This window comes from Taudactylus pleione, unplaced genomic scaffold (assembly GCF_031769625.1).
Source record: "Taudactylus pleione unplaced genomic scaffold, aTauple2 ptg000479l, whole genome shotgun sequence".
Classification (NCBI taxonomy): domain Eukaryota; kingdom Metazoa; phylum Chordata; class Amphibia; order Anura; family Myobatrachidae; genus Taudactylus; species Taudactylus pleione.
Genome location: NW_028284881.1, coordinates 3,969,913 through 4,091,808, shown reverse-complemented (window position 1 = coordinate 4,091,808; position 121,896 = coordinate 3,969,913). Strand labels below are relative to the sequence as shown.

The 121,896-nt window shown below is 43.1% G+C and overlaps 2 protein-coding genes across 2 annotated transcripts; one reads left to right on the top strand and one right to left on the bottom strand.

Annotated features, from left to right (window-relative positions):
- The first annotated feature begins 636 nt into the window (after positions 1 to 636).
- LOC148502923 (calcium release-activated calcium channel protein 1-like) lies at positions 637 to 27,061 on the top strand. Its single transcript, XM_088449173.1, has 2 exons — positions 637 to 1,062; positions 26,475 to 27,061. The coding sequence occupies exons 1-2, from the start codon at positions 829 to 831 to the stop codon at positions 27,030 to 27,032; spliced, it is 792 nt and encodes a 263-aa protein (XP_088305299.1). The 5' UTR covers positions 637 to 828; the 3' UTR covers positions 27,033 to 27,061.
- A 4,568-nt stretch (positions 27,062 to 31,629) lies between these two features.
- On the bottom strand, positions 31,630 to 84,915 carry MORN3 (MORN repeat containing 3). Its single transcript, XM_088449085.1, has 6 exons — positions 84,824 to 84,915; positions 78,066 to 78,221; positions 74,951 to 75,108; positions 46,381 to 46,540; positions 41,588 to 41,751; positions 31,630 to 32,076 (listed from the first exon to the last, which is right to left on the bottom strand). Exons 2-6 carry the CDS (start codon positions 78,208 to 78,210, stop codon positions 32,017 to 32,019), a joined length of 687 nt encoding a protein of 228 aa, XP_088305211.1. The 5' UTR covers positions 78,211 to 78,221; positions 84,824 to 84,915; the 3' UTR covers positions 31,630 to 32,016.
- Positions 84,916 to 121,896: the final 36,981 nt, after the last annotated feature.

Here is a 121,896-nt window from a genome sequence, read left to right as displayed (position 1 = left end):
ATGCCGTATCACTACCTCTCAACTAGAGATAAGCGTTAAAACCGAACTGTTCATCTCTACTACCCACTGTCCCCCACTCGCCCTATCCCACACACATCACAGCACTGATGTCAAGTGGCCTGGCGGCTGTCGCATATGCAGAAGGGGAGAGCTTTACTGATTCCAGAGCACCGCAGGGGAGGACTGCATCGCTGGGGCACTGAATACTGGATCGCTTTGCATAAAAGGGAATTATACATGAATTGCTACTTAACCAAGCTAAATATCGCCTCTAAATTATGGGATATTTAGTGAAAATTAACAATTCAATAACGCAAATCTTCATGAATAGTTCCCATGATCTGTAAAACATTGTTTATTTTTGCTGCATCACTATGGGGTTAGAAGCAAAAAGAAACACTGTCTTAGTAACCTAACAACCGTTGGAAGCCCATGGCTAATTGAATCAGTGTCCTAATGTTTTGTGAGAACAAAGTATTTTGTCAACAACAAATGTGTGACATTATAGAGTGGGCCATAATGCTAATCTCTAAATTTACAGCAGCACACTCAATACCCTGTCTAGGGGAGGTGACGGTGAAGATGTCAGGGCCAGTGGTTGGCGGAAGTAAGAATAATACGGGGGCTGGTTGGCAGGAGTAAGGTGACAAGTTGCTGTAACGCAGTATTGTGGGAAAGTGCCGGTGACGCCCTCCCTCGCCCAGACAGAGTCGGACTCAGAGATCCCTGCTGGCTGCTGCTTGCTCTGTCTCCGGGAGGCTCCCTTGTTTCCTTGCGGTGCGTAAGATGATCCGGGCGGACGTGCAGCACTAAGGCCGCGGTGGGCAAATGCTCTCGGAGCGCAGTCCTGTGCCACAGAAGTCCCGCCCGCGTCCCCAGCAGCAGCAGGAGGTGAAGGAGGAGGAGTTGTCCTACCCGGAGTGGATTAGCCGGAGTTACGTGGAGCTCATGAGTCTGAACGAGCACTCGATGCAGGCGCTGTCCTGGAGGAAGCTCTACCTGAGCCGGGCCAAGCTCAAAGCAACCAGCCGCACCTCGGCGCTGCTCTCCGGATTCGCCATGGTAAGAGGAGCCGGTCTCTCCACCGCACAGAGCTCAAGGTTACCGCTGTCATGCTGCACATGTCTCCCGGCCGTAGCTCTGCACACCGGTTACCGGGGCTCAGCAGCACTGTGTATTATTATTAGTGCCCTGGCTGTACACTGTGCAGTAAGTCCCAAAGGGATGATGGCATCTCGCAGTCATTTCCTTAGTACATGTGTGTGCTGTGTTATTCTCAGGAGGGGGACGACAGGTCTATACAGAATGATGCATGTGTCCTCATGTCTACTTATTTTCTACTCTTAAGGTGTGTATCCACTACCCGATTACACAGAGCCGTTATCGTTCAATCGCTCGTAAATCGGGCAGCAAAATGTAGGCAACGACCAGCGATGCGTGTTCACGCTGGTCGTTGCCGGCATCGCTCATCGCCCTCTTCTTATACATATTCGCCATTTTTTTTACCCTTACCCCACCACCTATACTGCAAGGCTTGGCTTGCTGGAGTGTGTAATTCCACAACTTGCTGGGCTGTGTAGTAATGCAATTGATAGTGGACACAAGCATACATCCTTTACCCCACCACCTATATTGCAAGGCTTGGCAAAAGAACGTTCTGTAGCTAGTTCAGAAACGAACGTACGTAGTAGCTCTGAAAATGTTCACGTAGGCTTGTGTTTTCTCATAATCACACCCCCTCCCTGCCCATTATGTTAATTTTAGGTACACCCACTGTTAGGCGCAGCCTGAAATCGGAAAAATGTGTACGCTGGTACAATAAGTTCCTTGCGATATTTCGGCAGTGTGGGATCGAAGGTTGCACATTGGATTATATGTGTGTACATTCGTATCGGCACTTCCGAGCGGGAGCATTGTCGATCGAACCGTCGCATCGAATGTGTGATTGTATAGGTGTGTACCTAGCTGTACTCCTTTCCCTACACTTTCCATTGTGCATGCTATATACACCATAAGTTCAGTGTTCGTTATCACTCTAATACTCTTCACAGGAACAGCATATTATCAGATGCACTGCCCTGGCACCAATGTTTTGATTGTCCCTAAGGGGTCTATTCATCAGAGAGTGCCATATGGCCCCCGATGGTGTAATCACCTCACCGTGGGGGATACTTATCACCGGATTCAGCATTGCCCTGGTGCGGGGACAGCTGCTCCTGTAAAGCAGCTTCCCCCACAATCAGTAACACTGCTACTTCTGTAGCAGCGTTACATGCCTGTCCCCATTGCCGGCTGAGGTCACGCATACGCACTGCCGCTTAGGAGGCAACAGAGGGATCCGCTCGGATCCCTCTTCGCCTCCTCGGAAATCCTTTCCATAGGAAGGAGCTGGGCTCTGAGAAGAAACGCCATCTGAAGATGGTTTGTTCTCGCAAGCAAACTCCAACAACGTCAAGTTATCGGAGATCGCTGAATATCAGGTGGTCCTATCGGACCCCTGATAATGAATGACCCATTAGCTTAAAGGGTTTCTGCATGTGTAACAGGCAATTAACGGATGATGAATGGACCCCCGAAGGAGAAAAATAACAAAACTTGATGAATATGCCTCTTTGTTGGGGTGGGTGTCATGCAGTTCACAATCCCAAACTATGCAAGTATTAATACACTAGGATATTTCCAGTCTTGTTTAGCTCGTTCTCTTCATAGCAATATTTAGACTTTGAAGTGGTAAAAATGTAAATCCAATAGTTTTATTCTAAAAGAGAGTACTGGAAACTGAGTTTTCAATATACTAAAAATTGTCCTTTTTTATTTGTTAAACGTTGCCATTCTGTTTATGTAAAGTTATTATACAGAAAGACTTGGTTACTTCATGAACTTCAGGTCAATTGGCTAGTAATAAATCTTTTCAAAACCCATTTTAAACAGAAGTCATTATATTCTAAGGAAGTGTAACAATTGGTAGTTTCTCTGAAGCTACTTCTTCCTAGTTATTGTAAACAGGATATCCTTCACCAACCATAAAATAACTTGTTTTGTGCCATGTTTTAAAATTCTGTGTTTAAATAGAACATGAATAGTATGAAATTAGATCAAAGGGCAACAGAACATGGTGGTGCTATATAAGAATCTGATAATAAATTATGTATATTTTAGTACTTTTTTGTGTGTGCATTTAACTTATGGTGCTTTTCCTCTATGTAACACTACATTTTCTTTGCCGGTATGTGGCAAGGTAACTAAACACTTGCATTCATCTTGGTGATTTATTTTCCTATTCATTTGGCTTGATCAAAATCAAAACTTTTTGTTTTCTAACACCCGTACTTCACTAAACGGACTGAACACAAAAAATTGCAGTGCAGTTTACATAGCCTTAGCCTTTTATTATTATACCATATACTACGCACCACCCTACTGAAAAATACATGTCATTTAGCCGCAACACAAGCCTCCACATAAACCACACATCCTCTGTGCCTAGTGACATATCTGTGCCAAACATGTTTCGTGTGTGGTTTGTTGAGTTTGTCAGACAGTTAGCAGTTACTGGAGTTCTGCATTTAATGATATCATCCTACAAAATAAAAAGGCATGAATATATAACTTCCTGGTAGTCTCACTTATCGTTGTGATTCAACTGACCATTGGAACATGGCATATGTACATTCTTCCCTTGTAGTACATCATCATTTCCCTTATTTTATACCACAAAAATCGCCCTGTACAGTGTTGTCGTTGTGCGCTACAGCAGCTTTGTACACTTCTAGTAATAAACAGTCATTCATGTTTTAGTACAGTGATATTCAACCATTTTCAACTCTAGGCACACTACACAAGATTTTAAAATTGTCAAGGCACAATATCTGGCAATGTGGCGTACATGACTAATGAAAAAAACATACACATTGGCCTCCTGAGGAGTTAAACACACTATAGTACAAGTGCGCTGAGCTGACCGCCGCGGCACAGTGGTCGAAAAACGCTGTTTTAGTAAAAACAAAATATTCAACATACAGTATTCAGATGAGGATAATTTATATAGCTTTGTTAATGTTTTATTTACTGTGCAGGTTTAATGTGTTTTTGTTTTTTTTTTTTTTTTTCCTGAAAGTTCATCAACTGTTTAACCACATAATACAATACATTTCATGTAAGGTTTGGGCGAGGGGTTGCTTTGTGCTTATGAGAAACGACCCCGTACGTCCCCATAGGTCCCGTGACTATATGGTGAAATTAACCACACATGTATAATACCTTCAGGTGATCAACCCCCAAAATAACATGATTTGACTTTGGCTGTTGATAACATACCAGTACTGTGTGATGATCTGGGCTGTGATTACTGAGCCTGTTGGGGGTGAACACTATAGATGACTGGCTTGTATGATCCTTTGGCTGAGTAAATCATGCTTTTTATTTACACTTCTGTACAGCATAGCTCACACTGGGCGGAATTCAATTCTTTATAGCCGCTATCGCGCCCGACAGAGCTATTAAATTCTTGCTCTTGTCGGGCACGATGAGCTGCCAGCGCTACATTTCAGCTCGCAGCCCCTGGGGGATGAGAGCTGAAATGTGCGAAAAGTGACATATTTGGGCGCCCAAACATCACTTTTCGCGATCGCGCCCAGCACTTTGGTCGGGTTTAGCTGCTTTACATAGCTAAACCTGACCTCTAAGGGCGCGATCAGCGCGAACATCTTGGACAATTATATAGCGGCCCGCGATCTCCTGTCACTTTAGACGGGAGATGCGGGCCGCGAATACAATTGAATTCCGCCCACTGTGTTCAATCATTATTGTTTTAAAGCACTGCTCCTTAACCTTTGTTTTACTTGTGCAGAGGATGGTAGGGCCATGTCCATGTGCCTATGGCCCATATTCAATTAGTTTTGCACCCGCGATACTTTTCCGCTTTGCCGGACTTTTTGCCTACTTCGCATGTTTTGAACACAAACTTTTTGTGCGCGCACCCGCAAATCGCCACATTCAATTCCAAAGGACTCAAACTCGTCCTGGCGAAACTCACAGGCAAAAAGTGCTGTCAAAAATGGGGAAACAGCCTAACGACCCCCAAAAGATGCACTAACATTGGGGATCAGTATAGATATCCCCGGTCAGCTTTCCTGAAGCTATTTGGGGTACTTAAGTGCTTTCAATTGCCTCCTATATAGTGTCTTTGCACAAGTGGTGAAGAATAGCATTAAGCAGTATTTTTTCGTGAAAATGGTAGTCCTGTCAAATTTGGGATACTTGAAAATGGGTACAAGCATGGTTTAAATTAGCTGTAGTGAAGTGCTAAGTGACCTCAAAAAACGCACCTCAGCATGCACCTGCAATCTAAAAAACACCTACCCCATACTTTTTTTTTGTAATTTTTTTTAATGCAGTTATTCTTTTGGGGGGCTGTCCCAAGGGTGCAGAGTGGTTTCTGCACCTTTGCACCCCAAAACCACAATTCTGCACTTTTTTCTGCCTGCTATTCATAGGCAAAACTTTTCCTGCTATTACATTGCATTGACTTTCCGCGTACGCGAAAAGTCTTCACAGTTGAATGCGGCGAAAAGTTTTCACCTGGCGAAATGTTATCCGCGATACTTTTTCGCGGATTACGGCTTTTTGCCGCTAATTGAATACGGCCCTTTGTATCTAATGGCTTTTATAGATGAAAAGAAAACGAGGATTTCTTAGTCATTACAATTGCTGTAAAATGATTAGTGCTAGAGTCGTGACATCCTTGTCAGTAACAGGCAGCTGTTCCAGCATGTGTCTTTGTGTCTTTATTTTGGCTTGGGAAAGGCTGTGCTGATTGCACATTTAATGAGATCTGGGATATCAGTATTGCATTCCAAGATGGGAGAAATCTAAAAATGGGATCTAGTGTCCTACAAGGGGGAGGGAAAATGGTTCTAAAAGCTATGTGTCGCAGCAGTTCGTGGCTGAATGCTTCTGCATGTATGATATTATGTGTGTGTGTATAATGTATATATATATTTTACAAAATATATCGTGGCATGAAAAGTGTATTGCGTTTCCTATATCCATTGTGCCTATAGGTTTGCTCGATGTGATTAGGAGTCATTTTCAATGTAGAGTTTTGCTGGAGAAGCCTTGCAGCTCATAGATGCTTATGTAATACCATGTCACAAAGCACAATGGACTGCTTTCATTAGCCTGGCTACACTCCACTGCTATCTCTGTTGCATCAGTACCTGTTCTATATACCAGAAGAGTATTGGTATGTGACCAGGGCAGATTAAAATGTGTTTGTCATCTGTCATAGGAGTTTTTAGACTGTGGATATCCTTGACAAAGAAAGGTGATCTTCTATCTTATATAACTGGTTATGATGCCTTTCCTACAATGAATGGTAAATATAACTAATAATGTTGGTTTCATTCAGTGATGGGCAACCTGATACATTTTTGGGGGCAGTTCAGGTTACCCTTTAACCTTCAAAAGGGCCAGAGGATACATTTTAATCTCAGTTGTCAATTGAATTTATACATTTAATCAATGAAAAGCACACAGGGGTAAATATAATAGGGTGTGGAGTTCTGACATCAGTGAGTCCTGTGCGAGACTGCGCAATGTTTTAACGTAGTAGTCAGTTAACAGGCAAACTTTAAACCTGTTTTGCCTGTTAAATGATGACTACTTTAAACATGGGGCAGTCTCACACGGGACTCGCCGATGTCAGAACTCCGCACCCTATTACATTTACCCCACAATCTGTAATAATATATCAGCACACATTACAAGCTATAGCAAACATTTACTCTTATGACAACAAAGCAGGAAAGAACTGGTGGCTGGAAGTGAAGGCTTTGGAGGCAGCATGTCGCTAATCTGTGAATTGCTTCAGGGAATGCATACAATGGAGATGTATAGATCTCTCCCCCCTCCAGTATATCATATAAAAAACACCTATGGGGGCTGCTTTGCAGACGGAAGTGACCACAGCAATTATCTTATGGTGGATACACACTATACAATATATCGTACAATCGTGGAAGTTTCGAACAATCTGTATGACCATCGCATAGTGTGTACACACATCTTTCGTTTACACACGACGTTCATTGCATCGTCCCATCTACTGTGCTGCACGTCGGCTGGGAGGATGTGATGTGTACGCGGTGTAGTGTGTACGCATGACTGCACGTGGTGTAGTGTGTACGCATGACCACACGTAATGTACATGAGAAATTGTTATTTGTATACAATCTCCCAACACAGTATATTGTGCAGTTGTTCCAAATATTGCATAGTGTGTTCTGGAATTGTATGGTTGTAAGTGAAATTGTATCAGCCGTCATATCACTCGGTCAGATGTGTACCTTGCTTTAGCTATCTGCTACTGTCCCTCCATGTTGTCCAGGGGATCCTTAATATTTGTGAGATACAGGAAGCAGGAAAGCACAGGAATCTGCCAGCCTTCAGTAAGATATGCAGGAAATATGTCCCTTTCTCATTCTCCTCTGTAGCTTGCATACAGTAACCATTAAATAAGGTGCTATGCTAAAATTTGTTCACTAGTCAGTTTTTTTAAGTTTTAAATGCATATGAAAGCTACACTTGAATGTAAAGTGCAAGCATCTGCATTCTGATTCTGGTATTTGGCCTGTTGTGCATAGCAATGGCAAATATCAGCTTAAGCCTAGGATTAAACTGAAGTTGACACTTCGGGTGGAAACGTGATGTCACAACGTGTCAGGTTTGAAAATTGCAGTTTAGCTTTGCTAAATCTAGGGGCTTGAAATTAGCCCAAAATCACACCATAACGTGGAAATATTGCCAAATTGGCACTTGATACATTTTCCACTTTGGGTTAGAAATGGAAAGCATATCACTGGCAGAGAGACTTGGATGCAGTACTCCACATCAACAGTCAATTATTTGTGAAGCTACTCACCTCTGACTGTGATTTAAAGGTTATTTGTAACATTGTAATTAACCCCTGATGAAGTCCTGTCATAGCACAAAATATGAATGTGAACAGTGCTTTTGTTAAGGCCACTACAATTTGGTTCCCACTGTCGAGAGCTCACACCCATAGGCTGGTGACCTCTACCTATTGAGGCCTGAACTCCGCACCTAATGTTACAAAATTAATGTAAGCAAGTTTTTATGAAAACATTGTCAAATTTGTTTTTGTTAAATAAATATTTTTAAATATTGTCTAATTTTTGGTCTACTACTTGGGTGAATTTTCTTCTGGTGTAAGGGTATGCTTACAGGTAACCCTAAGGAATTAACTTGTCTGAGGGCCAAATTCATGGACTAATTCCATTTTGATGAACTATTCGAGAAACATCTTGAAGAATTCAAGTTCTGAAAGAATTTCTTCATCACCTATACTTTTATTATTTGATTAATAATTCATGGTTTAAGTGTCTATAATTATAATATTGTAGTGCCCTTCCTATTCGTGCGTGTGTATATGGTGTTGGGTATGAAATACCAGCATTTGGGATGCCTGCTGTCAAAATGCCAGCAGCAGCATCCCGATGCTCGGTATCCCAATAGGGGTCGGTTAAGTATGCCAACTCTCACACCAACCCTCCCATCTTTCACCCTAACCCTCCCCCCTTGGTGCCTAAACCCAACCGTCCCTCCTTAGTGCCTACCATCCTTCCATTGGTACCTGCCACCCCCCCCCCCCCCGCGGCTAACAACCCCGTCATACTTAGCATCCCATCCGCCAGCATCCTGTGTGTGTGTGCGCACGTGTATGTGTGTGTGTATATATATATATATCTCATACATACACACACACACACACACACCACTCACCATTGTTAAATCACTGACAATAATATAATTAAATAGTGGGGTTTTGTTTCATGGCTTGATCAATGCATTTAAGCCTGCAGCCTCCTACACTATCTGTCATACTTATGGAAACCTGGTAGCTGCTATCACAGAGTTTAAACTGAAAAAATGTTAACTTGTTTAAAGCTCTCCTGCCAACTAATGGCTTTTAGAGGCAAGAAAGTCACCAAACATAGCTTCTATCATACTACCAAAAAGGCAGTTTTATATAAAAATATAATTGCTCACTCTCTCTATCAGTTCAGGGCTCTCTCCAAACTAACAAGAAATGTCCTGATGCCTCCAGATTTAAAATATCAATACGGCTGCAGCACTCAGACATTTGTACCAGTCCGAATGAAATCGTAGGGCAGCCTGCTGCTTGTCAATATATATATTTAACACACACACACACACACACACACACACACACACACACACCCCCCCCCCCCATGTGTAGAAGGCTTCAGGGGTCTTATACCAGTCTTATGAAAACGTAGGACACTGTGCTGCTTGTCAAAGTTTGCTGCTTTTAATAACTTTCATCAGGATATTATTAAAAGTAACTGAAACTTTGACAAGCAGCAGGCTGCCCTACGGTTTCATTCGACTGGTACAAAACTTCTGAGTGCTGCAGCCGTATTGCTATTTTAAATCTGGAGGCATCGGGACATTTCTTGTTAGTTTGGAGAGAGTGCAAGCCCTGAACTGATATAGAGAGAGTGATTATATTTTTATAAAAAACATCTGTAGTGGAAATGACAGCCCACTAATACAACTTATGCTGGCCATACACGATACAATTATCGCTACTATAATTGTAGCGTGTGTGCAGGCGACCGAGGGTTAAATATTGGTCGGTCAGGCATGCAGGATTGTCCAGCATGTCCGTCTGATGCGATATTTACCCTGTAACTGTCGGCCGCATCGGGCAGTGCCCAGCGCGGCCGACAGACAGACATTTCCTGTGTTCCTTCCTACGGAAGGAACAGGGAAATGTGCCCTCCCCCGAGGGCGGAGCGCGGATGTCTGGCTATACACTGTGAGATTTCTCTCACAGTGTATGCCGGCGACATCTGCGGCTGGCAGCCGGCCAGATAAAATGTCTGTCGGTCTGACAGACATTTTATCTGGCTGTGTATACCCAGCATTAGAATGTTGAATGATCAAATATTCATTCTAGAACAACCTGGCTTGGAGACTGTAAGCAATTAAAATAGATTTACCCCAATAATAATATAAGCTGTAGCCTTTATTGGAGAAAATGACTTGTAGTATAGGATAAATATTATCATGCACTATAAATACTATTAAGTATCATCACAAATAACAGGTGTATTGAGAGTTACCTACATCTAGATTAGCTATTTCAAGCACTGCTGATGTTGGAGGAAAGTGTCTTGTAGAGAACCCTTCATTTACGAAGGTAAACTACTGAACAATTATGTCTTTGTTACATTTACAATATGTTCGCACATATTATTAGTATATAAGCAAACTAAGGGCCTGATTCAGCTTGGATCACTGTTGCTGATACGCACGCAATTGGCCAATTGTTGCGTTCTGCGCATGCGTATGGGGAGTGGTTGCCCGAATGCATTAATTATCCATTGCGAAGCCATACGCAGTGTGAGGTCTCATAGCGTGCCTGGCTGTTAGCCATTTCTGAGTAAGGTCAGGGCTTGTGCAACTGTGCGTGAGGCCGCGATGGTACTCGATTGTACCAAGTATTACGGATGTATGTAAGGCAAAGTGGGCGTCCCTGTGCAGTGCTGTGAGGGCATTTCGATCACAATGTATTAGCAAGGATTAACATATCATGCAGTGGAACTGCATACGTATTAGCAACTGCAATAGCGATCCAAGCTGAATCAGGCCCTAAGTTTGGTTTGAGCCTTACCATTAAACCATCATCTCTGTACACATATAGCTGAACTTAAAGGATGTGCTCATCCATACTAACACTACTACTTTCTTTTGTGAGGCTGATATTCGCAATGTAGCAGATACAATAGATTCCTAAAACACAAAAGGGGGAAGGGATGACATCGCACAGGCAAAAATAATTACAACCATAAATGTATGCCACTATGCCCTTATTATAATACCATAAAGGGGGAAATGAAAACATACTGGGCAATGGCGGTGCTCTCTAAAGTTAAATACAGTATTGAAAGAAAAAGAAACTGTTTGGTGAGCACTCTTTGAAAGAAAAGGGGAATACAGGTTGGGTCTCCCATATCCAAATATTCTGAAATACGGAATATTTTTAGCATGACTGAGATAGTGAAACCTTTGCCTTTTGCTGGTCCAATGTACACAAACTTTCTTTAAGGCACACAATGATTAAAAATATTGTATAAAATTACCTTCAGGCTTTGTGTATAAGGTGTATATGAAATATAAATGAATTTCATGTATGTACACAAACTTTGTCTGAGCCACAAAATTATTGAAAATATTGTATAAAATGACCTGCAGGCTGTGTGTATATAATACATAAATGTATTCTGTGTTTAGATTTGGGTCCCATTCCCAAGATATTTAATTATGGTATGCAAATTCCGATATCCAAAATACCCCTGGTCCCAGGCATTTTGGATATGGCGGACTCAACCTGTATATTAAAATGTAACTTTTTTATTTAATTCTCTAAAACAAAAAGTATGCCCCTATGATACCTGACAAACAAGTCTACACACACATTTATAACGCATTCAAAACATTTTTATAAAAAAAATGTGAGAAAAATACACCAGTCAATATAATTAATTGTCAAGACCGTAGTCTCTAACGTCACACAGTAGTTGGACTGGTTACTACTCACTGTGGGGCTAGATATACGTCTATCTCCTCCTTCTAGGCCAGGGGTGGGAAACATTTTTTCTGCCGAGGGCCACTTTTAATATACAGCTGGTAAAATAAGTATTGAACACGTCAACATTTTTCACAGAGTTGTCCTGAAGCCACTCCTTTGTCATCTTGGCTGTGTGCTTAGGGTCGTTGTTCTGCTGATGAACAGTCGCCCAAGTCTGAGGTCAAGAGCGCTCTGGAGCAGGTTTTCATCCAGGATGTCTCTGTACATTGCTGCATTAATCTTTCCCTCTATCCTGACTAGTCTCCCAGTTCCTGCTGCTGAAAAACATCCCGACAGCATGAAGCTGCCACCACCATGATTCACTGTAGGGATGGTATTGGCCTGGTGTTGAGCGGTGCCTGGTTTCCTCCAAACATAACAGCTGGCATTCACGCCAAAGAGTTCAATCTTTGTCTCATCATGGTCTGAGAGTCCTTCAGGTGCATTTTGGCATACTTCAGATGGGCTGCCAGGTGCTTTACTAAGGAGTGGCTTCCGTCTGGCCACTCTAATATACAGGGCTGATTGGTGGATTGTTGCAGAGATGGTTGTCCTTCTGGAAGGCTCTCCTCTCTGCACAGAGGAATGTTGTAGCTCTGACAGAGTGACCATCGGGTTCTTGGTCACCTCCCTGACTAGGGCCCTTCTCCCCTGATCACTCAGTTTAGACGGCCGGCCTACTCTAGGAAGAGTCCTGGTGGTTCCGAACTTCTTCCATTTACGGATGATGGAGGCCACTGTGCTCATTGGGACATTCAAAGCAGCAGATATTTTTCTGTACCCTTCTCCAGATTTGTGCCTTGAGACAATCCTGTCTCGGGGGTCTACAGACAATTCCTTGGACTTCATGCTTGTTTTGTGCTCTTACATGCACTGTCAAGTGTGGGACCTTTTTATATAGACAGGTGTATGCCTTTCAAAATCATGTCCAATCAACTGAATTTACTACAGATGGATTACAATTAAGCTGTAGGGACATCTTAAGGATGATCAGTGGAAACAGGATGCACCTGAGCTCAATTTTGAGCTTCATGGCAAAGGCCGTGAATACTTGTGTACATGTGATTTCTTAGGTTTTGTGTTTTGTTTTTTTAATTAAATTTGCAAAAAAAAAAACCTTTTGCACGTTGTCATTATGGGGTATTGGGGTAGATGTAAGAAGCCCAGAAACGGTATCAGCGCACGTTAAGTGCGCTGATACCGTTTCTCCCCGATGTATGATCGGGGGTCTGGGCGGTAAATGCTATGCGCCCCTGTCATTATCGGCGCTATCTACAAGATAGCAGCGCCGACAGCCTGGGCTATGTACGAACGGTCAGATCGTCTGACCGTTCAGCCGGCTGTAGCTGTCGTTATCGACAGCTACAGCCTGGCGTTAGCCTATCCCCACAGCAGGGACAGCGTTGTCCCTGCTGTGGCGGCTACCGGTTCCAGGGCTGCACGCGGGGATCTCGCGATACTTGCGAGATCCCGCGCATGCTCATTGGAGCCGGCCGGGCCTGACACACATCGCATCAGCACTAGGCTGATGCGATGTGGTCTGTAGCGGGTAGCGCCGCAGGGGGGAGTTAACGCTCCCCCTCTCCAGGCGGTGAGATGTTCACACATCTCACCGGTAGTGCTTCCTGCTTCGCCTCGGTAAAGAGGCGAATAAGGAAGCGTTATAGCGGCACTTAACGTGCCACTATAATACATCTACCCCATTGTGTGTAGAATTTTGAGGACAATAATGAATTTATGCCATTTTAGAATAAGGCTGTAACATAACAAAATGTGGAAAAAGGGAAGCGTTGTGAATACTTTCCGGATGCACTGTACATTAATTTTGTACCCTTTATGTGGTCACAAGATAAAAGTTTATGGAAATATAGAATTAGGAAGGTCACTGTAAAGAAATGCTTCTCCTGCCATCTCTAACCCCACAGTAATGGTGCATACACACGTAACGATTTTTTGAACGATTATCGTTAATGACGTAGTTTATCGTTCAGTTTCTCAGTTGTAATGATGAACGATTATCGTTATGCGCGTTCCCGTTTGTAGTTCATTCTGACTGACCAACTGAACAATTTTCATTCAAAAAATGTAGTTCAAAAAATCATTCATTACACTTTAAAAAAAGACAGATAATCTGACAGAAAATCGTTCATAAAATCGTTGGTAACAAAATCGTTGTGTGTGTGTGTGTGTGTGTGTATGCAGCTTTAGTAGTAACCAGTCCAACTACTGTGTGATATTAGAGATTACGGTCTTGATAGTGAATTATATTGACTGGTGTGTTGTGTTTTGTTTTGTTTTTCCTCACATATTTTCTTATAAATGAATGTGTTATAAATTTGTGTGTAGACTTGTTTGTCAGTATCATAGGGGCATACTTTTTTGTTTTAGAGAATGAAATAAGTTACATTTTCAAATATTTCTTTCTTTCAAAGAGTGTTCACCAAACAGTTTTTTTTTTTTTTTTTTTCTTTTTCTTTCAATACAATAGAATTGAATGGGCTGCTGATGTAAAATGCATCCACAAATCAATGTACTTGTGGGCCAATCTCTGCGTCTGCTCACCCATCATTCTTTGAAACCTCTTAGGCAAAGCTTCTCCATTACCTATCTGTAACAGTCTCTGATTATATACAGGAAGCAAAACTGTCAAACTTTTCTATGCTGCCCAAGATGGCAAAAGCCTGCAGCACAAATATAAAATGTGAAAAGTATAACTATGTGCTGATGCCTGTTGTCCTTCTTACCCTTTACCTCTTTCTTAACATGATATCTATGGGCAGGAAATGTCAGTATTTTCTTCCTCCTAATTTTTTCCTTTTTATTTCATGTTCTTGTTTATATTCATTAAACAGGTTCAATATGCACAGATTCCGATTACAGTTCGGTTTAAATGCAAAGTAAAAGCCTTAATCTAAGCCCTCATGTCACGCAGTCACATTTTCCTTTCACAATACAATTGCTTAATACAAATAATCTAACTACGTCTCTTGCTGGATTGTCTGGATCTCTGTTTCCTGCGAGAAATGTTAATACCCTGTAAGAACGGACAGTGCAGTGGAAGACAATTCGGGTATATATTTACTAAAGTAAGTTTTTAGAAGTGGAGATGTGGCCCATAGCAACCGATCAGATTCTACTTGACATTTGTCTAGCACATTCTAGAAGATAATAGCTAGGATCTGATTGGTTGGTTGTTATGGGCAACATCTCCACTTTTAAAACTCCACTCCACTTTAGTAAATTTACCCCTACAAGTTTTGTGGGAGCTATGCATTTCTTTCCATGTTGCTTTTGTATCCCGTATAGGACAGCTAAGTTAAGAGCTCTGAATGGACAAATAGGCAAAATCATATTCCCTCAACAAACTAGGGCTGTGATTCAGTTGTTTTGGATGCCTCCCACTGGGTGCCTATAGCATTAGGTACCCAAAGGTATATAGACTCCTAAAGCTGCACGGGACACATTTCTTCTCGCAGCCTCTTTAGGTACGAGAAGAAATATGTGCAAAGTCTGTTGCTTTGGGGCATCCTAACCACTTTAGACTGGTTTAGCCAGTTTGCGGGGCTAAACCTGCTGCTTTAAATACTAATGGGCGCTCGAACGGAGAAACTATTTAATTGCTCCATCAGACGCCTATTTGTATAAACTCCCAACAGCATGTGCTTAGTTTGCCATACTGTTGGTTGTTAGGGGATTTTGAGGTTTCTTTACCAGCAAAGCAGCAACTCAATGATTAAGTGTTAACTGTGCACCACTGCAGTGCCCCCAATTGTAGGGAAATAGTTGCAGAGTGTTGAGCCAAATTTGAGCGGCGAGACTTAACATTGCATCCAGACCACTTTCCAGTGAAATACAGTATGGATGGAAGATCTACAGTGCCTAGATAGTCAGTAGGTCGACACAAAATGGTCGGCGGGCAACAGATGGGGTCAAAAGGTTGACATGGTCAATAGGTCGAAAGTTAAAAGGTTGACCTTGTTACCTCGTGTGTCTTTTGGACTTGATGGGAACTATTCAAATGTTTTTGGATACCCATCACTATATCTGATGTTTTAATAGATGCGGCTAATCCCGTCTAAAAAGACAGTTAATTTGCCCAAATAGTGGGCACGATGCGCTTAAGGAAACCAAAAGCCCTACTTTGGACAAATTTCTGCTCACCGCTCAGGAGGAGGCTGCAAGCAGAAATCTACAATTAGTAATGAGCGCCCACTCATGGCCTGCGGGACAACCAATTGAATAGTTCCCATCACTTTAGACAGGAGCTACGGGTGCCCAAAAACAATTGAATCCCCTTAGGCTTGTACCGTCTTAACTTCAAACTTTATTGTTTAGTGTGATTTCAGCCACTGAATTACCTATCCATGTGTGTGATGCAAGCTACCAGGTAATAAAATGTATTTTCTTTTTGTTGCAACACTTATTACGTCAGTAAAAAAAATAAAATAATAATTAAAAAAAAAAAATATATATATATATATATATATATATATATATATATAATGTGTATAATTTGGATCAAAAGGTCGACACATGGTTTTTCATGATTTTTAGGTTTAGGCACGTGGCGGTGGGTTAGGCTGTGGAAGGGAACGGTTAGGGTTATGCACTAGGGGGAGGATTAATATGAGGGTTAGGGTTAAAATAACAAAAAAATGTGTCAACCAATGTCTATCTAAATACTGTAGCTCTTTCAATCCACACCTCTTTCCAGTACATTGTCTCCAGGTCTAATGCCACCGGTAAGACTATTTGGTTCCAGAATATAGCAGCTAGGGCACAACGTAGTTGGAGATAGAATTTAAGATTGTGTGCCATGGGACCCCCTTGGGGGGGAACATGTCACTTTCCATCTTCATTCACACAGGATAAACACATAGAAAAAGGCATACTGAGGAGCCCCCCCAAAAAAGAAGAGACATTGCTAAAACTGAGGCCTAGCTCCCTTTTTAGAGAAGAAGAAAATACACCTCAACTTGTGCTTTTTAGTATATATATATATATATATATATATATATATATATATATATATATATATATATAAATTTTAAAATTTTTTTTTTTGTTCAATATGTGTATAGTATAAATATTATGCCCTCTGCAACAAAGTGAGAGCGCATTGTTCCTCGTAGACCACTCCAGTTAGAGGTTTTTCACAAAAGGTCTCAGCTGAAAGGGCATCACGCACCCCAAGGTATAAGTATAATTTTTAGTAATGGGTATGTACCAACCATCGGGATGCCGCTGTCTGTATTCTGACAGGGGTCCGGTAAGTATACTTACCCTTCCGCCCCCTTATCGCTAAACTTCCCTGCTGTTAGTGCCTAGCCCTCCTCCCTAGAGGTGCCTTTCCCCCCCCCCCGCTCCCCTCCAAAAAAAAACCTAACCCCGCTACACTCCCTAAATCTAACCGTCCCTTCCCCCCTGAGGCTAATGCTAAGGGCGCCCCAGACTTGCCTCGTTCGGGCTAGCGTTCCGGCGGCGGGATTAAGATGGGCGTTGGTATTTCAACGCCTCTCAAGTCCCTTGTCGGGATTCAGCTGTTGGGATTGAGACCAGCGACATTGCGGCCGCTGGTCTCATAACTACATTCCTCATTTTAAGTATAGTTACTTTTTTTTTTTTTTCCTCCAGTTGCCATAGAAATTATAATGAGAAGCTATATCCTGTGTAAAACTTATTCTTTAGCACCATATATTCACTGAACTGTTCTCATCCTATTTTTCGGGCAGGTTACACAGTGATTAAATACCAGTCCTTACATAGACAAAATCCCTTTAAATACAAAACATATTTTAGCACCCTTTGACTGTTAAAAAATTATCTCCCCATATATACTTCCTCTTCTAAGGAATTGGAGATATTGCCACAGGTTTTCAACAGCATTTCACAACTACAAATGCACTTCATTCTATTTAGTATTTGTGTTCTACAATTTGCCATTTATTTCTTTAAAATGGACATCAAAATGAAACAGTTGAGAGAGTGGGAGAGCCTGTTGATTCTTAGTGATATTGTTGGTCATATGTACTGAAAAAATAAATCACAGAAGTTACACTATTTTTTTTTCATTGTACATCGCAGCGGGGATAATAATCTTTTACTATGTACTAAATGTAACTCGCCCTAACCGCTGCCCCTGAGAGTACTTTCCCAGCACATTTGTAAAAGGCTTCTCCTGATAATCTGACACTGCGCATGTGCAAAGTGTCAGATTTGGGAGCCAGACAGAGGCTGTGGGAGAGGGATTTTAAGATCTTTCCTGCGAATATGCCTCCATAGGCATAAAGTGTCTCTCAGTATAACTGCACATAAAAGCACTTTATTGGAGGAGTTTATCCCGAGAGGGAATTTAAATGTGTGTACACTAATGCGCTTAGACGCTGGGAATAATACATCTAGGTGGATAATATTCTGTTGTTGTGTTAAGATGCAGATGAAATATGCTGTAAGTTCAACCATACATCTATGTCACGGGTTCTCAAACTCTGTCTTCAGGACCCCGAACAGTGCATGTTTTCCAAGTCTCCTCACAGATTCACAAGTAAAATATGTGTCTGAGTAATGAATACACCTGTGCACCTGCCAGGAGTCCTCCAAAACAAGAACTGTGAGGACCGAGTTTGAGAACCACTGTTCTATGTGGATAAAACCTTGTCATTGTGTAAAGATACAGATGAGATAAGGAATTTGAAATAAATATATATGCACATACGTGTATACCCCCTTAAAGAAGTCTAGATACCAGACTAAACACATTGGGACTGTGTGATCCTGCCTTCATGGACCTTCCTAACTTGAACAATCCTTACCAATTCCTTATTTTTAAAAACTCACTCTGCCTTTCCTATGTTTTATCTATTTGGTGTGTTTTTATGAGTATGTAAGCAGTTTTTGGTGCGTAGTCACCTTTTTTTTTAAGTAAGTAAATTGTGTTTTACATATTTAATTAAAAAAACATTTGGGGTCTGTTAATTGTTGAATATCATATGCGCTAAGACACTATTTGTTTCTTTATTATTTATGCACTATGGGCTCGATTCTATTGATCGCAAAGTCAATAGTGCCGGGAGGGAGCTCCCAGCACTATTCACTTCAGTGCGCTGGTTTCTGCCCTTAGTGCCGGGAAGTTTAGTTGGAGAATGCCAATTCTCGCTTCTAAACACCCTGTTTAAGGCGCGAGGGGCAGGAGAACGGACATTCCCCGACCTAACAGCGCGCAGAATTGAAAAGCGCCAGGAACACCGCTATTTACTTCACGATCAATTGATTCGAGCTCTATGACACTTTACATGTTTTTGCAAATTGCTTTGAAGATGAATTAAGATTTCCACACTGGTCATAATTTATTTATTGCTACACATACGCACTGTTGTTATTCACAGGAATTATCCTTGTTTACACATTTCTCAAACTCTGCACTGTACTAAGCACTTTTAGGCACTCTACACTAACTACATTGTTGTAAATTTGAGTATTACATGACAGAACCCAATTGCCACTACTTTGTTGTTTGAGCAGACACCCGTTAAAAGAAGGTGAGTGCAATACGTTTGTGTGGTATTACTAGAGGCTTGAACCTCATTCACACTGATCCAATAGTTATTGAGAGAATACCTCATTTAGAGACTATGGGCCAAATGTAATAGGTAGTCTGTTTTGGTAAATAAAAAATGACGTGCACCCCCTCCCCAAAAGCATAACCAGCCCCGGGCTTTATAAAGCCTGTTCTGGTTCTGAAAATACAGGGGCCAAAATGCGTAGGGGGCCCCTGTATATTAAGAACCAGCACAGGGCTTTGTTGAGCTGGTTCTGGAAAATCGGGGGACAAAACGAGTAGGGGTCCCCTGAAAATTCCAGAACAAGCACCGAACTCTTTCTAGCAGGGGGATAATGCCACAGCCAGGGAAAACCTTTCACCGGTTTCCCCGGCCAAAGCATTATCCCTGACTGCTAGTCAGTCCAGGCCGGGGATCCCTGGGGAGTTGGGTACCCCCCCAATAAAGGGGTACCCCTCTCCAGGGCACCCCAGGCCTAGACTGATAGCCCGGGGCTATCCCCGGCACCCTAGGGCGGTGGGTGCCGGGTTGATAGTGTAAAGTGAAAGTGTAAAATTAAATTTACCATATTGTCTTTATTTGTAGAACCACAAGTACCAGCAAGCCTCCCCTGCATGCTGGTATTTGGAGAACCACAAATACTAGCATGCGGGGCATTACGGGCCCGCTGGCACTTGTAGTTCCACAACTAAAGAAATACGTAAATAAACAAACTTACACCGTGAAAGTATAATTTTAATAAAACATACATGCACACTCACACTCACACATTCTCACCTATTATCCGAAGTAATCCATAGGGGTGTACCTGAAAAAAAAATCCATACTCCCCTCTCCTATGCGTAGATCACGTCCTCTTCTCCAAGTAGGCAATCCAGGGGTTAAAATAAAAAAACGAAAAATAAAAACGATCCATGCGGACTGAGCAAAGGTGTGTGTACAAAGGTGGAGCAAAGGTGTGAAAGTCCTTCGCTCGTTGTGTCTGATCAAAGGGGGCGTGCTGTCGATGTTGATTGACAGCACGCCCCCTTTGGTGGGCGTGCCTCCCTGACGGGGGCGTTCCCACGGGAACGCCTCCCGTCAGAAGCCGGCCCACTGACATCACTAGTGATGTCACTGGGAGTGATTTTGGCTCTGATAGAGCCAAAATCACTCCGGGGCTTGCGGTTGAAAACCTCAACCGCAGGCTCCGGCTCGCAGTTTCGATGGTCACGACCATCGCGGCTATCAAACTGCACGCTCGTATAGGCTGTGGGTGGTGACCCACAGCTATACGAGCGTCCAGGAGGATGCTCCATTTTTATGGAGGGCGGCCCTCATTCAGAGCGGTCAGTTAGGTGCAACATACACTGCCCAATGTGGCCAACTTGTACCTCACAAATCTTGTGGTTACATCAATGATACAATGTCGCGACATTGTATCATTGATGTAACCACAAGATTAACATCAATTAATCTTGCGGTTACTATGTAGCGGCTCTCACCATAGACGGCTATGGGGATATCTCACCATAGACTACTATGGGAGACAGAGGCTGGCCGCATTCAGCTAATCAGGGAGTTGCTCCGACGGAGATGCTCCCTGATTGGCTGGTGGCCCCTGCACTGACGGGGCACACGTGTGCCCCGGTCATTTACGCGGAGCAAAGGTATGTGTACACACACCTTTGCTCGTCTTTTTTTTTTTATATTTTTTTTTATTTTAACCCCTGGATTGCCTACTTGGAGAAGAGGACGTGATCTACGCATAGGAGAGGTGAGTATGGATTTTTTTTTCAGGTACACCCCTATGGATTACTTCGGATAATAGGTGAGTATGTGTGAGTGTGCATGTATGTTTTATTAAAATTATACTGTCACGGTGGAAGTTTGTTTATTTACGTATTTCTTTAGTTGTGGAACTACAAGTGCCAGCGGGCCCTAATGCCCAGCATGCTGGTATTTGTGGTTCTCCAAATACCAGCATGCAGGGGAGGCTTGCTGGTACTTGTGGTTCTACAAATAAAGACCATATGGTAAATTTAATTTTACACTTTCACTTTACTCTATCAACCCGGCACCCACCGCCCTAGGGTGCCGGGGATAGCCCCGGGCTATCAGTCTAGGCCTGGGGTGCCCTGGAGAGGGGTACCCCTTTATTGGGGGGGTACCCAACTCCCCAGGGATCCCCGGCCTGGACTGACTTGCAGTCAGGGATAATGCTTTGGCCAGGGAAACCGGTGAAAGGTTTTCCCTGGCTGTGGCATTATCCCCCTGCTAGAAAGAGTTCGGTGCTGGTACTGGAATTTTCAGGGGACCCCTACTCGTTTTGTCCCCTGATTTTCCAGAACCAGGACCAGCTCCACAAAGCCCTGTGCTGGTTCTTAATATACAGGGGCCCCCTACGCATTTTGGCCCCTGTATTTTTAGAACCAGAACAGGCTTTATAAAGCCCGGGGCTGGTTATGCTTTTGGGGAGGGGGTGCACATTTTTTTTTTTTTTTTTTTAACACACACAGAAGACATCACGGATCTCACTGATCTGTGATGGCTTCTCTGAAACTCGCACCTTTTAATGCTACTCGCATTAAAAGGTGTCAGTTTACATAGTCCTAAACTCGCCTGCACTCGCAAATGCAGTAGCCTCGAGCTGAAAAGTTCGCAGGCTATTGAATTTGCGAGTTTCAGTACAAACTCGCACTTTTTAAAAGTGCGAGTTTGTACTGTTACTAAAACTGACTACCTATTACATTTGGCCCTATATGGGGAAATGATACTGTTGCAATAGCAGGTGTTGCATTACTACCACTGTTCTGAGGACAAGAATGTAGATTGGGTAGCATTGCACCAGATAATGGGAACCTTGTGAATTGACACTGTGTAAAATCACAAGGACAGTAAAAAGAACACCCAACCCCTTATTCCTTTCCTGTATCTTCACTTCAATTTTGGATACGCGCCAGTTCTTTGTGATGGGAGTTTACACATACTCCATTTTGCTCTGTACATCTCTTGTATTTAATGTCATTTTTTCCTGATATGTAAATGGAAAGAGTGTATTGTTTTTTGTTCCGATATTTTATACCATTACCCATATTCATTCTTATTGAAAATCTAACAAAACCTAAAAAAAAAACACAAGACAACGTGGCATTTTTTTAAAATTTTTGTGCTTCTTTTTGAGTTTTACTGTAGCCATTGTACCTCACTGTAGGCGTGATCCTTTCTGGACTGGCACATTTTGTTTGTGAGTCTATGAATTATGTAATGGACACTTGTCCTCGTAGGGGCGTTTTTGGGCTTTACACGTGAAATGCTGAAAATTGCTGCATGCAGCAAGGAATTTAATTAAAAGTAAAAAATCCAGGAACAATGTGTTCTCTTCTAGGCACTCTTCCATATTCAGATTTATCCATTTGCTTGCAGTTTTAAATAACACCAAGTGGGATTGTTGATGTACAGTTAAGTATAAAATCCCTTTTTGTAGAGGGTAACAGCAGCATAAATGACTTGTTCATGATCACAAAGAAATATAATTAAAATTGGTGGGATTTTTGCAAAACAAAGAGATTTAGATTTAATTACATGAAAAGCCTGGCATCTCCATGGTTATGTTCCTGTAAATCTCACATTAATACCACCTAATCCTTTAAATATGACCAGAAATCTCCACAATAACTGTTCTAGTTATTGATGCTCTCTAGGGGCCCCCAGTAGAAGCCCTGTAGTACCTTACCTTCATTTAGCAATCTGCAACTTCTTCCAACAAGTTGTATTCACTTATTTGAACTGCAAAGGGGCTTCTTCTTTATTCATTGTATTCTGTCATGAGAAGGGGCTAAAGTGTTGCCATGGTTACATCATAATGCTGGACATACACTGTCAGATAAAATGCCTGTCAGACCAACACACACTCTGTAACGCCGCAGATATCGTGGACATACACTGTCAGATATCTGTGTATAGTGCACAACTTTTCCGCATTCCTCCCCTGTGAAGGAACAGGGGAAATGTTGGGCGGTCAGTTAGGTGCAACATACACTGCCCAATGTGGCCAACTTGTACCTCACAAATGGTCACATCTGTCTTGCATGCCTGATGATTCGGCGTGTCCGACAGACCGATAATTTGTGGTTGGTCATTGGAATACACTGTGCAATTATCTGGCCGACCCACTGATTTCTGTCAGATCGGCTAGATAAATGTATGCCCAGCATAAGTCCACTGCAGCTTGCAAATAACTTTAACATTACCATTTGAAGTTGTGCTTTATATTACTATATTTTCCTAGGGGAGGCGGTCACCTCATATTATTAGTGGATGTGACATAAGTAATTCTGACATTATTCAGTGGCATGTCATGACAATTGCAACTGTAGCCAAGTAATAACTTTCTATGAATGGGACGTAAAGGGCCTGCTCACTTATGTCCCTGCCCTTCACAAAATGACTGACTCTTTAGACCCACTGAAGCAAAACTCTACTGAAGACTTTGTTGTACATTCAGAGTTTGCATAATTTTCCGCCGGAGCAGATCACGTGGGGTCTCATTGTTTTGTGTGTGTTTTGATTCTTATGCGTAGAATGTGTCAATGTGATTATTACTCCGGTCCATAAAAAACAATGGAATTAGGACAGTTGTTCCCAAACTTTTTTGAATCAAGGCACCCTAGAGTATTATCATTGTTCTCATGGCACCCCTAAGCCAAAAGTTTGTTATTGAGAAATTCTGAAAAAAAATGTAGTGACGTAATAAAGTGAAGGAAATTGTGCTTACCTGTCATCCTTAGGTTTAGTTATGTGGTGGGGGACAGGTTTGCGCTTCTGTTTGTCCACATATTTACATTACATTGGCCTTAAATAATTTAATTTGGTGCTGGACCACCAACATGAGGCACCCCTGCAGTGTTCTGAGGCACCCCAGGGTGCCATGGCGCACAGTTTGTGAACTACTGGATTATTGCAAAGCTTGTAACACCAGTCTCTCATTAGGCTGACTGGTGTTTCCTACTGCATGCTTTCAGCAATGTGTATACTGTGCCACAATGTATAAGATGTGTGCTGTTACCAGTTTGGTGCTCCCTCTCTCAATAGTTCACATCTAAGCTGTGTCCTGCACTCATCAACAGCCAGCTAGAAGAAGTGAAATAATTAGCATATATAGCTGAGCAGGTCTACAAAGAGATACGTAAAGTCTTCACCAAAGAACATTGTTACATTCAATTTCTAAGAATCTTCTGTTCTTCATTTGCATCAGTATGACACTGAAATTAGGCAGGAAATTCCTCTTCTGTTTCCTCTTTTGGGGTCTGATTCTGTTATGTTAGCAAGTTATACCCTGCTGGATAATTGGAAACTCCTCCCTGTTGGGTGTAGTGGCTATTGCCTAAACTATCTTACCCCATACAGATGCTCCCTATTCCTCTAACCAATCTTGATTGCCCATTGTTCAGATTTATACATTAAGTTTTTATGGTGAAACAACCCTAGAATTTCACTGGCCAAGCTGAAATGAACTATAAGTGACGGAGGATGGTATGCAGTCAGGATGCCGATGGTCTAAATGCCGACGGTCTAAATGCAGACCGTCGGCATCCCGACTGTCAAACCCTTCAAGGGTCTAATGACAGGCGTCGAATTCCCGATCGAAAGTAAGCCGGGCACGGACAGCCGTGGTTTAGGTTAGAGGCTCCCAAGGGGGGGACTTATGGGTTATGTGTGTATGTATAATATTTATAGGTTTATGTTCATATATATCATATTTAATTGTGTGCAAGATCCTGCTATGCATTGCTATTTTTTTCTAACCCCTAGGTTAGACCCGAAGTCTCAACAATCCTAGCCCCCCCCCCCCCCCCGGGAGACTTAGGGTTAGGCACCCCCAGGGAGACTTAGGGTTAGGTTGTGGGGAATGGGAAAGGGGGGTTAGATTTAGGCACTTGGGGGGGAGGTTAGGGTTAGGCACCCCTAAGGGAGGGTTAGGGTTAGAAAGGTTAGCGAAACTTACCTGAATTTACGATCGGGATTTTCACCCTTGCAGGCCTGCCGCTGTCGGGATTTGCGTCCGGCGGTAATCATACTGATTCCAGGAGGATTGGGTGTTTCAGATCTGTCAGCATTTTCCCATGTGGCGTTCTTTTGCTATATAATCTGGTTGGCTCTTAGGGAAGGATATACAGATGTGTCCTCATACATCTAGCCTCAATACGCCACGCAGAACGACTTGCCTGGCATCAGTGAGCCGTGCAACTCTGCTAGCTACGGGCGCTTTTTTTGCTGAAAATGCATGACCGCAATGTGATGCAACTAGGATGCACCAGCAGACACTGCTGATTCATTTAAAATGTGATACTTGTATATTTGTGTGTACCAGAGTCTGTATATGAAGCACGACGGAACTTTGAATGAAATAAGCTGCGGCTGCTACATTGTAGTACTATGTGTACAGATTCAGGGACTCCATTGCACACAGATATACAAGTGTCGCATATCAAATTAATCAGCAGTCTCCTGGTGCATCAGTCACATCGCATTTCTGTTTGACATTTTCGGAAAAAAGACACCCGGCACTAGCAGTCTTACAGAACTAGCGCGCAGAGAGGGGCTTCTTAGCTCAACTCCAGCAAAGATGTGTAAGGACACATCTGTGTATACTAATCCCAATTTATAGGAGGAATTATTTGCAACCTTTCTCCCCCAGTGTTCTTTTGCATAATCCTAAAACTCTTAACCCCACCCTCTTCCCGTTAGGTTATTCAATAAGATGTTCCGAGACACATCGCTCACTGCAGGTTTTAAATGCTAAACTCTCCTCCATTAGGTTGAGATGTGTCTATCAGTTAAAGCGTGGAGAAGTGGACCAATGTAGATGTTGCCCCTATCAATGTAGATATTCAAATGCTACTTTATTCTACAACTTCTGGGAATGTAAGATCTACAAATTTCGGTAGAACCTTGTGGTGTACCATTATATCACTCTTCTGGATCAATTCAGGTAGACGCGTGTTGCCTTCAATTCCGCTGAAACTGCCGCCCACCTAAGCTCCATTTTCCTCTGGTTGCAGTGAAATGATGCTCTTTAAATAGACATAAGGGGAGATGTACTAAGCTGTGGAGAGAGCTAAAGCACCAACCAATCAGCTCCTGTCATTTTACATACTGTTTAAAAAATACTCTGTAGGGTTGTTGTGGTTTTTTTGTTTTTTTTGTTTCAATTTCTTTTTACTCATCCGTTTATTTAATTTTCTTTGCTTTCCTAGGTTGCAATGGTAGAAGTCCAGCTAGATGCAAGCCATGTGTACCCAGCTGGCCTCCTGATTGCTTTCAGTGCCTGTACTACTGTCCTGGTTGCTGTACATTTATTTGCACTGATGATCAGCACCTGCATCCTGCCCAACATTGAAGCAGTGAGCAACGTCCATAATCTCAACTCTGTGAAAGAGTCCCCTCATGAAAAGATGCATCGTCACATTGAACTAGCATGGGCTTTTTCCACTGTCATTGGGACGCTTTTGTTTCTGGCTGAAGTTGTGCTGCTTTGTTGGGTGAAATTTCTGCCAGTGAACAATCCAAAGTCACTAGTGAATGAGACTTCTTCTATTAGTCCTGGGAAAGAAGCGGCCATCGCCTCAACCTGCATAATGGTGCCATTTGGATTAATCTTCATAGTGTTTGCTGTTCATTTCTACAGGTCACTGGTCAGTCACAAAACAGATCGACAGTTCCAAGAGTTGAATGAACTTGCTGAGCTGGCTCAACTTCAGGACCAATTGGACCACAGAGTGGACTCCGGCCAATCACCTGGTCATTATGCATGAATAGAAATCCCATTAAAAGGTTAAACTTTCCTGTCTTATGCTGTTTTGGATACAAATGTGAAAAGGGGGTTACGTTGTTACTCAGGAATGAGTAATACCTAGTAATAAGAATGCACTTTGTAGCAAAGTGGGAGGCAGAAGCTTATTTTAGAACTTAATCAGATCTCTATGGCCATGTGATCTGTATTAATCTCTGCGTGCCTAAGACCTGGTTGTCAGAGTAGATTGTGCACTATGCAGGCCTATACACAGTCTGTGTGCCAAAGTTTGCTGCCCACAAGCAAGCTACTTGGAAAACCACAAACTTTATTTAATTTTTTTATTTCAATTTCTGATAATAGATGTGGACCAGTCCCAAGTTCGACCATCAGATTGGAAGTGAAACTTTCTCGCACTGCAGCATGCATGATGGTGTGTTTCTTTGTCCCCTCACCCATATGTGTGGTAGAGAATGCTGCCTTGCTCCTTTGGAGTAATGTGGCTGACTGCTTTGCTGATCACTGTAAACCCTATGGGGGTCACTGTAATCTTTAAGGTGCATGCAAGTGAGTTGGGAGGAATGTGTTATAATGCATGCCACAATAGCCTTCATGTGTGAGCAATTGGATTGCTTTGAATGCTAAATATAGTGTGTGTTTGTATGTATATATGTGGGAGTGTATATAAAATCTATATTTCGCACACAAAGACTTGTAATAGTTGATCCCAGTCAACATTTTACAGCATTTGCTGACTTCAAATCTTTTCAGTAAGTTTATCATTGTTGCTTGAAGTGCCTCCAATGCGTCATCCCAGATGCATTCTAAGTGTCTCTTTCACCTGTTACATTGTGTGTGTACCAATGTGGACTTGCATTACTGTCTTAGGACCCAGCTGCAATGAATGAATTGGGCCTTCTGACTGAAGATGTTTAATATTCATTTGCCCCCCTGTCTGTAAAAAGCAGGAGCAGTCTACTCGTCTTTCAGAAAACTGTGTCTATGGAGGCAAATGTATTGTCTCAGATTTTGTTGATGCAAATTTTTCAATAATTAATATAAAAATTAAAAAAAAAAAAAAAGCTTTATAATTGTATAATGGAAAACATTGAAACTGCGTGCTAAAATCTTCTTTGCTACTGGTTACATTTGTTGTGGAACATAAAGGGAAGTTATAGCACAAATACAGGCCTAGACTGTTGTAGAAACACTTTTTTTCAAAATGTTATCCACTCCTGTGCCTCAAACCATTTCCCTTCTCATACAGAACCACATAACAGTTCCCCGTAGCTTTTGTCTTTGCTGTATTTAAATACTAATATGGAATATAATAGATGAAGTAGTAATTATGATCGGTTTAGAAATGTAAAGCCAAATAACACTTGTTTAGCACCTATACCAAGTTGACACAGATATGAATATGGTAGATTTGGAACTTTCACTTGCACAGGCCTGAAGGTTTCAAAGTCCCCTCATCCAAAACTGAAATATATGTAAAAGTGTCAGGATTTTATCTGAACTAGAGATAAAGTTGTGATCATATAGAAAATGGCGTTCTTATGCAGAGGTTTGGTCAGTAATAACATGGTAAGACACTGCAGTCCTCTCTTACGTCAGATAATGGTTGATTACAGCTTGTCCTGAATCGAACAGAAAAGGTGCAATTCAACTCTCGCCAAGAATGACATCACACCTGTATTGTGTGAGGGGAAAATGTGCAAGGTGCCAGCGTTTTCTTCTGGCATATTGTAGTTCTCTATGATGATTGGATTTCCCCCTAAATGTCAGTATTATTGTCAGACAGATCATGGAACATTTGTGTGTTGAAGGTGGCCATGTAGAAAGAGGTGTTGCCCATAGCGCAACATGTTAATTTGTTTTCTAAACTGCACTAGAAAAAATGTAAGTTGCTATGGACCACACCACAACTTCTACTCAGTTACCTATACAATAAAACGTAAATATTGGCAAATTTCTGTCGTGTGTATGTATAATATTTATAGGTTTATGTTCATATATATCATATTTAATTGTGTGCAAGATCCTGCTATGCATTGCTATTTTTTTTCTGGCACATGAGAATAAGCAATACTTCTTACCTGTAACTTTTAGTAGGATGTCATTGTACAAGACTCATGTAGGACCTCCCATTGTACTAAATCTGGCCGTAAGTGGTCTTTAAGGAGGTAAACAAGTGTCTGTTGTATGTATAACAAACCTATTTGAAAATGTTCTGTTTATAAGAAAGGAAAGTGCAAATTGCAGCAAAGTATTCTTAAGAATAAAAATTGCTAATTATGCGTTTTTCAAATGTTAAGAAATTTTAATGACACTTTGGGGGGAATTCAATTGTTTTGGGCGCCCGTAGCACCTTCTAAGGTGGGAGCTGTTAAATGTTTTGTACAAGCAGCCTCACGCTCGCTGGGACAGCTGCGTAAAGCTGTTCCTCCCGTACAAAGTGCCAGTTAAGGCGCCCAAAAGCTCTACTTAGGGCGTGTTTTTTGCTGGCAGCTCAGGCGGCTGTGAGCAGAAATCGGCAATAAGTAATGGGTGCCAAAAACAATTGAATAGCTCATGGTCCCTTTAGACAGGAGCGATGGGCACCCACAACAATTGAATTCCCCCCATTGCATCCTTTTATTACATAAAGCAAATTACAACCTTTTTTATTTTTTAATAAATTTTCACAAAGTCCATACAAACTTGTGTATGGGATTTTTTATGCACATATAGATGAGTTTTTGCTCCATGTTATTGCATAAGCCTAATAATCCTTTTATCTGGTTTTCATGTAAGAAACTGCCTGATATCTGTATGATAAATTGTGAATGAGGACAGAAGGCCTGTCCTTCCAAAGCATGAAAACCTTACACACGTCTGAGCTGATGCAGCGTTGAGCTAAAGTCTGTTTGGAGAACGTATCTTGCTTGTTGTAGTTCTGAGCATATTCCGGAACCAAGCGTATATAAGTGTGGGCGAAGCAGAATCATGCACAACTCGGAGGCTGAAGGGGCGTAACACCCCATTATTACCCTAAGTTTGGTGAGGCCGTGCCGTGGGTACTGCCAGGTATACAGCATTTTGTGTAAAAGTAAATATGCTGGTTTGCAAGTGGTCCTTTTGCACTAATGACAGAGCTGGTGCAAATGTTCACTGATAATTAAGCGTACAGATGGCCACAGAGAAGTGCGTGCAGCTCTGCTCAGCCATACAGGTTAATATACGCATTTAAGCAAATATGGCTGACTTGTATTCAACTCCGCATCAGCCTTTTGTTTTTATAATTTTTGTATAAATATATAGACCATTAAGAAACCATTTGCAGTGCACAATCCTGTTAGAAAACTAATCTTGGTTAGAGATTCCTTTAAAGTATTGTATCTCAAGGTCTTATTCAACTTCAAGATGATGTGTTTTTTTTATATACAACTTCTAACGTTTATACGACAGGCAAATACAAATCTTAATGTGTGAACTCTGAGGTGCGGTAACTACTGCGAGATTACCAGCAATCCCACGTGCGTTTCCTGCAGGATGTATTCAGGATGCCAAACAAATGTGTAGGAAAAGGGAACAGGACGAACGGTTTTCTTTTTTACCCTTTAATACACAGGTTTTGCCACATTGTAGTACAGATTTATTGGTTTACAATTCTGTCCTGGAAAAGTATTTAATATGAACACTTAATGATGCAAATTAATTTTCTGTTAATTTGAGCTCAAGCACTGTAAGAAATAAAAACCTTTTGCAGAATGTAATGATGATGTCTAAATATTTATTCTTTATATTGATCCTACATAAATAATAGGGAAAGCCCCTTTGGCACCAACCAATCTAAATGGTCCTTTCAAGGTTCTATACACAGAAAAAATATGTCCCTCAGGCCCCTTATACCTCTTGCTCATCGCAAATGGCGGGTCGCATCAGGATTTCTACACCTGTCCATCCCGGGTGTGACCCATCTGACCCCTTTCAGACTGGTGGCCCAATTATGTCACTGCTGAGCCAGCACTTGGTATGATAATCTCCAAGCACCAGCTCTTCCTATGCAGTCTGCTCGACCCGGGTTACCCGTTCACACAGCTCCGCGAGCAGAGTTGAACTCGTGTTCAACCTTGCTCATTACCAGAGTTGCAATGCCCTGTGGCTGGACCCAGGTTATTTCAACCGGACCCTTTCACACTGCACAGTAACCCGGGTTGCTGCGTGTTCAAGTGCAATAACCTAAGTTATTTGATGGCAGGGTATAGCTGGCGTCAAAATACATTGTCCTTGTTGTGTGGGGGTGTTTGAATGCTGTATGTTTGTTACATGACTCTACAGCAAGAAACTGCAAATAGTGTACATGGGCACTTCCTACCCGCACTACACACCAAGCGCATATGGTTCACACGCTGGGCATGAATGGTCGAAAGATTGAAAGTGTCTCATAGCCATAGAGTTATGTACCTACAGTTTGTGTCCTGCACATATAGTGTGCAGGAAACAGGAGTCATTGACCCATAAGAGCTGAACATCCTGACCGCACTGCATACTTTAAAACATTAAAATACCTAAGAAAATTACATTTATAATCTTGTACAAATTAGACTTGGATGCCAACTTGGTACTGTTGATTACGGTACACTTGTGTTTTTTTGTAAACCAACAATGCTATTTAATGTAATTATTACACACACACAAGAAGGGTGGGATTGTAAAGTAAGCTGTTCATTGTGTCTTTGTAAACATGTTACAGCCATCTTTCTAATTGACTCCTGCGCAGAAAAAAGGCAATGGAAATATTGAGGCTTCCCAGGTTGTAAACAACATTTTATTTGCTGAAAAGTCACCATGGATAGTCCAAATAACCAGTGAATACGTTACTATCCCTTTGGCAACTATATAGAACCTATTTTTGTCAAGTCTGGTCCCATAAAGTGCAAGTTTCTTTGTAGACCTGTTCTTCCCATTGTTGGTTTGGCATTGCCATGAAATACCTAATACAGTGCTTTATAAATTATATCTTATTGAAGGACTGATGATCTGGCTGCTTTTATAATTCCCTCAGGATCCACCACTTTCACCTTTAAAAAAAACAAAACTGTTTTTAGGCTGATGACAATGGATATCTTGTAAAACAAACCAGATTACGGCAAACAATTCAATATACAGTCAGGTGCATAAATATTTGGACATTGACAGAATTTTCAGATTTTGGCCTCTATTCACCACCACAATGGCTTTGAAATGAAACAAACAAGATGTGCTTTAACTGCAGACTTCGATTTAATTTGAGGGTAATTACATCCAAATCAGGTGAACGGTGTAGGAATTACAACGGTTTCTATATGTGCCTCCCACTTTTTAAGGGGCCAAAAGTAATGGGACTATCAACTCAAAAGCTATTTCATGGACAGGTTTGGGCTATTCCCTCGTTATTTCATTGTCAATTAAGCAGGTAAAAGGTCTGGAGTTGATTCTAGGTGTGACATTTGCATTTGGAATCAGTTGCTGTCGACTCTCAATATGAGATCCAAAGAGCTGTCACTATCAGTGAAGCAAGCCATCATTAGGCTGAAAAATCAAAACAAACCCATCAGAGAGAGAGCAAAAACATTAGGTGTGGCCAAATCAACTGTTTGGAACATTCTTAAAAAGAATGCACTGGAGAGCTCAGCAACACCAAAAGACCAGGAAGACCACGGAAAACAACTGTGGTGGATGACAGAAGAATTATTTCCCTGGTGAAGAAAAACCCCTTCACAACAGTTGGCCAAATCAAGAACACTCTCCAGGAGGTAGGTGTATATGTGTCAAAGTCAACAATCAAGAGAAGACTTCACAAGAGTGAATATAGAGTGTTCACCACAAGATGTAAACCATTGGTGAGCCTCAAAAACAGGAAGACAAGATTAGAGTCTGCCAAACAACATCTAAAAACGCCATTACAGTTCTGGAACAACATGGACAGATGAGACAAAGATCAACTTGTACCAGAGTGATGGGAAGAGAAGAGTATGGAGAAGGAAATTAACTGCTCATGATCCAAAACATACCACCTCATCAGTGAAGCATGGTGGTGGTAGTGTCATGGCGTGGGCATGTATGGCTGCCAATGGAACTGGTTCCCTTGTATTTATTGATGATGTGACTGCTGACAAAAGCAGCAGAATGAATTCTGAAGTGTTTTGGGCAATATGTGCTCATATTCAGTCAAATGCTTCAGAACTCATTGGACGGCGCTTCACAGTGCAGATGGACAATGACCCGAAGCATACTGCAAAAGCAACCAAAGCGTTTTTTAAGGCTAAAAAGTGGAATGTTATGCAATGGCCAAGTCAATCCCCTGACCTGAATCCGATTGAGCATGCATTTCACTTGATGAAGACAAAACTGAAGGGAAAATGCCCCAAGAACAAGCAGGAACTGAAGACATTTGCAGTAGAGGCCTGGCAGAGCATCACCAGGGATGAAACCCAGCGTCTGGTGATGTCTATGCGTTCCAGACTTCAGGCTGTAATTGCCTGCAAAGGATTGGCAACAAAGTATTAAAGTGAAAGTTAGATTTAGGATTGTTTAGTTTGTCCCATTTACTTTTGGCCCCTTAAAAAGTGTGAGGCACATATAGAAACCGTTGTAATTCCTACACCGTTCACCTGATTTGGAAGTAATTACCCTCAAATTAAATCTGAAAGTCTGCAGTTAAATCACATCTTGTTTGTTTCATTTCAAAGCCATTGTGGTGGTGAATAGAGGCCAAAATATGAAAATTCTGTCAATGTCCCAATATTTATGCACCTGACTATGTACACTAGATGTCCAGCATGTAGCTGTTTGTTACAATAATGTGCAAATCATGATTTGTAACATGGTCTGTTATGCTGGCCACACACTATAAAATCAAACAACCAATTATCTAACTAGGGCTGTAATTAGGGCTCTGCAGCCTGTGGTGCTGCCACACAGGATGCCCTGGGAGCAGAACCTGCCACCACTGCAATCTCCATTTGCCAGGCGCCCACTGCAATGTTGTTACTACCGGTGGCTGCTCTTCTGCACTCCGGAGCTCCGCCTTCCGGCTCCCACAGTGTGTGTAAGGAGAAACGTCATGACTTATCACCCATTGTGCCGAGAGTGTGGAGGAGCTGTTGGACGGCGGGCGCAACATGGCTGCATATGGCTTAGAGTTGTGCAGGCAAATGACCAGTGTGACGGTGAGATTGACAGCCGTAGGAGTGCTGACAGATAGTTGCTACAGCCAGGTCGGGTTTAGAAGGAGGAGTAGGACTGTGGGAGACGCCAAAGTGGCCGAACACAGAGCTGTGACCAGTACCAGCAGCACCTGCCTAATGTCGCTGACCAGTCCCATTAATGTCTTCTGCAGGTAAGTGGGCACGTGTGCGCACACCTGGTGCTTTAATATAATATAGTGGTCTTGGGCCGGCACTCTTCTGTTTCTCCATATAACTAGCCCTGTGTGGCCTTTACAGTCCATGCACTGTCCTTTTTAATTATCCCAATATGGTCCCTATGCTGCATCTGTACAACACCTTGTGTAATTTTTGCAGCAGTGTAGTAAGTACAATGTTGGAGGTTATTTATGCGCTTTGTCTTCAGGGGCAGGAAGTAATTCCTATTCTGTGTATGTACATACCATTCCTAGGGCCAACCTCGCTGCAAAAAACCTGTAACAGAAACTTGTTTTCACAATGGATGAGTTGGAAAGTGCTGCTTTATTATGTTAGGGGAAGGGGGTGTTAGGTGTTAGATTCAATTCTGTTGTTTGATATCTAAACAACTCACAATTCTGTATGCATTAGGGGGGGGGGGGGGGGGGGTGCTGCAAGAACATGCCACTTCCCAGTCAGTTTCTCACCCCCTTTTATTTTTGCCTTGGGGGGAGTGGCGGACCAATGCTATTTCTGGCACAGGCCACCAAAATGTCTACTTAAGGCTCTGTATCTGACCATCATATACTGCTAAATAATTGGTCTTTGCGATGGTGAGTATGGACTGATTCTGAGTTGGGAGTAAAGCAAAAAAAGCAAGTAAATGTGCATCGGTAAAACCATGCTGCACTGTGGGTGGGGCAGATGTAACATGCAGAGAGAGTTAGATGTGAGAGGGGTGTGTCCAAACTCATCTAAATTGTAGGTAAAAATAAAGCTGTCCAGCATTTGTGGGCTTCATGCAACAGCAGCCAGTGTTTACCCTGCATGCAAAACTAATAAATGTGTTTGCACCTCTTGCATTTATAAATTAATCATAATCAGGCCCTATATACTCTGTCCAAGCAGTAATTATCACCTCTTTCAGGCATGCAGGAAGATTACTCATACCCGACTGCAGTGGAGGCCTGCCAACTTATGGCCTGGAGGCACACAGACTAGGCCCATGATAGGGTTGCCATAACTACAAACTTTAAGTGATAGAGGATCACGGGAATGTAAGCAGCCATGATGGTTCAGCAACAGTGTCCTCCTTAAGCCTTGTATCTGATGTATGCTTGTACATCTCTAATAACCAGCCATATTCCACGGTGTTATCTATATGCAGCACTGTATTTGCCCACCCAAGCTTTATTTACGCATGCTGATCTGTAACCGAGATAATGCCGGCCAGCCAGTAGAAAGCTTGAATACCAGTAAATGACATTTAAGTGCAATTAATGTTTCTCATACATTATTTTGTCGCTGATGTGTTGCTGGGTGACTACTGGAATAGCTTGTACAGCAAAGAACATCCACTAACATCTTATTTGGGAAGACAATTGCTGTTTCTTAAATGGACCTGAACAAGCACAAGTAATGTTAACATAATTCAGTGCATTTTTTTATATTTATCGTGTGTATAGCCTTATCTATGTGTTTTGCTTATCAGACATGACAAAACTGTTCATGTAGAAAGTGGCAGCAGCATGTGCTAGAGCAGATGGCTCTTGGTTTGCTGTATAGGTGGGTCCCCTGGCAGACATGTGACAGAGTTTAGATAATGCCCACTGCTGAAATGGCATGGCACAAGAATGCTAATGTGTGCAGAGTACTACAGCAAATGCCTGTCTATCTGTTTGATACCGTGACCCATGCAGAATACAATTTTTTTTTTAAATTATTATTATTATTATTATTATTTTTATTTAAAGAAGCTTAATACATTCATTGGGGGTAATGCGAAAAACAAGATTTGGTTCAGCAAAACCTACGTAGACTGTAAATAACCGCAGGTAATAACGGGAGGTAGCCTTTGGCATTAACACCCGGGGCTATTCAATTAACCTCCTGCATTCGCCAGACAGCCTTATTAATGCACGTTAACCACATGCGTTAACACAGGTTATGGGCGTTAACACACAGGATCCGTTATAAATTCACTGACCTGTGCGTAAACTGTGCAGTTACCGGGTGAGAACTGCAAGTTAACAGGGATTTCATTACGGGTCTTGGGAGACACAAAAAGAAATCCCTGAATACAGGCCAGCATTCTATTAGCACCCATTTAATTAACAGGGCTAGTTGAATACCGCTCGTTTATTGGAAGACATCCACTTAATACATGGCAAAGGAGACCAATTTAGCTATTTGATCTGTAGAGTACTTGCCTTTAAGAAGACAAAAGTGCTTTAGAAATATAACGCCTTTGCAAGAATAAGTCTCAAAACCCTAATACTAAATTGTTGCTGAAAATTGGCACCTTCACAATTATACCCCTTTTCCACCTAAATTCCGGGTCTGACCCGGAGTTGGAACAAAGTTCCTATCCGGATCAGACCCGGGATTTTGCCGGCGCTGACTCGGGATATTCCCGAGTCAGCGCCGCTCACACCGCAGTCAGGTCTGCATAGACCCGGCTTTTGCGGAGTGAAAGTGGACGCTTGGAGATGACGTCATCTCCAAGCGCCACTGAAGCCGGACCAATCGGCCGGCTAGCAGCGCACTCCAGGTTTTCGTGACCCGGAGTACGCTGTTCCCATAGCAGGGTTTCACGGGCTACGCCCGTGTTAAACCCTGCTAGTTACCTGGGTTGGATTGCCGGGTCACTCGACCCGGCGATCCAACCCTCTGCCCTTTTACACCAGGGAGCTGCCCGGGTTAACCCTTCAAAAACCTGGGTTTTAGCTCCGGTGTAAAAGGGGTATTAGAAAGTTTTTGGTAACCATGCCCTGGGAATATTATGCCATGGGAATATTGTATTCTGTAGTAATGCCCTGGGTATATTGTACAGGTTGAGTCTCTCCAAATATTCTGAAATACAGATTTGTTTTAGCATGACTGAAATAGTAAAACCTTTTGGTTTTTGATGGTTCAATGTACACAAACTTTGTTTAAGGCACAAAATTATTAAAAATAAATTATACAATTACCTTCAGGCTTTGTGTATATGAAACATTAATTAATTTCATGTATGTACACAAACTTGTTTGAGCCACAACATTATTGAAAATATTGTATAAAAAAAAAAAAAACCTGTGGGCTGTCTATATATAAAACCTAAATGCATTCTGTGTTTTTATATTTGTGTCCCATACCCAAGATATCTCATTATGGTATGCAAATATTTCAAAATATGGAATATTTCGGTATCCAAAATACCCCTGGTCCCAAGCATTTTGGATATGGGAGACTCCACCTGTATTCTGTAATTATGCCCTGGGTATATTTTATTTTGTAATTATGCCCCGGGTATATTGTATTGTCTAATACCCCTTTTACACTGGAGCTAAAACCCGGGTTTTTGAACTGTTAACCCGGGCAGCTCCCTGGTGTAAAAGGGCAGAGGGTTGGATCGCCGGGTCGAGTGACCCGGCAATCCAACCCAGGTAACTAGCAGGGTTTAACACGGGCGTAGCCCGTGAAACCCTGCTATGGGAACAGTGCACTCCGGGTCACGAAGACCTGGAGTGCGCTGCTAGCCGGCCGATTGGTCCGGCTTCAGTGGCGCTTGGAGATGACGTCATCTCCAAGCGTCCACTTTCACTCCGCAATAGCCGGGTCTATGCAGACCCGACTGCGGTGTGAGCGGCGCTGACTCGGGCATATCCCGAGTCAGCACCGGCAAAATTCCGGGTCTGATCCGGATAGGAACTTTGTTCCAACTCCGGGTCAGACCCGGAATTTAGGTGGAAATGGGGTATAAGATTACATGTTACTTTCTAATTTTAATTCTATCCTCCATTTTACCCATTTCCTTATTGTTTTATTTCTTCACCCTTCCCTAACTCCTATTATACAATTGTATATACTCTATAATTCAAGATGACATAGATGGGAGATGTATATCTCTATATAAAATCTATGCTCAAATTGTTATGTTACATTTAGATGATGGCCATGCTGTTGGATTGTTTTAAAGTAAATTGTTTAAAAAAAAAAAAAACACAAAAAGAAACCAGCCAAACTGCATTATGTAACACACTGGGCTAATCACAACGTGCCATACTGTCCTGCTTTAACTAATGAAAATGACCTAGGCTATCCATTTCCTTTTATTTAACATACAGTAGGTCTTTTGAACATTTATTTTTTTATATTAAACTTTTTAGATATTAAAATGTAATGGAGACTTTTTACAATTCAATCCAAACTGGTTTACTGCCTTAGTGTTATTGGAGAGAATAATCCATGGCATTTATACGGAGTGCAGTGATTTCCACCAGTAGGTGTCGCTGTGTGGTCTATCAAATGACTTTAGTGCTTGCAAAACCTATGTAGACTGTAACAGCAAGGAAAACCCACATACAGCACAACAAAAACCTGATTAGTTCTAATAATTAGAGAGGTTTTCTCCTTTTTAATGTGGACTTCTGTACAACATCGTCTTCTTGATTGGATGTTTATCCATTCCATGGGCACCCAACATAAGTGTCAGGTGATATACTCCCTCATAGTGCCCATGCACTGATCACTGTATTTTATCCCTGTACAAGTGAGCTTGAAGGGGCTTAAAGAAGCAAGCTGCTGCCAAAGTCTAGTTGTAAGCTCATTTGGGGAAAACACTTAAGAATATAGTCCAACTTAAACTTGTTAGAAATAATATGTTTAACTAGGGAGGTAGAACTGGTTGCATTGTTGAGTACTAATTTGGTATCGACTAGATGAGAGTGACTTCAACATTTGTTGTTATAAATACAAGTGATTTCTAGTGATGCCGAGGCTTTTATCGGTGACAGTACTTCTGGGGTGAATCTACTTTTCCTTTCTACTTTGTAAACTGAATACTAGTTGATATGATTGCCAAATAATGGGTACTTTTTAAAGTGCATGATTGCCTTAAGCCCTAACATAGGTGTAGCTCTATACTAGGATCCTACACCTGAGAGTGGCCCTTGCTAGGCCCCGTCCTCATGCTCATCTTCAGCCCCATTACACCGAGCTGTACAATACACCATTTTCCCTGGTTAGAGCGCTACAGTGAGTAGAAGTGGAATTTGAGCCATCTTTCAGAAAATTATTACATATCCCCTACTATGTCAACTACCTTGGTATCCTGCCAGTGTAAAGACATTTATGACCAGACCCATCTATGGCTGGGCAAATGCCAGGAGCCATGTAACCAATGTATCTAAAAAATTACTACTAGCCCCTAACTTTTAGCTGCCACTTCCATTGGATGCACATCTTTCCTGGCTTTTCAAAACCATGACTGCATGACTAAATTTGAGAGGCTTCTGAATTCTACGTTAGGTTGGCGCTCTGATTCTACTACTAAACAATATGGCGACCTGCTTTGAAAATCATTGGCTTAGGTTTATAACTGGGTTGTTGATATTCCTTGCTTGTCTGAGTAATATAATATAACATTCAACTCACTTTCTGAGTCTGCTGAATTGGCTGCAATGTGTAGTAGATTATAAATTCTGTTACAGAAGAGCATATGGGGAAACTCCCCATCATAATTGATGTCTGATATTCGCCACATGAAGTGATTTAGCTACATATGTACAGAGAAGCTTTTATGACTGCTTCTAGGAAACAAAGTTTGACCTTTATGAAGTGCTGCATTGCCTTGGGCCTGGCTATCCACTATGCTTTCCAGAAGTGAGTTAAGAAAAGAAACCTTTTCCCAGGGCAAGGGGAGCAACTTGGCAAAATGAGGGCTTCCCTCGTTAATTATGGTATAGGTGTACCATTACTGAAAAAGATGAGAGTGGTTAGAGGCAGGAGTGTATCTAGGGGTCCGAGTGCCCCTGGCAACGTAATGGACTGGCGCTCCCCTTCCCCGATATTTATTCTATAGTGTCATTTTTCAGAAACTAAGTACTTATAATGTGTCACCAGCAAGTCCCCCTTCTCTCTCCCCAGCCAGCCCCCGGGATTAGACAGACGGGATGCCGGCAGTCGGCATTTCGACCTTCGGCTTCCTGACTGCATCCCGTTTCTCCAGCTTACCCCCCTTCTGTCTCCCAAGCCAGCCACCCTTATATACCATATATATATATATATATATATCACATATATGTATATACAGTGTATGTATGTGTGTGTATGTATATATATATATATATATATATAAAATATTACACACATATGTACACATATAAATATATATAAGCTGGACTATCTAAAATTAGTCACCCAGTCTGCACGCATACCTTTTGCCCTTTGCAAAGGCAGTTCGATGCCAGTAGTGAGGTCTCGATGAGTAGGAGTCCCTCCCAGGCCGCCTTCAGGGAACTCAGTTCTAGCTTCTCCGTTCTCGCTGAATCTACGGGCGCCGGGTAGGCAGCCGGCAGCATACCTGACCCTGTAGGTGATGTCACCTGGAGGAGACACTGAGACCCTAAGCGGCACAGGAAGGGCTTGTGAAGCCTTTCACTGTGCTGCCATTTTCCCAGGTTATGCCCAGGTTTCCCTGACTGACACCCTGCACCTCTAGTAGGAGACGGGCAGGAGGAGTGTGTGCGGTGGTGACCCGTCAGGGTTTAATGGGCGGGACCTTGCTCAGACAGGCTGTTTGAGGAAAAAAATGCTCCTGTCACCAGCGGTTTCTGAGAGAGCGGCGGGCCAATTTTCATTGTAAGAATTTCTACTCCTTGGCCAAGGGTGGCACCGCTGGATGGCGCCCCCCCATGCTGGCATCCCTGGCGAGTGCCATCCTGGCCAATAGGTAGATACGCCCCTGGCTAGAGGTGTTGCTTGCTATGCTGGGAGTGCAAGATCACTTTCAATTCACAAAAGGACTTTCACACCAATTCAGAGATGGCAGTTTTGTCCTAATGTAACACACATTGGGCACTGTGAGCAATGTAACAGCTTCATACACAGTGACCTATGCTTCCTTATTCTCATAATTACTTCAGTCCTCAATTGACCCTAAACACAGCGGTGTTCTATTTAGAAAGAAGATGTAGTTATGTTCCTTGTTCTACCCTGGTCAGATCATCCTGGTGCACTGGTGCCATAACCAAACTATTATGTTGTGCACTTTCTAAATGAGATGCAAACTCCTATGTGAGTATTAAGGCTGCATAAATAACCATTTCTTTTAGAAATTATTGCCAGCCTTTTTTATGCAGTAACTTCAGTCAGACTGCAACTGAGCAAATGAAGTATTATGCGTAGATCACTTGGTCAAGCTGAAATTTTTGAACCCCTTTACCTCTGGAATAGGACCTGCATGTCCAAAGTCCTCCATCGTGCCACATTTTGGGACATCATTTTCCCATACGCCATCATAGACCTGGCCCTTATCAAGATAGTAGAATGTGCCAGGTCCATGCTTCTTTCCCCCTCTCCAGGACCCTTCATAGCGATTTCCATTCGCTGTTAATAGACTCAAAGCGTTAGATTATTTGGACATCTAAATTCTCCATATCGTCACAGTATAAATCATCTACACAACACGTGCTGGAATAGGGTTTGCATAGGACAGATATACACGGTGCTTGTTTTACATTGGTGGTACATGTAGTTCAATCTGTGGTCTGCTGTATACTGACATCCTGATCGTTCTAGAGGTTGGTGATTACTATTTTCCCTGCTGTTCAAGCTGTAGTAGCCATAAAAATAAATACGAATAAAAGAAAGTAGCATAGTGCAAACAAGTACAAATGTGTATCTGCGCTTTGGTGGCTGGAGAGGAGTGTACAGTATATATCTTTATACAGGTTAATTGGTGCAGCTACCATTAAAAATGACAACTGTATAAAAAACTGCAACTAGCAATGAATTGTGGAAAAGGGAGTGCAATCTACCACGTTAGCATACAGTATATCTATAAACTTCTAGAAAAATAAATGACCTAATTAAATTATTACAAATAATGAAAATCTAAAACTTTTGAAGCTCTAATTAATATAAAAAAATTAATAGACAAAAACAAAATCAACACTCGTATATAACTATATTATATCCCCAGTAGCGATTCATGATACATAATGGCCATAGGGCCTGATTCAGAGCCGGACGCAATTAGCGCTCGCTCGTCCAGAAAATAGGGGTGGCTATTCAAATCAACCGTTCGCTCTTTGCGGTCTGTTCACGCATCTAGGTCTGAACAAGCGAACCAAACTTGCGGTCGTTTTTTGAAAAAATACGCCCCCTGGCCGCTCGCATCCTACATCATGTCCGCTATTTATTAGATTAATCGAGTACATCGACCAGGGTATGAACTGCTCGCTATTCTTGGGGTTGGTTTTTCCTACCACAATTTTGCGAGCAGTTCTGACTATAAAATAACCCAGTGACGTGGTCAATGACGCTGCTGTTTTAATTATGCACACCCATAAAACGCCCGTTTTGACCTTTAAGCACGCCTGCGTTCGGATCTCCACTCCCCGTTTTCAAGCACCTTCCCCATGTTACCACCCACATACGCCTCTTTCTGTCACTCAAATTATCAGGCATTTGCTATTTTGCGAGCACATGAATTTCGACCGCACTGACTGGTTCGCGCATGCGTATAATGATCCGTATGCATGCGCAGTTGGGCAAACATCGCTCGGAGCGAACGAGCGGCCGCTTACGAGCGGCTCTGAATCAGGCCCATAGTCCTTAATAAGCACAAAATAATCTGAACATAAATGTCTCCTTAATAGCTGTAGGTGAGAATAAGCTGCCGGAGGACCTATAGTATAGTATATATACCTATATGGTATAAAACACCAATCCAATTTCCTTGCTTTAAGATGTGTAGAATTAAATAAAATAGACCTGGTGTGTAAATGCTTAAAAAAAGCTGCTGTAGAGACACTGAATCCTGTAAAACAATATTTCATATACTGCAAGGGAGCTGCACAGGAGAACACCCAGGCTCCCAGCTATCACCAACAAAGCAGACACATTAATCATTGAGCAGAGTCCTGCAAGGGAAAGTCAGCTGGACTGCAACTTATTGGCTGTTGCCACTTCAGTAGCTGCTTTCATTTCAGGAGATCAAACACTGGAGTCTGTGCTGCTAACATAAAGTTCATCCCAAATTTAGCAGGAAAGCTGCGCCTAACACGTTTCCTATCATTGGACGTTATCTGGGAAATCATCCCTGATGAAGGTGCATAGGGTATGAAACACACACACACTTAAGCTGGATACACACTGGAGCGATAACGGCACGATGTGGTGTTTCTGGTTGAATCGGAACAACATCAGCCGGATCGTTCAGTGTATACGGTCAATCTGCACGCCCCCGCAGTCGTTAGCGATATCTTCCGGTCGGCCGTGCTACATGGCTAACTGGACAATATTGCATGCGACACCGTGCAAGGTAATGAAGGACGGAACGAGGGATTGCTCCATCCTTAATTACATTGTTCTGATGCGTACAACTACCACGGATACGATATGACTGCCCGGGTACACATTGCTCCACTGTGTACCCAGCTTAAATGCTGTAATCATAAACATGTTATCCAAAATGTATAAAACAAACATGGCAGCGCAGACTTAGTAGACCACTACTACACTTAAGTCAAAGGGCAGTCGAAAAGAAAGCAATATTTTATTTTTTATTTATAATCTGCAGTAAAAGCCATCTTAAATACATATTAGGCTAAAAGGTACTTGTGTACTTTACGGACTCATTCCAGAGAGAACCCAATGAATGTTTTAAATGGTACTTGTGTACTTTACGTACACAAGTACCGAAAGTTGTCCCCACCTAAAGAAGAAAGTTGTCCCCTCGCATGCTCACTGCGCTCGTCACGCTTTGGGCTGGTGGCTCGCTACGCTCGCCACAAGGTTATATTCCCCCTCTATACCCACTTAGATGGTGGGGAATCACACTGGATACTGGCTGATGACGTCAGGGTCCTCTCCGTGAAGGGGATTTAGACATTACCATGATTGATAATAATAATGTGAGGACCCTGACGTCGTCAGCCAGTGTCCAGCGTCATTCCCTACCATCCAAGTGGGCATAGAGGGGGAATATAACCTTGTAGTGAGCCACCGAGCCCGCAAGGGGACAACTTTCGGTACTTGTGTACGTAAAGTACACAAGTACCATTTAAAATATTAATTGGGTTCTCTCGGCAATGAGTCTGTAAAGTACACAAGTACCGGCTAAAAAATTACCTTTGGTTATATGTAGCACAGGGAAATACAACCTTGTTTTCATATAAAAGTGTATCTGACCTCTCAATCTTCCACACATTTGGAAGCTTAGTTACATGACTATTTTGTGTCGCTGTTAATGTTTGGCTGCATAGGTTACATGTGTCTCTCTAGCTTTGTCTATCTCCTTCGCTCATCCCAGTAATGAAGATATAGTGTAGAGAACCCCCCCCTCTCAGTTCTGTGCTACATGGACCATGTAACCCAACCCATACAGACCAAAACAGAAACCTCTTACTAGCACATTACCAGTCTATTTTTACATCCAGCCGCAGATGGACTCTGGGAAAAGTTTGTACTGATTCTGACCCAGCTCAGCACTTGAGTTTTACCCAAGACAAAATTTAAGTCTGTCTATCTATTGGAAATATATTTAAAAAGTGTCTAATTTTTTTTACTTTACCTTTTGTGTATAGTACTATGTTTATTTTCATCATACTAAACTTGCAGTAAGTAATGCCTTTTGAGTGTGCCTTTGCCTGTTTTGTACTCTGCCTGTTGTCCTCGATGTCTTTGCACAATACTGTATTTATCCACCATAATAATAATAATGCCAATCCAGCATACAAGCACAGTAACCCCATATAGTGTGGTGTATTGATATATTCCCCAGTGACAGTCACCACCTCCAATCTACAAGTCTGATTGGCACTCTATGTACACTATTGTCTCATTAAAATGTCCAATATCATTGCAGGTAGGAAAAAGTTACTTACAATAAATGATAGAATCAAACAGCTGGACTCTACGCTAATATAAATTGTGAAATGGCAGAATAATGAATGTAGTCAGGACTCTATCATAAATATAAAAGGATATATACCTTTAATACAATAAAGGTGTTTATCCGCTGATGTCCAGGTGCCTATTCCGCTGAGGATTGAACAAGCGACATCATCATGGTCCGTGCTTTCCACTGAGAGTAACTGTGGAATTACAGGCAGACTGCTGCATTCTGCAGATACGAGGCAGCTTCGAGCTGAACCGCGGCATAACCCCTCCGGGACAAGGATCAATCAGACGGGATGAATATTAGAACAAAACCCGTTGTATTGTGTCTGAGCCGCATATAATCACCCTCCGGGACTAAGACCTATTTTTGGAGGGGGTAAATATTTGTCTGCCTATGTCATAAATTCTGCCATTGAACAGCGATTACCCTTGTGGATAAAACTCCGCTTAACAGCTGACGGCATCTGTTATATATCTGCATTGTTCCATCAGCGAAAGGACTCGAGAGACATATTTTATAGTTTGAATTGCTCGTCATTGATTTATAGAAATTGGACATTAAGGGGCATATGTATCAAAGCTGGATGTGAGATATATATCACCAACCAATCAGCTTCTAACTTACATTTTGCAGGCTGTGTTTAAGAAATGATAGTTTGGAGCTGATTGGTTGGTGATATATATTTCACAATTTTATCTCACATCAAGCTTTGATACATATGCCCCTAAGTGTCTTTGTAGTAATGAAAGGCTATATGTGAAACATTATGTGAAATATTCCTAGATGAAAGTATTGATATAATAGCTTTCTTGTACTAACGGTATATATCCTTTTATATTTATGATCGAGTCCAGACTACGTTCATTATTCTGCCATTTCCAGTCCAGCTGTTTGATTCTATTCTAATTTTTTGTCACAAGCTCATGAAAGGATTCTGCAGCTGTGAATGTATTATTGGTTGTATTTAATCAATTAGTAGTTAAGTTCCACAATAGAGTTCAATGCTATTATAAATTTTATATAAGCGCTGGAGTTATCTTATAAGTAGATAGTGTTCTAATACAATAAATTATGCCATTTCATATTATAATATTGAAAATAGCGAAAACCTTTTAGGAGCAGTCCCTGCCCGCACTGATGATCTTTCTGCCACTCTCCTTCATACATCTCTCCATTGGTGAAGCACATTCTACCCCAGCCGCTGCGCTGTCCGGCCTCCCAATCTCCTTCATAATTCTCCTTTATTCCATAATAATATGTGCCATGTCCCTACAAAGACATCAAAACAACAATTACATATGTCATTATCTTACACAGCCTATACAACATGCTGCTTTAAATGATTAGCGCTTCCAGAAGCTGTGTAATGTAGAAGTGATTATATGTTAGAGCTACTGATGTCCACAGCTATGCTGCTTGTGACAATAATTAGCATGCATGCATTCTCATATATTACTGGTAATATTAGAAGGATTCAGATAAATGAATATTATTAAGAGACAACTGAACTTAAATGTAACTTTATATCAGTAATGCTGCACCCGGCTGCCTGTGACAACAAAGTGCGCTGTTCTGCAATGCCTTCCATTGCTGGCAATGCCGCACCTGTGCTCCTGACACTGGATTCCCTGCCCTGCAGCCAGGACAGTGGGAAAACATAATTGTATAATCCATGCTGGATTATTTGGATGTGTCTTCCTATCCTCCTATTTATCTGGGATAAATGGAGATTGTACGGGCGTACACATTCTACAATCCCCTGTCAGATCATATAGTTCTCAGATGATCTGACAGATAATTGTACAGTGCGTACCCAGCTTTTTTTTTTATACAGTCACTGCATAGATGGTCAGGGATGTGTAGTTCAATTCATCGCATTCCTGCAATCTAATGTAAATACACCAGTCTCATGTGACTAATCAGACGCATTCACATACGTGGAAATCACAATGGCTATCTCCGACACGTAACTGACACATAACTGCAGATAATAACAATACAAATGCAAAGAGTGACAATAATAAGGGGTTTATTTAAAGTTACATTTTAACAAAAAAAAGAGCAAAACACAGCAAAAGCAGCAGCGATGATATTGATAAATTAACACAAGCCAACGTTACCCTATCACAGTATATTTCCTTCCTACCGCATGTTGGGCGTTATTTAGATTACACAGGATTCCAAACACAATGGATGGAATGATAATGTACAGTTCTGCTCTACAGCCTGTACGAGTTGGCGAGAGCCATCTGTGCTATAGTAACAATCTGGAGGAGCAGCTATCTGAGTATGGAATCATACATTCTGCTGAAGCTATACTTTTGTCTTCCCAAAACAAGCCGGGACAAATGTAATAGGGTGAGAGTTTAGCAGTAAACTCACACTTTTTAAACTCAGCCAAAGAGTCCGAGAACATGCAAACTCGCATGTTTTTAGACTAAAATCTCAGGGCCGTATTCAATTGTTTAAGCCCGCTCGATCTCCCATCTAAAGTGACAGAAGATAGCGGGGTGCTATTCAATTGATGCCCATTTTTTTTTGTATAATCTGTTTTTATTGAAATCAGAAAATAGCATAGTACATATATGGCCTACAACGGCCTGCATAAACACCAAATAAGTACAAATAACAATATAAATTCAATGGACCAATATAGTCACAAAACATGGAGTAAAAAAGAGAAAGAAAAAAAGTCCCAGATCGACTAGCATTTAATCGTATTTTCGAACATTACTAAATAAAATAAAAAGAAACATAATTGATATAATTGATATAAAAATTGTGAAGGAAAAAGTATATAAAAAAAAAAAGGGGGAGAAGAAGAAAAGAGAAGAAGGTCGCTATGTCCTAAGAGGCGTTGAGATATATGTTTTGTATTCAGAAGACTCTTTAAAGTTCAGCCAATCATGCCAAGTAGCTGTAAAATCTGAGGGGGATGATTTCAAAGAGGAGAGATCTTCCATAAACATGTATTGATCTATTCTCTGAAACCATCGAGAGATAGGAGGACAAATCGAAGATCTCCAATAGCACGGTACACTAGCCCTTGCGGAATTCACCAGATGACGTAACAAGGCTCTTTTGTATATGGAAACAGGGAGGTCTGATAAAGTTAGTAACCAAAACTCCGGTTTATCAGACAAAGGAAGACCAGTGATCAACTCCGATATCTGTCGAACCTTCCTCCAAAAGTCCGCTATTATTGGGTATTGCCACCAAATATGGAAAGGAGTGCCTGCTGCTTGATTACAACGCCAGCATAAATTAGATAGATTTGGGAACATCTGGTGAACGTGAACAGGGCACCTATACCACCCAGCCAAAATCTTATATTGAGTTTCCAAAACTTGGAGTGAGGAGGAACTAGCGAAAGTAAAACTAAATATTCGTGACCACTGGTCTTCCGTCAGTTCCCCTCCCAATTCATCATGCCAAGCAGAAACATAGGAAGGTATAGATGGATTGGAACATTGAAGACATAATTGATATATTAAAGAAATATGATGTCTTGGCGGATCTTCCATCATACATAGAGTTTCAAACTTAGTCGGGATCCAGCGAGAACCACTAGTATTAAGAGAAGTAATATAGTGTCTTAATTGGAGATAAACCCAAAATGAACGGGATGGGAGTTGATACAGTTGTTGGAGATCTGTAAAGGATCGCACTCCATCAGTTGAAATTAAGTGGGATAGACGTGTAATACCCGCTGTGGACCAACTAGATAAATTAGAGGCCGTAAGACCTGGGGGAAAATCCGGGTTACCCACCATTGGAGTAGGTAATGAAGCGCATGGGCTAAACAAAGGGGAGTTCCTAAATTTGTTCCAACAACGAAGAGTGGGACCTAGTGTCGGGTGAGATAGGGACGGACATTTGACAATCCAAGGGAGTACATGGGAAGGTTTACCGACTGTATGACCCACTATAAGTGTCCATTGTTTAATGTCAGATATTCTAGACATTTCAACAATCCTGGCTAGGTGTACCGCATAATAATAATTAAGAAAATGAGGTAGCTGAAGACCACCTTTTGAGCGACTTTGAGTCAGTGCAGCTGGTTACAGCCTGGGCCGACCCGAACCCCAAACAAAGTGACCAACTAGACTTTGTAATTCCTTAAAAAAGGAGACTGGTATTGTAATAGGTAACACTTGCAACAAATATAAGACCTTAGGTAAAATAGTCATCTTAACCGTGTTAATCCTACCAAACCAGGACAGTTTCAATAGAGACCATCTTTGAAAATCCGCCTTAAATTGTTTACTAAGAGGTAATTAGTTGGTACAAATTATTATTTGAAGGGGATAGAAGAACACCCAAATAGTTAAGACTAGAAGAAGTCCAAATAAAGGGAAATGCGTTCCTAAGACCTGTCACAGTACTATCAGAGGATGATATATTCATGGCAATAGACTTGGAGTAATTGATTTTAAAATTAGAGACCTCACTGAATCTATTAAACTCATGCATGAGGGCAGGGAGAGAGGTCACCGGCGCAGAGATGGTAGCAAGGAGATCATCGGCAAATAGTGCCAGTTTGTATTCATGGTCTCCAATCTGCACACCCTTAATATCCTTGTTACACCGGATAGCACTCGCCAATGCCTCCATGCAGAGCACAAATATAAGAGGAGAGAGTGGGCATCCTTGCCGCGTGCCATTGTTAATCGGAAAAGGATCTGAGAGGGCCCCATTGACCCGCACTCTGGCAGTAGGAAAATGATAAAGGGCCAAAATACGGTGGAGACAGTGAGAGCCTAACCCCATATACCGAAGAAGACCTTCCATGAACTGCCAATCCACCCTGTCAAAGGCCTTCTCTGCATCCGTTGATAGAAGGATAACAGGGGACCTAGTACTTCCGACATGGTGGATTATATCAATGATCTTAGAGGTATTGTCTTTGGCTTCCCTATCCTGAACAAATCCCACTTGGTCTCCATGTATCAAACCAGGAAGAAGAAAACTCAACCTATTTGCCAGCATTTTAGCATATAATTGTAAGTCATTATTTAATAAAGAAATAGGCCTATAGCTTGCACATTGGGCTGGGTCTTTTCCCTCTTTGGGGATTATTGAAATATGGGCCTCAAGAGTCTGAGGAGAAAAACCCACCCCGTCAGACACCTCATTACAAGCTTTCAAAAAAAGTGGCAAAAGTATAGATCGATACGCCTTATAATAGCTCACAGGGAAGCCATCTGGGCCAGGGCTTTTTCCAAGTGGGGTATTTGACAGAGCTAAATCTAGATCCTCATAAGTAAAGGGGTGATCAAGAGAGGTCAGATCACTCTCCTCAATTTGTGGAAAGTCGACCGAGGATAGATAGTTTCTGACCGCCTCCTGATGTGTTAAGGGATTATTAGGTGATTGTTCCTGTCGTAAATTATAAAGTTTCATGTAATAATTTTGAAAGGTCGGCTGCAATTTGGGGAAATGTATGAACAGAGTTCCCCCCAGAGTCCCGTACAGTAGAGACATATGATTGTAACCTCTGAGTTTTGAGTGCTCTGGCAAGCATTTTGCCAGGTTTATTTCCCCATTGGTAAAATTTATGTCTGCATTTCTGTAGATCTAATTTAGTTTTATCTCGGCGAAGCTGATTAAGGGCCTGTCTCGCATCAGTAAGATCTCGTAATGTAGACTCATCTAAAGAAGATTTATGGGATGTTTCCAGGGACTTAATACTGGCGAAAAGTTGTTGCCGTTGAGCCATCTTTTCCTTTTTCAGTCTGGAGCCTAACCGGATACAATGTCCTCTAATCACGCACTTATGTGCCTCCCCAACCATTATTTTAGATACATCTGGAGCATCATTGATATCAACATATTCAGTAATGGCTTTAAGAAGATCTGTTTTATTACGAGAATCACTAACTAAATATTCATTAAAGCGCCATGTCCATGGTCTAGGAGTCATGTTAGGAAAACATATATTTGCAAAAATTGGGGCATGATCAGACCATGTGATATGACCTATTTGACTATGAGGAAAATATTGAAGGTTTCTATGATCTATAAGAAAATAGTCAATACGTGAATATATAGAATGTGGGTTGGAATAGAACGTATAATCTTTAACCGTTGGGTGTTGAGTCCTCCATAAATCTATCAGTTGATACTCAGAGAAAAGTTGACGCATTCTACGGTGGTCTCGCAATGAGACTCTGGGCGATCCCGAAGAACAATCTAACACAGGGTCTAAAGACCAGTTGAAATCCCCACCTAATATTACGCATCCCTCCCTCAATGGTTCCAAAAGTTTCAAGATCTTATTAAAAAATTGCCTGTGTTTTCGATTAGGGGAATAAATATTCACAATAGTATATATTTGACTGTATATCTTGCATTTCAATATCTGACATCTACCTTTCACTAGAATGTGATGAGATATGTCTGAGACGGCAAGCCGACGAGAGAGGAGTATAGCCACTCCCAGGGACTTACTCTGAGAATTGTAACTGCAAAACATATGAGGATAATAGTAATTCCCAAACTTAGGGGCAACTAATTGTTTAAAATGCGTTTCTTGCACAAAAGCCACATCTACCTTTTCTAAACGAAGTTCTCTCAACAAGGTGGAACGTTTCTCAGGAATATTAAGGCCCTTCACATTAAAGGAGCAGAATTTTATATTTTCTGGTTTAAGGGGGGTCATGGGAGTATCGGTGCGGAAGGTTAGTTATGTATAAAGAGAAAAGCATTATAGGAGTCTTATAAAGATGTACAAGGGCAGTAAGGACATAGCGACTAGGAAAGGAGAAAATAAAAATAAAAAAATTAAAATAAAATAAAGTAGTAAAAAAAAAAACAACTAATAATTTTGATAGAATATACAGAAAAATATATCCATAGGAAGAGATTACGCTGTTGGAGCAGGTAGAAGACAACAGTCGACCCATGCTCCAAGGATAAAATGCGGAACGACGCAACTGGGGTAGGGCAGCTACGACCACACCCAGGGATTAAAGAAATTGTATATATCTAGTAAACGGCAATATAAAAAAAAATCATCTAATTAGAACAATAATACCATTCACATCGTTATCATAAATATATGAGGCATATTCATGAAACAACTTTGAAAAAATTTGTAAAAAAAAACAACAACAAAAAAAACAAAATCTGCTGTGTGTGTGGAACATAAAAAATAAAAAAAATTTCCTCTGAAAATCGTTAGACAAGAACAATTATGTAAATCTCTGATCAGCACATGGTCAGTAAACGAGCTAACCACCAACGATATGAAAAGGATACGCTTCCGGACAAAATCTATGTCCAAGCTCATAATAGATACAAATAGTCACGTCAAGACCTTTTAGTTGCTCATGTGCCAGAATCCATCCGCCCAACTCGCGGAGAGGTCGAACTACGTCTCTGCCCGCCCACTGTCGTCCAAGGAGCTCTTGCGGCAGGTGGATCAGGCGGATCAGGCGGATCCAGACATGAGAACAATTGGAGCCAGTCGTTAAGAGGTGGTATTGGAATGGAGAGTGCGTCACAGAACTTATCCAGGTCCTCTGGTGTCTGTAAGATGAGTTGGTGACCGTCATGCATTACTTGGATACTCAAAGGAAATCCCCAACGGAAACGGACACCTTTCTGTTTGAGAATGTCAGTGAGAGGCTTAAGGAGGCGTCTCTGCTGGAGGGTGTTCCAAGAGAGATCAGGGAAAATTAGCATTTTATTGCTGTTGAATTCAATACCATCTAGTTTGCGTGCTTTGCTGAGGATCTCTTCTTTAATATGATGGTAGTGGAGATGACAAATAATGTCTCTGGGAGCCTCAGATTGGAGACCCTTTGGACGAAAGGCCCGGTGAGCACGATCAAAGAGAATTGTGTTATCCGGCTCTGCATCTATAAGTTCATTCAACATTTTGGTAAGTGCATCAATGATACCCGGACCTTGAACGTCTTCCGGGATTCCCCGGATACGTAGATTATTGCGACGACCTCTGTTATCGAGGTCGTCTAATCTTTGCTGCATCATTCTCATCTCTTGTGCATGCGTAGAGACAACGTCCCGGAGCTTTTGTCGGAAACAACCTACTTCTTCCATGTGTGTCTCCATGTCAGATACCCGGTGAGTGGCGTCAGCAATGTCCTTTTGAAGGGTAGCAATTTCCGCTTTGACTGTAGCCCCAATTTTCCTATCGAGGTCTAGAAAGTCCTGTTTTGTGGGAAGAGAGCGCAAGTGCGCCAGGACGTCAGCCATAGTGGTGTCTGCCATATGTCCTGTATTAGTATGAATTGGTGACGCCATAAGTCCAGTATTATCAGATGGGTTAGAATCAGAACATGCGTTATCTCCAAAAGCACCACCTTCAGGAGTGAGGTAGCGAAAGAGGTTGGGTTGTGATGACGTATCTACGGTCTTCTTAGCACTAGGTGTCCGCACTGTCTTCTTAGTTTTTCCCATCAGAGAAATAAAGATAAGAGAAACAAAGGGAAAACCACACACATAGAGAAAGGAAAAGGAGCAATCACAGCAGATATGTTGGTCAAAAATATTAATACATGTATAGCCTCAGGAGATACATTCCCGGGTTGTAATCACCACGTACCTCTCCCCATATTATACGGGTCAGGGGGTCATGGCCATCTCGCCACACATGTCAGCCCATATAAACTAACAGTTATCCCCACATAAATATGTGGGAGATTGAATAGTAATATTAGGCAATATAAAATATTAAAGCTGTTGTAAAATAAAGGAAAGTGACTTTTCTAAATAGGAAAGTGTGGAGTTACAAATGTGACCACATGGGGGAGCTCCAAGCCCAGAAATGTTATAATATCAATATCCACTCACAGCAATGGTTGGCAAGAAAAGAAAAACATATATATATTCCCCACAATACACTTTTAGATATAGACAGTTGGGTATATAAGTATATGGTGTCAGAGGAAGCAGTAAGCTGATCAGTAAGAGAAATATAATTTTTATAAAGCAGACTGGCACTTTACTTTCTGTATATCTTCACTTGTGACAGTCACAGCTATTGAAGTGTTGACAGCGGGGGTGCAGATATCCCTTCACCTGTGAAGGATCATGCAGAGTTAATGGAGAAAGCAGTCCCAGTGATCGGCAGTGGATGCAGAGACTGCGTGAGGGCAGAGGCGCGCGCCAGCACCGCTACAGCGCTCCCGCCAGCAGACACCACCGGACAAGCAGAGAGGATGTGGTAAGTAGGGGTGAGCAATTTACAAGCTTTATGGGTCATGGGTCACGCAGGAGGGAGTACCTCAAGTCTTCAGCCGCCGTCCGCGGTGATGGTATAGGCGGCGGCGGGTGACGGCCAAAATCGAGGCCGCGGCTTTTGGCACGGACCAGGCCTCAGGTCTTTGGGAGCTGATTTTGTGCCAGTGGGGTCCCCGACCACTCTATGGGAGGATCCGTGAGGGACAGTGAGCTGGTGGCTAAGTGGTAAGTTACCAATGTCCCTGTCTGGAGGCTAGAATTGGGCTTTTTCTGGGCTATATAGCCGGAGCCCTCATGAGCCACGTCCTTCCTCAATTGATGCCCATTTTTGTGCCGATTGTGCCCCCATAGTGTTTTTAGCTGCATAAAACATAGCTACCACTGACCAAAGTGCTGGGCTTGATCGCTAAAAAATGCAGTTTGGGCGCCCAAACAGGTAACTTTTTGTCCATTTCAGCTCGCACTCCCCTGGGGCTGCGAGCTGAAGTGGTGCGCCAGCAGTTGATTGCGTCCTACAGGAGCAACAATTGCATAGCTCCTGTGAGGAGCATAGGGGGCGATACAATGGAATACCGCCCTCACAATTTAAACTCTCATCCAGCTGTTTTCCCATTTTGAAGATAAAACACGATCAATGTAATTGTGTGAGAGGTTACTGCTAAACTCTCACATTCTGTAAACTCTCACCCTTTTACATTTGGCTCATCATGTATTTCCCAAAAGTAATATAATAGACTTGTTGGTCAATTCAATGACAATCATAGAAAAAAAATCATCAAGGGGGTTCTTCTAATTTGAAGAAAGTTGCTCCCATGTTTCACTGCAAAATAAGTAGAAAATGGCAACAACTTTTCAGAGGAAAAAAAAATCTCACAGAAACAAAACTCATATACATTTTGACCTATATTCTTACTGCGTAACCCAACAGGTAAATGTTCTGCAAGTCCTCACCAGAGTCTGGCTTTTAGGTGACACTGTCCTATTGGCATTGGCAAATTGGATTATTATTATCCTCTATTAATGGTAAGTTATAGGGAAATAATGTTCACTCTGAAGTTTGGCATGTTTGTATATGTTCTACTATATATGTAGAGGCAAAGTCAAAAGGGCGTGCATGCATCTGAGGGTGTGTGCACCTTGCAGGACCGACTGAGCTGCACGCACTGTGGAATGTAATGGTCGTTCCTGGTCGTTGACTGGTGGTGGCTATGCAGACGCACGGAGATGTTTATTCTTATGGGAGTGTCGCAGGAATGGTTTCAAACTCAGATGCTTAATCACGTACATTGGAGACGGAGAGCATGGGGCTTCAAGTTTCAGTGGTGAGTCCGATGGTCGCAACTGAAGCTGCCAAAAGTGGGCGTCCCAGCCATTCTCCGCAGTCAGACACACGGCAGTACACCACAGATGTGCTGATACTACATTAGCATAAAGGTGCAGATACGAAGCTAACATGGCCACAGGGGGCGAGCTGTCGATGGTGATGTACAGCACACCCCGTTTGGGAGGCAGGCAGGGGGGGTGGCCAGCCAAACTGAGGCATTCCCGACGGAACGCCAATGATGTCAGTGGGGAGCTTACTGCTCAATCAGAGCAGGAAGCTCCCTGGGGCTTGCGCTTGCCGAGACCCAACCTTAGGGTCTCGTCGCAAGCCCTGATGGTCGCGATGGTCCTGACCATCGCGACCATCAACCTGGTCGCTCGCTACAGCTGTGGGTGGTAACCCACAGATTAGCTAGCGACCAGGAGGCCGCACTTCACACCACAAGCGGCCGTTCAGCTTGTATCTAGCGATCGACTCTGAATGAGGGCCAGAATGTACTACTAAATGTGGGACAGACAGGGCCTGATTCAAAGCTGCACATATTGCCAATACCGCGTGTGCACCACAATCACTAAAAACTCCTGCGGCACATGCGTTACACAGTGTGTAGGCACAAAGGCACTGTTGCGATCAAGCTGCATGGAATCAGAAATGTTGGAAAAGTGATGGGCACTTCTGTGATCATGACTCTCTGACAGTGGTGAAACTAAAAGTCTGCTGTGGTAGGAAATGTGCATGCTGAAACTTGTAGTACTCCAACAACTGCTGGCACCTATTAAGTGGCATGGAAGGGGTGGGGTATTAAGTGACAAGAAGCTGCCCTCTGGCATGTCTACAAAGAGTGTATTGCCACCTATTTTGAAACTGGCTCCACTATGTGGCCCCCTGACATGTACTCACCATTACTGAACTCTTGGATGGAGGTGCTGTTATAACTGGAAAACCTGTCCTCCATCCTGGGTGGTCTTCTGCCCCACATCTCAATATCCCAACAGTATCCCTCCTGGAATCCCCCCGTCATTACCATCTCTTGCAGGTCAATGGCTTCCTCCTTGGTGCTGGGATAATGTCTCCTGCCTGAAATTGCTGTTGGTTGCCACGAAAGTGATGCAGTTTACAAAGTCTCAGAGACAACAGGGGAAACACAGAGCTAACTAATTGCAATTTCCTCCACTGCCACTCGGTGTCCTTCCTCTAACCAACAGCCCAGGGAGGTGCTCAATAACTGCAGGGGGTGGATGGAGGAAGTGGACAGCATGCCACCTGGCTTAGCCTAGCTCTCCTCTGAGTGTACATCCAGAATGCTCAAATCAACAGAAAAGGTTGGGCTGTGGAGTGGGATTAGGCTGAGCAGCAGAGAGGGCCGTGCATACTGGACACTGCCCATTAGGGATTTGCAAGCGTCCGGACAGATAAGGAGATTTATGTGCTTACCTGCTAAATCCTATTCTTCGATTCCATAGGGGAAACAGGCTTTACGCTGGGTATAGGTTGGAGAGTAGAAGTTTGGGCACCAAATAGTTAAAACTACTTACCCATCAGCCCCTGCTCCCTCACCCCTATGACCAGCCACCAGCCACAGGCAGCTCAGTTTTAAGTTTGGTGCCAAGCTGGAGGCAAGCATAAAAGCAAGGAGCAAAAAGGAGGAGAAGGAAGACCGTCTCACATACAGGTCCAAACACACAGCATATGTGGACAGGGGAACCTGAAGCAGAGCCCTGCAAGCCAGGTGCTTCAGGGTGGGTGTCCTGTGTCTCCTTTTCTTCTTCCTCCATAGGGGACACAGGCTTTATGCCGAGACGTCCCAAAGTTAATCTAAGGGAGGGGATGCTCCTGAGCTGCGCTGTGAACTCTTCGCCCAAAAGTCACAACAGGGGAGGTGAAGATATCAAAGGAATAGAACTTCACAAAAGTATGCGCGGCTTTACAAATCTGCTTTGCAGAGGCCCCATGTCAAGCTGCCCAAGAAGTTCCCATCGACCGGGTAGGACGAGCCCTCACAAAGGTCGGGATCAGGTCTATCACAGCATAAGCATGGAGGATAGTCCAACGCAGTTATCTGGCCAAAGACTGTTTAGTAGCCGGCCAGCCCCATTTGTGAAAGTCATACAGGACCAGCGAGCATCTGTCTCTAGTCCTAACTACCTAAATCCAGAGGACCGTACGACCTCCAAGGAGACATCCTCTGATGTAAAATCCGTAACATGGAAAGAAGGGACCACGATCTCTTGATTGATGTGGAACCTGGAAACAACTTTAGGAAGGTAACACAATCATGTTCAAAGGACAGCCCTGTTCTGAAGAAAGAACAAAAAAGGAGAGTGACAGAATAATACTTTAGATTCGACACCCCCCAGGGAGAAGCTCTGGCAAGAAGAAGACAGTCTTCCAGGTAATTTAACGACTATCCACTGTCCAAAGGCACAAAAGGCGAAGACTGAACAGCTCTAAGAAAGCTCATAGACAAATTCCAAGGAGCCACAAGCTAAAGAAATGGAGGCTGTACCTGAAGGACACCCTGTAGCAAAGTCCGAACATCAGGCAACAGTGCAAACTGTCCCTGGAATAGCAGAGAAAGGGTTGAAACCTGTGCCATTAGAGAAGAAATGGTGGAGTACCAAATCCAGTCCTGCCTGCAGGAAAGATAGGACTCGAAAGTCAATGACTTGGGATGACAGCTCCCAGCCAAACACTGGACAAAGTAAGTCATCCAAACCTGATGGTAAAACCTAGCCGCAATGAGCCTAGTACTAATGACCGGCCTGGAGAACCCCTTAGCTCTCAGGATGGATGTTTCAAAAACCACCCCGTCAAAGAGAGACAACAGAACCAGATAGAGGCATGGGCCCTGAGATAGAAAATGATACGCATACCACGCCAAATGATATGCATACCACGCCCTTCACTGCCAATTGGGAGCCACTAGGATCTCTGTGCCACCTTCCAATTTCAACCTGCGGAGGACCTGCAGAATCGGAGAGATTGGAGTGAAGATCCACAAGAGAAGGAAGGCCCTCCGAACCGCCAAGGTGTCCACCAGAAAAGCACCCGAATCCTGATGCATGAGCAGAACCTCGGTAGTTGGTAATTGTGCTGATACACCATCATATCAATGTCCGGCAAGCCCCAGCGAAGAACCAGGAGTTGAAAGACATCTGGATGCAGAGCCCATTCACCCAAAAGAACATCCTGGTGACCTGACTTCCCAATTCTGCACTTTGGGGATGTAGACTGCCTCCACATTGACAGAAGATGCGGTTCCGCCCAAAGGCGAATGTAACTGATCTACCTGGCACCACAACTATGAGTGCCCCCCTAATGGTTTATGTAGGCAACTCCTGTCACGTTGTCAGACTGTACCTGGACTGGACGATGCTGGAGGAGAAGCAGAGCTGGACAGAGAGCTTTGTAGACTGCTCAAAGCTCCAGAATGTTGATAAGTAGCTGGCTCTTCCTAAGCCAACCACTGACCCTGAAAAGTCTGATGACAGGACACCACCCCTCACTCCCAAAGACTTGCAATGGTGGTGAGGAAGCCATAGTCTTGAATCCAGGAGAAGCATCCCCTGACCAGGTAGGACCCCTGGAGCCACCACCAGAAGGAGTGATGCGCCTCCCGAAAGAGGACGATCGATCGTGACCTGAGCTGCAGATGGGACCTGTTCCATCGGGCCAGAAATTCCAACTTTAGAAGCCAGGAATGAAACGGAGCATACTCCCCCATGTCTAAGGTGGAGACCAGAGAGACCGGGATCCGTATGCAAGCATTCAGCGGTGACACAGAAAAAAGTGAATTTTGGCCTGTAAGTCCTGCACTTTGTCTACAGGGAGGAATACCTGCTGAACACTGGAGTCCAGTAAGGCCTCAAATGCAACATTTCCTGAGACTATAGCTGGCCACACACTAGACCAACTTACATCCAACCAGCCAACTTGTTAATTGGTTGGAATGAAAATCTGGTAAGGAATAGGAGTAAATGATGATCAGCAATTTGCTCCTAAATGCTAGAAAACAGATTAAAATGGTCGTTCAGACAAGTTTGTTACATGTTTGATCTAAACAATTTGTACAAACAACAGTTTTGGTCCATTTTCCAGCGTTTGGGAGCAAATTGCTGATTGTCATTTGCTTTAATACCTTACCAGATTTTCATTCCAACCAATCAACAAGTTGGCTGGTTGGACAGATAATCTTTAGATGTGTGGCCAGCTTAAGTCAGAGAGTAGTTATATTTCTCTCTTTTTTTTTTTTTTATTATTATTGGTAACCCATCCGTGAGCCTAGAGAAGGCCCACTGTGACACAAAAGAGTTCCCCGATTTACCTTCAGTGACTGTGCAAGGAAAAAGAGGTCATCTAGATAGGTCAGAATTCAAGCTCCGAAGATGAGCCACCATGACTTTCGAGAAGCCATGAGGGGCCATGAAAAGTCCAAATAACAAAGCCCGAAACTGGAAAATCTCACGAACAGCAAACCTGAGGAATCGCAGGTGACTGAGTTGGATGGGAACATGTAAATATGCATCCTGGAGATTATAGATCATATATAAGGTTGTTGGCATAAATTTGGCCAAAGTTATGAGCTTACCCACCAACGTCAAGGTAACCTATAAGGCCAACATTATGGGGTTTCATGTCTGGGGTGTGGGGCACCCCCAAACCATCCCAGCCAAAGCACCCCAGGGCAACACACAAATAAAAAGAGCAATTACATTTTGAAGTGTTATTTCCCGTTCTTTAGCGGTTTGGGACTTAATCAATAGATGTTTTAAGCTTGCTCCAAGCCCCTCTCTCCTTTGATAGCGTTATTTCATAACCCCGCTTTTCCTCCCGGTTTATATAAATCTTCCTTTATTTCCTGGTCATCGGGAGATATTTATTACTTTTTTTTTTTTTTACATCAATATTTTTTTTGAGACAAAGAAAAATTTACAATCATGAGGGCTTATGAGAGACAAAACAACACATAGGGTATGGAAATGGATTAAGCATAGTGTTACAGAAGCTATAATCATAATAATTCCAAAATACCAATATACAATAGTAGAATTGGGTTAAATTGTCTCTTGATTTACTTTGTCTTCATAGCACAGACAAAAGCAAAGAAAAGTCCATGCTGTAATGCAAGTTCCTCATGAGTACGTTCAACATGAAAAATGATAAATCTGTGTCTTCCATTTTGTAATTTTCATTGATAAACATAACAAATACACAAAGATTCATCATTAAGAGAAGAATAAGCATAAAGCGTCAACTATTTGTGCATTATTTGAACATAAGGAAACGTTGTAAGAGAAAAAGAAAGAAGGGAAGACAGGAAAAAAGGAGATTAAGCGGGGGTAGGGTATTGGAGAAATAGCCAGGAAAGTGTGAGCGAAAGGGAGTAGGGTAAGGGGCTGCGGCGGACCCAGGACAAGGGAACACCCATGGTGTAAGATGATATGAAACCATGAATCACATGTCGCACTTCACGATTGGAGTGGATGGTTATCAGAAACTAATTGAGATTGAAGTGTCGAAGCCGGATAATTGGCCGAGACCAAATCTTGTAAATTAATATCTGGCGACGCCATTTTGCGTCGTCAGCACGATACCATTGTGTACGATGCTATATTTGATTATTAGCGTCATGCGTCTGTTTTGCTACCGCATAATGTTAAAAGTCCAATCAAAACCTACACGTACATTAGATAATACATATAAAACATACAAGGCGCACAACACATAGTTGCGCTGTACATCAAAGCAGATAAGCACAAAACACATAGAAGCACAACGCATACACAATATTCTCACACTCACACATGCAACCATTTATAACAAGGTTCCCAAGCATTAAGGTTAATATTAGAGGTTTTATTAGCAAATACTTATGATGTGAAATGTAATGTATATGATATTTAAGGTACATGAGCTAGTAGACATGTCATGTTTGGTACCATTCTAAATCACTGTTTATTTGCAGATCTCCGATTCTATCGGCAAGGAGATCGCATCATGTGTCTGCAAGTTATGAATTATAGGAAATTAGTGGTTAGAATGCATTTCTGTATGTAGTGCCTTTTGACTAGTTTAAACTAGGGGCGAGTGGGTTCGGATTTCTGAAATCCGAACCACCCCGAGCCCCCCCCGATCCGAGGCCGATCCGAGTCAGGCTCGACTTTTCCCGCCTGACTCGGATCTGAAATCGAGGCAAAACGTCATCATCCCGCCTTTTGGGTCTCGCGGGTTTTGGATTCTATATAAGGTACCCGCGTCGGCGCCATTTTCTCACTCGGCTGTGGACAGTGAAGAGGGAGGGTGGGAGTTAGGGCTGGCTGGGCTGTGTAGTGTAGTGCTGTGCTGCTGTTGTCCATAGGGGCTGTGTCCACTCCTCCAAAGTCCATAGGGGCTGGCTGGACTGTGTTGTGCTGTCAGTTGTCCATAGGGGCTGTGTCCACTCCAAAGTCCTGTGCAGTGTCCCAGTCCTAAAGGGGTGCTGTAGTGTTGTCCAGGGGGTGCTCTGTCCATCAGGGGTGCTCCCCCCAAGTGCAAAAAAAATAATATTTTTTCTGTGTTTGTGAATTGTGTGCACTGTAGCCGCACGTACATCAACAAAGTAGTGCCAAGCGTGCGCCTGTGTCATAAGTAAAGGGCCGTCTGGCTTGACCGTTAAAGGGTGCTGTAACCCCCAAAGTGCACTCCAAGCAAAATAAAAAATATTTTCTGTGTTTGTGAATTGTGTGCACTGTGGCTGCACGTGCATCAACAAAGGAGCAGCGCCAAGCGTGCGCCTATGTCCCATTAGTAAAGGGCCGGCTGGCTTGTCTGTTAAAGGGTGCTGTAACCCCCAAAGTACACTCCAAACAAAAAAAATATATATTTTCTGTGTTTGTGAATTGTGTGCACTGTAGCCGCACGTGCATCAACAAAGTAGTGCCAAGCGTGCGCCTGTGTCATAAGTAAAGGGCCGGCTGGCTTGACCGTTAAAGGGTGCTGTAACCCCCAAAGTGCACTCCAAACAAAATAAAAAATATTTTCTGTGTTTGTGAATTGTGTGCACTGTGGCTGCACGTGCATCAACAAAGAAGCAGCACCAAGCGTGCGCCTGTGTCCCATAAGTAAAGAGCCAGCTGGCTCATTTCTTAAAGGGTGGTGTAACCCACAAAGAGCACTACTCTCCAGCAAAAATAAAAAAATATTTTCTGTGTTTGTGTGCGCCTTAGCCGCACGTATATATCAATATAACATAAATGGAGGACCAAACTTTCTCCGATAAAAATAAAATAGGGAAAGATCAAGAACCACTTCCTCCTAGTGCTGTTGCTGCTGCTGGGAGTTGTTCATCATCCCAGAGAGGAAGTAGGAACACCACTACTGTTACTAAACAATTGACCCTCTAACAGTCCCTAGCGAGGAGGATGTAGTACGACAGCAGTCATCCTGAAGCAAAACGTATAACTGAGGCCTTGACTGCTATGTTGGTGTTAGACGTGCGTCCAGTATCCGCCATTAGTGCAGTGGGATTTAGACAATTGATGGAGGTAGTGTGTCCCCGGTTCCAAATCCCATCTAGATTCCACCTGCATCCTCAAAGCAGCAGCAACAAGCGTGCGTCTGTCTGTTAAAGGGTGGTGTAACCCTCAAAGTGCACTCCAACCAAAATAAAATAATCTTTTTTTCTGTTTGTGTGTGAAATGTATGCACAGTAGCCGCACCTGCATCCTCAAAGCAGCAGCAACAAGCATGCGTCTGTCTGTTAAAGGGTGGTGTAACCCTCAAAGTGCGCTCCACAAAAAATAAAAAATTATTTTTTTCCTGTCTTTGTGAATTGTGTGGGCTGTAGCCGCACCTGCATCCTCAAAGCAGCAGCGACAAGCGTGCGTCTGTCTGTTAAAGGGTGGTGTAACCCTCAAAGTGCTCCAAAAAATAAAAAACTATTTTTTTATGTGTTTGTGACTTGTGTGCGATGTAGCCACACGTGCATCAACACAGTAGCAGCGCCAAGCGTGCGCCTGTGTCATAAGTCAAGGGCCGGTTTGGACATCTGGTCCGGACTGAAGGACGTGCCAACAATTTCTGACAAGTCTACTGTCACTGCATATGATACTGTCCTCAAAGCAGCAGCGACAAGCGTGCGTCTGTCTGTTAAAGGGTGGTGTAACCCTCAAAGTGCGCTCCACAAACAATAAAAAAATTCTTCTTTTTTTTTCTGTCTTTGTGAAATGTGTGGGCTGTAGCCGCACCTGCATCCTTAAAGCAGCAGCGACAAGCGTGCGTCTGTCTGTTAAAGGGTGGTGTAACCCTCAAAGTGCGCTCCACAAACAATAAAAAAATCTTTTTTTTCCTGTCTTTGTGAATTGTGTGGGCTGTAGCCACACCTGCATCCTCAAAGCAGCAGCAACAAGCGTGCGTCTGTCTGTTAAAGGATTACATCGGTGACAGCATCCAAGTAGGCATATCAGACAGTCCGTACATGTACTGGCAGGAAAAAGAGGCAATTTGGAGGCCCCTGTACAAACTGGCTCTATTTTATCTGAGTTTCCCCCCCTCCAGTGTGCACTCCGAAAGAGTGTTTAGTGCAGCCGGGAACCTTGTCTGCAAAAGGCGTAGGAGGTTGCTTCCACAAAATGTGGAGAAGATGATGTTCATAAAAATTAATTATCAACTCTTCCAGGGAGACCAGCCTCCAGAAGGTACAGAGGGACCTGTGGTGGTGGATTCCAGTGGGGACAAATTAATACTCTGTGAGGATGAGGATGTACACAACACTGAAGAGGGTGAGGAATCGGTGAATGAGGAGGATGAGGACGACATCTTGCCTCCGTAGAGCCAGTTTGTGCAGGGCCAGATTAATTGCCAGCTTGTTTTGTGGGGGCCCAAACGAGCCAATCATTTCAGCCACAGTCGTGTGGCAGACCCTGGCGCTGAAATGATTGGTTTGTTAAAGTGTGCATGTCCTGTTTATACAACATAAGGGTGGGTGGGAGGGCCCAAGGACAATTCCATCTTGCACCTCTTTTTTTTCTTTGCATTATGTACTGTTTGGGGCCTAGTTTTTCAAACTGCCATCCTGTCTGCCACTGCAGTGTCACTTCTAGATGGGCCACGTGTTTGTGCCACCCACTCGTGTCGCTTAGCATAGTCATCCATCTACCTCGGTGCAACCTTTTGGACATAAAAACACTATTGTGAGGTGTTCAGAATAGACTGGAAATGAGTGGAAATTAAGGTTTTTGAGGTTAATAATAGCATAGGAGCAGAAAAATCAACACATTCTGTGATTTTAGCTGTTTTTATGCTTTTTAAAAAAAAAATACAGATCCAAAACCCAGAACCCAAAACACCGAAGGGTGGTTTTGGCAAAACCAATCCAGATCCAAAACACGAAGAAAGATCCAGATCCAAAACACAAAACACGAAAAGTGGCCGGTGCACACCCCTAGTTTAAACCAGTTCTTCGTCGGGAAAACCACACAAAGCAACGTCTGAAGATCTGCGACATACCCCTGGTGACGCTGTATGAACTGTCCTATGACCTGCATCGTACCAGAATGTCCAGGAGCAAGGCCCAATGGAAATCTGTCAACTAGTTTCTTTGTTCTGTAAGGTATATAACCTGAGTACTGGTTATAGTGTACAGCCATTCTTCTTGGATGATCACAGGCTTCTGGATAGACGACTGTATACTGGGACCAGTGCGCACGCGTATGTATCGGCTTGTACCTTTTGTATTTACTTGCTTTTTGCGCTAAATTGTCTAGATCACAGCGCGTTATACTTTTCATTGAATAATATAACTTTTTGTGCTTTCGAACCACAAGTGGATTGAAAAGCAATTATTTCTTATGCAACTTGTAGTGCTAAATAGCGACATTTTGGGTATAGGGATTTAGGGGTATCAATAGTAGCCATTTTGTGGATTGGAAGCATGCGAGTATGAGGTTTTTGATGTCATTAGGTTGTGAGTAAATATATTGTTCCCATGTGTCAAAGAACCTCTTTACGCGAAGTTCCTTTTGGAGGGAGGCTTCCACCCAGTCCATTCTAAATATAAAGAAAAGTTTATCTTTAAACAGACTAAGAGAAGGAGGGTGAGGACAGAGCCATTGCTGCAGGATACTCTTTCGGGCTACGTTAAATATTATAGTAATGACCTTCCGATTCCCCAGGGTTAAGCGAGCACAGGAATCAAGAAACCCCAGTACAGCCCATTCTGGGGTCAATGTAAATGTTTGAGTGATATTTGAAGATATAAAGCGTTCAATTTGCACCCAGAATTGTTTCATCTGATCACAGCTCCAAAAACCGTGAAACAAAGTGGCAGGAGATGTGTTGCATTTGGGGCAAAAAGAAGAGACAGACCAATTGTATGCGCGTGGGATGGGGATAGGTAACCTCTATAAAATATTTTCTATATCATTTCTCTGTATGTGGTCGCTGATAAAGTAAATAGTGAGTATGAGAGAGTGTTTAATATGTCGGATATTTGGAGATGTGGATATTGTTCCTGCTATACCATAATACCTGTGCGGCGTTCACGAGAGAAAGAGGGTGCATGTACAAGAGAATTTTAAAAAAATAAATCAATCTGGGGACATGGTTAGGGCGGATAAAGGCAGAATCTATTAAGTTGTTCCAGTCATTTGGTGAAAGATTATGGAGAACTTTGTCAACATAATGTTTAGATTGAAAAAAGGCGAAGGTTTGGAGCTTTAGGAAATTAAATTTCTGTACAGCTTGTGAAAAATGTAATGATGTGTGCAAAGAAGTATCTACTATGCATCTAATTGAAGAGAGTCCTGCTTTTGACCAAGAGCGGAAGGGATAATTGGCCTGACCATTTTGAAAAGCTGGGTTGCCCCATAGTGGAAGAAAGAGAGATAAATGTGGGTTTAGACTCCAGGATTTTCTCATTTTGAACCATATTGATCTTGTGGAGGTTAGTAGTGGGTTATCTAGAGCTGCAGGAGGAATGTCTTTTTTTGCCAAATGTAGAAATGTCACTAGATGTGTATTAGGTATGAGCTGTTGTTCTAGCTCTGAGTTAGCATAATAATTGGTAGAGTTGAGACAGTCTTTAATGTAACGGCATATGGCTGCCTGGTTATAAAAGGTAATGTGAGGAAAGTTTATACCTCCTTTTTTGTTTTTTATGGAGAATTTTAAGACTAATTCTTGGTTTATTACCATTCCATATAAATCTACAAAAAGATTTGTTTAAAATGTGTTCATCTTTACTAGATATTACGAAGGGCAGGACTTGCAGGGGGTAGAGAAGTTTTGGAAGTTATAATTTTTATTAGCTGAGCTCGTCCCAGAAAGGAGAGTTGTAGGTTTTTTTAGTTCTAGCGTGATTTTAGATATTATCTTAGTTATGTTAAGTGAATATAAAAGAGATACATTTTTTGGGAGTGGAATCCCTAGATAAGGGATACAAGTAGGGGCCTACGTAAGATAAAGATTTTTAGCCCAACGGGGACATAGTTCTTGGGAAAGGGTCAAAGCTACCGATTTTTGAACATTGATTGTGAAACCTGAAATTAACCTGAACTGAGAAATCTTAGAAAGTACCTCTTGCATGCTTTCTTGAGGATTAGAAAAGAAAAGCAATAGGTCATCCACAAAAGCCAGGATCTTAAGAGCGCTAGAGCCTATATTTAAACTATTTAAAGTTTGTAGTATGCGTATTAAAGGATCTAGAGCCAAGTTGTACAAAAGGGGGGACAGTGCACAACCCTGCCGTGTACCCCTAGCCAACTCAACCTGTGTGCTTAACGAGTTATTAATAATTAGTTTGGTTTTGGGGTTGGTGTAAAAGAAGCGGAAAAGGTTAATGAAGTAGGGACCAAATTCTCTTTCTTCTAGTATACAATAAAGATGTGACCAAACTATTTTGTCGAACGCCTTTTCCGCGTCAAGGCTCAGTAGTACGTTTTGTGTGAATTTAGAGTTTTTAGAGGCAATGATAGCGGATATAGCCGACCTAATGCCTGATACTGAGTGACGTTTGCTGGTGAAACTTAACAGGTGGTGCATCAGGAGAGTAGGCATTAATGTTTGTAAGCGGGAGGCAATTATTTTTGCTAAAAGTTTGAAGTCCTGATTCAAAAGTGTTATAATACGGTATGATTCTACTAGTTCTTCGTCTTTATTAGGTTTGGGTAGTAGTATGGTGTGGGCTTCATTGAAATGTGGGTATTTTGTCTGGCCTTTTAGAATAAGTTGAAAGAGAGAGGTGAGGGTTGGGATTAATTCTTCATGAAGGAGTTGATAGTATTCACCACTGAAACCATCTGGACCTGGAGATTTGTTAAGTTTTAGGGCCCCAATGGCTTGGTGAATTTCTTCTGCTGTTATATTAGCTTCCATTAGGTCTCTCTGTGAAGTTTCTAATTTAGGAAGATTTGCTTCAGCAAGTAAGGAATGTAATAGTTGAGTTGAGTCTGGAGTGGCCCTATAAAGTATAGAGAAATAGGAATGGAATTGAGAGGTTATATCTAACTGAGAAGTGATATAAGTTCCTGGGTGTTTTAATCTTGGGATAAACCGTTTTTTGGCTTGTTGGCGAACCATGTATGATAAAAATTTGCCCGTCTTACCTCCCCATCTGAAATATTTATTTTTAGTATAGGATACTTTCATTTGGGCCTCATTAGAGACAAAGGTCTCCAATACGTGTTTATGTTGGATATATAAGGTTTTATTAGTTTTGTTCGGGTCCTGTAAATAGGTGTGATAAGCGTCACTTAGGCTATGGTTAAGTATTTGCATTTTTTCTCTCCGATCTCTATTTTCCCGAGACTTGTATGCGATAATATGGCCACGCAAGACAGCCTTTGGGGCAGCCCAAAGCAGTACAGGATTATTTTGTTGTATTTGATTAGTGACTGCATAATCCTCCCATTTACGTTTTAGATAATAGCTTTTAAAGTCCTCTTTGGAGTATAAGTATGACGGAAAGCGCCAAGTTACCTTCTTATTGTGAGGAGTGTAAAGTTCAATATCTAAGTAGTTGGGCGCATGGTCAGAAATGAGGATATGAGGATAGTGCTAATATATGCTTTTTGTAGCCTAGGGATTAGTGAATCTGCAGTGAGAATGTGATCAATCCTAGTAAAGGTGTTATGTACGTGAGAGAAAAAAGTGAACTCTCTGCTATTGTGGTTTAATAATCTAGAAGGGTCTATTAGGTTATGGTGTGAGAGCAGCAAACATAGTCTGTCACGTTGGCCAGACGTACGTGTTGTGAGAGTGGGAGCTCTGTCAAGAGATGCATCGATAGTCAGGTTAAAGTCTCCACCTACAATGAGGTTTGGAGTGTCCATTTTCATTAGTAAGTTCGATATTTTGGTATAAAAGTCAAAGTTAGGGACATTAGGAGCGTTAATGTTTAGAATAGTGAAGAGTTCTCCAGATATTTTGATCTTTAATATAATAAAATGACCTTCTGGGTCAATAATTTAATTTAAAATGTTGTATTGAAGTTGTTTATTAAGAAGGATGGCTACTCCTCTTTGTTTACGAGTGTAGGGAGCTTCAATGCACTCACCAATCCAGGGAGCTGATAGTTTAGCATAAGGTCCCTCAACCCAATGAGTCTCCTGCAGCAGTACTACATCAGGATGGAAGGATTTAATGTGTGTATTTACCTTTTTTCTTTTTATGGCAGAGTTTACACCAGCCACATTCCAGGAGAGGAAACGCATATGTGTCTTGGTACTAATTTTGAATAAAGTAATAATGTTGAGGAATGGCAATCAGCCAATTCCACATTTAGTAAGACTTTTATTAATTGATAAACTTGGTATTGGAGCTATCGTCCCGTCCCAGCTAGCTGGACGATTAAGCTCTTGGAGATATATAAGACAACTAGAAGCTAGTGTTGATATGGGTTTGGTTATGAATCCTGATGCCCCGAGCCCACCGCATGGGAAGAGGAAGGGGAAAAAAAGAAAAAAGGGACAAGTGTAAAATAAAAAAGAAAAAGACGTTGACATAACATACATTTTTCACCAAAGGTAAACAAAGAGAGATCAAAAGCTGTTTTTTTTTTATTTATTAAATATGCTAGATGTATCACAACAGGAGTCTTAAGGTGGGTACACACCTGACAGATATATCTGCAGATGATGGTCGTTCATACACACTGAACGACCATCATCTGCATGCTCCAGCAGGTCCCGGCGGCATTGGGCCGGGTAGGGGGCATAGCCTAATTGTGGCAGGCATGGCCACGCCCCCTTCGAGAGAAAAAAAAACACATTTGCGGCGCTGGGGAGGGGGCATTGTGTGCCCCTCAGCCTGGCGCACAGCCAATGGGAGGCGCGATCAGCTTGATCGCTCCCCCCTTTGGCATAGGTGACTGCTTGGGCTGCTGCTTTAGCAGCCTCGGACAGTCTCCCAGTGCAGCCCAGCACATAGCAGCACACAGCAGCGGTAAGTGAGGAAGGAGAGTCCTGTGTGCAGCTAGGTATCAGAAGGCACCGTGAAGCCTCCAGCGCACGCAGCCCAAGATATGGCAGCAAACATCCACCGGGATCTGCCTCCACAAGCTTCTCTAGGGAGCACAGCAGCACTTGTCCTGCAGTATGCAATCGATCGCCTGATGTAGACAGGGAAAGCTGGATCTCCTATGCGAGCAGTCAATGTGTAGGCAGAGTTGGCGTCCCACGCCACACTACACCGCCAGTGTGTTGATAGGCCACAAATTTTGCAGGCTGGATTCCGGTGGAAATATTTTTTGTTCAGCCCAATGACCAGTTTGTTAAGAAGTGCTTGTCTTCCTCTTCGCAACTCTGCAGCTGCTAGCACTGATAAAACAGTTTCAGCTGGGGATGGAGAGAGATGCGATGAAGGGGAGATGGAGGCAATGGTAAAATGCGTCCATCGCGATGCTCGGCCCACCGGAAGTCCAGATACTTATTACTTAAACAATATCACCATAGATACTAATTTTCCCCAATTTTCCAAAATTCAAGAAAAAGTAGCAATTCCATCTAAAGATTATTTTCGTTTTTTATACAAATTAGGCATTTCCATTCCAAAATTAGCCCAACTCTGACTAGCAGATCCTTAACTTCTTTTGAGCGTCTATGCTGGAACCGACCCTCTACCAGGGGTCTCATATCTACTATTTACTCTCTGTTAAGTGAGGAAGTAGATCCTAGTCGGGATTCTCATGAATTAGCATGGGAACGAGATTTGGGACACTCCATAGATGCTGAGGATTGGAAGGAAATTTGGGATAATGCTGCCTCCAGCTCTGCGTTAAAATTAAGGAAAATATTTATAAATTGCTATTTAGATGGTATTATGTACCTTCCCAACTAAAAGTAATATTTTCCGATAGGTGCTGGAGGGGATGTCGGGGCGAGGGTACCTTTTTAAATATCTGGTGGTCCTGTATGAAGATTACTAAAATATGGCAGGATATTGTCGATCTCCTTTCACACTTATTTGAGACAGCTATTCCTTCTGATCCTCAGCATTTTCTTCTTCCTTTGCCCCTACCCATCCTATCCCGACACCAGAATAAGTTGTTCCGACATATCGTATCTGCTATGACCTGCCAGATAGCAGCTGACTGGAAAATAATCTCACGTGTCTGGTATGTCTACAAGATGGAATACATGACCACTATATTACGTAATAGCTCAAAGTCTTTCAATAAAACATGGTCCCCCTGGTTGATGTACCAAAACATTCCATCTCCATTCAACATTTAAATTTTTTCTTTCTTTATTATGTTTAGTCTGAGGTACTCCCCCTTTTTTTTAACTAGAGCCCACCCCACGCTCTCCCCCCTCCCCTTTTTTTTTCTTCTTTTTTTAATGTATGTCCTATTCCTTGACGGTTGGCCACACTGTTGCTGCTAGATACTTTTTGTCTTTCTGTCATTTCTTCTCAATATTTAAAAATGAATCACTGTGTATTGTTGTGTGATTTCATACAGTTTTTTCATTATAAGTATATTTTAAGCTGTTAATGCTTTGGAAATTTGTCTGTATTTTTATATTGTGATTTGCTTAATAAAAAGAGACAAAACTTTGCCCTAGAACTGAGACCATCCTATAGGGCATCTGCCCTGCAGCCCCTAACCCTAGCAACCCAAGCGAAAGCAAGGGATGTGCAGTAGAACCGAACATCCTGTGGAGACTATATATTTGCTATTCTGGGCAGCTGGATAAAGTTGGGCAAAAGCAACTCCTGGAATGAGGAGGATTCCCAAGTTGCCAGCCCCATAGCTGGTAGTGGATAAACCAAGCAATAGTACTTAATGCCTCTGCTAACACCTGGACCAGGGGCCTGCACTGTTTAGAATGACAGAACTATCCTTACAAGGGCCTGAACCTTTTAAAGGAATGGAGACTCTATCCTCCTGCGTCAAGGCGCAGACTCACAAATGGTCAGGCCTAGAACTGTCTGGCTTGTAAGGCCTGTGCAGAGTTATGTCCTCGCTCTTTAACATGTGCCACTCCCGTACTGAGTAAGTGAAGGAGTGTTGTACGTAGCTGGCTGTATGGCAGGTATGAACCTCCTGTAGAATGGAGACCTGCGCATTAGCCCACCAGACCACAGAAGGTTCTAACTGGGTCGGCCGCAAATTGGTTAGTTAACAGGCACATTTCCTGTAATTGGATGCCTCTGTCAGCTTCTTTGACTGCCCTGATCGAAAAAACCTCCACACAGCGCTATGAAAACACCTGGCACCGAGGTTGTATCCTACGCCATTGTGGTTTGAAATCTTAGACCAACAAACGTCCAAACCCGAGCCCTGCGGAGAAAGTACATTAGTACACAGAGGCCTCTAGAAAAAGGTTCAACAGCTACGCCGCACAGGAGCACCCACCTCCCTGGGTGCCTCAACCTTGGAGACCATTTAAAAGCAGTCCAGGTGTATCCCCCTCACAAAAGTTAGAAAAATAGTGATGTGTAGGTTATGGGGTTGTGCCGTGAATGAGAAACGCTACAAAGAGAGAAATAATTGGGGCTATAAAGAGAAAACTCAGGTCATAGTGATGCTAAGAAATTTCTCAATGACTGAGACATTAACGGTCCCATCACAATTACCTATAGTACAGTGCCATCCCGCCTTACTAATGGGGTATTTAGTCAGATAAAAACATATCCACATCATATATACACATCCCCCACCAGGACATAAACATAAAACTGCACACATTACATTTCAAGGCACAGACCAATGGGCAATAATAGTGCTAAACACACCAGCCCTAATAGAGCAGGAAGGAGTTAAATGTATACCAGACTAACTATAGTGAGGTATACATGGAGACAGGAGCCCAACTACTATCTGGAGATGTGCTGAGGCATTCATTGTGTAAATGACCGCCCAGCGTTTCTTATTAGGAGGAGAGAGAGAGAGAGAGAGAGGGAAAGTAAACACACTGGGACAAGCTGACTGCTGAGAGCGAGCACGCCCAGTTGTGAGGGGAGGGGTTAACAGGAAGCCCGACTCTCTCCTTTAGTATGGACCCCTGGGACATGGCCCTCAACGCTGCCAGCAGCATCATGTTACGGTTGAGCTTATTTCCCCTTCGTGCTAGGGACCTGGAAGTGATGTGAGTGAGGGTGGAAGTGCAGTTCCTGCCCATGAGAGCCAGCTAAAGAAGTACTTTGTCCCCACTTAAACAAGTTTGTTGTCCGCTCGCCACATGGTTATATTCCCCCTCTATGCCCACATGGATGGCAGGGATGACGCTGGACACTGCCTGATGGTGTCAGGGTCCTCTCCGTGAAGGGGATTTAGACAATTACCATCATGTTACCTGGTGCCCTGGTGGTCTAGTGTGTGGAGTGGAGACTACCAGAACCCATACTACCAGCACCGCCAATGGTCTCCACACCGGCGGTGTTAAGCCATGAACATGCGGGAGCCAGGCTTACCTTTCCCCATCAGCGTCCTGCTGTAGGCTCCGGGCGATGGTGTGCATGTCTGCACACGGAGTCCCGCGGCGGAGGTCACCGACCCCAGCTGGGGTTGGTGGAGCAGCAGTGATGGTGTTCTACAGGACACCCTGCACTGTCTGCCTTTCTTATAAAAATGTTAAAATAAACTAAATAAACTAAAATAAAAGTTACAGGGGCCACTAGACAGCAGCCCCCACAACATGGTGCCTCCAGCTCGGCACCAAATTTAAAACTGAGCTGCCTGTGGCTGGGTGCGGGTCATAGGGGTGAGGGAGCATGGGCTGATGGGTAAGAAGTTTTAACTATTTGGTACCCAGACTCCTACTCACCAACCTATACCCGGCCTAAAGACTGTCCAGAGTAATTCCGGACAGGTGGCAACCCTGCTATAATGGTAACTATTGTATAGTTTAGTTCAGGGATAGGCAACGTTTTTTTATCTTTGGGTGTCAGATGTTCAACATGACAAGCCAAGAAAATTTCCCAAGTGCCACCACCATTACAACATATACAAACATTTACAAAAGTAATAGATGTACTGTACCAATAGATGTACAAATGTTAGTGGTTTCCCTGACCTTTCTTTTCTGTAGCTAGTTTGCTCAGATTAGATTTTTAATTTATAGACTGGAAACAAAGACCTTCTTCAGAATTTTATACTGTTATTCAACTGTGAGCAGAACTAAATGGGTTAGGGTTCACTCACCAGAGGCCAGGCTTTACTGGGCATGCAGGCTACACCTAGGTACTCTAGTTTTGAAAGGGACTAGAGAGCTGAAAAGGTCTCCTCTGTTAGGGAAAGAGGTAGGGGAGGAGCAATGCAGAATGCTTAGTAGAAGAGGGACTGACCGCACAGGTGCCATTCAAAACATCATTTAGTGCCACCTTTAAGCAATATTGCCAACACTTTCCCATGCCTGGTTTAGTTCATTAAATTAAACTCTCAAAAGTACTTCTCATCTCCCCATCTTATATATAAAATTAATTGGTTGTGTTTGTTTGTCTGTCCGGTTATGTATTCGGACATCCCTGCACCGATTGGGATGGTTTTAGGGGGCTTAGGGTTGGTGTACCCTGGGCAGAACTTTGAACTGGGGGCACTGAACAGAACTTTGACCCGGGGAGCCTGTTTTCTGGGCTTTCCACTGGATGAATTTGGACACCACATAATAAAACTGAATAACTGGAAGATTTAAACTCGGGCAATGGTAACGATATATAAAGATACAACTTACATGTTTCTTATCATTCTCCCAGGACCCAGAATAAGCCTTCACATAGTCACCAGTGCTCGGGTCTGGCACACTGTATGCCCCAAAGCCACTTCTTTTCCCACATTTCCATTCTCCTTCATAAATGGCATTTGTGTTTTTCCACACATAAGTTCCTCTGCCTGCAGTAGTAGAAAAAGTCAATTTGGACAATTAATGTAGAATTCTATGTAAAAGTTTCCTTCCTTCTTTTATTTCACCAACTAGAAACAGCAGAACTTTCCCCAAAAGTTTGAGAACCATTAATGACTGCAATCCCATACAGTCTCATGATGCTCCAGGGCTCTCAGTCTGCAATACGACAGTAAACACCCCCAAATGCACGTCATTGGCACTGCCAGCTAGCTGCACTGATCTCTCGAGTTCTATTTATGGAATTGTCACTTGGGGCTCTCCCAATTTATAACATGTTTCTTACCACATTCAGTGGCAAACGCAGGATTTCTAGAGGGGGGTTTCCAAATGCTTGATTTTAGAGCGAGTGTGGCCAGTCCATGAAGAGGGCAGAATTAGCACTTATCCAGCTTTAATATGTTACATACAAAAGTATATTTTGTTGCATAATTCCAGCATATACAGGACCAGCGATCACAGTAAGCCATTAGATGCGGCAGGTGGGCCATCCTGTCTGAGCTGAATGTTTTTCTTCAGATGTGGGCATCATTCCAGGGCTTTGGAGCAAGTCTGGGAGTCTGGGGGAGCGGCAGAAGAACCTAGCACTGCCCTGGACATATTTATGTACATATTGGTCTCCTTATGTACTGGATAGTGTATTATTATTATACAGTATTAATAATTAACCCTATTGATGGTCTATAGCAGTGCACCCCTACAGTGCATGTTTTCCACATGTCCTAGTTGGTGAACAGGTATATTTATTACTAGCTGACACATTTGCAAAATTCCACAGGTGGTGCTAATCATTTCATATGTGATACTGAGAAGAACATGCAGCACTAGTAACATTGTATTATATTACCATTTATATTGTGGTCATGGTGTGTGCTGGGGAGGGGGGTTTCCAGGTGGACGGAAACCCCCCCTGCGTTTGCCTGTGACATTATGGTTGTCAGGTTCTGCTCCGTTTAAGGAATAAAGAGCTTCTCTCCCAGGCCATGGACCTGACTGTATATTCATACTGATACCCTCTTATTGTCCATCAAACACAAAATACTAACTAAACATGTTTCTTGCCACTATTAGGAGTATTATTAAAATACTGGGACGGGGCAAGTACAGGATTATCCCAGATGGGCTACCACCTTGGCCTTTTACCAAAATGTTAGTAATCTATGTATACAAAATACACCAAATATTCTATATTCAGTATATCTAGCAAGCATTATATATTTTTATATTGCCCTACAAGAGGGACCATCACTTGTTCTTGTGCAGTGGTAGGAATTGAAGTGAAGCGGCCTCTCCTTGCATTTCACACCGCTCTTGTGTTACCTACAGGGGTACCGAGAGGGGGATGAGGCGGGTACAGATTACTCTGTCTGGGCCTCAGCGTACACATTAGATATAGATGATGACTATACACAGTGACTATGCAGAGTGGGCCATGGCCACCCCCCTAATTTCTCCACGCCCTACATCATCATCAGGGCCCACTGGATGCCTTACCACCCTTATTTGCCTATGTCAGAGCTTGTGTTCTCATAACCAGAGCAGACAATTCTTAACCTCCATGGATATACTGAAGCTTCATCTACTGATCAGTGCATGGCTGCAGTTCTAATAACCAAAAGGAACCAGCCTACATCGTTAAACAATTACAGACTTTATGCTGATTTATTTTATATCGGGTAAAACTTTATCACTGGGGGAGTTTCAGTAAGCTAGAGAAGTTGGGAAACTGTCTGCAGTCCCACTGCCAAGGGCGGATTGGTCATAGGCGAGTAGCCAGGAGATGTACGTCTGGCTGGGTGTCTCATTTCGGAGTCTACCTGTGGCTTTCCAGCTGTAGTCTAACTACAAGTCCCAGCACATATTGTCAGCTGGATGTGGTGGGATGTGTAGTGCCACTGCAGCAGAAGAGCTCCTCACATTATGGGTTAGTGATCAAAACTTGCATTATATGTCACTTGGATTCTGTATTGTGCTGTGCTCACCTAGGCTGTTCAATGTACTGTATGACAGTCACTGCTACTGTATGTTATCTGTCCTGGATGGCAGTAACTGGTATTCTGTCTACTGTAAGGCAGGCACTGAGATGCTGTCTGTTCTTATAGTAGTCACTGGGTTGCTGTCTGTACTGTATGGCGATCACTGAGCTGTTGTGTGTTCTGTATGGCAGACATAGGGATGATGTTTGGCAGTAAATGGGATGCTGTCTGTTCTGTTTAGTAGTTACTATGTTGCTGTTTGTATGGTATGGTGATCACCGGGATGCTGTATGTTTATGGCAGTCAATAGATGCTGTCTTGATTTTATAACAGTCACTGGGAAGCTCTCTGTGCTCTATGACAATCACTGGACATCCACATGACCTCCATCAAATACAGACAGCATCACAGTGTCCACTATGTAGGTCAGAGCATCTCAGTGAGCTCTATATGATACAGAAAACTTTCCAGTGACCACCATATTGTATAGACAGCATCCCAGTATCTGCCATACAGCACACATAACATCCTAGTGACTGCCATACAACACTCTCTGTGCTGTATGGCAGTCACTGTGATGCTCTTTGTACTGTATGGCAGTCACTGGGATACGTTCTTTATTTTAGGATTATCACTGGAATGGTCTTTGTGCAGTATAGCGGTTACTTTATTGCTGTCTGAACTATATGGCTGGCACTGGAATGATTCTTTCTTTATTGTATGGTATTCACATGGATGCTCCCTTTGCTGTACTGTGGCTAGGCGCTAACCCTGCCTACGGTTTATTTAGTCCCATCTACATAGGGACACTTTTTTCCAGGGCAACTTTAAATTCCCAATCTACCCCTGCTCACTGCTGATACATGGTAACCGCCACCAGCCTCTTTGGAGCACCCTTACTACCATGGTAGTTCCTTTCCTTCAAATAAAGAAGCTATATATTCAGAAGGGACATAAATGTCTATTGTTACCATGTTTCAGGTTGTTTAACCATTCGCCGGTATACTGATCGCCATTTACACTGTATACAGTGTGCCTCAGGCCTGACTTCTGTGCTTTTCTGTCCCATGTCCTCCATGGAAGTTCTAGGTTTCTGGGTTGTTTGAGGAAAGGCATTTCCTCAGCATCTGAAATCATAAAAACAACATCTTTTGGTATGGACATGTTATCCCAAGCATCAAATGAATGTCTTGACCTGTTAAGACTAGTTACACCAATACTGTTTAAATATTCACATTTCTGGTCACGGGTATGGAGAATGCGGCATATGACAGGAAATGCTGCATCCAGGTTGTGTTACTTAAGCTGCATACACACACAACGATTTTATGAACGATTATCTGTCAGATTTTTTAAAGTGTAATGAACGATTTTTTGAACTACAAACTTCCCTTAATGAAAATCGTTCAGTTGGTCAGTCAGAATGAACTACAAACTACAAACAGGAACGCGCATGAATGATAATCGTTCATCGTTATAACTCAGAAACTGAACGATTTTTTCAATGATTGAACGATAACAACGTCATTATAGTTAAATCGTTCAAAAAATCGTTACGTGTGTATGCACCTTTAGTGTTTATTTTAGAATGTCTGACTGGATTTTCTCTGAGAACCTCAAGTGTGAAAAACCTTATGTTATTACGTTTGTATTCTTTTTTAACTGGCTTTCCAAGGCTTGCAATTGGTTCTCGCAGTGGCATCACTAGTGTGGTGCGAGCTGCACAGGATCACACCATCCAAGGGGATGACACCAAAATAGCAGAGTTGCTCTGTTCTTTTGGTGTTGCCCTTTGGATGATGTCACCAAGCAGCGATGATGGATCATCCATCCATCCATTCCACACCCCCTGGAGCGCTGGGCATGCCCTCAGCGTGAGGACAACGGTGGCAGGATTGGTGTTCCTAGGAGTGGGACTGAGCTGCAGTCTAGAGCGCAAGTTACTACTATCCTTTTCTGTAAAGCTATAGCTTATGTCTAGCGAATGTGTACTTGTGCAGATCGCTCCCCTGCTGACCGCTGCCTCCAAATGCCAGCACTAATGAGAAAGGGGAGGTCTGCAGTTCTGCTTAAACCTCAGAAAAATATTCGGCACATAGTGGAAGAGGGAGCCAAATGAGATCATATAACTGCCAGTTGCACACCACATCAGAAAAGGCTCAGGGTTACAGTCTCCATAGCACGTGTCTGGAGAGAGCTATGCCCCCATTTGTGGACAGCAGACTGCGAGTCACTTGCCAAAACTATACGTGCCAGGTGCTGGACCAGAAGAGATGGCTCTGCACCATGATCTAGGGGGCATCTGAGGAGGAGACCCACATGGTTTGAGCTCACACTGCCACAGAACTGAGCAGTATTATAGTATATGGCTGTGCTCCTTCATGTCTCAGCTTAAAGGCTGGCTGGGAGTTCTGGGACCTATGGTTCTACAGCAACTGGGAGCTGCTCCAGGAGAGATGTCTGGTTCAGTATAATAGAAAGGCTGGGGGTCTATGGCAGTTTCTCAATTCCAGTCCACAAGGCACCTTAACAGTGCATGTTTTCCAAGTCTCATCATAGAATCACAAGTGAATTTGTACCACCCAGGGATCTTCAACTATGTCAGTCAGTAATTAATACACCACTGCACCAGCAAAGAGATATGGAAAACATGCGCTGTTAGGGTTCCCTGAAGACTAGAGTTGGGAAACTCTGGTCTATTGGAAAAAGGGGTATATATGTACATGGGAAGGGTACAAAGTAATGGGGGGGGAGAGAATATAGGTCTAAGTATAATGTACATAGTAGCAGAGGGGTATATATGTACATAGGAAGGGTACATAGTAACGGGGGTTTAGTTATAATGTACATAATAACAGAAGAGTATATAGGTACATGGGAGGGTACATTGTAATGGGCATCTATAGGTACAGGGTAAGAGTACATAGGATCAGGGGGTATAGGAGGGCTACTCAGGGACGGGTTGTAGAAGTTATACCTCACAGGGTTTACACCACTGCAGTGTCAAGTATGTAAATGCACGGATTGGCACATGCGCCAATTGGCAACCATTGGAGTTGTACACAAACCATCAGATTTACGTACAACTCTGAATCAGGTCCCCTGGAGGCAACAAAGACCTTCATCCACTCATTGGTCATCTCCAGACTGGACTACTGTAACCAGGGCCGCAACTAGGGGGGGGGGCTAGAGGTGCACGTGCACCGGGTGCCGGAATGCAGGGGGTGAAAAAGGGCTTACTCACGGTGGCTTGGGGGCTGCAGATTCAGAAAACGGCCATCCAAAAATGACCACTGCCTAGGAGGAGACAGATGCTAGAGGTCCTTACTGGACCTCTAGTGTCTGTCTCCTTGGCGGCAGCCATTTTTGGTTGGCCATTTTCAGCAGCTTCCATGCGTACTAGCCGTCCGCATGGACTCTGCTGAAAACGGTCATCTAAAAATGGCCACCATCAAGGAGGAGACAGACACTAGAGGTCCTACTGGACCTCTAGTGTCTGTTAGGCCAGCGCAGGTGCCAGGAGAAGATGCTGAAAGCTGCATCTCCCGTGAAATCCCCTGGCAAAGAGCATGTAACCCCTGGCAAAGAGCATAAACCCCATAGCAATGAGCATGAAACCCCCTGGCAACGAGCATGGAACCCCTGACAACGAGCAGGTAATTTTAAAGTAATTAGAAGCCTTACCATGTGCATAAAATGGTGTTGGGCAAATATGTAAGTGGCACTTTTGTAATAGGCATTACAGTGTGTGGAATAATGTGTAATAGGCATTACAGTGTGTGGAATAATATCACTATACCAGGGACGTTTGACTAGTGCACTGCCTTATGGAGGAGCAAGGACAAAATCCAGGTACGGGAAGGGAGGGGGGCGCAAAATTGCTGCCTTGCACCGGGTGACAGATATCCTAGTTTCGGCCCTGCTGTAACCTCCTCATATCTGACCTCCGTGGCTTTTGCCTCTCTCAACTTCAATCTGTCCTCAATGCTGCTGCTTGGCTCATCTTCCTTTCCAAATGTAGAGCTTCTGCCTCCCCTGTCCACCAGACCCTACACTGCCTCCCTTTGCCATTCACAACACCATTCAAACTCCTCACACTGACCTATAAAGCCCTCACCCAATCTTCTCCCCCTACATCTCTTACCTCATCTCCCTCCACATTCCGGCCCACCCAACATCGCTCTGGTAATGACTTTGATAATAATAGTATATTTAAAAGTCTAAAAAAAAATTCCCCTCACTAGAAAATAAACATTTACCTGCAGTGGAGTTAGCGGTATCCACCGCTTAGCGTATAGTTCAGGTACGTTCAGTACTGCAGTAAGTATGCAGCAAGATATATTTACCATAGAGACAGCAGTTCTTGCTGCATCCACTGTGTGGTCGATGCCGCTGACCGAACTAATATACTATTGTTTTAGGTTTCAATGGATAAATGGTAAATATAACAGCCTGCGTGTTGCAGGCACTGGCGAGATCCCTGCTATTCTGCCCAAGGTTTTAAAGTGGCAATCATTTAAAAGGCAAACCCAACCTGTTTATTCAGAACAAGGAAGATAATTAGTAATGAGCACTGGCATACCTATAGAGCAGGGGTTCCCAACCAAGGTCCTCAAGGCACACTAACAGTCCAGGTTTTAAGGCTAGCCATACTTGAGCACAGGTGACTTAATTAGTACCTCAGTTATTTTGATTTAACCATCTGCGCTTCAGCATGGATATCACTAAAACCAGGACTTTTAGTGTGCCTTGAGGACCGAGGTTGGGAATCACTGGTATAGAAGGTGCAAGGCATGTGCTTGCTATGGGGCCAGAAAGTTTAGGGGGCCCGCCGGCCCAGCAAGTGACCCACTGCACCGTGCGTTCTCCTTTTTTATTCACCGTTTATTAAAATTCCACGGGCAAGCGGGGGAAGGTTGGAATAGGAGTGGGGGATGACTTACTTTGTTTCCCCCCCCCGCAACTGCAGAACTACTGGTCTGAGGTCTCGCGAGATGATGACATCATCATCTCACGAATCTCTCTTCACCAGGCTTCGGGCGGCGAGCAGGGACTGGGAGGGATGTGGCGCAGAAGTTAGCAAGGCTGCATTGAGTTGTTGGATGCGAGTGGAGTTTAAAGGAAGACCGAATGCTGCAGTGAGTGACTGTCTCTGTGTGGGTCAAACTGTGGTGCTGCAGCTGCTGCCAGCCTGCTCATGAGAGCAATAATTTATATAAATATAATATGCCCATTACTATTATATATATTTAGATTATATACAGTAACATGTATGTATATACATACAGTATATATATATGTACGTATATATGAAATATATATGTGTGTGTTTGTGTGTGTATACACACACACATATGTCTGTATGTAATACGTATATAGTGTAGTGGATAATGACATTGAAAAAGGATATGATATTGTTTAATGACGATGAAGGAAGATGATGAGGAGATGTGAAAACGATGGAGTGAGAATGCGTTAAAATGATAGACAACACTAACCACGCCTCTAGTGTGGCATTAGGCATACCCACTCTGTTGGAGTGGAGTGAAGACTTAAGGCCAGTACACACTAGACGATGTCTAGTGTGCCCGACCTTGTCAGCGGCGAGACCTGGCGGAGGAGCATACACACTTGACAATGCCAGCAGAGCTGGAGCGCCGGCGGGGAATGGCCCTCACTAACGATATCGCCCATCGGATTTGCATGCAGGGCCGATGGAAGATGGAGGATGTCGCTAATGACGCATCGCCTACACACTAGGCAATGTGCCTGATATGTTGCTCTGATTTCTCGGATCGGACGATATATCGTTCTAGTGTGTACCCGGCATAAGTAAGCTACTAATTCTATTAACTATACAGTCACTGAGGAGGTGACTGTATGAATTAATTATTTAATTGTGAATGTATTACCTTAAAGCACTACTTTGCTTGTGATCATTTGTGGGACATTTTTTATTTTTGAACAATTATTTATGTATTTTGGTAAACTGTTAATATATATAGTTTTTTCATAGTTCCTAAGTATGTTCATTGTAAGCTCAGTGTTCCCTTTAGGGAATGATATATTTTGCCTATTGTGTTTATATTTATAATTACATATTTTTATATAAAATTGTTCACTTTTGAATCAATAGATTTGGGTTATATTGAATGTAAATAGACACTCTTCCTGTCTCTTTGAACAATAATTTTATTTGCTATAATTTTTGTGTAATGTCTCTTTTAGGCCAATTTACATTGCAACCAGCTTTTTAGACACATATTACTTAACATGTTTATGCTTTGGGCTATAGAATTTGATAAGTAATAATTAGGTATCATCAGTTTGGAGTATTATGTTGGCTGTCTCCTATTTTGCATTTAGACACAACGGCATGCACATTTTAGGTTCTTGTAGACAGCAGCCTGGTTATAATATGCAGGGGGACTACCAAGACATATGCCGGGGCCAGTTGGAATGTCTGTTTGGAAAAAAATAATTTAGAAGGGGGGCATTATTCTACCTCAATGACTTGGCCGGATAATCAGTACCTTCTCCACTCTCCTTCTGGAACCCCTGACAATAAGTCACTTATAGTAAAATGGTAAAGAAAAAAATATATATGTGTGTGTATGTATATATATATATATATATATATATATATATATATACACACACATATATATTTGGGAGCTAATGTTATTTCCTATGTGCCTTTTTGGCAGTTTTTTTTTTTAGTAAGCATTTTGCATTTTTCATATTTACTAAGTAGTTTATTTGTTGAAGTCAGCTGTATGGGATGGGATGGGTACTGCGTGATGCCGGCGCCCAGGATTCCAACAGTCAGGTGTCCTCCGGAACCCTCCTGCTGTCAATCAATAAGGCAAAAGTGATAACTAAGTGGCTCGGGCAACAAAACAAGAAAATTTTGGGTCCATGGCCACGAAACTCCCCAGACCTTAATCCCATTGAGAACTTGTGGTCAATCCTCAGGAGGCGGGTGGATAAACCAAAAAACATAAATTCTGAAAAACTCCAAGCATTGATTAGGGAAGAATGGGAGGCCATCAGTCAGTATATGGCCCAGAAGTTGATTGACAGCATGCCAGGGCGAATTGCAGAGGTCTTGAAAAAGAAGGGTCAACACTGCAAATATTGAGTCTTTGCATGTAATTGTCAATAAAAGCCTTTGACACACATGAAATGCTTGTAATGTTACTTCAGTATACCATAGTAACATCTGACAAAAAGGTCTAAAAACACTGAAGCAGAAAACTTTGTGAAAACCAATACTTGTGTCATTCTCAAAACTTCTGGCCATGGCTGTATTGCTTTTTTTAAACAGCGCTGCATCAAGTGTTTAAATAGTTTGCCGTTACTTTCATATGCATATGTCATGTCATGCAAACCTAACTACTCTGACATTATAAAATAAGATTTTGCGCCTATAAATTTAAGAAGCGTCTTAAAATTTGTAGCACTATATTTTTTATTTTTTTTTAGCTTCCATAAACTTTATATTTATCCATATTTCAACTCTGCACCTACCAATATGGGAAGCCCATAAAAACATGAGTGGTTCTGCATATGTCATCGCCACTAATAATATCCAATAATTCACAGCATCAAAAATCCAATGTATCCTAATGTCTGAATTATTAATTACGTTCAACTCCAGTACTAAAACATCTCTCTCTATGGATAATTGTCAAATGTTTACAGACTCAACAAATGAATTCAAACTTACCAAATTCTAGTAAATCACAGAGGATCACTTCAATGAAAAACACATGGATTTGTAACCAGAAGTAGCACTAAACAGATCTCTGTGCAGAGAGCTACCATGGAAACCAAAGCTAAACGTCATCAGAATGCTCACTTCAATCATTGGCACACTGGTGTGTAACCAGAAGCTCCACTAGCTGGACGTGTGTGCAGAGAGGGTTACCAGGGAGACCAAACCTAGGCGTCATCAGAATGCTCCCAAACTGAGCAGCCTGTTATAGTAAACTGTATTGCGTTGCACACACAGCATGTTATTTAATATTGATATATGATAACATCATAGTTTTAATAAATATTGTTACAAAACTATGTGTGTTCATAAATAGTATTATATATAATACCTTCTGTGTGGGATTTTATTAATATGGGTAAACCTGAATGTGTTCATATACCTTCTTTCTTGCTCTAATAAATATTATATTATGATAACATTATAATCATGGCCAGATTATTGTTTGTGGGGCATACCTGCCTACCCTCCCGGAACAATTGGGAGGCTCCTGAAAATCGAGTCTCTTGGATTGCCGTGGGCAGCAGAGGCCAGCAGATAACGCAATTCGTGTTGAATCACGTCATCGTGGCTCTGCCCTCCGCTCAACAATGACGGTAATCTTGGCATTGCATAGCAGGGGGCAGGGCTACAATTATGCAATCAAGCCCCCCACTGCCCACAGACCCTCCCACCTCTGCATAGCCCCACCCCACTGTCTGCAAGTATGTTGTGAGGGGCCTCAGTGCAACTAACTTGTGGGGGCTCTTATCAACAAAATTGTCATAGTGGTATGCTAGTGACGTTATTAAAAAGTGTTTTTTATTATTATTATTATTATTATTATTATTATTATTATCATCCTTTATTTATATAGCGCCACAAGGGTTCCGCAGCGCCTTACAAAGTACAGAAACAAATGAGCACACAAGACAACAATTATTAACAGTACAGACAATGCAGGACAAATACATGATTTATAAACAATGCTGCATAACACCTAAATAAGCAGCAGGGTGTCAGTAAGCAGTTTTAGGTGCCATTGTAAATTAAAGTAAAAGTAAGGCAAGAAGAAGCACGTGAGGAAAGAGGGCCCTGCTCGTGAGAGCTTACATTCTGAGGGGAGGGTCAGACAAACAGGGGTGACACAGATGGGGAGCATAGAGTAGTGGGTTAGGATGAGCGCTGGAAAGCATTGAGGAAGAAATGGGTCTTGAGGGCCCATTTGAAGATTAAGAGCCAGGAAGCCAAGTGATGGAGGAATTTTGCAGGAGCAGTGGTGTCAGAGGGGTATAGCCAGGGTTTGGTGATGGCAAGGAGAATCAAGGCATTGCAGATGAAGTGCTCATGAACGGAGACCAGTTTATTATAGACAAAACTGGCCTTCCAGAGGGAACAGGAGAGAGGGACAGAGTTAAGAGGCGAGAGGAGAATGAGATTATTAGGGTTGATGTAGTGTGGAGGTGATATTGATCTAGAGAAGGGGGATAAGGAGTGTGGGGTTATGTGGCTGGCTTCTGAATGAGGAAGGGTAACAGCAGGTGGTGGGTAGGGTGGAGGTTTAGTGTGGTGTGGGGAGGGGGAAGGATAGGTAACTTGGAGAAAAGAGAGGGTGCAGGGTTTAGTGGTGGTGCAGCAGGACCATGGTGGAAGAGAAGTTAATACTGGAGTTGTAGGAGATGCAGTGGAGAGACTTATATGTGATGAAGAGAGACAGAGGAGGGGAAGGAGGGGGAGAACGTAGAGGGGACTATGGATGGAGAAATTAGGTGAAAACTGGTGGTAGAGGAGAAAATAATGTAGCAGCTGAGTGAGGGAGTAGTAGAAGAAAAGAGACATCGTGTAGATGAGGCAGTTGGGGGTGGGGGGAGTCAGTAGTAGTAATGAGTGTGAGATGAGGGAGCAGTACAGGTCAAAGGTCAAAATCAGATAAAAGGAAGAACAGTGATGGAAGATGTAAAGGCACAACTGCAAAAGTATATTATAACCAAAAAAGGAGTATAGAGGTGTTAAAGTAGCAAGACTTGAGAATTAGTATAAAGTATGAATATATAAAAAAAAAAAGTAAAAGGTATAGGTGTGAAACAATGGCAGATACTACAGTGGTATAAAGATAAATTGACAGTGGTATTGGAATGATTTAAACAATGTAGAGAAGAAACACAAACATACAAGTATTAAATGTTCAGTAAGCAGGTAGTTGCTTGCAATGCTGAAGCAGGGTGTTGGCAAAAAGTGTGTCCAGGTTATCATGGAAACTGGTTGCTGAGTAGCAGGGTTTCCAGAAGCTCAGAAGATTCTTTTTTTTTTTTTTTCAAGTTATAGAGAGTTCTTTTAAAATGTCTTCCTCCTGTCTTCCTCCTGCTTAACTCCAGACTAGGGCCCTCATTCAGAGCCGCTCGTAAGCGGCCGCTCATTCGTTCTGACCGATGTTCGCACATCTGCGCATGCGTACGGATTTTAATACGCATGCGCGAACCAGTCAGTGCGGCCGTAAATCATTTGTTCGCTATATAGCGAATGCCTGCTACTTTGAGTGACAGAAGGAGGCATATGTGGGTGGTAACAGAGGAAGGTGCTTGAAAACGGGGAGTGAAATTCAGATCGCAGGCGTGCTTAAAGGTCAAAACGGGCGTTTTAAGGGAGTGCATAATTAATCCAGCAGCGTCATTGACCACGTCACTTGGTTATTTTTAACTCTGAACTGCTCGCAAAATAGCGGTTGAAAAACCCAACCTCAAGAATAGCGAGCAGTTCATACGCTGTACGATGTACTCGATTAATCTATTAAATAGCGGACATGACGTATGGTGCGAGCGGCCAGGGGGCGTATTTTTCAAAATTACAACCGCAAGTTTTGCTCGCTCGTTCAGACTTAGAGGCGTGAACAGACCGCAAAGTGCGAACGGTTCATTTGAATAGCCACCCCTTTTTAGAAAACGAACGACCGCAAATAGCGAGCGGCTCTGAATCAGGCCCTAGCTCTTTAAGTTATGTTGTACATGTAGTCCCACTTAGACCTACTGATTATATAGTTAAGCATAACATGTGTAGTCATTGATTACACCCACCCTCAATACCCTCACCCACAACAGATAAAAGTCATAAAATTCTAATACAAACAAGCAGAGCCAAAACAGCATCCCATGAAGCTAGGAGATAAGATCTGACTATATAATTAAATGTAAAGTTACTCTGGAGTTTACAGATATTAATTAAAGACAGTATACCTAGCAAATCAGAGAATTCCAGACAGCAGTGGTTTTTCTATAATAGATGCCTGGTGCAAATATATGATTACCTAGCAAATCAGAGAATTCCAGACAGCATTGGTTTTTCTATAATAGATGCCTGGTGCAAATATATGATTACCTAGCAAATCAGAGAATTCCAGACAACATTGGTTTTTCTATAATAGATGTCTGGTGCAAATATATGATTACTTAGCAAATCAGAGAATTCCAGACAGCAGTGGTTTTTCTATAATAGATGCCTGGTGCAAATATATGATTACCTAGCAAATCAGAGAATTCCAGACAGCATTTGTTTTTCTATAATAGATGCCTGGTGCAAATATATGATTACCTGGCAAATCAGAGAATTCCAGACAGCAGTGGTTTTTCTATAATAGATGCCTGGTGCAAATATATGATTACCTAGCAAATCAGAGAATTCCAGACAGCATTGGTTTTTCTATAATAGATGCCTGGTGCAAATATATGATTACCTAGCAAATCAGAGAATTCCAGACAGCAGTGGTTTTTCTATAATAGATGCCTGGTGCAAATATATGATTACCTAGCAAATCAGAGAATTCCAGACAGCAGTGGTTTTTCTATAATAGATGCCTGGTGCAAATATATGATTACCTAGCAAATCAGAGAATTCCAGACAGCATTGGTTTTTCTATAATAGATGCCTGGTGCAAATATATGATTACCCAGCAAATCAGAGAATTCCAGACAGCATTGGTTTTTCTATAATAGATGCCTGGTGCAAATATATGATTACCCGGAAAATCAGAGAATTCCAGACAGCATTGGTTTTTCTATAATAGATGCCTGGTGCAAATATATGATTACCTGGCAAATCAGAGAATTCCAGACAGCAGTGGTTTTTCTATAATAGATGCCTGGTGCAAATATATGATTACCTAGCAAATCAGAGAATTCCAGACAGCATTGGTTTTTCTATAATAGATGCCTGGTGCAAATATATGATTAACCTAGCAAATCAGAGAATTCCAGACAGCATTGGGTTTTCTATAATAGATGCCTGGTGCAAATATATGATTACTTAGCAAATCAGAGAATTCCAGACAGCATTGGTTTTTCTATAATAGATGCCTGGTGCAAATATATGATTACCTAGCAAATCAGAGAATTCCAGACAGCATTGGTTTTTCTATAATAGATGTGTTATCAGCATTTGTGTTTATTTAAAGAAACTGACAGACGTAATAAACAGTTACTTATTAAACATATGGGTCCACAGCTGCAGCACGTGAATACAGCAGTAGAATACTCTATCCATAGAACTATCAAGGATTTTTTTTACACAGTGCTTTTATGGATGGTGCCCAAAGCTCCATGGTGGCCATTGTGTTCACGGAATTGCCGAGCCACAAAGGGGACTATAGGCAGGGAAACACCAGCTTGCCGACAACCTGGCTGCCTCTTCCGGGAGGAGGCAGCCAACTTGGCACAGCAGGGGTGTGTGACACGGTTTTGTGGTTGGGGGCGTGACCCCGTGATCGCTTCATCGCAGCCCCACCCCCGCTATACAATGCCGAGATTACCATTCAGCGCAAACCGTGTCATCAGCTCCCCTCTTATGCAAGGTGGGAGCGTACGCCGGCGGGGGGTGCGGCCGGGAGACTTGCACACTCTTCCAGGGACTGGGAGCGGCACCCAATTTTTGGGAGGTTCTCGGACATTTCGGGAGAGTAGGCAAGTATGGGGAAACACTACCTTATGTTGCCATACCTTCCAACTTGCAAGTTGTGCCTGAAAAGGGGGTGAGGCTTTGCATAAAAGTGGCAGATCAGGGTAAAGGGCAGAGCTTGGGAAAACAGGGCGGGGCCTCATGGTACCCCCATTTAAGTCACTGTGGGGGATTGCCCACCACTCTCCAAGATGCTGAGCAGGCCGAGACTCTTCCTACACTAATGAATAGATGCTGTGCGTGTGCGCATGGCATCTGTTCTGCCTCAAGCAGAGCAGCGGTTTATGCCTCCACCCGTAGGTGGGACAGCTGGAAAGTCCCAGAAAAACAGGACTGTCCCTCTGAATGCGGGACAGTTGGGAGGCATGTGTTACTGTGAGACTTTGCAGGGCTAATGCGGAGGTGAAGGCATCTGTAAGCAGAAAGCTGCGTCACCCATTAATTTTATACCAGCTGCCACAACCTTTATCATTAGTATCATCACTTGTACCAGCCCCATGCTAGGTGCAAGAGATCCATCAAAAGCAGGCTTCCCTTCCCCGTATGCACGACTCAGGATCACCCATGGCACTCCCACAAGTCAGGGCAATTACATGCCACCTCCAAGTTCCCACCCCAATTTCATGGAAAGACGGCTCCGGCAGAACCTGAATAGGACGTTCATATGCAGATATTTGTACATTTGTGTCTGTGCATGCGCTGAATGCAGAAACAGATCCATCCCACTCAGTGTCAGGGCCATAGTGAGGATCATTATATGTTACAGTGTGTAATTAAAAAAGTATAATGAACAGATATTAAAAGGGGAATTCATTTATTGAAAGGTGACCATTCCGGTTTCAATTTGTTATAATATTGAATTATACCATTGGATAAATCGTCGTGTTTACTGCTAATTTGCATACTTGGGGCGAGATGTATAAAACCTCTGAGAGAGCTAACTTGGAGAAGTTGCCCATAACAATCAATCATCTTCTAAATGTCATTCCATAGACTGTGCTAGATAAATGGCAGGAAGAAGCTGATTGGTTACTTTGGACAACTTCTAAATGTTCTCTCTCTCCAAGGCTTGATAAATCTCCCCTTACATAAGAAGCTAATTATGGATGCTATAAAAAGCACCAAACTGATAAGGTTGTTATACAAAATGCTTTGGATGGATCCTGTTACTGTGAACACACCACTCTGAGGGACTTATGCAGAAATAGACGCTAATTTTGATCACAGCTGCGTTTTGTACTCAACGCAGCTGCAAAAATATGCTAATGTGTGCAAGGGTCACCCGAGCATAAAGACGCCCACTGCTGCCTTCTTACCTGCATACAACGTTGCTTACCTCCATAAATATCGGTAACATCGAGGCACATCGAGTGGCCATCTTGCCCTTGCAGTAGGTCTGACCAGCAGCAGAGTCAGCAGCTCTCCTCGTACGCAGAGGGCTCTCATGCTACTCATGCAATCACAGTGGCTGATTTATGTACGCCCATAAAATGGCATTCTAACGTACAGGCATTTTTCTGACCACCCCCCTGTTACCACCCCCAAACACAGTCCACTCAATTTGCGATGGATTCCTCAGTGCGTCCGTAATCACAATGTGATCACTGCACACACGCCATGCGGCTTATACACATACGCAATGGCAAACAATCACTCCATCTGCGTACGTAATCACCATTGCGTTCATCTCTGAATCAGACCCTGAGACACCACAAGTTCTGGAGGTACAGCTGAACATATACATACATATTGCTGAAGTCATCCAGTCTTGTCCATTTATTTGATAAGCGCTATTAATGTATTTTTTATGTGCAAGTATTTAATCTTTTAATGTTTTTCTGATTGCTATTAAATCATAAAATATTACACTATGTTTTTTTTGGCATGTTTGGTTCTGGGTCCTATTTGCAGATGCAATAATGCTTCCTAGTCCATGGTAACAAAATCGGAGGAGATTCTTTTCTCATAAGTTGTTTCAGATAAGCTTTAAGCTTTCATGTACAGAGATTACTTATACAAACAGAATTTACTCTTCCCATACTGCATCCTGGTGCCATCCACTCCCCAGTAAACAACGCACACACACCCAGCCATCCACATGATGAAACAAAAAACATGATTAATCAGACCAGGCCACCTTCTTCCTTTGCTCCACAGTCCAGTACTGACACCCACGTGCCCATTGTAGGCACTTAAGGCAGTGGACAGGGGTCAGCAGGGGCACGCCGACCAGTCTGCGGCTAAGCAGTCTCAAAAGCAGCAAACTGCGATGCACTGCTTGGTCTGACACCTTTATATCATAGGCAGCATTCACTCCCCACACACATCAATGAGCCTTGGGCTCCCATAACCCTGTCGCTGGTTTCATCACTTGTTTTTTTGGTAGGTACTAACCACTACATACCAGGAACACCATACAAGACATGCCATTTTGGAGATGCTCTGACCCAATTGTCTAGCCATCACAATTGGTCCCTCGTCAAAGTCACTCAGATCTTTATACTCTTACCTGCTTCAACACATCAACCTCAAAAACTGAGTATTCGCTTGCTGCCTAATATAGGTACCTCTTGATAGGTACCATTGTAACAAGATAATAAGGGGCCTATGTATTAATAATCGCTGCACTGCCGCGAATATTAACACCGTATCGGGCAGATGTTTTAATTTTTTTTTTTGTATTCGTTTATTGAATGTAAATGGTGGCACAGTAATTTGTATAAATGACGTGTTGAACAAAATTATTCAATCGTATATCAACTGTAGACAGGTAACGACATTTGCCACAGAATATATAAGTAATTAACAATCAAAAACCATTTAAAATGTGAGTATAGTGGAATAGAAAAGGAATTAGTAGAGAGTAGAATAAGGAGGAACTTATATGAGGGGGAGGGAGGGAACAGAAAACAAAATAAAAAATAATAAATAAATAAACAATAATAAAAAAAAAAAAAAAAAAAAAAATGGGGGGAGAAGTGTAAGAGAATAAACCACAAGTAAATAGTGTATTCACATATAATTATATGAGAAGCTTTGGGACTAAGCTAACCAAGGCCTGGGAGAGGTGAATTTTGAGAGGTATACCAGGGATTCCATACGGTATGAAATTTCCGAACAGCATTGTTTTGTAGACTGGTGATATATTCCATATTTGCTATAAACCAAATTCTGTTCATTAACTCCTGGCGGCTGGGAGTGTGTTGAACTTTCCAATTACGAGCGATTTGAAATTTGGCTGAGCAGGAAATATGAAGGATTAGTTTATTTGTAGTGTTGGGGATGGAATCGATCGGAGCACAAAGTAGAAGAATAGCTGGGGTAAGAGAGATCGGAATGGTAACAATTTGGGAAAGTAGGGTACGGACCATGTTCCAGAATGGGACAATCAGGGGGCATGACCACCACGTATGAAAATAAGTTCCGAGTTGACCGCACCCTCTCCAGCAGAGATTAGAGGTGCGGGGATAGATCTGATGCAGACGTTCTGGCACTAAGTACCATCTGGTATATACCTTGTATGAGTTCTCGCGGATGGCCACACTGATGGAGCATTTAGAAATAGTCAAGCGTATAGTGTCCCATGCTTCTTCCCCAAGAGAAAGGCCAAGATCTGATTCCCAAGCCTGCTCGTGTGGTTCGAGCGGAGGAGGCTTAAACGCCAGTATGAAGTGGTAAAGGTGCGAAATAGCTCCTTTGTCATTAGGTCTGTACATGCATAGTCTCTCTATAGGTGTGGGGTTAGGAGGGGAGCGAGTGGAGGGATTCGAGCTAGCAAAGTGGCGGATTTGTAAATATTGATAGTGAAGTTTATTGGGAATTTTATGTTTGTCTTGAATGTCCGCGAAGGATCTAGGTGAGGATACTTCAACTATATGGTGAAGCCTAGTAATGCCTGCTGAAATCCAGGGGGAAGCCACTGTTTGAGATAGACCAGGGGGGAATGCAGGGTTGTTCCAAATGGGGATTAGAGGGGAAGGGTGTGGAGAAAGGTCCAGTTTTTTATTAAGGGAGTCCCAGTTATTAAGTGTCAGTGCTATAGTGGGGAATAGAAGAACGGATCAAGGTCTATGTTTACGGGGCATCCAGGGTAGATAAGAGACTGAGTGTACATCCACTAAGTCGCTCTCCAAATCAACCCATCTCTTAACATGGCGGTTAGAGTGCCAGGCGGCCAACTGACTTAATCGGGTTGCATTATAGTAGCGGTGTAGTGAGGGTAGCCCTAAACCTCTGTCCCAGGAACGTTTAGTGAGTATATCTCGACGAATTCGGGGTTTGCGGTAGTTCCAGATGAATTTACAAAGTGCAGTTTGAAGTGTGTTGAGGGTGTGGGAGGGAATAGGAATAGGGAGAGTTTGGAATAGGTATAATAGTTTGGGGAGAATGTTCATTTTCACGGCGTTGATACGACCTACCCAGGAGAGTAAGTGTGTTTGCCATTGTTGTAGGTCTCTCTGGATTGAGCTGATGAGGGGGGGGTAGTTGGCTTTATATAGAGATTCATAGGATTTAGTGATGAATACTCCTAGATATTTGAGGGAGTCTTTTTTCCATATGAAATTAAAATTTGACTGCAATAATGACTTCATGTTGCCGGGTAGATGTATAGGAAGGGCTTCGGATTTGGTATGGTTAACTTTGTAACCAGACAGGGAGCCATACATAGAGAGTTCTCGAAACAGATTGGGAAGAGAGGTGAGTGGTTTGGTTAGCGTAAAAAGTATATCGTCTGCGAATAGAGATAGGGTATATTGAGAATGTTTAACCTTGACTCCAGTAATATCGGGATTGGCCCGTACACGAGAGGCGAGTGGTTCAATAATAAGGGCAAATATGAGTGGTGATAAAGGGCATCCCTGTCTGGTCCCATTTGTTATTGAGAAGGAGTCGGAGAGCAGGCCTCCTGCTGAGACCGTAGCGGAGGGATTGGAGTAGAGGGCTTGGATGGCTTGTAAAAACTGTCCTTGGAATCCGAATTGGCGCAAAGTTTGGAAAAGAAAAGGCCAAGAGACCCTGTCGAAGGCTTTCTCCGCGTCCAGAGCAAGCACCAGAGAGGGGAGTTTGTGAGTATTAATATAGTGGACTAGATCGATTGTGCGTCTGGTATTGTCCAATGCTTGCCTGGACGGGACAAAGCCCACCTGATCGGGATGGATTAATGAGGGAAGGAGGGGATTGAGTCTATTTGCAATTACCTTAGCAAAGAGCTTTAGGTCAGTATTAAGTAGTGAGATGGGACGGTAATTAGTCACTAAAAGGGGGTCCTTATTAGGCTTCGGGATGACGGTTATAGTAGCTCTAGTTGTGTGCGGGTGAAATGAGGAACCTTCTAAAATACAGTTGAAAGCCACATTAAGATGAGGTATCAAGGAGGTTTGAAATGTTTTATAATAGGACATTGGAAGACCATCGGGACCGGGTGCCTTCGAAGACTTTTGTGTTTTGAGAGCTGAAACAATTTCTTCTGCAGAGATAGGGTCGTTTAGCGCGGAGGAGGTGGCGGTATCGATTCGAGGGAGATTACAAGAGGCCAAATAGTCCACGGTTGAGGTGTTAACGTTAGTGTCATTTGTTGGGGGGAGATTGTAGAGGCGTTCATAATAATTTTTAAATAAGGAATTGATGGTGGATGGGCTATAGTGGCTGGTGCCGCGGTCGTCATTTAATGCAGGGATAGCAGTCCTGGCCTTCTGAGCCTTCAATCTATTGGCCAATAGGGAATCAGCTTTGTTGCTCTTTTCATAAAATTTTTGGTTGAGCCAGCGTAGGGCCTGTTCAGTCTTTTCAGCATTAAGGGCATTAAGGGCAGTCCTAGAGGAGGTCAGTTGGGCGTATAGTGAATTAGAGGGAGAACATTTATGAGCGGTTTCAAGACGTTGAACCTCTGCAGTCAGGGATTTTACTTGGGACCTGCGTTCTTTATTTCTAAAGGAAGCATAATTAATGATGTGCACACGAATAACAGCTTTATGCGCTTCCCATACCAAAGGGGTGCAAGTAGGATCATTGTTTAAAGAAAAATAGTCCTCAATAGCGGACTTCACCTTTTCCTGAAATTTTGGAATGGTAAGCAGAGTTTCATTTAAATGCCACGGGGGTCATGAGGGTGGAACATCAAAAAAGTCGAAGGACGCGGTGACGATGGAATGGTCTGACCAAGCGTTAGACAAAATAGAGGAGTCAATAAGGTGTTCACTGGCTGATGTACTACATAAAATAAGATCTATTCTCGAGTAGGACTGGTGGGGTATCGAAAAGAAAGTAAAATCCTTGGATGAGGGATTGAGGGCCCGCCATGTATCAAATAGACCCGATTCACGGAGGTGGTTGTTTAGAGAGCGGGTTGCTGGGCAGGGTCGTGTTCTGGTAGGGGTAGGACCTTTATCGAGCTCATGGCTAAGAACTGCGTTGAAGTCTCCTCCAACAATGAAGCTGCCTATCCTATATTTGTTTATTTTAGAGAAAACAGACTTGAAGAATGATGATTGATCTGAGTTGGGAGCATATATATTAGCAATCGTGCATTCTAAACTGCCTAATTTGCCTGTCAAAATAATATACCTCCCGTCTGAGTCTGTATGTACTGTGTGTAAAGAGAAGGGGATTTTGCTATTAATCAATATCACTACCCCATTGTGTTTTGATCGACTAGAAGAATAGTATGCGGTGGGGAAACTTTTAGTGTGTAGTGAGGGATGTGACTGTGCTTTAAAGTGGGTTTCCTGGATCAGAATAATCCCAGCCTTGAGATCTCGGATAGTGCGAAAGAGCGATGAGCGCTTCTGAGGGGTGTTTAAGCCCTTGGAGTTAAGGGAGGCAAAAGTTAGCGACATTTGTCTGGAGTGTAATACTCAATATGGATAATGTAGGTGGAAGATTCCTTATTCGTTGAGAGGGAAAAAGAAAATAAAGACAAAGGGGGAGTAGAAAAAAGAAAAAAAAAAAAATGAGAAATGGAGAGGGGTTAAAGGTGCGGAAGACAAGGGGGAGAGAACCGGATGGGAATTCCCCGTGTCCAGCAGGGGAAAACACACTCGGAGAGAGGGACTAAGTAGTCCAGGAAGGTAGTAGGGAGGGGAATCCGAACTACCTTTAGGTAACTAATTAAGATATGTTAGAAAACAAATAATTGTATGTACTGAAGAATGCTGAGTATGTATAGAGGAGAGAAATGAGGGTGTCAGAGAGCCTTGGCCCTCCATTTGTGGTTGTGTAGTAAAGATAAATGAAGGCCTAGTGACGATTGAAGTGATGTCAATGTGAGTTGTCAGAGGGGGGGGGGGAGAGAAGGCATACAGTAGAAAAGCCCAGAAAAGGGTATACTTATCAATTACAAAGTCAATTATAACTGGATATAAAACATACATAAACATTTCAAATATGTTAGCCATATATTCCTAGAAACAAAGAAAGAAAAGGATAATATTACTCGCGTGGGACACAAAAGCGAAATCCTGATAAGCAAAGTTTTCCAGTAGTTCCAATGGAGTGGTAAATTACTAAAGATACCACTACAAGAAATAAAGTTGACATATAGCCAAAACGTTCTACTATGGATCAATAGAACAGGTAAAACAACTACAAATATCTTAACACATAGTGATATGACTTAAGAAAAAGGATATGAGATGGCCATCTAGGTAGAGATTCAGGACCAAGATTAGGATCCCATGGCGGAAGAGGGTAGTCTCCGCCCAGCAGTAGTATGTTTCTCAGGAGAGTGTCCAGGTATCGTGAGTGAACCCAAATGGGAATAAGAAACAACATGTAACTTTAGTCATATTATATGTCCTCTGAAGCGGTTGGTGAGGGGCCGGAGTCTTCCAAATGGGAAAGAAAGTCTTTGCCTTCTTTAAGGTTTCTGACGGTAATTGTTTTACCGTTGAAGTCAACTATTAGTTTGAAGGGGAAACCCCATCGATAACGTATACCCCGTGCTCTTAGTGCTCTCGTTAAATCTTGAAGTTCTCTACGTTTCAAAATTGTAATGGGGGCTAGATCTTGGAAAAATTGTAATTTGATGTTGTCATAAAGAATATGGGGTTTTCCACGTGTCGGGGCCAAGACTTTTTCTTTGTCCTTAAAGCTTAGGAAGCGTATGACTACATCTCCTGGGGGTTCACCTTCTCTTGGTTTAGGTCTCAGGGCTCGATGGGCTCTTTCAACAGGCAACTGATAGGGGGTTAAGTCAGGAATAATGAAGGAGAACATATTATGGAGATAAGTCTCTAAGTTATCCGGAGACACCGATTCTGGAATGTTTCGTATGCGGAGATTGTTTCGTCTTTCTCGATTCTCCAGATCCTGATTCTTGGTACGGAGATCAGCAAGATCCTGGACAATGTGATCTATGTCCCTATGAGTCTCATTTTGGAATTTTTGAAGGGTGTCTTGGCGTGATTCTAATTTAGAGGTTCTTGTAGAAAGTGAGGAGAGGTCTGATTTGATCAAGGAAACTGCTTTATCCAACTTGGACTCTAAAGATTCTTTAAAATCTGTAATAAGGGATCGCAGTGCCATAATGTCCTCTTTTGTGGATAGAGCTGAAGAAGGTGTATCCTCTCCCTCCACATGGGGAGGACTGGGGGAAGGAGGGTCGTCAGCCGCCGATGACTTGTCGCCTTTAGGGAAATGTTGGGAGATATCACCACCCACACGTTTTCTGGTATTAGTATTTGACCTGTTCATAATGACGGTGAGGGGGAAGGTAGTTAGGGGTAAGTATGATGACTGGAAAGACTCTGTGGGCCTGATTGATTAGCGATAGAGGACCCGAAATAGTGGACGTATGCAGATATGCACAAAGTGTAATTGTGCGGCCTTTGTCTAGAAAAGAACCACAGGAGGGCACTGCTCCAATACTCTCAGGGAGTCATTGCTTCAAATTGTAAACACATTTATTTCAGTATCATAAAGCGGTTTATAGGCGGCAGTGAAGCTCCGCTGGAGTCGGATGTGCGTGTTCGCGTCAGAGCTACCCCTCGGCCCAGCCAATGGTGCTGGAGAATGAAAAGGAGTAGGGACCTCTAGCAGGTGCGGATTTTATAAGAAGAGGTGCAGCCCTTCTGATTAGTAGCATGTAACCAAGCAATGTAACCGGGGTGGGGGAGACCCGTGATGTTAGAACCCTGTGCACATTGATGTAGTTTGTGGACCGCAGGTTGTAAAAGGGTCTGCCAGTGTTATAAGGATTATCAATCCAATGTGATTAACACAGAGGGGGAGAGGATTACAGTGGAGGAATGTTCCAGCAAGAAAGGTGAGTCACCTGGGGGCCCACACGCTGCAGGGCAGGGCAGAGAGGCTGATCCGACAGGAGGGAGGCAGCACAGTAGGGAGAAAGTAATCAGGGCAGACTGTGAGCAGACTGGTGTGGTCTGAGATGCAGGCCAGTCTCCAGGGCCATTTTCAAAATGGCGGCCACCCGCGATTCGTGGCTCCGGCCACGGCAGCTTATAGGGGACCTCCGGGCTATGTAACACCCCTCCACATACCTCCGGACCGCCAGGGGAGTCCAGGGAGAGGACCAGAAGGTAGCGCTGGTGATTGGAGCCAGTCGCGGCTAGTCACGGTGCCGCCGACCCGCGGAGCTCCAAAATTGAGTCCCCGGCTTCTGGAGCAGGAGTAGGCCACGATGCCGCGGGAGCCGGACAACACTCCCACAGGTAAGAGTCCAGAGGGGTAGTAGGAGGTCAGGGGGTCTGAGGAGAACCACTGGGATAGCCGGGCAGCGGTAATGGGGTGGTTAGAGGCAGCTTTCTGGAGAGCTCAGGAGTAACACAGCCTCTCCACTTGCTAGTCAGGCCACGCCCCAGATGTTTTAATTTTTTATGAAAATGTCACTGTTATGTACTAATCTAAATCTGCAGGAACAGTGGTAGCGATAACCGTTTTCCCTGTGAGTTACTTCCCCAGCATTTTGGAGGAGTCTCTTACATTTGTGAAAGCCTCCTCAGGGGGAAACTGTCACTGCACATGCGCACAGTATCAGTTTCCGTAGTCAGGCTGCAGGAGAGGGATCGGAAGATCTCTCTCCTGCTAGTAAAGCCTCAATAGGCTTAGAGCATTTTACATCATCTGAAGATGGTGTAAACTTGTGGTGGCTCCAGAGGTGCAGTCCAGATATCAAATAGGGAAGCCACACCAACTCCCAGTGAGTCCTGGCCAGCAATGTTTGGAAGGGCAGTTGGTGTGGCTCCCCTATTTGAATTCTGGATTGTGCTGCAGCCCCATCTTTGGAGCCACCACTGGTAAACTAATGGGACCAAAGCAACATTTTTTTAGAGTTTGGTATATAGAGATCAGATCGTAGTCCCCATTGACAATAATGGGGACTGCTCTCTGCAGCGCTAATTGGCCTCATGCAGAAGATTTGTGTGAAATCTCCTGCATTAGTACATAATTAACAACAAATCATTATGAATTGGAGGCACCAGCCCACAGTAAAATATAAATACATAATAGCTTTTGAAAAGGGGATGGTCCATCCTCATACAATATACACTCCAGATACCCACCTTAAAAATATATTTACCATTAATTACACTGAGTTTGATTTTTATTTTCTTCTTTCAGGTATCCAAGCTGTAGATTGAAGTTGAACACCTCTTGTCACACCTGATCCATCTCACTTTGGGACTGCTTGCCATTATCATCATCATTCCTGTAACTGATATATTATACAGAAAGCATTCTATTGAAGGATGTAGAATACAGAGAGCATTTTACTTACTGATATACAATGCAGAGAGCATTTTACTGGACTGTATACAAAACTGAGAGCATTCTACAGTAGAGCATAATAGTGACCAACATACAATATAACAAGCTTTTTTATTATTATTCTTTCATTTAGAAATTGCTGAAAACACAACACTGTGCATTAACATCTACTAACTTGTTTGCAATACATAGTGATTGCTTTAAAATACTGTGCAGTTGAGCATTCTAGTTACCAATATACAATACACAGAGCATTTTACCGAATGCAACCGAAGAGTATTCAAATCCCGACGATGGATCCCCGTAGACTAAAGATCCTGACAGGGGTGGTAAGTATACTACTCCTACCCTTCCCCCCCCCCATTACCCTCCCTCTCCGATGCTGAACCCTAACCTAACCTCCCCCCGGTGGTGCCTAACCATAACCCACCCTTCCCGCACCCTAAACCTAACCCTCCCGGGGGTGCCTATCCCTAACCACCCCTCCCTGTAGCCTAACCCTAACTGAGGGGTGACTAACCCTAATCTCCCCCCGGGGGTGCCTAAACCTAACCCCCCCTATCCCTGGGGACAGTGCGCTACTTACCAGGCTCTAGACGTTCGGGTTGGCGGGGGTAGGGATTATGCTGGCATCGGCATTATGCAGGGCGGCGAGATTCCCAGCGTCGGTATATCGACGTCCGGGATCCCGTCCGCCGGCAAATTGACTACAACCCCTGTACAATACAGAGCGTATAATAGTCTTTATATAATAAGTACAGCAAGCTTTCTTCTGACTTTTATACAGTACAAATATCAGTTTATTGTCTATGCAATACAGTTCAGTATTTTAGTGACTAATATACATACAATAAAGAACATTCTCCAGAACTCTATACAATACAGGTAACATGCCAGTGACCAATGTACCCCTTTCAATATTTTCCTATATACAATGCAGATAGCATCATAGGGATCTCTAAAAGGATGAGTGAAGCTAGATTTGTGAAGTTGTTACAATAAAAAACTTATCATAACATACACTAGATGGCGCTATTATACCAGTAAAAGTAAAAAATTAAGCTGCCATTCTGTTGTCATGGAAATCGAAGTGTAGTTTCCCTTATACAGTGGCATGATATGGCTTCAACTTTATACTGTGTGTTGGTTATATGGACCTACTGATTTAATTTAAATGCAGATGTATCTTTCTTATTTTTACATATTAAATATTTATCTGAAACAAATCATTTACATAGGAATCACAAAAAAAGCAGGTGCTAGGACACTGCAAATATATAATTAAAAAAGGGGCAAACATTTCTAGGTTAAATGTATATAACAGGTAAAGTTATACGTATTGGGCACATGACACAGTTTATATGGACAAAAGAATGAACATGCTGTCATTAACTTACAAGAGCTGAGACATAGTATAATACCAATATCATATTCTTGTTAGCTTACTATTACAGAAACCTCATTTATAGAAATACTGGCAGCTATGAATAAATAAATTACCCACAATAGACAAGTGGTTCTCAAAGCAGAATTCAGGCCTCAGCAGGAGTTTAGAAGAATATGCCATGGTCATATGGTAAGTGCATGCATGCCCAGGCCCTTACTCAGCAGCATCAAGTATATAATAAACCTCCCAACCATCCCAATCTCTTAGTACTGACCTGCAGACAGGATTTTTTTTTTTTTAGGGGGGGGGGATGTCAGTCAGGGTGGATTGTGTTGCACTGCTGTCTGGCTTGCATTTGTCACATCATTTGGTTTCTACTTCCATGTAATGACTCCAGAAACTCAATAATGAAGTGAGCAGTTTAGCAGATATAAAAGTAATAACAGTGCAAAGTTAAATGAAAATATAGTTACTGTATAAATATCACCAGGGTCGAAATTAGGATTATTATTTTTTTGTCGCCCGGGGCATTGCGTAAACAAAAAAAACAAAAAAAGACAAAGGTTGTGTGGTTTCGTGACACAGTAATGCCCCTTTACACATTATGCCCAACTAAGTAATGACCCTTATAACACATTATGTCACAGTAATGCCCCTTACACATTGTCACAAAGTAATGCCGCTTATGCCACAGTAATGCTCCTTACACATTATGCCCAACTAAGTAATGACCCTTATAACACATTATGACATGGTAATGCCTCTTACACATTAGGCCACACTAAGTAATGACCCTTATAACACATGCCACAGTAATGCCCCTTACACATTATGTCACAAAGTAATGCCCCTTATGCCACAGTAATGCTCCTTACACATTATGCCCAACTAAGTAATGACCCTTATAACACATTATGTCACAGTAATGCCCCTTACACATTGTCACAAAGTAATGCCGCTTATGCCACAGTAATGCTCCTTACACATTATGCCCAACTAAGTAATGACCCTTATAACACATTATGACATGGTAATGCCTCTTACACATTAGGCCACACTAAGTAATGACCCTTATAACACATTATGCCACAGTAATGTCCCTTACACATTATGTCACAAAGTAATGCCCCTTATGCCACAGTAATGCTCCTTACACATTATGCCCAACTAAGTAATGACCCTTATAACACATTATGACACGGTAATGCCTCTTACACACTAGGCCACACTAAGTAATGACCAGTGGCGGGCTGGGCCGGAGGGCAGGGTGCCATGTGCCGCCCGGGCTGCAGCGCCATGCGGGCCGCGGGCAGTCTGTGTTACTGTGACACAGACTGCACCGCGTGTGTAGCGCTGACCGGACGGAGTTCGGGAAGGACAGACGGAGGAGCGGATGGCGACGGCGGGAGCGGGGATTCAGGTAAGTGTTTTTTTGGTTTTTTTTACTACGTGTCTACTGGGGGGGAGGCTGGCACTACAAGTGGGAGACCACTACTGGGGGCACCACAAGGGGGGAACCACTACTGGAGGCACTGCAAGGGGGGGACTATTACTAATGGGGGCAATACAAGGGGGGGGACTACTACTACTGGGGGCACTACAAATGGGGGGGACTACTGGTGGCAGTACAAAGGGGGAACCACTACTGGACTGGGGGCACTACAAGAGGGAGGGACTACTACTGGGGGCACTACAAGAGGGAGACCACTACTGGGGGTACTACAAAGGGGAGATCACTACTGGGGGCACTAAAGGGGGGGCACCACTACTGGGGATTATAACTGGGGGCACTTCAAGGGGAGGACTACAACTGGGGGGACTACTACTGGGGGCACTACTATTACAAGGGGGGACTACTACTACTAGGGGCACTACAAGGGGAGGGGACAACTACTAGGGGCACTGCATAGGGGGGAGGGGACTACTACTAGGGGCACTACATAGGGGGGAGGGACCACTGCTGGGGGCTCTATAAAAAGGGCAATACTGGGGGTACTGCATAGGGGGGAGACTACAACTGGGGCCACTATTTAAGGGGCACTGCATAAGGGTTACCACTATTGGGGACACTGCATGGGGTGTGGACTGCTACTGGGGGCACTATATAAGGAGCATTGCATAGGGGGTACCACTAATAGGGGCATTATATAAGGGGCTTACTACTGGGGGCACAAGGGGCACTGCTCAGGGGGGACCACTACTGGGGGCACTGTATAAGGGGCACTGCATAGGGGGATCACTACTGGGGGCACTACTGGAGGCCTGCATAAAGGGATCCTCTCCTGGGGCACAGGGGGGCACTGCATATGGGCACCACAACGGGGCTGTTCCTGATCTTTATTTTTACTTTACATTAATCCCATATGGACCCGCCTCCTCCCTGGAACACTTGAGGGGCGGGGGGGCGCCATAGCACGCATGTTCTTTGGGCACCCTGGCTACACGCTACCCCTCTGCCAGGGCCGCCTGCATGCATTTGCCCCCCAGGCTAAAAGTTGCCAGCCAGCCCCTGGTAATGACCCTTATAACACATTATGCCACAGTAATGCTCCTTACACATTATGCCACACTAAGGGCCTGATTCAGACCCGGTCGCAAAGCAGCGGCCGCACGCAATGAGCGATTTTTCACAAACTGCGCATGAGTATAAGCCACTGTCTCCGTGTGCGCGAACTGGTCAATGCAGTGGGAAAGTGCTCGTCCGTAGCCTGCAGTCGGGCACCTATTTTGAGTGACAGAATGTGCCGTTTGTGGGTGGTAACAGGGGAAGGTGCTTGTAAACGGGGGTGTGGATGTGCGAACGCAGGCGTGCCCGACCGTCAGAATGGCGTTTAATGGGTGTGCATAATTAGCAAAGTAGCGTCATTACACACGTGACTGGGTTGTATTTTAGCCAGAACTGCTCGCAATGTTGTGGTGAGAAAAGGCCACCACAAGCACTGCGAGCAGCTCCGATGGCTCTTGATGTTCCCAATTAATCCTTCAACTGCCGGAGATGACGCGTGTTGTGAGTGGCAAAGGGGCGTCTTATACAGATGCGAGCGCATAATGCGGCCGCTCGCTAATACTTAGTGGGCGGCTTTACATGACGCAGTGCGAGTGCATGATTTAAATAGCCGGCCCCTTTTAGCCAGCGAGCGGTCGCAAATAGCGTCCGGGTCTGAATCAGGCCCTAAGTAATGACCCTTATAACACATTATGCCACAAAGTAATGCACCTTATAACACATTATACCACAGTAATGCCCCTTATAACACATTATACCACACTAAGTAATTACCCTTATAACACATTATGCCACAGTAATACCCCATACACATTATGCCACACAGTAATGCCCCTTATGCCACAGTAATGCTCCTTACACATTAGGCAACACTAAGTAAAGACTATTATAACACATTATGCCATGGTAATTCTCCTTACACATTATGCCACACTAAGTAATGATCCCTATAACATTTTGGGCTCTATTTATTAACATTATTTTTACTAAAATAAAGTGAAAAAGGGTGTTTTCACACCCTTTTCACATTATTTTAGTTTCACCTGTAGTTATTACAGGGCAATTGGAGTAGAATTAGTAAAATTCTACTCCAACCCCCAGTATCACTTATTTTTAGTAAAGCAGATCGCATTTCCCATAATTGTAATGGGAAATGTGATCTGTGTGCAAGTTACTAAAAATAAATTGTAAAAAAATACCGGGGGAAGCCCTGTGATAATAACGCCACCTGGAGGTGGCGTTATCCAGGGTCTCCCCCGGTTACCGGGCTCCCACTCTGCTCTAACGGAGAGAGCAGAGGCGGGAGCCGGTACCAGTAATCAGCTATGTGGTCTAAATAGACCGCAAGCTGATTACTGTAAAAAAAAGAAAAAAAAATTAAAATTTTTTTTTTCCTTACCTGAATCCAGGGACCGGTGATCGGGCCTCCGGTGATGGCTCCTCTCCGGTCAGCTGGTCTCCCACAGTGCACTGGGGCCCGGTCATCAGGTGATCAGGTCCCAGGGCAGTATGGGAGATCACCTGATCGGGAAGCCCAGAGAAGATCATCGGAGGCCAGGAGGATGCAGGTAAGTGTAATGAAGGGAGGGGGGGGTCTCGCGGGGGGGGGTGTCGCGGGGGTTCGCGGGGGCGGGGCTTAGCGCCGGGGGCGGTGCTTAGCGTCGGTGGGGGGGTAGTAGCGGTGGTCGGTTGGCGCATGCGCGGGCTCTTAGTCGCGGTATTTTTTCCAAAAATACCGCGACTAGAGTGCGGACGGGATCCGCAGGGACAGAGCTTTATCGCAAGCTCTGTCCCTGCAAGGGATTTATAGTAAATCCCTGTGATATTGCCTGAATTCGCAATACGAATTCACTCGGTAATATCACACTACAATCCGCATTCAATATGCGGATTGTAGTAAATAGAGCCCATTATGCCACAGTAATGCCCCTTACACATAATGCCCCTTATAACACATTATGCCACTCTAAGTAATGACAATTATAACACATTATGCCACAGTAATGCCCCTTACATTATGCCCCCACCCCATCCTCATCTCCCCCTGTGTCCCTCCAGCAGCATTGCTCAGAGGCAGGCAGGCTCAGGCTGCAGCGCATGGGTGTTTGAGGGCTGCTGCTCCTCCACCCTCTCTCCCCCACAGTCACTCCCAGAATGCCATGTGTGACGACATCACATGGTATGATTCCAACACGCCTGGCACTGGCATTCTGGGACTCCAAACAGCCAGTGCCGCACAGAAAGTGCGGGTTTTTAGAAGTGAAGATGTTGCCCATAGCAACCAATCAGATTCTAGCTATTATCTTCTAGAATGTGCTAGATAAATGTTAAGTAGAATCTGATTGGTTGCTATGAGCAACATCTCCACTAATAATAACCTGCACTGTAGTAAATATACCCCTAAGACTTGAAACATCTCCCCCATAGTGCGTTAGCTTGCTAAAAGTAGCTATTAGAAGTTTGGAAGACTGTTGGACGCAGCAGAACAGGGGGCGTGGCTGGGAAAAGGGGGCGGGTCCAAACGAGCTGAGGTCGGCTTGCCCGCTACACAATGCAGAAAAAAAGGCATTGCGGGGCCAAAATGACGCGAATTGCGTCAGCGCCCCCCCCCTGCTGCGGGGGTTTATCAGGTAATGGGGAGGGGGGTTCGGGGGATCGGCGGCAGGCGGGAGGGTTGCCTGCCTTTCCGGGGGGGCGGGAGCTGCACCCGTTATCGGGAGGCTTCCGCGCGAATCGGGAGGGTAGGCAACCCTGCTCTGAATATCGGCATTGCATAGGACTCAGAGACAGAACAGTCATGTGTAAACGCCAGGAGAAACAGATACAAAAAGCGTCCGTATGTCTCTAGACTCAGGGTGTGGCTTCTACTGATGGCCTCCCCTCAAATAAAGTTGGAGTTTGCAATTCTTCTTAAAGTGACAATGAACCACAAAATAAATGTAAATGTACTATGTTAATCATTATAATGAACTGGAGTCACAAGTGTACAAAATGTTAATTCTGTTCCATTCTTGAACATTTTCTGTCTTTAGTTCTATTTTCCTGGTCCTAAAATGATGCCATTGTCAGGTTTCCTGTAGCCCAACCATTCACCGGCCAAAATAAAGCTTCAAAGTATTTTTTTGGACATGATCACACAACACACTTAGGGGTATAATTATGAAGCTGTGATAACGCCCTTCTCTGGCTTATTAGTCAGGGAAATTGGTTATCACCGCTTCTTCCTATTTAGCAACAGGGATCTCTGTATTTTTGCAGATGACTGCAGTGTCTGCACAATGTGACAATTTAATCTTCAGATGTTGTAATCTATACCCGAGAATGAGGCACATGCAAAGCCAGAAAGGCTTCTCCCCTGCAGGGTCAGACCGTCAGAGTAGTATGTAAATACGTGGCTACTGGTGGCACATGAGCATTTTACAGAGGTGCTAGTAGGCGGCCAGTAAAGCAGAGAAAACTTTTGAATAGGAGCCCAAGTTTGCTAAATTGTGGCACTACTAAAACCTGTACTACCATGAGAAGCGGCAATACAGATCTGCAATTAGCGTGGGTCTACTGAGTGTCTACATAATCTGCGGCAATACAGATCTGCAATTAGCGTGGGTCTACTGAGTGTCTACATAATCTGCGGCAATACAGATCTGCAATTAGCGTGGGTCTACTGAGTGTCTACATAATCTGCGGCAATACAGATCTGCAATTAGCGTGGGTCTACTGAGTGTCTACATAATCTACGGCAATACAGATCTGCAATTAGCGTGGGTCTACTGAGTGTCTACATAATCTGCGGCAATACAGATCTGCAATTAGCGTGGGTCTACTGAGTGTCTACATAATCTGCGGCAATACAGATCTGCAATTAGCGTGGGTTTACTGAGTGTCTACATAATCTGCGGCAATACAGATCTGCAATTAGCGTGGGTCTACTGAGTGTCTACATAATCTGCGGCAATACAGATCTGCAATTAGCGTGGGTCTACTGAGTGTCTACATAATCTGCGGCAATACAGATCTGCAATTAGCGTGGGTCTACTGAGTGTCTACATAATCTGCGGCAATACAGATCTGTAATTAGCGTGGGTCTACTGAGTGTCTACATAATCTGCGGCAATACAGATCTGCAATTAGCGTGGGTCTACTGAGTGTCTACATAATCTGCGGCAATACAGATCTGCAATTAGCGTGGGTCTACTGAGTGTCTACATAATCTGCGGCAATACAGATCTGTAATTAGCGTGGGTCTACTGAGTGTCTACATAATCTGCGGCAATACAGATCTGCAATTAGCGTGGGTCTACTGAGTGTCTACATAATCTGCGGCAATACAGATCTGTAATTAGCGTGGGTCTACTGAGTGTCTACATAATCTGCGGCAATACAGATCTGCAATTAGCGTGGGTCTACTGAGTGTCTACATAATCTGCGGCAATACAGATCTGCAATTAGCGTGGGTCTACTGAGTGTCTACATAATCTGACCCTTTGTTTTGCTTCTTAGCTCCTGTCCATTCCTATGACCATTTTAATTGAAGCATCTCTGGGCCTGATTCAGCAGTGTACACAATTGCAACTACATACGCAGATCCGCCGACTGTTCAATACTGCGCATACGTATGCATCGCACTGCGTGTGAGCTGCAATCACACCACGATTACGCACGCACATAGGAATCCATCGCAGAGTGAGTGACAGTCCATGAGCATTTGGGGGTGGTGACGGGGGAGAGGTTTGAGAATCGCAGGCACGTCTGTCCGTTTGAACGTTGTTGCATGGGCGTGCTGCATAAATTAGCCACTGCGATTGCATACAAGGCTTGAAGACTCACTGCGTGTGATGAGACTTGCAGTTTCTGTGACGGGTCAGACCTGCTGTAATTGTGCAGGACGGGCCGATGTGCTTCGATGTTACCGATGTATACGCAGGACTGCAAGATATTACGGATGTGAGAAATCAGTAGTCGATGTCTCTTTGCTGGCTGAGCTGCGGCAGACATTAGCATATTTTCTCAACTTCATTGAGAACGATTACCAGGGCCAGCTCCAGGGGGAGCCACACCCTGAGCAGGACGGGACTTATGCGCCCGTTAACTGCGCGCAGCTAAGCCGCGCACGACAGAAAATGGAAAGCGTGGCCTAATTATCATAGGCCACGCCCCCTAAATGACATTCATTGGGGAGTGCCCTATGGCACGCCTCCCATGAACATCAGGCTGGGGGTGAGCCCAGCACTACGTCAGTAGCTGGGCTGCCCCCAGCCCTCTTCCTGCACCTCTTCTCCGGGGCCGCACAGCTGCGGAGGTGCCCAACCTCCCATCCACCCGCGGGACACTTCGTTCTGCGGTTGGGGCAGTCCCTGAAGAAGGGGCCTGTCCTGCTGAAATCGGGAATGGTTGAGAAGGGTGGTGCCCTCTATGGGGTGGCACCCCTGTTTGACCGCACTGGTCGAACATGCCTCGAGCCAGCCCTGGCAATCACGCAGCTGCAATCACAATTGCGATCCATACTGAATCAGACCCTGTTACTATGGGATGCAGTGACAACTGTAGTATGTTTGCTTTTACACAGCTGCATTTATATAATAGCTCATTAGAAGGAACCAGCAGTAAGCACTGTCCAGCTGTAATCCATTAGAACAGCACTGTACTCCTAGGCACCAATTTCTAGTGCAAAGATAAACTTAAAATGTATATTCGACCACTCAAATGCATTTATTTATGCATGTGCTCCATGGTACAACAATCTGAATGGGCCATTTTAGCACATTGTCAACATATTTTCTGACAAACAGGTTGTGTACCTTTGTTCATTGTCTCTAGGTAAAAAAACATATTTGCTTCCAAAATACTTTTGTCTACTTCTGCTTCCATTATTTCCTACATCATATCTTTTTTCCTATACCAAAGACTTCCATGCAGCTGCTCCAAGCCACTATTATGCATCCCAGCGGGTCTGTTAAGTAGTTCCAGGCCCTGTTCACCTTTTCTTTATACTTTCATTGCTGTCATGGTCAAAGATAAACTTAAGGTGCGTACACACGCAGCGATTTTTTGGACGACTTAACGATATCGTTATCATTCAGTCGTCAAAAAAAATCATCCAGTTTCTGCCCCAAAACGATGAACGATAACTACCAATGTGCGCTCCCGTTTGTAGTTGGTAGTTATTGTTTATTGCTTGAACCTCCCGTCCAACCAGACGATAATGTTCGGGGATGAGGGAGGGTGGCCGATGCTGAGCGAAATTGTTCTTGATTTCGTTTAGTGTTTCTGCTCTGTGTCATTAACGACATTGAGCACACCCCTGCCGGGGACACACGGGACGATTTCGTTCATGGAGCGAATCGTCCTGTGGGTATGCACCTTTACTTTTATATCTAAATAAAAGTGAATACCAGAAGACCTCATATTTGTAAATATGGACTTCAGCCAACTTCAATCTTGTTTTTTTTTTTTCGGAATGGTGGGTTGAAGTATGGGTATGCCCATAAAGGAAATTTCTCAAAGTTTGAGATGTAACTGACTTTTAATCCAACAATCACCCTTGTTGTACAGAGAACATAGTTTTGCTTCACATTTCTGACCTCGCTAATTTAGCATGTGGACAACTTTAGTGTTCATCTCCTTCCTGGTTGATTTTCAATTTGGAAATAAAAGTGGATAACAACAGCCAGTATGGGAATTTTAGCTAGTGCTTGTTGCCAATCACTCAATCCTCTTTCTTAAGCTACCTACACACTATACAATTATTGGGCCGATTTGCGAATAATCGGGTGATCGGCCTGATTTATTGTATAGTGTGTATGAACGATCGTGTCACCGATAAAAGGGTAGTAAAACATCCACAAACGCATTTCTTCGATCTGTCGATCAAGAACGAAACTCTCGGCCTCAAATTCCCGATATGGAGCAGTGTGTACATTCTCAGTAACCTGCCCATGTTTCCTATGTTCTCCTGTCACTATGTCATCATCCTTGTGAGTGGATATATGCAAATCAGTGTGGTGTGGTGAAAAATCGCTAGCTCCTATGGAAAAATTGCATAATGTGTAGCACAGATATTGGAGCAGGCAGTTTGCTAAAAAATCGCCCCGTTTCTCGTCCCGATCAAAAAAATCAGTGTGTAGCTAGATTTAGACTTTCGGCCAAATGTACTAGGGTGAGACTACAGAAAATGTACAAATTTAACAGTAAACTCTCACATTGGTCAAATTTTATCATCAAAATGGGAAAACATCTGAATGAGAGTTTAAATCGTGAGAGTTTTTTGGGGGGGAATTCAATTGTTAGCACTGGGAGTCTTACTAATGGGCATCCAAGAGGACAGGGTTTTGACATATAAGTGGCTAACCCTGTTTAAAATCCTGGTTTAGGCTTCTAAACTCCTGGTTTGGGCGTCTAAGGACTTTTCACACTTTTTTTTTCACGGCTTGAATTGCGCCCATTACTTAAGATGCCCAAAAAAACAATTTAATTCCCACCTTGATTCTAAAAACATGCGAGTTTGCATGTTCTCGGACTCTATTACATTGGCTGAGTTTAAAAAGTGTGAGAGGTTACTGCTAAAGTCTCACATTTTCTAAACTCTCACCCTATTACATTTGGCCCTTGGACTTGAATATAAGGGGCGTTGCCAGGTTTTGAAGTGATGGGGAGCAAGGAGTAAAAAAAAGGTACCAACTGGAGGAATTGCAAACCCCAACATATAGCCAACGTAAAATACAAAACAGCTGCGCAATTTAGGGACACAAAATGATTATATTATATTTAATTATAGAATCAAAGTAGCTTAAAATACCTTTTATTAAATCTAAATAGAACCAGGTCTATAGCAAAATATATAACCATTTGGGGCAACTGTGTTATAAGGGGTCACTGTTTCAGAGTGACCCAAATGTGCTTACTTCGGTACCTACAAGTATATATATATATATATTATATATATATAGGGGCATGAGTGTGCTCCACAAGGAGGCGTAGGGACACGTGGGATAGGCTATAAAAGGGCTAAGGTAGGGAGTCGTTAGGGCAGTTGCGCAGGAAAATCTGAGAAGCAGGGTCATGGTGATGAGGAGAAACAACCGGCCATGAAGTGAGACAAAGGGTAAACATATGCGGCTCTTCAACACAGATCATGTCCCCTGGCTCAGCCATCCGGGTAAACATATGCGGCTCTTCAACACAGATCATGTCCCCTGGCTCAGCCATCCTGCCATGTCCAAGACTGTGCTGCCTCCTCCAAAATTAAACCACTTCGATAGGTGACCCCCTTCTCTTCTGGAATCAGCCTCAATGAAGTGAGCTCTTCCCCTGTGGCTGTCCCCTTTGAGGAGCACCTCTCTCGGTGGAAACTGAGTACTGTGTGCCGTCTGCCAGTGCTCTCCCTGCAACATATTTTTTTCCTCTCTCAGTGGCCAGCTGCAGAGTGCCATCCTACTGGTGTAGGTCTGCTGGGCTACCTCTGCTGGTGGATTCCCTCCCAAAATAAACACTCCTGGGCACTACCACTTTCTTCACTTAGACCCTCCCTATAAGAGTTTGAATTATCTTAGCTACTAATAAAGTCCTTGTTACTCATGATAAAGGCTAGTCATAAAAATATACAACTATAAAAAAGACTATAAAAAACACATATATAGGATAACACTCTGATCTAAAAGTTAATGTACAGTAGGAAGACTCTGAAACTCTCAATAGCTCAGAGGAATGACATGAATTGTAATTGATGTTACTTCTAATTAGCTACTGAACATTTTTCCACTTTTGTTCCCCTAATTCCACATCATTATCTAAAGTCCACTCCCTGGGAAGAGCACTTACATCTAAACTAGCAGGAAAACTGAATAATGTTAGTACAAACTGCAGAATAACAAACAACTCACAGGGGTTTATAAAGAACCCAAACCCGGTTTTGGCATCTCTACAAGTGCACCAACAAAGTCCAATCCATCTTTAGTTAAAACTAATTAATAATGCATACTGTGGTCCCAGATTTAGTACAGTAATTGTAAAGTTCAATATTAGTGTATGTAAAATAGCTACTTGTACAATTTAATGCAACAATAACTAGAGTGTATGTTGGAGGCTAATCACATGCATTTTATGGTATTATATGAGTTTAAGGTAAATTGAGTGTAAAACTTCTGATGTATTGTTCCCATTGCCATCAGTTTTGCTAGTGAACCTGCCACAATGAGTATAATTCAGAGCAATAAAGAAACTATTCAGAAACAGTGTAGTTTTTATTGTGTTCCAAAGAGAAAAGGGTTTCCTTACCTCTCTATTAACTGACCACAAATTATGAATATCCCGATCTTCTACTAAGCTGAGAATACAACACCTTTAGACAGGTTCATCCTGAGTCCTGGCGAGTATGACCTCCAGGTAGACTTCATGCAGAATACTCTGTGGTATTACATACCACCCAGGGGGAGCACAGGGTTGGGATTTTCGAGCGTCTGCTCAAAAATGGGCTCTTTGCATCTGAAGATGTGTGTCAGTTGGAGAGAAAGAAATGTACAGCTATATAACCTAGGATCAAGCATGGTTGTCAAAATGTAGTGATCCAATTGAAAGATGTTGCAAATCCTTTGGTCCAGGCAAAGATAATAAAGAACTTGATCTACAAGTCCAACATACCAAGCAGAATCTCCCTATCTCATGGCTTGATGTGTACATTTGGATGGCTTGTTGATGTTCCTAAAGTCTCTGAGGCAAATAAAGGCAAATTATACTGTTCTTCCAGCTATTGCAATCTTTTACATGTGGCTGCTGAATGCCGAAAATGCACAGAAATATTATGGGCTACAGCCAGCATGTCCTACACAGACCTGTCTTTTTTTTTTACATATTCTTTTATTGAAGCGAAAACAATATACAAAGTAGAATGAAGTGTACAGAAAGGACAATACACGATGAGGTAAACCGGATGGTTAATTGAGCATAATCATTGTATAGAATCCAGAGAAATAATTATATAAAATACCATATTACAAAATATACATGATAATGAATACATACGCAGTTTGTAATAAGATAAGAAACAAATGAATAAGACAGTATTCTGGTATAGTGCCAATGAGCAGAGCTGGAGCAAAAACAGGGCACTAAGGTTTACATGGTAAGATGTCCCAACGCTCATCCTTCGGCCAAAACAATGGGAGGATCACCAAGAAGAGCAGGAGTCTCACACCACTCAGTCACTCATATGCTATGAAGAATCGGAGACTGCTTCAAAGTCGGTAAAGTGGTGATATAACTTCCGTGCATCAAAAAAAAGTTAATCGACTTTATCAAACATCATCTTTACCCAGTCCATATGGAAAATAAAATTTTGTCCCTATATAATTGAAAAATTACAGGGGTAGTGTGTATCCATTCTTGCAGTATGTTTTTCTGTGTTTCTGGCTTCACTGCCAATAATAATTTCCTGCTTCTATGGGAAACCCTCTGCTCTGAAGTGCACATATGTACTTCAGTCTCCTGTTTCACCAGTCTCAGCTGGACACTCCCATAAGCAATGGTAAAGATCAGCTTCCTCTGGACCACATCTAGGGAAATTGTGGGATTGTTCCATCCTAAATCGCCTGAAGGGATAAATAGGTCTTGTGGTATACATAAAAAATAATTCATTATATGTACTAGGCATTAGTAGTGAGTGAGATTTGGAGAGACCATAAACTAAATCTGAGATTGTGAGAGTGGGAAACTGTTGCAAACCTGACATTTTTTAAGAAGTTTATTGTGTGAGGAAAACATGGTACACGTTGAAATTGGGATGCAGTCAGGAAGCCGACGGTCAAAATGCCGACTGCCGGCTTCCTGACTGTCTAATCCCGGCAGGAGTCTAATGATAGGCGTCAAAATCCTGACGCCTATCATTATCCCTACGCCAGGAGCTTGACGCCCGTATGTTGGGATTTCGATGCCTATCATTAGACTAACCCTATCCCCCCCCTAACCCTCCCTTAGGGGTCCCTAACCCTAACCTCCCCCCCAAGTGCCTAACCCTAACCTTCCCCCTGTAAGTGCCTAAACCTAACCCCCCCTCCCCGCAGCCTAACCCTCCCGGGGGTGGCTAACCCTAACCTCCCCCCAGGGGTGCCTAACCTTCCCCTGGGGGTGCCTAACCCTAACCCCCCATTACCCTGGCCTAACCCTCCCAGGGGGGTGCCTAACCGTAAGTCCCCCCCGAGCGCCCCTAACCTAACCCTCTCCCCCGTGGCTGTCTGCGCCCGCTGCCCGGCTTACCTTCGTTTGGTATGTTACTTTAAAAATTTTTTTTAAAAAGACACCTGCTGCAATGCAATGTTTAAAACACCTGCTCCATCCATACAGCCCCCAAAATACCTAACCTACTACTTTGAATCCATTTTCCTGCAATTTAACTTTACACAAGTGAAAACCTTTTGCCGAAAATCGGGTTATCGCGGCTAATTGGATACCGCCCTATGCCATTGTACTATCACATCCTTGAGTTTACCAATATATTGACACTGGTATGCTCCTTACTGAAGCCAGTGATACAGAGAGTAGCCTGCCTGTGAAAGGCAAATCATTTTTTTTTAACATCCTGGTACAGGTGAGGAATTGCTGTTCTGGTAGAATAGAATTGAGATGGAATTTGGTAGCATGTGTTGAATCGTCAGTATTAACCTTTAGTATATTCCTTCCTATAAACCTCTAAGATTCACCTGCCTAGAACCTCTAAGACAAAAGCCTGTCTAAAACCTCTAAACAGAACGCTAATTGCGTACGCAGTATAACCGCAAATAAAGACAGGAGTGGAATCTGTGTTTCCAATGCACAAGTATTATTCAGGTAAAAGTACAGTCAGTTACACGCAATCTATACATACATAAGTTAGGCGTAAAAGGAAATAATACAGACCCAAGTACAGTTATACATACGCTGCGCCTCTGGACCCAGAGATAGACCTCAGACTTGATATCCTCAGTTCACCCAATATTCAGCATGAACTGGCAAACAAGTGTTCGGACACATGTATTTATTCCCCCCCAGACTGCAACAGGACAAAGGGAGAACTTCCTGCTGATCTCATTGGTTCCCAGAGGAGAAGCATATGTTACGACACATTTAACAGGTTGTTTCAAATAGACTTTCCCTGCCTCTAACAGCCGGAGTCTTTCTGGTAACGCCTCCTGTAACATTCCATCAACTAAACATTTTGTTGCTTGTAAGTTCTGTGATCCGTAACTTGAGTTTGCATGATGCGATCTCTCCACCGATAACACCGGGATGCTGTAAAAAGCATACGCATCAGAATGAAACCAAACACACCTTGCTTATCATGTATAATACCTTAGTTATCAAAAACCTCTATTTCTTAGCATTTAAACTAACTTAACCAACTTGAATCATACAATTTGATGCTAATGGAACCTTGTGTGCGAATATGTAGTGTGTGAGTATTCGGGGTTTGATATAAGGACGCTAGATAATTTGGGGCAGATGCGTGCGCATAGAGCTACTTTTTCAGCGGTTTCATACTAAGTCTCATGCATTCGCTAATATGCGATTATTTAATAGCGCCCTTGTGGGTATAATTGTGCGTATGAAAAATGGTGAAAGAAGCGATCGCATAGTGCTAATAAAAATATCGCCACATGTACTATATTGTGAGTTCACCTAAACTGGCGCTTAGGCGGCCATTCGCAAAATGGCGTCTTGCGATCGCATTTCTAAAATGGAGTCTTGCGGCCATTCGCAAGATGGCGTCGCTGCGATTAAATTTTAAACTGAACTTGTCCCACTTAATTATTCAGCTTCGACAGCCCACCCTTTGATAGCAAACAACATGGTATCACAATCTGCTATAAAAATTTATTTTGGGCTTACATTCACATATTATTTAGTGTTATCATGGGATGGCACAAGGTGGTTCTTAATCCATCAACAATGTGTCTCTAGGCGGGGGCATAAAACTACTATTATACGCACACCGCAGATCTTGGGAGATCATGTGACAGATGTGGGAATGCACCAGTCTTATAACAGTAGTTTTGAAGGGGAATTTGAGACTTTACATTGTCTGGGTGTTCTATAGATAACATTTCAATAATATCTTCTATGCATGTCTAAATATTATACATTTAAATGATGGTACTTCCTAGCTCAGGGTTGTAGTGCAGCTCTGTATCTACCTCGGTATACATATTATCATTTCTGACCACCATCATAGTTTCATTCCTTCGTTTCACTCTGTTTTCACATTTTCCACACTTCAACACAATAGGAACACCCCGGACGCATATGCCAATTACTATGATGACAATCAGTATAAGGATCAAGAATTTGCCTACGCTGGTGATCACTTCCTGGACCCACTCTCCTAGACCCGAGAACCATTTCACTGGGTTCAGCCATGACACCCATCCTTCTATCTTTTCCCCTGCTTCAGCCACTGATGCGTTATGGTTCTTACGAAATTCCCACTTTAGCTGCAGAATCTCATCCATCTTCTGGTCTATCACCTCCTTAGGGTCGCTGGTATCATTGGTGACATAAGTGCAACATTTTACTTCAAATTGGGTGGCTAACGTTACGCAATACCCTCCAGTAACAGCGGTTAAATAATTCAACACTAGACTGTGTTGCACTAGTTCTTTCTTGTACACTTGCAATTCTCTCCCCGTGTACCTGAATGTGTCATCGTACATCTTGGTGATATTATCTATTAATTTAGCAAGTTCCTGGATATATCTAAAATTTAATGTACCCCTAGCAATTCTGGTGGGATCCAGGGCGACTAAAACTTGGAAGCCAGTTGTCTCACTGATTAACTGAGCGGCTTTATGCATATCACCAGGTATCATATTTCTCTTGCCTCTGTGTTCATATTGTGTGTGAAGATATGGTGACGGTGTGTTTTTATGTATTCCCAACATTTCAACATGTGTGAGGGTCATAACTTCTGGGACTACTCTTCCCAGATAACACAACCCTTCGGAACTCGGGGAGAGCCATTTATACGCTTTTCTTCCACATATAAAATATACATTATCAGGGAGAATATAAGGAATGGTATGCATCATTATCATTAAACACATTTCTCTTGCAAACAATCCTATCTCAGGCTCTTCCATCTGGTATATGCAAGTTTCTGGTTGTATTATTTTAGCACAATAACCATCTGGTACTTTACCAATCATTTCTTTGGTGGAACTCAATGTATACCGGTACCTAAAATATTTCCCACTTGATTTAATTGAGCGTAGCAGATCATAGTTTATGGACTCATTATCAGCTCTTTGTGAGAAGGTTATCGTCTGATTATTCCCCGTCACTTCCCAACCTCCGGGTTTATTGGGGTTGGTTATGTTTAAACACAAAAGTGATTTATCTACTTGAAATTGATAGAGTTTGAAATGAGGCGGTTTGGATGAGAGGAATTTTCCATCCAATGTTTTCCCCTTTTGTAATTCTAAAATTTCCGTGATATTCAGCGGAAATGGCACCAACCTTACATTATGCTGTCCCTGTGGCACATGTGAACACACCCAGCAATCGGTTTGATTTAACACTTTGCCTACCATGCTGTGATAATCCTCTAAAGGATACCCTCCCCAGTACGGGTTATATTTAGGTTGGCACCGTTGAATACAGTTCTCATCAACTAGGGACCCACAAAACTCACAAATACAGGAATCTTCAGACGATAACCCTTCACACCTTCCCCGAGTATCCGGAATGACAGCTCTCTTAACAATAACAGTACTAAGATTGGTCAGACACTCCCCTGATTGGCATTGCACTCCTCCTTTCTCCACTCCATCAGCACTGCCATCAGCTCCTGTTTCCTCAATAGGTCCCCCATCACAGACACTGGATATTCCCGAACTGACCAGGATGGTGAACACTCTAAAAGAGAATATGAAAATGAACACAGCAGGCCCGTCCATTGTCACAACAAGACCTGCAAATTTCTCTCAGTTCAGGTATCTCACTACAACCTTTTCAATCCTCCCGGAACAAGCTCGCGAGTGACAGATCCACACTATCAGCTTTGTCTCCGACCTGTTTCTCCACCGGTTGATTGACCTTTTTACAGTGAGTGGAATGTACCCAGGTATCTCTCTCGGCCACCTTCAAAGATGTAGTACTTGTCAGCAGCACCTGGTACGGACCTTCCCACCGATCAGTCAAACAACCTGAACGTAAGAAATTTCGGATCATTACATATTCTCCTGGTTCAACATCATGGCAGTTCATTGATATAAGATACTTCACAGTTACCTCATTGTTACCCTTTAGATCTTCCTGTGGACTTATAATCAAATGAGGTTGTCTACCAAACAATATTTCAAATGGGGACAGATTCAGAGGAAATCTAGGAGTGGTCCTTATACTATGTAGGACCAAAGGTAAAGCTTCTGGCCATCCTAGTCCAGTCTCCGCCATGATTTTACTTAGCTTATTTTTAATAGTCCCGTTCATCCTCTCTACCTTGGCACTGGCTTGCGGTCGGTAGGGGGTGTGAAGTCGGCTATTAATACCCATCAGCTTACACATATTTTGGAAAACATCACCTGTGAAATGGGTACCCCTATCACTTTCGATGATTCTAGGGATACCGTACCTGCATACAAATTCCTGAACTATTTTCTTGGCAGTAAACGCAGCAGTATTAGTGGCTCCTGGGTAGGCCTCAACCCAGTTAGAGAATACATCTGTGCACACTAATACATACTTAGGGTTCCTGCAGGGTGGTAATTGGATGAAATCAATTTGTATCACCTGGAAAGGTCCATCAGTCGGTGGAATGTGGGACGGTTCGGTAGGGATCGCTTTCCCTATGTTCTTTCTCAAGCAGGTCAGACAGGACATTGCTATCTTCTCTGCTTGTGAAGAAAACCCTGGTGCGCACCAGTATGCCCTCACCAACTTGCACATGCCCTGTTTACCCAGATGAGTCAGACCGTGTGCTGCTTCAGCCAGGCTGGGGTAATATGCCTTGGGGGCTACTGGCTTACCATGTCCGTCCCTCCAGAGCCCGGAGGACTCTTGCCCACACCCCTTGGACTTCCATATGGATTTTTCCTGAATTGAACACAAATTTTGCATCTCAATTAATTTCAGCATATCAATGGTTTGGAATGACATAATTGTTTCAATTGGAGAAGGCATTTTTAACCCCGCTGCCCATTTTGCAGCTTCGTCAGCTCTGTTGTTGCCCAGTGACACTGGGTCATCCTCACATGTGTGGGCTTTGCATTTAATTACTGCCACTGCTTTGGGCAGTTGGATTGCTTCTAAGAGATGTTTTATGTGTCGGGAGTGTGCAACTGGTGTGCCTGCTGCTGTCATAAAATTTCTCAAGACGCCATAGAGCCCCAAAATCGTGCGCCACCCCGAACGCGTACCTCAAGTCAGTGTAAATGTTAGCAGATCTGCCTGCTGCCAGTTCACATGCTCTAGTCAGTGCTACTAACTCTGCCACCTGGGCTGAGTGAGGAGGACCGAGAGGTTTAGCTTCCATGATGTCTGTGTCATTTACAACAGCATAACCTGTACATAATTCACCTGTGTCTGTTTGTCTATGACAACTCCCATCTGTATAGAAAGTCACATCCACATTCTCTAAAGGTGTGTCATGTATGTCAGGTCTAGCAGTAAAGGTCTGATTCAGATATGTCATACAATCGTGGGTGTCATCATGTCTGCTGAACTCACCTCCCGCCAGCAACTCCTCTCCTTCCACCCTTTGTACATCATGTTGTACATATGGTAGGTATGTTGCTGGATTCAGCGTACTGCAATGTTTAACAGTAATATTTGCAGGAGCGATTAGGGCTAGTTCCCATTTGGTGAACCTAGCCGAGGAGACGTGTCTGGTTTGAGCTGAGTTCAACAGAGCAGATACAGCATGGGGAGTGTAGACAATCATATCATGGCCCAATACTACGTCCTCACTTTTACTCACCAATAAAGCGGTAGCTGCTACACTTCTCAAACAGGTGGGGAGTGATCTTGCTACCGTGTCCAATTGGGCACTGTAGTATGCTACGGGCCTACTGGCATCACCATGTTTTTATGTAAGGACACCTGCAGCACAACCATCGGCTTCCATACAATATAAATCAAAAGGTTTTTCATAATCGGGTATTCCCAATGCAGGAGCTTTTGTCAGGCTATCCTTAAGATTAAGAAAAGCCTGTTCTGATTCTTCAGTGTGTGTGACGCGATCGGGCTTTGAGGAAGAGACTAGTTCCTGTAAAGGCAAGGCCAAAATAGAAAAACCTGGTATCCACATTCGGCAATATCCACACATTCCCAAGAAGGTACGAATTTGCTGTTGATTCTGCGGCAGTGTCATGTTTTGTATGGCCTGGATTCTATCATTTGTGAGATGTCATAACCCCTGGGTTAGGCAGTGTCCCAAATATTTTACTCTGGGCTGGCACAGCTGTAACTTGTCCTTAGCCAATTTGTGTCCTGTTTGCGAGAGATGAAGTAACAAAAGTTTAGTAT

Coding starts and splice junctions, on each gene's coding strand:
- MORN3 (XM_088449085.1), bottom strand. CDS start 78,210: ATGCCTTTCCTCAAACAACCCAGAAACCTAGAACTTCCATGGAGGACA. Junction 75,109..78,065: donor GTTAAACAACCTGAAACATG/GTAACAATAGAC, acceptor CTACTACTGCAG/GCAGAGGAACTTATGTGTGG. Junction 46,541..74,950: donor GGGAGAATGATAAGAAACAT/GTAAGTTGTATC, acceptor ATGTCTTTGTAG/GGACATGGCACATATTATTA.
- LOC148502923 (XM_088449173.1), top strand. CDS start 829: ATGCTCTCGGAGCGCAGTCCTGTGCCACAGAAGTCCCGCCCGCGTCCC. Junction 1,063..26,474: donor TGCTCTCCGGATTCGCCATG/GTAAGAGGAGCC, acceptor TTGCTTTCCTAG/GTTGCAATGGTAGAAGTCCA.